At 45.3% G+C, this 144,179-nt stretch overlaps 1 protein-coding gene across 4 annotated transcripts; it reads right to left on the bottom strand.

Moving 5' to 3' along the window:
* Window positions 1–36,347: 36,347 nt before the first annotated feature.
* LOC137420869 (zinc finger protein 608) lies at window positions 36,348–142,011 on the bottom strand. Of its 4 annotated transcripts, none has more exons than XM_068106324.2 (11): window positions 141,444–142,011; window positions 139,314–140,445; window positions 50,456–50,741; window positions 44,265–44,352; window positions 41,517–43,749; window positions 39,762–40,130; window positions 38,963–39,138; window positions 38,502–38,743; window positions 38,188–38,357; window positions 37,803–37,980; window positions 36,348–37,485 (listed from the first exon to the last, which is right to left on the bottom strand). In XM_068106324.2, the coding sequence occupies exons 2-11, from the start codon at window positions 140,310–140,312 to the stop codon at window positions 37,436–37,438; spliced, it is 4,791 nt and encodes a 1,596-aa protein (XP_067962425.1). In that variant the 5' UTR covers window positions 140,313–140,445; window positions 141,444–142,011; the 3' UTR covers window positions 36,348–37,435. The 4 variants fall into 4 exon arrangements, with proteins under 4 accessions (XP_067962425.1, XP_067962426.1, XP_067962429.1 ...); XM_068106325.2 differs by having other exon boundaries at window positions 36,348–37,473; XM_068106328.2 differs by lacking the exons at window positions 139,314–140,445; window positions 141,444–142,011 and adding an exon at window positions 137,415–137,564.
* Between the last annotated feature and the right edge of the window lie 2,168 nt (window positions 142,012–144,179).

The following is a 144,179-nucleotide window of genomic DNA, read 5'->3' as shown; positions in this document are numbered from 1 at the left end:
GGACGGCCTGGAGGTGCGCACTCGCCTCTAAGCCATCTAGCCTGGGTTTGAATCTCCACCCAGCGATAAACTGCCAATCCCGGTGTTTCACAGGCAGGGCGATTCATCAATATGTGTCTTCCCTCAGACGGACGTTAAACTGGCGTCTGGCAGCATTAGTTGGTGGACGTTAAAGTCAATCATGAAGAGTAGGCGAGCTATGGCCGGCACCATGGCCAAATTACAAATTCCTGCTCTAACTGCTGCTGGAAGGCAATGGCAAACTATACCGTATAAACCCTTGCCAAGAAACAGCTTTGGCAGCACCGATACTCCTCCGTAAGAGAGTATGATACATCAGGATCAGATATTGGGTCCAGAAAATCTTGAGACCTGACTCGTTAGAGAACCGATATTAGTCCATGATCCAGCCACAGAGCGGCCATCTTGCAGACTCAATGGTTGAAGGAAATGAATTGGAGATGTGATGGTATCGACCTTATACCATCCAAATAAGGAGTCCTCCCACCCTTTTCCTCCTCCGGGGCTACTATGGAAGGAGGAAGCTTTTACATGTTGGATTCAGTCCAGAATCCAGCATAGCACACAGCTCACACTTCAAACCATCATCCTATCCACTAACACCCCTTCGGGCTCAAGCGGGTCTTTTAAAGCCCTGGGGCAGCAGTTTCTCGCAACGGAATTGCTGGAAGGAAGCTTTTTCTCAGCGGTGTACCTTGGGCCATTTGCTTTGTATTGCCCTTGGCACTTCCCTCTCGAAACCGCTCAAACGCCATTGCCTTCACTGTCACAAAGGGAAGTTAACGCTTTACTGCTTGTTTTCAGCTTCCTGCTGCCAGGGTCTGCAGCGCTCTCGCTGGTTATGACATCTGGTCAGCAATTACGGGATTCCTTGGTTTGAAATGCGACCCCGACCCCTTGCATTGCACGACAGTGTCACCAGCTTGCCCGGGCACCCCAGGAAACTGCACATATTCGTTGGTGGCGTGATGCGGTCTTCTCCGACGATGAAGTATTCCTACGTGATATAGCGCCGATGCGCCCAGGGAGAGCTGCTCCTCCTCACCTTCCATACCACCGGTAATGATAGATGCTCTGGGTCAAAGTGAGAACCGCATGCGTGCTGTGAGCTGGATGGACCCCAGGACGCAATAAATCAGGTGGAGGCCCATGCCATGCCTCCTGATGGTCTATACACCGTCGTGATTTATTCCGATGCTGCAAGATGACCCACGGCCGAGTGTAAATGCTGCGGATGCACTGGGCGACTTCAATTTGCTTCATCGATCGACTTCTGCGTTAAGCTTCTTGTCGTGACAATAGTCATAACCAGCTTGGAAACATCGTTCACAAGCTCAATCACCGACGCACAGCAATCAGAACCTTTTGACGAGTCCTATTTATGATATGTCGGCCTTGAGGCTGGGGATGGAGCGCCGCCATATTTACTGCATTAATTGATCACCCAGTCAAATTTTACCGACATTGTTTATTGATTTACCCCTGAGCACATTCGTTTTCCATTGATTTTTGCCCCCTTGATGGCATCAATAACGCCCTGACCTTGCTTTTGCGGTTTAAGGATTAAAATATTTACAGGATGCTGCATCCTTCCCCATCCGACTGTTGCTAATCTTTCTGAGCATCCACAACTCCCCGCCATCTTCAGCTCTCCTGACCGAAGTGAATACCTTGTTCGTAGGACTTACCTGTACCACCTCGAGGGTTTTGGGAAGTCGTTTTTCTCCACTAAAAATATTCAATTGCACAACAGGAAAGCTCAGTGGTGGCAAGAACGCTATAAACTAGTGAGTGATTCCAGAGGTTTTGGGATGTACTTCCAGGCCTGCCTGGTCGACAGATGACAACGGTCCACTCTTCCCACTCTTCGTCAGTGGCTCTGAAATGCATCCAGGGTAAATTTGGTGTGGGCAGACACAATACTTCTGCTTACAAAAAGGCAGACCCACCCATGTTGACGAATCAAGAAGGAAGTGGATTCCATGCTGGATGGTAACGCGCTGCGCTTGGCGCCGACAGACGCATCGATTATCTCAAGGTTGTCTATGGAGAAACAGAGAGGGTAACCTCCAGCCAGCGGGAGTAAAAAAACTATACCCGTATAACCTTGGGTTAGAGTTGGAGCCAAGGTCCACGATGGCCATGTATGAATGCTGGATCGAAGTCGATACCTCCCCAAAGGCTGCCCGAATGTTTGGGTTTTTGTCTATTACTTGTAAAATCTACGATTTTTCAAGTATGTATATTGGTTGATCTTGTACGTTATTCTATCTGTCTGTCTGTCAATCGCCTACAGGTCACAATTTAAAATCAATCTCCACAAAACTTCAGCAGATGTTAGAGTTAGTCATAAGGTTGAAGCCTATTGATTTTGAGGTCAAAGGTCATCTTGAGGTCAAATTCCAAAAATTTTCCATTTTTCATCCGATTAATTTTAAAATTAAACAGAAATTGCACATTGAGCCACTAAATTAGGAAACCAACTATTTTGAGGTCAAAAGGTCAAAGGTCAACTCAAGGTCAAACTTCCAAAATGATACATTTTCATAAGTATCATGCTCTGCATGACGTCTTTCTTCTAACTTGCAACATCGAAGATTTTTCAAGTATATTGGTTGGTTTTGTGCGTTATTCTGTCTTTGTCTGTCTGTCTGTGTCTGTCTGTCATTTGCCTACAGGTCACGATTTAAAAGCGATCTTCACGAAACTTTACCAGTTGGTAGAGTTGGTCATAAGGAAGAAGCCTATTGATTTTGAGGTCAAAGGTCATCTTGAGATGAAATTTCCAAAATTGCCAATTTTCATCCGATTGACTTGAAAATTGAACAGCATTTGCACATCGGGTCACTAAATTGGGAAAACAATGAGATTTGAGGTCAAAAGGTAAAAGGTCAACTCAAGGCCAAACTTATAAAATCATCAATTTCATCTGAAATATCGTCACTTTTCATCCGATTAACCTGAAAATTAAACAGCAATTGCATAGTACATCACTGAATTGGGAAAGCAACTATGTTTAAGGTCAAAAGGTCAAAGGTCAACTCAAGGTCAAGCTTCTAATATAATTTTACATCTGAAAAATCATCAATTTTAATCCGATTGACCAGAGTTTTGATGGAGATCGTCAATTTTTATCTTATTGAAATGGACAATTTGATGTATCCATGGCAACTTTTTTATTTTGAAGAGGGGTGGATTTTGCACGTATCGTGCTCTGCATGAGGTCTTCTTGTTTATCTGTTTGTCTGTGAAAAGGATATCTCAAAAAGTCATGGACGACTTATGACAAAACTTGGTGGATGAGTTGGGTAGGTGACAAGAACAAACCGATTAGATATTGGTTCAGGTCCGAATCCAGATCTGGCATATCAGTGGGATGGAAAGCGTACGTAAACTGTTCACCTGGTGGAGGTATGCTTTCTACCGAGTGCCGTTCTAATTTAGGTATCAAATATCGAATGATAAAAGAGTTCGTGTATCGTGGACTGTTGTGAGTACCAATACTGTATCTCGTTCCGAGAACATTTTGAACGTCCCTCGCACTCACATGTTTGAGCTCATTCAAATTTCGTCGTTCTTTCATCAGTAAACTGTAATCCATTAATCAAAGGCCAAATCAATAATCATTTACCAATTACACCGAAGAGAAAAAAGATTCCACGAAAATTGCGTTTATGCGAATGAATATTGGGTGAAAGTTTGAGAATAAATAAAAAATACTGTTAACACTATTGTAATACAATGAGCAATGAATGACGCTATGAGGTTCGAGAAGTGTCTGTTTGTTTGACTCGTATGGACTCCTGACTTGCTGGATGGTTGCAGCCCCCGGGGTTCATGGTTATGGATGGGGGTTGATGGTTCAGTGAGGAATGCCGGATTCAAACAGCATGACTGAAGGATGATCTCAGATATCAATGGATCAGCGAAACAACCGTTGAAAAGAAATGTCCGTCTCGGCTGATCGCATTTATAGATTGTCCCAAAGGGCAAAGGGGTAAATTGCACTTGAGACCTGAAACGTTGTCTGTCGCTTTATTCGTTCCAATCCTTGTCCATCTGTCTCTCTCCAGTTTCCTAATATTCCCACCTCTTGCCATTCGTAATGAATGAATGACTTTTGATTTGGCAGGTATCCCGTGTACCAACACCTTCGGTAAAACGAAACAAGTACCCTGCAGGTCCATGTCCACCAGTGTGCTGTCCACCAGTGTGCTATCCACCAGTGTGCTGTCCACCAGTGTGACGTCACCAATTGAGATTCCCTGTGCTGTCCACTTGTCCTTAAAAGTCCTAAACGACCTTTTCACACAATATGATTGTTAAGCATAGTAGCAATACCCCGGCACTCACCTGGTAGAATAAACAGTATACTGCACTGACTAAAGGTATTTTAAACCAATTTGAAAGGTTTTTAGAAGACAGGGCAGCATGTAGAATCATAATAACATAATCATAAGACTTTAAACAAACAAACAAAAAAAACACATATTTTGGGGGGCAACCCCTACCCCCCTCCCATCCCGTATACCTCCTCAGACCCCAGTTTTTCTAATGCCTTGAACAAACATTGGTACATCACGGGTGATGAAGGTTGTGGTGAAGTTTCATTGAAATTTTATGTGTAGTTTCTGAGAAAAGCGCAAATACCTATTTTGGGGGGCAACCCCCCAGTAGACCGTTCAGGGGCCGATTTTTCTAATGCCAGGAACAAACATTGGTACATCACGTGTGATTAACGTTGTGGTCAAGTTTCATCAAAATAGTGTGTGTAGCTTCTGAGAAGAAAGCAAATCCCTATTTTGGGGGGTCAAACCTGGATACACTTTGACCCTGGTAAACCCCCTTGACCCCGATTTTTTTCATGTCGTTAACAAACTTTAGTCACAACACAACAAATATCATTTGTGCCAAATTTGGTCGCAATCCCATCAGCGGTTTCGGAGAAGAAGTGTCAAGTGTTTACGGACTGAGGGACGGACTGGCGGACGGACAACGCGCCATCGCATAAGCTCCCCTGAACTTCGTTCCAGGTGAGATAACAATCAAAACCTCGGTCATTGCACGACTTCTACAAGGTGAGCAGGTGTGGATATTGTTAAAAGGTTTTTTTAAATGTCACCTGATGCTTTCCATGTTTTTTTTTGTTTGTTTGTTTTATAATTATTATTATTATTATTATTGACGATGTTTGACTGGCGGAGTGAGGATTTATTCCGGGGTTGACGGGAAGAAGTGGTGGGGGTTGGAGTGATGGAGTTTAGGTGGGGGTTTAGGTGGGGTGTGGTGGGGGTTTAGGTGGGGTGTGGTGGGGATTGGAGGTATGATTGGGGTGTAGTGGGGTTGGAGTGATGGGGTTTAGGTGGTGGGTTAGGTGGGATGTGGTGGGGATTGGAGGTATGATTGGGGTGTGGTGGGGTTGGAGTGATGGGGTTTAGGTGGGGTGTGGTGGGGATTGGAGGTATGATTGGGGTGTGCTGGGGTTTGAGTAATGGGATTTAGGTGGGGTGGGGTGTGGTGGGGTTCGGTGGGTCTCGAGAGGCTCCATGGGGATCGTGTGAGTACCTGTGTTGAAGAACTTTCAGCTGAAAGGTAGCTGAAAACTACCTTCGAGGAAAAGAACAAGACGGTAGGCTTCAAATCATGGAATGGCCAGCACAATCTCCAGACTTAAACCCCATCGAGCTGGTTTGGGATGAACTGGACAGAAGGGTGAAAGCAAAGCAACGTACAAGTGCAACACATTTGTGGGAACTTCTGCAACAGTGTTGGGAAGAACTTCCCGAACAATATTTGATTTCCATTGTAGAAAGAATGCCACGAGTGTGTTCGGCGGTTATATCTGCAAAAGGTGGCTGCTTTGCTGAGTCAAAAATTTAAATTAAATTTTGTTAAACAAAATGATTCTATGATTTCTTTTTTATCTCCAATTGTTTATTTGTTCTATGCTTAATTTTAGAGTACATTGAGACATTAAACTGCGTAAATTTTAATAAAAACTGGAAAAATTGAGGTGTTCTAAAACTTCTGACCGGTAGTGTACGTTGTGGATTATGGTGTCGGTTTGTGGTGCTTGATCTGATGGTCATGGCAAACACACCATTGCCTGCTCTGATGGTCATGGCACCACACCATTGCCTGCTCTGATGGTCATGGCAAACACACCATTGCCTGCTCTGATGATCATGGCACCACACCATTGCCTGCTCTGATGATCATGGCACCACACCATTGCCTGCTCTGATGGTCATGGCAGCACACCATTGCCTGCTCTGATGATCATGGCACCACACCATTGCCTGCTCTGATGATCATGGCACCACACCATTGCCTGCTCTGATGATCATGGCACCACACCATTGCCTGCTCTGATGATCATGGCACCACACCATTGCCTGCTCTGATGATCATGGCACCACACCATTGCCTGCTCTGATGGTCATGGCAGCACACCATTGCCTGCTCTAATGATCATGGCACCACACCATTGCCTGCTCTAATGATCATGGCACCACACCATTGCCTGCTCTAATGATCATGGCACCACACCATTGCCTGCTCTGATGATCATGCCAGCACACCATTGCCTGCTGTGATGATCATGGCACCACACCATTGCCTGCTCTGATGATCATGGCACCACACCATTGCCTGCTCTAATGATCATGGCACCACACCATTGCCTGCTCTGATGGTCATACCAGCACACTCTTGCCTGCTCTGATGGTCATGGCATCACACCATTGCCTGCTCTGATGATCATGGCACCACACCATTGCCTGCTCTGATGATCATGCCAGCACACCATTGCCTGTTCTGATGGTCATGCCAACACACCATTGCCTGCTCTGATGATCATGGCACCACACCATTGCCTGCTCTGATGATCATGGCACCACACCATTGCCTGCTCTGATGATCATGGCACCACACCATTGCCTGCTCTGATGGTCATGCCAGCACACCATTGCCTGCTCTGATGGTCATGCCAGCACACCATTGCCTCCTCTAATGATCGTGGCACCACACCATTGCCTGCTCTAATGATCATGCCAACACATCATTGCCTGCTCTGATGATCATGCCAGCACACCATTGCCTGCTCTGATGGTCATGCCAGCACACCATTGCCTGCTCTGATGGTTATGCCAGCACACCATTGCCTGCTCTGATGGTCATGCCAGCACACCATTGCCTGCTCTAATGATCGTGGCACCACACCTTTGCCTGCTCTGATGGTCATGCCAGCACACCATTGCCTGCTTTAATGATCGTGGCACCACACCATTGCCTGCTCTGATGGTCATGCCAGCACACCATTGCCTGTTCTGATGGTCATGGCACCACACCATTGCCTGCTCTGATGGTCATGGCACCACACCATTGCCTGCTCTGATGGTCATGGCACCACACCATTGCCTGCTCTCCTGCAATCCTGCTGCAACCAGTTCGTAAGCAGCTGCTGTGATTGACTGCAACACTCGTGTTTGATGAAGCTCTCGTTTTTCTCAATTTAATTAGTGCAACTCGTTTGCCAATACCATGGACTGATGATGTAGTGGGTAGTGTTGCATCCAAGGAAGAAATGAATAACGAGAAGGTGATTGACTCTTACAAAGGGGAGAAGTACTTCCTTGGTTCACGTGTTCTTCCACATTTCCTTAAGTTTTCCTTTTGCAGTCTCCTAACTCTTGTCAGAAATACATCGACAGGTCCACTGATCTCTATACTAGCTGGACAGGAGGGGGAAGCTCATTTTCAAAAGGCATTTGTCCGCCATCTTTGCTGTCTCGTGACGAATGAATAGCATTGTAAATTCCACTGTTAAGTGTCAGTATCTAAGGTGATGGCACTTGGCGGTTAAAAATGATTCCTCTTCTTCTTTGATCATGACGGTCATGGTTTTTACAACCGTCAGCAGCACACGATGGTATATAATAAATACTTTAACAATGCTTTTTTCAACCCGGGAATGGAATAAAATCAAGTCGGAAGGTGGAATTTTCTGTGTCGTATGAAAAGCAATATGGCGGATGGAGAGCTTCCGGTGGCTTCAGAACCGCCCGACCAATTAACCTTGGGCACCCTATCCTGTCCGTTTAGTGATCAGTGGTCTACCCTGAAATGGATGTACAGCGAGACGAAGCAAATCGATGTCTTCACCAGTACCAGATAACCTAACCCTCACCGCATCATTGATCTTGAGGCAGGATTTATCATTTAATGTGACTGCTTGATTCTTCTTCTTGAATTTACAATACGTGTGCTGTATTTTGAGATCCAATTTCCTTTGCCTTTGTGACTTTGGCTGTGCTACATACTGTTGTGCCATTGGTGCTTTGTGTGCAGCCTGTGCCTGCTGGTTGCATCATTTTTCTAGGGGTGCAGCTGCCGCTGATGCAATGCCTCTCTATAACCAGTAAGCTGGTACTCATTTTACTGACTCGGTCAACCCGCCTGGTGTTAATTCAATGACTGACGGGCTCGAACAAAGGACCCTAAGATGCCACCACCAGGTAGGCCATCAGGGTCATCGCTGAATTAACTTTCTATCAACGAGATACTTGAAGATTTGTTCTGTATATTTGGAGCCATGTTGTCGGCGAGCTCGAGTTGTATCCTTGCATTGTTAACTTGTGAAGGCCCGAGCACAGTGTTTTTGCATTGTTAACTTCAGCGCAAGATTTAATCCGCACATCTCTGTTGTTTCTCTCTTGTCCAGGAATTGTGGAATTGCATTCTGGAGACGGTCCAATCCCACTATCTACTCATCCCAACTCTCTCTTCCTCATATGTGGTGATTTCAACTGTCATCATGCCAGTTGGCTGGGTGTGGGTACCTCTCTCACCAGCCATGGCTCCTCAGCAAAGGACTTCTGCGACTCACTGGGACTGACACAATCTGTCAATTTCCCGACCCGGATCTCAGTCAACGGAACATCTTCTCTTCTGGACTTGGTTATGACTAACTTCCCTGAAAATGTCTGCTGCTCTTCTTCTGCTCCGATCGGATCATCTGATCATGTCCTTGTTAAAGTGGACATCTCTCTGACCATCCTCAGGGAGCCTGCTCAGCGTCGACGAGTCTGGCATTTCACTCAGGCCAACTGGCACGGTCTTCAAGCAGCCATCAATCATCTGGACTGGTCTCCCATCTCTACCACCTCTGACATCAACTCATCCTGGGAATTCTTCCAAAGTAAATTGCTCTCTCTCATGCACAGATTTATCCCATCTCGTCTTCAGTTGTCATACCCTTCCTCCCGTCCATGGTACACGGAATCTTGTGGTGAGGCTGTTGCCCAGAAACAACTTGCCTTCGTCTCCTGGAAAGCAAATCCAACGGAAGGAAATCTCATTTCCTTTCACAAAGCCCGAAACAAGTGTGTGTCCACCCTCAGGAGAGCCAGGAAACAATATCTCTCCGTTCTCAAGACCGAACTCTCTTATCTGTCTCCCTCTTCCAAATCCTGGTGGCGTCTGGTCAAATCCGTTTCTGGTGTTTGTTCCCCCTCCATCCCCTCCCTTACCTCAAACGGCTACACAGCTGACTCCGCACGTGAAAAAGCTGAATGCCTCAACTCTGTGTTTGCCTCTAAATCTTGTGTCCCAAACCCATCCCTCTCTGTACCCACCATACCCAGTCGTACCCTGCTGCTCCTGGACTCCGTGTCCTTTCCTCCTGACAAGGTGGAAAAGTTTCTGTCAACCCTCGACTCTGATTCTGCAACTGGACCCGACGGCATCAGCCCACGGGTCCTAAAATCCTGCTCTGCTGCTCTATCTCCCCCTCTCTCTGTTCTCTTCACCCTCTCTTTTGCTCAAGGTCAACTGCCATCTGCTTGGAAATCAGCCAACATCACCGCTTTGCACAAAAAAGGTGCAAAAACAGATCCTAGCAACTACAGACCAATCAGCCTTCTCCCAATTATCAGCAAAGTCATGGAATCCATCATTGCTTCTGATATGAAATCTTTCCTCTTCTCCAATGGCTTGATCTCTGATCATCAATTTGGTTTCAGACCAGGTCACTCTACTCTGGACATGCTGCTTCTGCTGTCTCAACAATGGATGGAGGTCCTCAATGCCAAACAGGAAATTAGAGCTGTCTCCCTCGACATATCACGTGCCTTCGACACGGTCTGGCACCCCGCTCTGCTCACCAAACTCTCCTCCTTTGGTATCCATGGAAATCTCCACGCATGGCTGGCGGACTTCCTCTCTAGTCGTCGTCAACGTGTGGCCCTGAATGGGTTTCTCTCATCTCCTCTTCCTGTTCAGGCTGGAGTTCCCCAAGGCAGTGTTCTGGGCCCCGTGCTTTTTCTGGTCTTCATCAATGATCTCTCTGACTCTCTCGAAAATCCTCTCTATCTCTTTGCTGATGACTCCACTCTCTGCCGCTCCATTCCTCTTCCCTCAGATCGGCAGTCTGCTGCCTCCTCACTCTCTGAAGACCTGGACAAAATCACAGACTGGTCAAACAAGTGGAACATGTCTTTCAATCCTGACAAATCTCACACTCTTACTATGTCTCTCCGAAAAGATCGACTGGACAACCCTCCCATCTACTTTCTCAACAATCCTCTCCAAGAAGTTCTGTCGCTCAAGATTTTGGGTCTCACTATCTGCCATGATCTTTCTTGGGAAAACCACATTTCCAAGCTGGCCTCCAAAGCCAGTCGCCGACTGGGCATCCTCCGTCGTGCGAAGTCCTTCCTCGGCACACCTGAGCTCCTCACCACATACAAGGCTTTCATCCGCAGCTCAATGGAATACTGTTCTCCCCTATGGGCCGGTGCTCCTGCCTCACACCTAGCTCGGCTTCACGCTGTTGAAACCAAAGCTTTCAGAATTATTGGAATCTCCCGCGATGAAGCTATCTCTGAGGGCCTTTCACTCACTCACCGCAGGCAGGTAGGTGGTCTTTCTGTCTTCTACCGACTCCTCTCCGGCCTTGCACCCCCAGCTCTCTCTGTGCTCTGTCCCCCAAATATTCCTACAGGTCGCACAAGATCTGCCAGCAACCCTCTGATGGTTAAACTGCCGAAATCTCGGCTCTCCGCTCACCTTCACTCTTTCATTCCTCTTTTCTCCCGCCTCTGGAACAAACTCCCTCACTCCCTTCAATCCCACTCCTCCCTCCAGGTCTTTAAAACAGATGTTCACCACCATCTCTTATCTTCCCCCATCCAAAACCTTGATCTTTTCTACCCCCGCTAATTCACCCCAGATCCACCTTGTTTGAAATTCCAACTTCTTTCCTGGAAGTCCTGGCAGTGTCCATATGTTTTATACCTCTCCCACTGCCCCCTTCCCACGCCCCCCCCCCCCCCAAAGCCCTCGCCCTCTCTCAGATCTCTCGATGTCTCCATGTCTCTCGGTCCCTGCTCTCAAATGTTGTGTTTGTGTCCTTCCCCCTCTCTCCCCATCTTGTCTACCGCTCCCTATGTTATAGTTTTATGTGTCGGTTTGTCTTTCTGTGTGATTAATGTTCGCTCTTTCACGAGCCTCGATCTTGTATACAAAAAAAAAAAAAAAAAAAAAAAAAGAGCTTCAAGATGGCGGTGCACCACCCACCATCTCACGTCATCCTCCATCCCAACCCGTGATCTTTCCTCGCCCCATTAACCCTACCGAGCTCAACCCTCTTACGTGCAGGTTACTATGTAATTTAATTGTCTTCATGCAAAACTTGCTCTATTAATTAACCAACATTTCTGCAAATAACATAATATACAATTTTGAAGCTTTATAGACATCTGGGTTTTCCTCCTCAAATTTCAACATATATTGCAGGTACAGGTATGCAGACTTTATAGTGTACAGATTGCGGCTGCAAAGTATGGAAGGACTTCCGCCAATATGTGGAGGTGGATCTCCCAGTTTCCCATATTATCTCTCATTTTATATAAAAAACCACCTTTAGAGGCCATTTTTCCCCGCAAGCAGGGGTTGGCCTTTTTCGGGAACCGTGGTTGTTGTTGTTTTTTGGTCCCCTTTTTGAAGCAATGTTTTACGGCCGGATGCCCTTCCTGCCGCCAACCCTTTTTGCCGCCTTTAACGACAAACAGAGAATTACCAGTGAACTGGTACTCAATTAGCCGACCTCGGAAGGATGACAGGCTGAGTGTGAGTCAACCCCCCTGGCGTTAATTCAGCGATCGGACCGGGATTCGAACCCCAGGATCCTAGGTATCCTAAGCCGGCACCCTAGCCGCTAGCCCAACACCAGGGATCATCTGGCACCCTATCTCTCATTTTATAAATTAATTATTTCAGTATAATGTCCATTTTTTAAAATGCAAATAGTCTGTGCCTGTTTCAAAGTTCATGAGCTTGTAATAGTGTAATACAGTACAGCTGAATCTCTACTGTCTTCATTTTCAATCTCCATCAATTGCTGATTCTCCTTCAGATGTTTCATTATTCCCCATCCAGGCCTATCAGCCCGCAGGGAGTAATAAAATTAGCCTTTCTGTGCTGAATTTATATAATTATAGGCGAAGTTTTTCTCGGGAAAATTATGGAAATTACTGCTAAAATGGACCATGCGGATTAGGGCCACAACTCGGAATAAAACACTCAAACATACAGTATAGGTTCCACCAAGAGCGTTTTTGGTTTACTCTTCACACCCTCATCCACCTCCTCGTCATAGCTTTATGTCTCAAGTTTACAACAAACCCAACCTCCAGCCAGCAATACATGTCCCCTACCAATTTGATATTTTCCAAGTCCAAAAATGGCATAACTCTGTGAAAAATGGTGAAACGCTCTGAAACTCGACTTATTCTGTAACTTATGATAATAAAGCCATGTACCAAGTTTCAGTTGAATATGTTAAAGGCTATTGGGGAAAAGTGTTAAAACCACAGATGGACAGACAGACGATGGACAGCGAATCCTATAGTCCCTTCCGGTGAAACCGGTAAGGGAATAATAATATTACTGTTGCAGTTTGATTGTGGTTCACCCATCGAATGATGTAGAATGACTGAAATCGAACGACTTGAATCTGAACCACCCGTCTGAAATTTTGACAACCTACAAGGCCTTCATTCACAGCTTGATGGAATGTTGCTCTCCCCTTTGGGCTGGCGCCCCTGCCTCGCATCTTGCCATTCTTGATGCCATTGAAATTATGACCCTCAAAATTATTGGGATCTCTCGCGACGAAGCCGAGTGTCTTGGCCTGTTACTCTCACATCGCAGACAGGTTGGTGGTCTCTCTGTATTCTATCACCTCCTTCTTGGTCTTGCACCCTCTGCCCTCTCTTGGTCTATATTTATGCAGGGCTCACATGTTCTGCTAGTAACCCTCTTCTTGTTAAACCCCAAAATCCAGACTCATTGCTCACCTACTCATTTGTTCCTCTTTTCTCTAACCTATGGAACCTACTTCTACAGTCTGTTCTGTCCCATTCTTCCCTCCAGGGCTTCAAAAGAACTGTTCACCACTACTTCGGGTCATCCCCCATCCATACTCATGATCTCTTCTACACCAAATGCCACCATTCCCAAGCATTCCCTTTTTCCAGCTTGTTGTACCCCCATGCATCTTCTCCCTCCCTCCCTCCCTCCCTCCCTCCGATCTCGTTCCAGTGCTTTATCTATGCAATAACTACCTTTAGAGGCCATTTTTCCCCACAGAGCCAGGGTTGGCCTTTTTCAGGCACCGTTGTCCCCTTTTTGAAGCAATGTTTTATGGCCCTTCTTGCTGCCAACCCTGTTAGTCGCCTCTTGCGACACACAGGGAATTACCAGTGAGCTGGTACTCCATTTGCCGACCTCAGAAGGATGACAGGCTGAGTCAACCCCCCTGGCGTTAATTCAGCGATCGACCGGGATTTGAGCCCAGGATCCTAGGATCCCAAGCCGGCACCCTAACCGCTAAGCCAACACCAGGCTCACTTTATCTACACAAAGGCCATTCAAAATGTTCTGCGAACGAGATATAGATGACTAGCAGAAGTACCCGGCATTGCCGGGCGGGGGAGGGGAGGGGAACGGGGTGGAGGGGAGAGGAGGGGAATGGGGGGGGAGGGGAGAAGAGTGGGAAGGGGGAGAGGGGAGAAGAGGGGGGGATGGGGAGGGTGAGGGATGGGAGAGGGGGGAGGGGAGGGGGGAGGGGCCGGAGGGGGGAGGGGAGGGGGGAATGGGGGGAGGGAATGGGGGGGAGAGGAGGGAGGGGGGAAGGGGGGAGGGGAAGGGGGAGGGGAGAGGGAAGAGGGGGGATGGGGAGGGTGAGGGATGGGAGGGTGAGGGATGGGAGGGGGGAGGAGGAGGGGGTGGGAGGGGGAGGGGAGGAGGGGGTGGGAGGGGGGGAGGGGGAGGGGGTGGGAGGGGGGGGAGGGGAGGGGGTGGGAGGGGGGAGGGGAGGGGGGACGGGGGGGAGGGGACAAGAGGGGGGGAGGGGAGAAGGGTGGGGGAGGGGAGGGGGAGAAGGGTGGGGGAGTGGAGGGGAAAAGGGAGGGGGAGGGGAGAAGGGGAGGGGAGAAGGGTGGAGGGGGTAGGGTGGGGAGGGGGGAGGGGGAAAGGGAGGGGGGAGGGGGAAAGGGAGGGGGAGGGGGAGGAGGAAAAGGGAGGGGGAGGAGGAAAAGGGAGGGGGAGGAGGAAAAGGGAGGGGGAGGGGGAAAAGGGAGGGGGAGGGGGAAAAGGGAGGGGGAAAATGGAGGGGGAGGGGGAAAATGGAGGAGGAGGGGAGAAGGGGAGGGGGGGAGGGGGAGGGGAGAAAGGGAAAGGGTGGAGGGGGTAGGGTGGAGGGGGAAGGGAAGGGGGGATGGAGGGGGGAGGGGGAAGGGGGGATGGAGGGGGGAGGGGGAAGGGGGAGGGAAGGGGATGGCCAGTCAACAATGACGTTGCAGTTCTCATGGTCGGAGAGCAGCACAACAATCGGACATAGTCCTGCATATTCGCAACAGCACGAAGCGGTTTTGGAGACTCACCGATCCTGTGACGTCCTCCAGTACCGGCGTTGCCGGGCGGGGGAAGGGAGACCCGTACATTCCCAACCCGTACATTCGCCCTCTCGACTCATGCTCACTCGGACAAAAGCCTCGCACAAATTACACCGTGAAGGCCCAATGGTCATGTCTATGCCACAAATCACGGGCGCACTGAATTGAAAATATATAGAACGCTCATACTCCGTGAAAAGTGAAGCCGCCGTGTCACCATCTTTGTCAGCACGACTCGACCAACTAGCTTCGCGGATCTCGTTTTGTGCGGCAAGAAACTGCTCCAATCGGTTACGGAAGGGTTGTGGAAAGACGTTTCACAGCTGTTTCAAAGACATTTAATTCATATCGCACAAAATCGATACAAAACACGATCGCATAAAAGGTGAAAAAACGTGTGACGGGATGGAACATCACGTGATCGCTCTGAGCGAATCAGTCTGGCGGCGGAAATGGAACATCACGTGATCGCTCTGAGCGAATCAGCGAGCTGCTCTGGAACCGGCTGAGATTAGCGGGTACTTCGCTGAAATGCGCTGAGGTAAATATGAATAAAAAATATGGATCGTCAAATATTTTGAGTTCGGCCATGTTCGTCCCAGGCTCAATGGCCATGTCTATGCCAAATATCAAGCATGTAAGCCTCTCCGTTTAGGAGTCTATCGGTAACATTACACACACACACACACACACACACACACACACACACACACACACACACACACACACACACACACACACACACGCAAGCTGTGTTTTATATATATAGATAGTACAAGAAACACCAACGAGTTGTATTGTTTAATATATAACTACACACAGTTAATAATAAATATACCCCTCAGTACGAAAACACACTCATACAGTACAAGGAGTTTTTTTTAAAGATTACCTTGTGCTTGGTCAGGTATCCATTACCAAATCAACAGGTAAAGCGTAGCCAGAGCTTCAAACATTACTTGCGATTCCGCTGCTATCGATCAGTGACTAGTTTATTCAGGGTAACTTTGTAAAACTTCGAGGAATACAAACTTCACATTCGTAGATTGCTTTTTGTTACCTTTGACGCTTGACCCTCGACCACCTATGGAATGATGTCACGTCACAATTGAGGCTTTGGTATCACGAGTACTGTATTGTCCCGTTTGTGGTTAAAAACACTCCGATGAATGAATGACCAGAAACTACAACGGCACTCGGTAGAGCACATATCGCCGCTAGGTGAACACGTTACGTTTTGTATCCCACCGATAAGCCGGATCTAGATTTGGACCTGCACCAAAATCGAATTGGCTTGTTCTTGCCACCTACCCAACTCGTCCAACAAGTTTTGTCTGAATCCATCCATAACTTTTTGAGATAACCTGCTCACAGACAGAAAGGAGTGAAAACATGTCCTCTGTCCACCTTCAGTGATGGAGGTAAGTAACTATGACCAAATGTCGGTAAACTTACATCCCTGCATGGATTTGCCAAATGCCTACAATTATTAATGGTGCAAACTCTCTTCCATCACTCCTGCTGGTACAACCACGCCGTGTCGTCGCCCTAATTAATCTTGGAATATAAATTGAACATTTCAATATCTAACAACCCCTGAGAGACCTCATTCCAATCTTTTGAACGCTTTAGTGACCCATGAACCACCTTTCCCTCCTCCACCACCACCCTCATCCTTCCCTTCAACATCTCTGTCCCATTTTCCATGCACTATTACCTGCATGCCATAGCACTAGCATTTACCTCAAATTAAAGGTAGAGTTATGAAGATTAAGACAAGTTGACTGTTGTGATGTCATTCTATCCAGAAATCCCAACACATGCCATCTTGGTTGTGTGCTGACTGCTGATTTTTTCATCATGCATTGACCTCAGATTAAAACTGTCCGGAGCACCCTCTCCCTCGTTCCAAGGGGTTCCAGGGTTGGAATAGCAACGACAATCTTTACCAGTTACATTCCCATTGTGATGGGACGTGGGAAGACTTGATAAGTGACCGATTTATCATGAAAGGGTCGAAAGTTGGGGATGAGTGGTTGGGACATGCAGGCGACGAGGCACAGAGGCCCCGTGGTGGGGTGACGGTCACACGGCTCGGCCAGCTCTAAAAATGAAATCTCTCCCAAGTAGAGCAATTAATTATCTCACGATCCCGGCTTTGTTCCACATCACGCTGCCACGAATGCCTGGATCACAGTAAGTTCTACATGTGAATCATCGTGTGTGGGAAAATTAAGGCTTGGATATTGGAAAACCACAATATCCCTGGCAGCAATCCAAAGGTACACGGCTATCTGCATAATAGCGATATTTACCTCCGCCACTGAACGTGGACAGAGGTCGTTTTCACCCCTGTCTGTGTTTGTCTGTGAACAGGATATGTCAAAAAGTTATGGACAGATTCGGACGGAACTTAGACGACATCTTAAAAAAGTTATGGACGCAAAACTGAAAGGGAGGAAAGCCGACGTTGTTGAGGCATTATATGCTTACTGCGTACCCCACAGACTAACGGATCCAAGCCGACTCGACTTGCTAAGCCTCTAGCTAGGCCGCAATGATCTTTAGCTAATAAAGGTCTTCAGCAAGTGTGACGATATTTTGCATCCAACACCCTTATCCGGATTGTGACCTTTATTCGACGCATAAACCTATTTCATAATCTATAAGTGCAACAGGTGGCTGCACGTTTGAACCCGTAGATATGTATAGTCTGTTTGAGCTTGTGAGCGGGTGTACTAGTAATTTAAAGCAGAGGCAAGAATCGAAAATAATCAATGTATCGTTAAAAATCTATCAAAATGTATTCAAAAAGTTCAAAATGTATCGTTAACTTATGTGTGCTAGGCTTCTAAAAAAAAAAAAACCCTTGTTTATTGAATGAAATTAGAGTTTGTGGAGTGAGGTGATAGAGTTCCTGGAAGAATGGATTCCTGGAAGAGTGCATGTGGGAAAGGGTGGATGGAATAATGCCAGAAGCGATGGAAAAATCAACCAGTCCACCCACCTTCCTACATGGGCGAGGATCTGACCCTGGGACTCAGCTTCCTGCTGAGAGATGCCATTAATACGATACCTTCGGAGGAATAACATGGCAAGCAGATGCACCAGCCCAAAGTTAAGAGCCAAAGTCCATGGTACTTCAGATGAAGGCCTTGTATAGTGTCATAAGCTCCAGGTACTGCACCTCTTCCAGGGGTTATTGTCCCCCGTCACACCGCGGAGCGAAAGGGGGACTATGGTTTTCCCCTCCGTCTGTGTGTGTCCGTCCGTGCGTGTGTGCGTGCGTGCGGACGTGCATGCGTAAGCAAAGGACCGAATTCTAATTTGGTGTGTGGGTGCAACTAGGCATATGGAAGAACCCTATTGAGAATTAGGTCGCCACGTCAAAATCCAAGATGGCCGCCGCCATGTATGTCTGACGCCATGTATGTCTGAACCTTGTGAGCGGAATGTCTTGAAAAATAAGCAAAGTACCAACTTCTAATCTGGTGCGTGGGTGTATCTTGGCATAAGGAAGAACGCTATTGAAAATTGGGTCGCCACGTCAAAATCAAAGATGGCCGCCGCCATGTATGTCTGAACCTTGTGAACGGAATATCTTGAAAAATATGCGAAGTACCAACTTCTAATCTGGTGCGTGGGTGTATCTTGGCATAAGGAAGAACGCTATTGAAAATTGGGTCGCCATGTCAAAATAAAAGATGGCCGCCGCCATGTATGTCTGAACCTTGTGAACGGAATATCTTGAAAAATAAGCGAAGTACCAACTTCTAATCTGGTGTGTCGGTGTATCTACGCATAAGGAAGAACGCTATTGCAAATTGGGTCGCCACGTCAAAATCCAAGATGGCCGCCGCCATGTATGTCTGACGCCATGTATGTCTGAACCTTGTGAGCGGAATATCTTGAAAAATAAGCGAAGTACCAACTTCTAATCTGGTGTGTGGGTGTATATAGGCATAAGGAAGAGCGCTATTGAAAATTGGGTCGCCACGTCAAAATCCAAGATGGCCGCCACCATATATATGTCTGAACCTTGTGAGCGACATATCTTGAAAAATAAATGAACTACTAACTTCTAATCTGGTGTGTGGGTGTATCTACGGATAAGGAAGAACGCTATTGAAAATAGGGTCGCCACGTCAAAATCCAAGACACGGGGGACCTGGGCGTAACGCTTGTTGTTATTGTTGCTCAGCCTGGGCATGTGCCAGGCTTTGCGATGAACCGTTGATCTACAGAGGGCAATGCCGTACTGGATACAAACTGGGCAGGGAATGAGGGAGGAGGTTGGACTTTGTGGCGATTGTTGGAGCAGGAATTTCGAACATGACGAGAGTGCAGGAATTTCGAACTTGTCGAGAGTGGCAGTGACATTATATTCTTTGCAACGACACTATATGGGATATTTAACATCCATCAGAGGTCAATACTAGCAGATGCATCTCCAGCTTAGGATCTATCCAACGACTGGTTCATTCACTGATAGAACACCCTCCCTGCCTGTGAAGCACCAATCTACCAGCCTAGTCACTCGGTGAAGAGTAAATGCGCTATGTCAGCAGCACCTGTTGGACATTCTTAGATGTGTTGGCCACAGTGGGAGAGGTTCAACAGCCAATCCTTTTTGAGGGATACAGTGAGAGCATGGGTCTTTCCTTCAATGAAACACGTTTAGGTAGCTCACATTTTTACCTCCATCACCGAAAGTAGACAGAGGTAATGTATTCACCTGTTTGTCTGATTGTGAGCAGAATATCTCAAAGTTATGGACATATTTGGACGAAACTTGATGGACAGGTTGGGTGTGTGAAAAGGACGAATTGTTTAGGTTTTGGTTCAGGTCCAGATCCAGATCTGGCCGATCAGTGGGATACTAAAGGTAAACTATTCAGCTTGGTGGAGGTATGCGCTCTGCCGAATGCCTTTCTATTTTTTTTTACAGATGTGCAGACAGGTATTCTATGACAGCCGAGACAGGTGTGTTGGATGTGTGAGTTATTCTTACGCACAGGGTTGTCATCACGAAAATTGTATAGAATATTACCCAGGAAAGTACAAAGGACAAGGCTGTGGACCAAGAATAAGATTGGTCCCAAAATGCTATCCCGCAGTTCGCCAGCATCAGGAGGCAGAGCATAAAACAGAATACTATCGAGATTGACCTTTTTGTTCGTGTTTGCCGGACCATTGAAGAACCATCCAAGGAGGGCATGTGTCTGGCAGGCTCTTTCATCTGAATTAGTGTCTACTATGAATAATTGTCACTTTCAAGATGCTTCACCATTTCATCAAGGGACAGTATTTGCATATGCTTCAACTAAAAAAAGCAAACTTGTGTTTTTGAAACGTTCCTTTCTTTATACCGGGGTGATTTTCTTTTTTTCAAGAACTCTAAATAATTCCCATAATTCCCAACTTTCATGCAACCTGTTTCTCTGAACTGCTTCAGCAGTTTCCATATCACTGATTTTGAAGGTTTCGTACGACTTAAAATGACCCTACTGCAAAGCCGCAATGAGCCGGTGAAGCCAAAGCCTCCATGGAACTTTTTCGCAATTGTTTATGCATACTTCCGCATCCGCAAGATGGCGGCCTCCATGGAGCGATTTGGTGCGTCAAAGCTTCGAAATTCTCAAGGGATCCAGCAAAATCTGGCTTTTCGACATAATACGTACGCGTTCATTCGCAACACCGGCTTCGCCAGCTATAAATGCAATTTGACATTCCCTAAACGATGCATTCTTGATGTAAGCTTACGATGAGAAGCACAGGTAACTCCACAGTGAGCACCGTGGTGTGACTGAGTGAAAACCGTTAAACGTCACTGCCGGGTCACGTGATACCAAGCTACATTTACGCAAAATCTTAGGTTCCTTACTGATGTTTTTTTGTGTGTGAGAATTATTTAGGGTTCTCGAATAAAAATATCACTCTGTACTAACTGAGCATCTTCATTCAAAAAGCTTGAACGCTCTACCCTATTTAAGGTGAAACGGGGGTAATATGAACACTTGAGGACCGCCCGAATTCCAACCTGTTCTTGGAAAGATTGACAATGATGATATGGGAAGGAAGAGGTTTAGAGAACTCTGATTATTTTACTGTACTCCAAAAAACTCTTGTTTCAGACACAATCATAGCTCGTACTACCACACCCAAGCAAACACCAGACTTTAACCCCATATTAGATACCATCGCATCGTTAGATAGACCGCTTGAGATATAGTGATAGTTTTCGTCTCTTGATATGGAACTGTTTTGTCTGTAGATAAGGTCTTTCACAAGATTGCAATGTATATAATGAAAAACAAAATACAGGAGTAAAGAGATGGGGATAGGCAACAAGCTAATATGCTTGAACAAACAAAATGAAATGCATTCAGAGATTAAACAGGTTGAAAAATTGCAAAACCTACTGGGTCATCAGATAGCTACCTGTACCATGCCATCTTTGAGGTTTTAATAATAATAATAATAATGCATTTATTTTATATAGCGCTTTTCAGGAAGCCCAAAGACGCTTTGACAGAGTGCAAAACATAATGCATAGCAAAACATAAAAACAATTGCAAAAAAAGAAGAATCAATAGGGAAATATTCAAAGCACAAAGGAGGGAGAAGGAGAGGAGATAGTCAGGGGTTAGATGCTGTGGGTTAAATGTTGAATGCAGTGTTGAACAGGTGGGTCTTGAGTGATGTTTTGAATGTGGTGAGTGAGGAGGAGTCTCTGATGGTGTGAGGTAGCGAGTTCCAGAGGGTGGGAGCAGCGATGGAGAAGGCCCTGTCCCCCCAGGATCTAAATTTGGTCCGGATGGGGGGGGGTCAGGAGGTTGGTACCAGCAGATGGTACCAGTTTTGACTCTTTAAATGCGATGCATCGAGCATCTATCTCTCTTGTATCCACGTGACAGCAATTCCCCAAAAACACTTGACCCCCTGTAGGCTCCAAAAGACAAGGTGCCCCCATCCTTCTTTTCAGGAATAGCTTTCTTGTGATTCTTAGAGATAATGTCCATAAGTCCACGTTTCGCCGCTTGAGAGCATGACACTCGAAGCAGAATAGAGCAGTCGTCGAGTGGATACAGCACGCTGCGATTATCATTTATTCCCATTAGAGAGGGCTCCGATCTGCCATCGCAGGCTCACCTGCTCGATGCAGTTAGGTGACAATTACTTGCATACCAGTCAGTTAAAAGCAAAATAATGGGATGAATAAGGAACCATCAACATAAAAAAAGTCTGCAATAATGGCAGCAATTTTTCCCTTCACTGCCCCTCCCCTGCCCCCACTCCATCTCTTTTCCTCCCATCCTCTCACTCCTATATCCTCCCAGCTTCCTATCCCTTTTCATCCTTTCTCTTCCCCAACTTGTCTTTTCTCTCCTATCATCTCCTTTTGAATCCTTTTCAATGTATCCTCAATTAAAACCATCCTCCCTGAACATATGTTTATGTAGATAAGTGTATATTAATACAGAATATCACAATACTAGAGGCCTTGTACTTATTCCTTGTGTCATGAACAAGGACCAACTGGGACCTGGGACTCAAAGCGACTAAGCCACTATAATGCCCGAGAAGTTAGGTACTTCACAACCATATCACTGGTATCGATCTTCACAGGAGGAGCTGCGATGCTCGTGGCCTTTCAAATCAAGTGAAAGCTTGCAGGACCGATGGTGTCAACCCCTCAGTGTTGAGACCGTTCTGCCCCAGTAAAGTGAGAATTATTTTGTTTGACCTGCCATTGGTCGGGATCTTAGAAACTATACCAATAACCGTACCAGGTGGAGAAATTGATTACAACATCTCTGCATGTGAGCCGAGTCGGGAGAGAAGCTCAGTTCTGAAACCTGAGTCATTAATGTATCTGTCCGAAGGTGATTAAGAATGCCCTTTAAAACCTATAATAAAGAAAGCTTTTCTGGTAGTCAGAGAGGTCATTTACAGTTCCTTCAGAAAGTATTCACACCACTTGACTCTTTCACATTTTGTTGTGTTACAGCCTGAATTTAAAATTGATCAAATTGAGATCATTTTGTCACTGATCTACACATAATACCCCATAATGACAAAGTGAAAACATATTTTTAGAAATGTTTACAAAGTAATTAAAAATGAAATAAACAAATATCTCATTTACAGAAGTATTCAACCCCCTGAGTCAATACTTCATAAAAGCGCCTTTGGCAGCAATTACAGGTTTGACTCTTCTTGGTTATGTCTGTATCAGCTTTGCACATCAGGATTTGGGGAGTTTCTCCCATTCTTCCTTGCAGATTTGCTCAAGCTCAGTGAAGATGGATGGGGAGTGTCGGTGAAGAGCAATCTTCAAGTCTGTCCACAGATTCTCAATGGAATTCAAGACTGGGTTTGACTGGACTACTCAAGGACTTTCACGGTCTTGTTCTGAATTTCACGATTCATTGTTCCCACTATCCTTACAATTCTCCCACTCCCTGACGCTGAAAAGCATCCCCATAGCATGATACCACCACCACCATGCTTCACCCATCGAACACCATACCTACAGTGATGAGCTGTGCTCGGTTTCTGCCAGACGTAGCACTTTGCATTCAGGCCAGAGAGTCCAATTTTCATCTCATCAAACCACAACGAATAGTTTGCCTCATGCTCTGAGTCTTTCACATGTATTTTTGCAAACTCCAGGCATGCTGTCATGTTCCTTTTTCTCAAGAGGGTCTTCCATCTGGCCACTCTCCCATGAAGCCTAGATTTGTGAAGTGCTGCAGAGACTGCTGTCCTTCTGGCAGGTTCTCCCATCTCAGCCAAGGAACTCTGTAGTTCTGTCAGAATGGTCAATGGGTTCTTGGTCACCTCCCTGACCAAGGTCCTTCTTGCCCGGTTGCTCAGTTTGGTTGGACTACCAGCTCTAGTAAGAGTCTGGGTCGTTCCATATTCTTTCCATTTCCTGATGATGGAGCTCACTGTGCTCTTTGGAACTTGATGGAGTTCTTTGTGCTCTAGAAATTGTTTTATTCCTTTCCCCAGATCTATACCTCCTCACAATCCTGTCTAAGAGTTCTATGGTTAGTTGCTTGGCCTTCATGGTAGAGTTTCTGTTCTGACATGCACTGTCAACTGCGGGACCTTATATAGAAAGGTGTTTCTTTCTAAATAATGTCCAATCAATTAAATTGGCCATAGGGGGACTCCAATCAAATCAAGATATCTCAAGGATGATTAAAGGAAATTGGATGCACCTGAGGTCATTTTGGAGTGTCATAGCAGAGGGATTGAATACTTATTGACTCAAGACATTTCAGCTTTTCATTAGCTCACCTGGAACGAAGTTCAGGGTAGCTTATGCGATGGCGCGTCGTCCGTCCGTCCGTCAGTCCGTAAACACTTGAAACTTCTCCGAAACCGCTGATGGGATTGCGACCAAATTTGGCACAAATTATATTTGTTGTGTTGTGACTAAAGTTTGTTCACGGCATTAAAAAAAATCGGGGTCTAAGGGGGTCTACCAGGGGTCAAAGTGGATCCAGGTTTGACTCCTCAAAATAGGAATTTGCTTATTCCTCTGAAACTACACACACTATTTCGATGAAACTTCACCACAACCTTCACCACTCATGATGTACCAAAGTTTGTTCACGGCATTAAAAAAATCTGCCCCTGTAGTGGTCTACGAGGGGAGGGGTATTTTTTGGGGGGAAGTTGCCCCCCAATGTAGGTATTTTTTTGTTTGTTTTTATAAAGTCTTATGATTATGTTAGTATGATTCTACATGCTGCCCTGCCCTTTAGCAAGCATTGAAATTGGTTTAAAATACCTTTAGTCAGTGCAGTATACTGTTTATTCTACCAGGTGAGCACCAGGGGTATTGTCCGTATGTTTTTTTTATGAACTTGTAAAATTTTCGAAAGAAAAATTCCACTGACATAATGGAGTGTTATGTGTCGATCAGTGACAAAAAAATCTGAGTTTAATCCATTTTAAATTCTGGCTGTAACAACAAAATGTGAAAAAAGTCAAGGGGTTTGAATACTTTTTGAAGGTGCTGTATGTTGATGAGTAACAGCCCACGACTGCCCTTGACCTCTGCTGAGAAAGCAGAGGATTCCATGAAGAGGTATGTGCTCTTTCATATACTTTATGGAGAAATTCACAAGAGAGGAATGGGGTAGTCTTGGATGCCAGAGGCAAGACAGAGATAGATAGAGATAGACAGAGAGAGGTAGAGGTAGAGGTAGAGGTAGAGGTAGAGGGAGAGGGAGAGAGAGAGAGAGAGAGAGAGAGAGAGAGAGAGAGAGAGAGAGAGAGAGAGAGAGAGAAATACAGAGGTAGGTAGAGAGAGGTACAGAGAAAAAGAGGTAGAGATGTAGGTAGAGACAAAGGTAGAGATAAAGAGAGAGCTTTACTAGTTGAGCAGCATGCGAGACAGTGACAAAGTCCCCGAAACAAAGGCCGACCCAACCTGTATGATGTTCTGTAGCTCCATCCAATTCTGTAGGAGAAGAAGCTGCCAGATCTAGTTATGTGCGTGGGACAAAAATCAAACTGATGATTAGTGATTAGAAGTCTGGTCTTTGGACTCTTAATGTGGACGTGAGAGATCTGGGTTCTTCCCAACATCTTTCTAGGGCTAGGAGCTAAGAGCTAGGGCTAGAAGTAAGGGATCTTCGTTTCTTTCACATTTCTTTCCACTTTTTCACATTTCTCCTTATTCATTCTAATTCTTGCTTGTTCTTTATTTTTCTCTTTCCTCATCTATCTGTCTAAGGAGAAGTGAATTCTTGCAGAGATTTTTCTGGAAGGTTCCTCTTGGCTGCACCTGGATGGGTTTGAGGGTTGTGGAGTAGCGGCTGAAACCCAAATCCTATCCAGGTTTCTCCTGGCGATTCCATCTAATCAGGTTCACCATGTTTTTTAGTTCAAAAATTTTGGAGCTTCGCGAAACTATACATTTTTGGAATATTCAGAGCATGAGGAATCCAAAAATTAATGTTGGCAATTGCGTAAACACGTTTGCGAAAATGACACTCAGGACAGTGATGAAGATCTGTAAAAGCATATTCCTGAACGGTATAGACCTCGTAGATCCTGTGTATAGGACTTATAGTTCAATCTGATACTACAAGGCTGCTTTCTTGCTTTATAAACCCATACCTATAACTTCAAAGGACTTGCAATATCATGTATTATGTAATACAGTTATATCACAAATGTCAAGACAATGGTTTTCAATCACCTTTGTTTGTTGCTTTTCTATAATCCTGAGCACTATTTTGAGGCCTTTAATGGATTCCTTAACCCAGAAAACATAGGATTAGCATATTTAATTAAGTTTCTAGGTTGACTAGAAGCCGAGATAGCGCAAAATATGTATTTTATGGCGGCCATTTTGAAAATCCAAAATCTGTGTCTGTGCAAATGCCAACGGATTCTCCATGCTCTGATGATTCCAAAAATGTACAGTTTTGCTAATCTCCCAAAATTTTGAACGAAATTATATTTGTTAACATGGTGAACCTGACTAATCTTTGCTCTTTGCTTATTCTTCTGATGACTCCAATGTAGTATTGGGTTTTCCATTTCATTACAAGTGCGTGGGAGGTAGCCTGAGGTGAAGGACATTCTTAAGAGAACAGACACATGAGATGCTGGTTTGGCAGAGCAGGATTTGAAAATTCTGGAATTATTGTTGTAAATTTCCTGTTGTAGAGGAGATTCAAAAGGGAAAGAAGTGTTTGTTTTATTGAAAACTTCAGCCAAAAGAGCGTCTACGAGTAAATTATGGACCAGCTGTCGTAAGAGATGGCCAGAAACAGGCCAACAAACCCTGCAAGACAAAAGGACAGTCAGTCATCTAAGCATACTCGTTAAAATCCATTGCTGTCCATAAAACGAAAGGTAAATCATACAATTTACAAGGATCGTAACACAGGCCTCATATATCTTTGAATTGTCCAATTTATGTCCATTAACCACGGTAGCTCTTGTCCTCACGTCATCACAAAAAGACGCGATTTGTCTTAAAATGTTTGCCAAGTGACTGGACGTCATAGACCATGACCACGGCACCTAAGTGCAGCGAGCAATGTGACAGCACCTCTGCAAATTGAACCTTTGAATTTATAGAGAGATAAAGCGTTCTCCACCAACGTGCTTCTCCATCTAGGACGACACGACCTGCAGCTGCAGTTGAAGGTCATGTAATCCGAGAAATGACGTTTCATCCGAATCGCTCCTGACGGAGAAGCACATTTGTGGAGAACACTTCACCTTACAATGAATTTGTCAAATAATAATTTATGATCCCTCCAGAGGAGATACCATACGTGTATATGCTTGTCCGTCACGTGGACGGGGCATTTAAATCAGGGGGAAACTGCTTCCACAGCCAATAATGAATGCCCCTTTAAGCAGGTGTGTGGCACGACGTTCTTAATAGCTCATGATCATTATCACAAAACATCTGTATTGGGTCTAGACTACGAGAGGTTATGTTGACCTGATGGTAGGTCGTGTGGGTCATTGCTGGATTGTCTCCTGACATTTCAGCTTAGGCCCAGGACGGAATTGCATCGAGAAGACAAACAATGGTCACTCGAATCTCTTTTCTCAGGAAGAAGAAACTTCCCACGCATGTCTCATTGCATTGTAACAAGGTTCCTTCTGAAGACTTTCTGAATGATGTGAACAACAACACCAGCCATTTTAAAAAGGGCTTTTGTTAGTGTTAATGCTTCAACCCAAAAAGACCACAGTGGAGGTGATAAGTTGTGAAGTATAAGTTTGACATTTGTTGATATGCAAACTGACATTAAAAAAGACTGTTTCACCCAGAGAAAGTAGTTGTGTAGCAGAGCAATAATGATTTTTGCTCATTACTATAAGTACATTTTAATGACAGACGAATAGCATCTGTAGTTCGCCATGAATATTCATAATAACCACCCCTCTCCCCCCCCACCCCCCTCAAAAATAAATAAAAATAAAAACACTTTTTCAATTTACACAACGTTTCATCTGTTTCCAATAATCCGCACAACACCCCGGGGCAGCTGGTGCAAAAATTTATCTTGATGGAGTTTTGGGTAGCTATACACTGACAGGTGTGCAGTCATGTACCATATTCAAAGCCATTATTGGAGGTGTGTATTTTATAGGAAACAACAACATGCATTTTAAGGCCATTTTCCCTGCTCGAGCGGGGCTAAGCCTTGCGATCCCCATGACAATCTTCTCCATTTTGCCCTATTTTCTGCATCTCTCCTTGTTAACCCCCTTGCCCACATTTCTTCTTCCACCATCGTTAGCCAAGTCTTTCTCGGTCTTCCCCGTCCTCTACTTCCTTCTACATTTATTTCCATCACTCTTCTCAACCAGTCACTTTCATCCTTCCTCAACACATGACCAAACCATCTCAACCTGTTTCTCTTCACAGCATCAATCACAGGCTCTATTCCCATCATCTTTCGCAATTCATCATTTGTCTTCCTCTCTCTCAACGATACTCCGCACATCCACCGAACCATTCGCATTTCCACCCTTTCCAGCCTTCGTTGCTGCTCTACGTTCATTACCCATGTCTCACTCCCATAAATCATAACACTTCTCACACATGCAGCATACACCTTTCCCTTCAGCTTCAACGACACTCCCCTCCTCATCAGCACGCCACTCAGTTCCCATAACTTCTTCCATGCACATCTCACTCTAGCAACCGTTGCCGAGTCTGATCCACCTTCTCCATTCAGCATGTCTCCAAGGTAGCAAAATGTTTTCACACCTTCCAGCTTCACGCCGTCTCCAAGATCCAACTCAACATTTCCTCCATCTGCAGCTCCCTCTGTGCACACCTTACATTTGAATGTAGCTGCCACACTGGTTAATGACCCTCTCAGACCACTACATTTTTGATGGACCCACTCAGCGCACATTGTACATTGAATGGAGTTCACTCCGACACCCTTCATGCACACAGCACAGGGCCACTTCCCAGTTCTTTCCACCTCACTACATGCTTTACCACTTGCCATCACCTTCGTCTTTCCGATATTCACCTTCAGGCCTTTTGTCTCCATACATTCCTTCCACTTGTTCATCTTTTCCTTCAGTCCATCCATACTTTCTGCAATCAACACCAGATCATCTGCATCATTTTATAGGAAAGGCAAAATGTCATAATTCCTGTAGAACCCAGCCGTACAAGTCAAGCACTGCAGAAGAAAGGAGTTTATCAAGTGTGCATGGTGGTGATATGGAAGAAGGGGTCGGGGTGGTGGGGTTGGGCAAATTGGAGAAAATTACAATCGAGAAGAGGAAGAGAAGAGATAGGAGGGTAAGTGAGTATAGGAGTGAGGAAAAAAAATACAAAAGAAATGTTTGGGATGAGATTGGACCAAGGGGGAGATAATGGAAGAGGAATGTATGGTGGGGTAGTGGTGATTTGGTTGGGGGCGGGGGGCGGAACGGGGGAGTGATGCCAACATTCTCACCGTGTTTGCTTAAGTAATGAATGGCTCCTAAGAATGGAAAATTACAACAGGTGAGAGCAGTGGGCGATTCCTGAGGATCAGGGTTTGGGGGTGGGGACATCGTTTCTTTGGACGTTCTACTTCTCGAATAAGGTTTCCGATGAATCTCGGATGGAGAAATGTTAACAGGGCTTCAGCCAGTACCTGCATGTAGATGCCTATATGTACTGTCGTGGCCAAAAATATTGGCACCCTTGCACTTTTTTCAAACAATGCACCATTTCTTCCAGAAAATTGTTGGAATTAAAAAATATTTTGGTATCCACATATGTATTTCTTTGGTTTGCAGTGGAACAAAACAAAAAAGCTGGAAAAATTACAAAATCTTAGCTTATTCCACACAGAATTCCTAAAATGGCATGGACAATATTATTGACACCTTTTAGAAGTTGTTAGAAATAATCAGATTTCAAGCAGGTGATTCTCCTTTACTTTGGAATTGAACTCACCTGTGGTTATTTGCAGGTGCCTGCAATATAAAAATCACTCATTCAACCAGTTTGAATAGAGAAAAGGACTCATTCTGCTGTTTTGTGTCACTGTGTGTACCACAATGAGCATGGAGAACAGAAAGAAAACCAGAGAATTGTCTGAGGAGGTCAGACACAAGATTGTAGCCAAGCATGGAATATCTCAAGGCTACAAGTCCATCTCCAGAGACCTTGATGTTCCTGTGTTCACCATACGCAATGTTATCAGGAGGTTTAAGGCCCATGGCACTGTAGCCAACCTCCCTGGATGTGGCCACAAGAGAACACTTGATCGAATATTGCAGCGGAGGATTGTTCGAATGGTGGAGAATCACCTCAATCAACTGCCAAACAGATTCAAGCTGACCTTCAGACATGAGGTACAACAGTTTCAACTGGCACCATCCATCACCAACTCAATGAAAGGGGGTACTATGGTAGGAGACCCAGGAGACCCCACTGCTGAGAGAGACACATAAGAAAGCCCGACTGGAGTTTTCCAAAACGCACCTTAACAAGTCAAAATCCTTCTGGGAGAATGTCCTGTGGACAGATGAGACCAAATTAGAGCTTTTTGGTAAAGCACCTCATCTCCGTTTACAGAAAACAAAATTAAGCCTTCAAAGAAAAGAACACCTTCCCTACAGTCAAACATGAAGGAGGTTCAGTGAAGTTTTGGGGTTGCTGTGCTGCCTCTGGCACTGGGTGTCTTGAATGTGTGCATGGCATCATGAAATCAGGAGATTACCAAGGCATTTTGGAGTGCAATGTTCAACCCAGTGTCAGAAAGCTGGGTCTCCGTCAAAGGTCATGGGGTCTTGCAGCAGGACAATGACCCCAAACACACTTCAAAAAGCTCCAAGGAATGGTTCAAGACAAAATGCTGGACTGTTCTGCAAATCCAAATCTAAATCCCATTGAACACCTGTGGGGAGATCTGAAAACAGCAGTTGGGAGAAGGCACCCTCCAAATCTGAGAGAACTGGAGCAGTTTGCACGAGAAGAGTGGGACAAACTGCCAGTAGAGAGGTGTAGGAAGTTCATTCATGGCTCGAGGAAGCGCTTGACTACATTATTTTGTCCAAAGGCCGTGCTACCAAATATTAAATCTCGGGTGTCAATCATTTTGTCAATGCCATTTCTTTTTTATTTTCTGATTTAAAAGGATGTATTAAGTTCTGAATCAAAAACAAAGGTTTAGTAATATTAACAGTGAAATAAAGAATTGTGGAGACCAAATACTGTTGTCAATTTCAACATATTTTTAGAGAAAATTGTGAGTTATTTGAAAAAAGTGCAAGGGTGCCAATATTTTTGGCCATGACGAATTGAAAATAAAAACAACCCCTATGTTCTGAGGTTGATATAAAAACTCATGACCAAATGGTATTGTGATGGTACTCACATCATGGCGATTTGGTGACGATGCAATCGGAGACTTGAGGCTCTCGTCTACCCATGGGCCCGTGATGGGTATGGATATATATCAGAGGTCCAAAGGCGATGGTGCGATGCAATAAAGAGCACATAAACACTCTCGCCTACGTGAGCACATTTACATTATCTAATAGTATAAAATTCCAGGCCACAACATGAAGGATGCTGTGAAATTAACTGATCCCATCCTAATGACCAACTGCCAAAAGGAGGCCTTGGGCTCCTGGCTGCATGTGCAGCACAAATTCATCTTGTTTAATTTGGAATGAGCGCAGTTTCGCACCATAATAGGTTTAAATTAGCTCTCCTGACTGCCGAGAATTTCGGGCTCCACCGTTTGATGGAACACCTCGTATTGCGGGATGTTATTAGTGGAGATCCAGGGCCTAGTTCTTCATCCATTATTCAGCGTCTGATAATGATGGGCGTGCAGGCTCTCTCGCCGTAGAGTTGGGTATCCCGTGTGGTGTTCCCCACCACCAATGGACCCAAAGTCTACCGTCTTGTCTGGTTCACCAGCATTTGTTTTAAAGGCAAATGGTTGTGTAGCGTGTGTACGGGAGGTCATCAGTCTTCATTCTCAAGGTTACACATACAAGGATATGAACTGGTATCATGTACTCATCTATAATTAATTCATGCGTGGTGTTCTTCTTTTTCTTACATGTGTAGGACATGGTTGCAGGTGGCATCATTTGCTGGGGGTGCAGCTGTGCCACGGGTGAACAATGCCTTTTGGTCATTATAAGGGTTGTGCACCTGTGATTGCAGTTTACGTGTGTTCCTGTACGCACGTGTTAATTTTAATGAAAACCAGTGTAATTGCTCTTATTATATATATATTTTTATCCCACAGGAAGAGCTGCAACAATGTAGAGGATTGATTATAAGCCATAGTGGGATCTAGAGTGTGAAGGCATCTTCATTGACATTCCAGTGACGGTGCTATATCTTTGGCTCCTCTTCACACAATGACCACCTGTGGCTCGGCTCTCACCGCCAGCAAGCAAAGGCAAACAACACACACAAAGGCCTGCCTTTTCCCAAAGCTTCGAGGAGGTTATCGAACACTTTTGGGGATGTGAAAACACCAGGCATTGTCTGTTATTCTCCTGCTGTTAGCACTTCAAAGCAGCAATACTTCTGCTCAATGCGGACATCAGGGGTGGCTGTAGAGTCTGGTTGGTGACCTATTTATTCAGCTTCGGATGAAGGACCTGAGCACCTGAGCTGAATGTACATACAGATTGTTTGACCTGGATCCTTTTGCAGTGGAGGAGATAGAGTTGAATTGATCAACTTTTACCTTTTGTTTTCAAACTTTCAATAGATTCTCCGCCATACATGCTTTATTTCAGTAATACTTATTTCTCTTATCCTATTTTTCAATAATCCTGTCATTATATTTTCACTGTCGTCTAAGCCTCATGGAGGAGCTTGTACATAAATGACGTGCAAGACAAAGGCATGGGTTGGCATGGACAAATGCATGTGGAATGCTCACCTCCGTGCTGTCTAGTCTGGGTTAGAATCCCCAACCAGCTATAAACTGCCATTCTGGTGTTTCACATTGAGGGCGAGCCATCATTGTGAAGGCCACCTGTCGTACAGAGATTAAACTGGGTGCCTGTGTGCTAGCCTTAGTTGGTGGACCTTAAAGATCCCATGCTGTCCTTTACAAACAGTAGGTGAGATAACATCAGTATTCTGAACAGATTGGAAAAATATTGCTCTAAACTAAAGGGGGGGGGGGGGGGGCACTGCATCCGCAGCAAAGTCAGGTCACCAGCAAATTATGCTACCCGCAGCCACGAGCTACGTACAAAAAAAAGAGGAAGAATTGCATATGGTATATATGGGATTTGAACCTGGATTCCATCACATCAAGAATCAGGGGTTTACAGGGTAACACTAATAGGCCCACGAGTATATATAAAATGGAGGACAGTAGTGCACGATGGACAAACACAAATGGTATATGGGATATGAACCTGCATTCTTTGCGTCATGAGCCAGGCATTCAGATGGAAACACTAACAGGGCACCCCGAGTGGAGATTTGGATCCATTTTATTATTTATTTCCATAATCAAGTACCTATCCCTTGCTTTATATTTCGCCATGGCATTGCTAGTCATGTATCAATGTGAAATAATTTCCTAAGAATTGAAATCAGGAAGTTTAGCCACTGGTGCCACACTGGTGTTTGTGATCTTCACAGATATATATTTCTGTGATCTTCTCTGATGACCACATGGAACCTGAGAGGTCACTCCACCAAAATCAATGAATAAGCTTCAGGGTGTTCAACCGGAGCTTCCCACCAAGTTCAAGGCCGACCTCGCCTGTTCACCATTTCCACCAAAGTATCAGCAAACGGAAGAAGAACAACAACTCAAATTCATTCAACTCGATATCACAAGACTGGAGGTTGAGATCGATAATAGACCCAGCACGGTCATGCTGATCAACAAGCGAGGTTAGTGGACTGGTAGCTCCAGCTGAGCATGCTAATTGCTTTTCCAGGGCTTGTGGAGCTCTTTGAAAATTGTCCCTAACTCATGCTCCCCCTTAATTAAACCTCCTTAATTTTCGCCGTGGTTATTCATGTTCCTAATTAATGCGGATGATATTAGCGCAATTCTGCCCGTCGCTGTGCCAATAAAAGAAATAATTTCAGACGTGCAACAATTCAAGTCATACATCCAACAACTTCACTTTTGCTCACTATTTATTTCAATGGCGATTAATTAAATTCATTTCAATATTTTTCATGGACATGTTCACAACTCCATGAAATGAGATTTTAAGGAATCACTTGTTATGATAAATTATTAAAATTACCTATTATTAATGTATAATGTATAATGATAATAAATTTTATTATCCACAACAGCAAACGTTTTTACAGGCTGTTTTTTTTCAACGAGTCGGAGTTTGGAGGGCCTCTCTGTTTACTACCGTCTCGAGAGCCTTGCTCGCTCTGTTCCTCCAACTCACGCACATTGTTCCAGCAATTCCCTCCTTGTGTACCTCCAAAAATGTAGGCTCACTGTTTATCTGCACTTCTTTGTTCCTCACTTCTCCCACTTGTGGAGGTTCCTTCACGTGGATGATCAATCCAACTGTTCCCTCCAGGACTCCAGGACTCCAGGACAGCAGGTGGTGCACCGTCATCTCATGTCATCATTTATTACCTCCGCCACCAAAGGTGGATGGAGGTTATGTTTTCACCCCTGTCTGTTTGTCTGTGAACAAGATATCTCAAAAAGTTTGTGGACAGATATGGACGAAATTTGTGGAGAGGTTGCGTATGTGACAAGGACGAAATTATTAGATTATGGTGAAGATCTGGGTTCGGATACTAGAACTTTTAAAGGGATTCTTCACCATGGAGAGATAGGGCTAAAAACGATATATAGCAGGATATCTCAAAAAGTTGTGGATGAGTTGGGTAGGTGACAAGAACAAGGCGATTCCATTTTGGTTCGGGTCCAAATCCAGATCTGACCTATCAGTGGGACACAAAACGTAAACTGTTCAGCCTGGTGGAGGTATGCTCGCTACCGAACGTCATTCTAGTCTCTTCCTGGAGCACTCTGGGTGCCAACAGTGCCATCTAGCGGCGATGGCTTTCATCTACATAGTAAGTGGGCATTTTAAGGCAACATCTACCTCACCCCAATGGGATGCCAGCCCCACGGCGTTTACAGATGCTCTATCCTCTAAATGCTGAGAATCAAGCGAGTAAGCACACATATCAATTTTAGTCTTTGGTATGCCTCGGCCAAGGTCAGAATCCAACCGCCGACATCCCAGACTCGGAGCAGATGCAAGAACCACAATGCCCCCGAATCTGGCGTTTGTTGCATTTGTCAAGTCCAGATTCCATTTCAATATATCGTCACAGCATTGTTTTACAGTTTTAGTCACGTTCGTTTTTCATAGCTTGGTGCAAAGTTTTCGATAATCAAATTATCTTTGCAGGTAGGTGTGTGGCGTTTTGTTGCTTTGTATTTTTCTACTGTTGGTAGTTCCATTATACCATTTTACTTAAGGGTCCGAAGCTAGGCAGAACAATAGAAGGAAGAGAGCCCTGAAGAATAGCTTGTACAGTATAGCCGAGATTTGAAGAGTACCCTCCAGGTAGTGCAGTCTCAAAGTTGTGCTCCATTGTTTCATCGGGTATTCCATGAAGCCAATTATATTTGTCGATTTTGTACTATCCCATGCATTGGATGATCCATGAGTGTGGGGAGTAATCAAATGCATTCTTGTAGTCAACTGATGCCGTTGACAGTTCAGATGGCACCGTCATCAAGGATGGCTTTGTTGAACAAGAGGTGATCTTTAGTTCCACAGCAGATTATTTGGCCGACCATTTGTTCCATTAATGGGTTATGCATCTCTTGTGCAATAATCATTAGAGCTAAGAAATTGCATGCCGCTTGAAGACGTGTCTCAGGTCGATAATATCGAGGTAGTGATGTTTGTTCAGACTTTTGGAAATGTTTGGATAGTGTTGCTCTTCAGGAACCATACATCTGGAGTTATTTCTCCTCGGATGCGTTAATTGGAGACGAGCACATTTGTAGAGAATGTTAAGTTGCTTCAGCCAGGAAACTTCGTCCAGGTCAGAATTTTAAAAATTCGACACTTTTGTGTTATTTATTTATTTTCTGCATTAACTGTCACAAGGTATTTTTTCTAGATTTTGATTCCTCCATTTAGGCTTTCGATCCATTCCATCCTGTGCTCTATTGTGTAAATTCCTCATAAATTCCTTTCACGCGTTTTTCTAGTTTAGGGATGGGGGTGGGGGTGAGGCTATCCTATTGTTGACATTTCCTCGAGTTCTCTATATTTTTCAGGTTGTTCTCAGCCAAGTTCTTCCTTCATCAAGCTTTGTGTGCTCTCATAGTTGAACAGGACGCCACTAAATGTATCCCAGGTACAAAAGCCAAGTGGATTTTATTTTCGTTTCCTAAATATACAATGCATGTTGTATAAAATCTTTTAGTAGGTATCTTACAGCACATTAATGCATTAGGCACGCATACGTTGTACAAAATACAGAAACGCACAGATCACCCAGGAACTTGTTTTCTTACTCAGAGAGGCTGTGACAGGGCAGATCCAAGATATCAAAAGGCCAGCCTGTCCCTGGAGAGAGTGTGATTAAAAATCCATGCTATTACGAGGGTACTCTTTTTGCTGGCCATTCCTGATCCACCCGATCTCTCAAGGCATAAAAAGAAAAATCCCACTTCACTGGAGCTTCAAGTTTTGGGGAACATGAGAGAAAGACGACCGGCCGTTTCCGTAACCTGACTGAGAAAACCTGTTCAACATCACCCCCCCTCCCCCCACCCCCCCGACTCCACCACCGAATTTCCCCTTCAGGAAAGGAATGCATTACCTACAACTCTATATGTTTTCCAAAATCACAGCAGTATTTACAAGAGGACATCACAAGATTAAAAACGAAAAGAGCATCACAGTTTTACAATGAAGGCTTCGATGTCAGAGAGGCCTAAATGAGCCACAGACAGACGTATGATGGGCCTTTTCTGAGTCGACCCCCACCAGACTTTCTTGTGCTCGAAGCTGTGCCGACGTTGCCATATTTTGCAAACGTTCCCAAGTGCTGTACAGATGTGTCGGCAGCACACAAGAAAGGGGCTCGGAGATCGGGTTAGTGCCACTGTTGTACCTTTGGAGGCCGGAGTGCATAATGGGGAAGGTGTTTGGACTCCACGGTGCACGGAATTGTCGACAAACCTCCAACAAGACTCGGAAACAACGAAACAAAACAATGATGGCTTTGGGAACGGCATGCAAAATGCAAAGACAATTAACGAGCAGTACAAAGGGGATAAGTGGCTTAATTGCTATTGTAAGCCATTACGATTGGCTGCATGGCTTGATCGCAAACAAGTCCAGTGTGTTTTCTTGCTAAGGCTGCCGTGCTGGTGAAGTGCGGGGCAACCAAAAAGCGTGATGCACACATCAGCTTCGGTTCTTGGCATTCATGGTCAGGGTGGAGGGAAGGCCGGTGAAGCTTGAACAGTGGCTGTGGGGAGGCCTGCGATTGAGTCACAAGTACAATAAGACTTTAAATCTGTGATCAATATTTGTATTCAGCTGTGCAGCATTTTAACTGAACTACAGTTGGAAGCTCATGTTGATAGAGTTTTATGTTGTCGTCGCCACAGATATAAATCATCAAAGTAGCAGATCCTTCACTCAATACCTTAGATTGTCACGGCTCGTACACATGTGCTTAACCTCACAAATCAAGGTGATCATAATCATAAAAGCATAACGAGTCATTATATGAAGTTGGCTTTTGACAAAAAATGTCAAAACGATTTGCAGGTTGGTCTGCACATGTGTAGGTACCTGGGTAGCGGCCATACTGCGCTGACAGCAGCGGAAATCCGAGACCGAGGCCAACATGCGACTGGTGATGTGGATGGAGGGCTCTTGGTGGTGAGCAACGTTCCACTGAGCAGCGCTCTGTCACTCCACGCTCCCTCTCGCCACCTTTATCCAGTTCAAGTGGTGCTCGCTCACCCACCTGGATGAAAATGATTGTACATTCTAAACAAGTCCCTCAACTCCCATCCAAGTCTCCATCTCTCTCGTATTACTCATGTCATATTACAGGGCAAGCCGTGTTCATTCACTTCACCAAAAGCACTGCTTTTGCCTGGAAATTCCTTGCACCACACACACACACGCACATCAGTGCCACCTCTGGTACATTAACTGCCGAGCTGCTCACCGCAGGCGAACGGCTGCAGTACTGCTTTGCGTGTTGATGAAGAAGATCCAGAGCCTTGGTCTCTGAACCAGGTTTTCCCAGACCCGGGCTTATGGGTACCTTGTCCTGCTCATCACGTCCTGCTAGCTTGCCATATCCCATGTAGGGGAAGCCGGGTGAGTAATATGGTGCTGTGGAGAGAAATCATTTGTGATATTGACGTGATTGAACAAACAAAGTATGAGAGAGAGAGAGAGAGAGAGAGAGAGCGAGGGAGAGAGAGGGAGAGAGAGAGAGAGAGAGACTTGAGACCATTGCTGCTGGCATCACTATACCTTGATAGCCATGAAGTAACATGGATGCAGGCAGGCCGCGATAGGCCGGGTGTCCCTGCTCATACACATGTGCATAACCGTATGGCGTGGCAGGCACGTATTGCACATATGCGGCATGCTCTGGACTTAAAAGCATACTAGAACGGGGGTCCCGTGCTGCTGCTGCCGCTGCTGCGGTTCGGCGGTTTTGTTCCTCAGGAAGTGTGCATGGAATGCAAGGATCATGACGACGGTAGTCCCGGCTGAGAACACAGGAAGATGAAAAAGAATTAAATATGAAAATGGAGGGTCGGATGTGTTGCGTAGTGGAGAGGGCGAACAAAAAAGTAAGAAAACGAAAAAAAAGAGCAATGGATTAATCTTTTGGATATTGAACATTGCGAGAACACCATGACCATGACCAGCTGTTACAAAAACTTTTCCGCTTTAACGAAAATAACATCGGGCAAGCTGATGCTCACCTGCCAGCTGCATGAGGTAGGAGGAATGAAAGGTCACGACAAGGGTCCTCACGGGAGACTAACCGTTCGACCTCGCGCCGTGGTGCTTCCAACTCTTTGTCATTACTACGAACTGGCTCAGATAAGCGGCCCTCGTGTGGTGAGACCAAAGGCCTCGATTTGGAACTGGGTGTGGGCTAGACAAAACAAGAGAAAGAATGATAACAATAAGCCCATCAAAATGGGTTAGAGGACAAAATTGGGGGAAAGGGAGGGGGGAGGGCGACAACAAAATAAACTACAATGGCACTCAGTAGAGAGCATACCCCCGCCAGGTGAACAGTTTACGTTTTGTATCCCAGAGTAGAACAGAAAATCACAACACAGAATCACATTTAATCAAAATCATCCGTCCACAAACTTTTGAGATATCCTGCTATGTATCGTTTTTGGCCTTATCTCCCAATGTGGAAGAATCACTTAAAAAATTCTACTAGCCGGATCCGGATCCGGCTCTTCACCAAAATCGAATCGATTCGTCCTTGTCACATACGCTACCCCTCTGCCAAATTTCGTCCGAATCCGTCCACAACTTTTTGAGATATGTTGTTCACAAACAAACAGACGGACAGACAGGGTTGAAAACATAACCTCCATCCACCTTTGGTGGCGGAAATAAAAAGAACGAGCTATTCAAAAATGAAAGCACCACAAAATCATATAGTTGCCCCAGCTGTACTGCTAACTGCATTTATCAATACTAGCACGAACACAGGAAGTAAGTCTAAATTACGAACATCAATAACTCATTTATCCTTACCTGCTTGGGAAGCTCTGGCGTGGTCTGCTTTCCAGCATCCGCGACAACTTTTCCCTCCATACCAAGGTACCCAGCGACCTCGCCCATCTTTCCCCCTCCGCTTCCCTCGGTAGCTTCGGCAGCTTGTGGGCCCAGAGCCTGCACCTTTGACCTCACGGCCGACCCAGCCTTGCCGGATTCTGGACCCGATACCTCCTTGGGTTTTGCCTGAGATGGCAAAGCGCGACTTCCGCTGCCACCTGCAGACGGTGCCCGAGAAACCGTGGCAGTGACGGGCAGCCTGGAATGGCCCAACATGGAACCGTCACGGCTGGCACCATCCGGGAAAGGCTCACGCTTCCTGTCAGTGTCCATGGGACTCGGTTGCCTCTGTTCAGAACAAGCACGAGCTCCATTGCCGTTCAATTCATGTGCATGATGACATGTTACATTTCAACTTGTTAAATTGTTTGAGTTGGCGAGAACAAGCAAAAAATTAAAATCGAAATAACATTACAACTACAGTTTGGGAGAATTTGTAGTAACGTAAAATGTATTCCAGTTTAATATTGCAATGGCGTCTCAACAAGTCAGACACAACCCAAATTATATACACTCGTGTCTGAAACAGGGAGACAAAGCATTCCACAAGGTTTTGTAACAGGACGGTAAAATACTCGCTCCGTGTAAAAGTACAGTACAAAGTATACCTCATAGAGCTAGCACATAGTTCAGATCAGAATGTAGTAGGCCCATAAAATAGTTCTCTAAGGCCTAGGTTTAATGGAAATCAGATCAAGTCGAACTAGAACAACACTCTTCGATGTCACGACGTCGACAGATATGCCTCCGCCCACATTATTACATCATTATAATACTTGTACCAAGTTTGATTTGAATCCATTTAGCTGTTCTCAAGTTATCACATTTTTACCTGAGATGACCTCTGACCTTTGATCTCTTGACCCCAAAATTTAATCCAGTTCATGTTTCCATTATTATACATACCTGTATCAAGTTTGAATTAGATCACTTCAGCCGTTCCCAAGTTATAGGCCTATTACAGACTTTGACCTTTTACCTCTTGCCCCCAAAATCTAATCAGTTCATCTTTACATCATTCTACATAATTGTACCAATTTTGGTCAGAATCCCATCACTGGTTCACAGGTTATCGAGGTAACAGGATTTTTACCTAACATGACCTCTGACCTTTGACCATGTGACCCCAAAATCTAATCAGTTCATCTTTACCTCATTATACATACCTGCAACAAGTTTGACCAAGATCCCTTCAGCCGTTCTCAAGTTATCGCGGTAACGAAAACCTATCACTCACGGACAGACGGACGGATAGACAGACAGACAGACGGACGGACAACCTGAAGACATAATGCCTCCATCGACTTCGTTGGCGGAGGCATAACAATGCAACTTTAGGTGCGGTGATAATACGTGCAAGGTTGCTGTTTCTTGCGAAATGCGTCCTCTCTCTCTCTCATTGTCAATCTGGTTTTCAAGTTTGCATTTCCTTGTGTAATTTGCATTACCTATTGGCTCTCGGCCAGAGCCTGATCGATTAATGTCGAGTCACCATTTTGAACACGATAGCATATTTTGCATATACTGTACCTCCACTATATATATCTATAGAGCAGCCATTTTAGTCATTCACCTGTAAAATTTTAAAATAAAAACACATTTGATCCACCTTTTGTTCATAACTTTTAGTCTATCCAATCACATAACATTATTCCTCCCTCTCACGATACTCACTTGCGGATGCATCCCTCTTTCAGGAGTTGCGCCAAGACGTTGCTGTTCTTGATAAAACCTCTCGTAGGGGTGCCTGTAGTGCTGGGATCCACTCAGTAAAGGCTGATACCCTGGTTCCACATAGCCCAAGCCTGGGATATAAGCATAGTGTCCATAATAAAGCGCTTGTGATGTCCGCTGTTGGATCACAGACAGCTGCTGCTGCTGTTGTTGTTGTTGCTGTTGTTGTTGTTGTTGTTGTTGTTGTTGCTGATGAATATGCAATGCATCGAAGTTTGTCTCTATTCTCCTTGTTCCCCTTTCTTCCTCCTCTGGTTCCAATTTGATCTTTACAAGATGTCCACCTGATTTTGTATCAGTTATTCGACCCTCTAATTTAGATGAAACCTCACGTTCTGACACTGGAGCTTCTGGCTCCCGGCACACAGGCACTCGGCTGTCCCGATCCCTATCTCTATGTGCTCCTATTTCTATTGATGCCCGCACCCTTGCTCTGCCACCATCCAAGCCTCCATCAGACCCGACGTCCGATATGTCTGAGTAAACTGCAGGACCAATATCTGCAGCCGTCTGAACAGCAGCCAAGATGGCTCCCCTCTCTAGCTCAGTCTTGACCGCGGGCGGTGGTGTAGTCACTCGAGTCTCTGCAATCAACTTGCTGTCTCCACCTCCACTGTCCAGTGGCTTCAACTTGGGTTCAGGTAGTGGAGCCTGGCGTCCAGACCGTGGCGACAACTCCAAGCCGGTCGAACTGACTGCTCCACCTATGGATGGACTCGGCGTATTGTCAGAAAAGTTGTACACCTTGGCAGCCTCAGCTTTGAGGCAGCTGATATGGCCGGCATCTGGCATTTCAGGAATTCCATTCACCAACCCCTCAACTTTTGCCAAAAACCCACAACCAATAGGCATTGTCTCCCTCTCTTCCTCAGGTTTGACACCGCTTGCTCTCTCGGCTGCCACCTCGGTCTTGGAACTCTCACACTCCTTTGTGGACTCACGCTTACGCTTTTCCTTTTTCTTTTTTTCCCTTGGAATAACAACTCCATTCCCCTCAGTCACATCATCCCCTGTGGCCTGAACTTTACCTTGCGGAGGTTTGAATGGTGACAGTGTTGGTGCTGCTGGCTGGCATGTGACTGGTACTGACTGGCTAATCCGAGGGAGACCTCCAGGTCCTGTAGATATCACTAATGGTGTCAGCTGAGGTGGAGCCGGTGCTGGTGCTATTGTACGCACACCCTTCGGTTTTGGAGATGACTTTGCTTCAGCCTTCCCTTGCTTCCTGGGCCTGTCTGCTTCAGCTGAGCAGCCTTCCATTTCAAGTTTGGGCATTTCACCAGCCTCAGAGTCTACGGGTAACTCGGAGGCTACTGTGATGTTCGGTATGGCCGAAGGTGGCTCATCAGCATCTTCCACGTACTCTGGTTTTCTCACAGTTGCCTTACAGCTGCCCAGAAACTCAGCTGATTTTGCCAATTCTCCTGCACATTTGGAGTTTGGTGATGAAGCGTCTGCCATGACCTTTACACAAACTGCTACAATGGAATCAGGGGAGGATGTGCCAAAGGGTGGAGAGGGTGATAGTCCAACTTTACGAGACTGTCCATCTGTGTCTGAACCTCTGTCCTCACTGTCACATTCATCCTCGGGTCGACTGTCCCCATCCGAATGCGCGTGTGCTTGGTGGTAACGCAAACCGTTGGCATTGCGGTAGCGCTTACCACAGCGTGGGTGTGGACAATCCAAGAACGTTGGTGAATCGGGTGCAGGAGGTTGTTGTCCTGCAGCAACACTGATCGGTGGTTGACTTAATGCTAGGTTGCCTGCCATCGCCAGTGCTAGCCCTGCACGAGATCGTTTTGTAAGAAAGCGTCCGTCATCACACACAGCATTGGCAGGGTTCGTTTCCACCTCTACCACTACCTTTCCAGCCTTTCGCTTCCCGGCACTTGAAGGACTTGACTTACTTTCTTCTGGAGGAACCAAAGCAATAGTCTGCATTCCATTGATGCCACTGCGTCTTCGATTCCCATTGCCGTTGCTCATAGGAGCTTTACCCTTGTTGGAACCATTACCACCAGAGCCGCCAACTGCCATCCCACCGGTTGCACGACCATCGGAAGGAGCAACGGCAGTTTCTCCAACGGGTGTCCCGTTTCCCGTTCGGTTACGTTTACTTCGGTTACGATTTCCCCGAAGGTCAATGTCACTGGTGGGCGAATCGCAGAACCTGCAGGCAAAATTAGTGAATTAAGTTAACATCTCCATCAGGTTTTACTGGCAGATTAGTGCTTCCAAGTTATTCAAAATCAGTCATCCTCCAACCTGGGTACTTCACTTTCCTAACATGCCATCATCCCCCTTTTTCTTTTTTCTTTTTTCTTTTTACTAACGGCACCATACAGAATAATATTAGGAAGTGCCACAAGGAGCTAATATTGCATTTCAACCTTTTGACAATAAAATAATGTATTCAAACCTGTACAGTGTACACTTCCTTTACTCGAATGTGCTCATTACCTAAATATTTGCTTTCAACGTGGAGCTTAGTTAAAATAAGCATAAAGTAGGAAGAGATGGGATGGATGGGAAGAAAACATTATCAAAATACTTCAACTTGAGCTCACACAACCGCATGCAATTGCTGAGCGGGTATTTTACGATCGTACTTCATTTGGAGAAGACAGCATTCCAAAGAATTCAGGGATTAAAAATAAAAAGAAGTGATGACAAAGCAGAACGTACCTTGGAGGAGCCCAGTCATGTTGTGTGCAGTCAAGCAGAGTGCCGACATACGTCTTGTTTCTCCACGTGACATTAACCACAAGGACACCTGCACACATGCTAAAGCTCATTACGACAAAAAAAGTTTTCAAAGCACCAACACGCAATATATAAATAATAAATGGGAAATTCTATATCATGCATTTCATGATTAAGGCAGAGTGGACACGATGCAAGCAAATTTTACAATATACCCCGGGTTGTCAGGGTTTTCAATGTTTGCATCTGGGTGCTGAAGATTGATCAATACATTTCATTATCTGCTCGTTTAGTAGGTTAAATGTGAAGTCTGTGGACGACAAAGACACCCGGCCTTTACGTAAGACGTAGAGGTCAGGTCACCTCCCGTTAACCTCTTCGTGGAGCGATTCCGCTAATTAAAAGCCTCTGAAAGACAATTGGAGTAAAGGACATAGGCAAGGAAGGTATGCAGGAATAGGACAGGCAGGAGTGTGGCCCACAGGGGAGGGACAGAGGAGAGGGAGGATGAGGAGGAGGTGGGATGGTGGACGAGGGGGGCAGACAGATTGGCTCCCTGACTGGCTGGCACACAATCAATTCCTGAATTAAGGTTTCGCACAGCCCGGCTGGAATGCTACAATACCATTACGATTCACTACTGGACTCTCAATCCTCAGATTGAAGGAAAAATCTTCGCTTTCTCACAATGCCGCATTTTAAAAAAGGCAGACAAAAAGGTTATTTGGCCGACCACACCTATGTCACGTACATGTCACGAAAGACTTAACTTGTATTCCCCATACTTTGCTTCAGCGATCTAAGGCTTATGGAGAAGCTTATACACATGTCACAATGCACGACAAGGACATTAGCAGACGATAGACAAATTGTCAGTGGTATAGGGGATTTGAATCGCAGCGTCATGAGCTGCTCCGAGCTGGGAATACCAAACAGGCAAAACCAAATTTAATTTGCCAGGTTATATTTGCCAACCCAAAGGTTTAATCATGTAAACTATAGTCGAGAGACTTTTCTTGTCCAAGGATGCAGCCAGGAAGGCGTATTTAGCATTCTGTTGGAATGAAGGCACGATTCTCATCTGAAGGTTTTGTTTTTGATTCTCATCTGAAGCAATTTCATGTAAAATTCAGAAAAAGATTGACAAACTAATGAGCACACAAGTGTACACGTAGACAAAACAGGTTGCTATTGCTTTTAGTCAGGTTCACTATGTTTTTTCGTTCGAATTTTTTGGAGATAAGCAAAACTATACATTTTTGGAATATTCAGAGCATGAGGAATCCAAAATTAATGTTTACATTTGCGGAGACACCTTTGCGAAAATGACACTCAGGGCAGTGATGAAGATCTGTAAAAGCATATTCCTGAACGGTATAGACCTCGTAGATCCTGTGTATAGGACTTATAGTTCAATCTGATACTACCTATAACTTCCTATAACAACCTATAACTTCAAAGGACTTGCAATATCATGTATTATGTAATACAGTTATATCACAAATATAAAGACAATGGTTTTCAATTACCTTTGTTTGTTGCTTTTCTATAATCCTGAGCACTATTTTGAGGCCTTTATTGGATTCCTTGACCCAGAAAACATAGGATTAGCATATTTCATTAAGTCTCTAGGTTGACTAGAAGCCGAGATCGCGCAAAATATGTATTTTATGGCGGCCATTTTCAAAATCCCAAATCTGTGTCTGTGCAAATGCCAACATTGATTTTCGGATTCTCCATGCTCTGATGATTCCAAAAATGTACAGGTTTGCTAATCTCCCAAAAATTTGAACGAGATTATATTTGTTAACATGGTGAACCTGACTATTTGCAACAACTCCATGGCACCTTGATTAGGTAAGCAGATGCAAATCAAACGCCTTAATAATTAATCAGCCGGAGAGCACCACACCCACACCCACATACACACCCACATACACACCCACACACACACCCACAGTGCTAAGAGTTCACTAACCCGGCACTGTATCAACGCCAGCGATTCTTGATAAGTTTCCAAATGGTCACAGCAAATATTGAGCGACAGTGCTTTTGCTATTTACGACGCGGCGGCCCGTCTCACAGCGAGCAGCCTTGCGAAGCGTCGTCATGCAGCGAACGGCTTCGTGAATACACCGCCCGTACTTCTTGCGGTTGTATTTTGGACTTTGAGAACCAAAGGACCTCTCACGAAAACCAGTCGGAGCCGGCAGCATATTCACTCACCGTTTGACTCTTGCTCACCAACTGCTCACCGGCTTGCTTTGCTGTTACTTACGTATGCAAGTGCGCGATGTAAACAACATAAACACAACGCCACATGGTGTTGTATAGGTTTGCACGATTTGGTCGCATCGGCATCGTTTCGCACCCGTGTGCAACCGCAATGCGGTAATGTCCATCCTGATGAAGCAGCCCTTACATGGAAGGGAGGAAGGTGAAGCCTTTCATTTGCTTTTTTGTTGGAACTAGTAATACCCATTCCCGAAGGGAGCAAAACATGGTATCAATACCCCCTTTCCTCTGGCAGAGGTCAGTATTTAAAGCGCAAACACTATTCCCCGTGCACAGGCGATAATTGCAACTTGTCTTCTCATACTTGTGGGTAGTGGGGAGGGTAGGGTGGTCCAAAAATGCAAAAAAAATCACTTTTTATCTGGATTTTGATGCTCTATTGGATTATTGTTAGAAATGGACTAAATCATTCACCCAAAAAATATTTTGCATCTGAGTCATCTATAAACTCATACACACTCAACATATAAATTTGTCATTTTGGTCAATTTTAATGACTTACAAAGACTTTAGAAATATTTTTTTCCTAAATAATGTCATTGATGGTACATACCCCTGTGAAGTCCTCATGGTCGAAACATGAGTCAGACATGTATGAACATGTTTCAAACATGTTTCAAGCATTGTCAAACATGTTTCGACCATGATGATTTCACACTCACAGGCGCAAGCGCATGCAAGAAGTCATGAACCACAAAATGGCTTAGTACAATAGTGCAGGTACTTTTTCCACCTAGGTTGCTATTGGATTGTTCTCATTTAGCCAAATTTGGTGAAAAACGCCATATTTCAATTGAAGTGTGTATGAGTTTCTAGATGGAATTGAGCGAAAATATTTGGTGGGTGAATGTTTTAGACCATTTCTAACAATAATCCAGTAGAGCATCAAAATCGGAGAGATCGATGTTTTTTGGACCACCCTATGGGAGGGGGATTCGATTATTTTATGTCCCTGACTGTTTTGGAAACTGACTGTTGTTAAGAACGTCATGAGGGGCACAAACAACAGGCATGAAGAACTACTGTAACGTGTTAAATAAGGATGTGTATAAATGGTAAACGTCTGGAAATTTGTTTTTCTACGACCTTTAAAACCTTTATTTAATTTCTATTGAATTATATACTTGAACACTGTAGAACACAAATCGCCTTTGTGACACTTTCCAAACCCTTCTGTTTGGCATTACTTGGACAAAATATTAGTCAATTTAGGTCATCACGCTCAATCAAATTTTCTACTCGTAGACCCACCAATATTTTGTTGTTTTGGTGTTACCTCGGCCAACGAATGTGGACGGACGTTATGTTTTCACTCCTGTGACTGTCTGTGCGCAGGATATCTCAAAAAGTTGTGGACGGACTCAGACAAAATTTGTTGGACTGGTTTGGTGTGTGACAAGGACAAAGTGATTGGATTTTTGGTGAAGATCCGAATCTGGATGCGGATACGAGTTTTGTTTTTATTTTTCAAGTGATTCTTCACCATTGGCCAAAATAGACGTACCTTACGCACATGAATATACAAGAGAAGAATGCACGCACACACACACACACACACACACACACACACACACACACACACACACACACACACACACACACACACACACACACACACACACCCTTTTGCCTTCTATCATCTGTTTACACAATCTCCCTCAATATACGGTCAACCCCATTTGCCCTTTCACTTTCAACAAACGATCTTCTCTTCCAGAGATATCCTCTTTTCCAACCACACGTATGGCCTAACATTCACATGTTCACACCCATTTGAACACTCGCACTTCTTCATTCCCTAAAATTACTTATTTTTCTTGTCCCCGACACCCAGGAGTAAAACAGCAAAGACAACAATAAATAAATAAATAAATCAATGAGCGAGAGTGGAAAAACCTTGCAATGACTTAGGCAACTACGCAAGCAAATAGGACATAGTAAATATACAAGACGAACCTGTAGGACCACAGAATCCATACAAGATGAATCCATGTTACAAAAATAAATAATAAAGAAAAACAGCTGCAGCTATCCACATACCGCAACACCTCCTCCTCTTCCTCCACAACCACACACCACCCTGGCCCTCGACTCACTCGATCAAATGAAAACTGACCCCACCCACACCGTTGTCCCCTCTCCAATAACCCCCACGACCGTTAATCTCTTTCACCCTCTCAACTATTAATTATCTTGCCTCCAAGTGAACCGGCTTTTCTACGGATCTGACGTACGTCAGAACCGCAACAGCACAAAGCAATCTATGCACGCAGCTCACAGAAAATCCACTGCGGAGTGTTCACAGTAGAGATGGTTAGCAAGAAATGGTTTATCAAGCCTTGGGAAATGGTCCAGTGGCTGACCGCGACAATGAAGGTCGTGAATCTGCAGCCTGCTGCTGTGGCCATGAACTTCTTCACTTCTCGCGCTCATTCCCTCTGACCCCACCCACACCTTTATACATACATACATACATAAACACACACACACACAAATAACTCTTAAAGAAAGAAAAACACACATCTTACAGCTGCTTCCATGTTACAAAATCGACTATGAGGAAAATAAACATTACCCACCTCCAAAGTTATTAGCACCTATATCAGTCGACACAGTTCAGGATCCATGCAGTTCTAAATAAATCTCTTTTTTTTTGGTGGATGAATAAAGATTTCCGCATGAGGGAGCCGTTGAAGGAACATCATTTGATAAACCTGACAGGTGGACTCAACCGTCGGAAGCTGTGACTAAGGAGCCGGTTCTTTTCAGCTCACATAGAACGAAGTTCCGGGGAGCTTATGCGATGGCGCGTCGTCCGTCAGTCCGTAAACACTTGCAACTTCTTCTTCGAAATCGCTGAAGGGATTGTGACCAAACTTGGCACAAATTATAATTGTTGTGTTGTGACTACAGTTTGTTCACGGCATTAAACAGGTCGGGGTCAAAGGGGGTTTACCGGGGGTCAAAATGGATCCACGTTTGACCCCCCAAAATAGGAATTTGCTTTTTCCTCTGAAACTACATACACTATTTCGATGAAACTTGACCACAACCTTCATCCCCCTTGATGTACCAATGCTTGTTCACGGCATTAAGAAAATCGAAGTCTGAGGGGTTAACGGGGGGGGGGGGGGGGGGAGGTGGGGGGTCAAAGTGGGTCCAGGTTTGACCCCCCAAATTAGGTATTTGCTTTTTTCATAGAAACTACACACAATTACAATGAAACTCGCCCAGAACCTTCACAACCCATGATGTACCAAAGTTTGTTCACGGCAGTAAAAAAAAAACCAAAAAAAAAACCTGGGTCTAAAGTAGTCTTTGGGGAAGGGGAGGGAGGTTGCCCCCCAAAATAGGTATTTTTTTTGTTTGTTTGTTTAAAGTCTTATGATTACGTTAGTATGATGCTGCCCTGTTACGTGCCACACATGCTGCCCTGTCTTCCAACAACTATTGAAATTGGTTAAAAATGCCATGATACGGTTTAAAATACCTTTAGTCCGTGTAGTATACTGCTTTATTCTACCAGGTGAGTGCCCAGGGGTATTGCCCATATGTTTTCTGAATGCTTTGTGAGCTCAACGGGGTTACCAAACCAAACACTACTGTGGTGTACAACAGGCATCCTGAAATTTGCCACAAAGTACTCTTTTTTTTTTTAAACCAACGACAAGTTTAGGAAGGCTTATCTGCATCAATTGCAAAGATTCAGAGTTCAAAGCTAGAGATGTGGATCAATGCAATGCCTTTGTAAATTGGGGTGGGATGGTTGGGGAAGAGTCGTTGCAGGAGAAAACCAATAACCAAAAAAACAGAACCAGAGTTACGAAAGGAAGAATTACAATCAGATTTTTAGGCACAACTACATCAGCATTCCTTACCTCCATCCGTCTCATGCCAGACAATGCCTTCGAGGCTGACGGTGGTGCCTGGCTCGCAAGGCCCGAGGCACTCCGGCTGTGTCGCGGTACACGCTTCACGCGTGTTTGTTCCCACCGAGCGCATGTGCAAGGCCATCCCTTCACCGGTAGGAGATCGCGGGAGCCCAGGTGCGGTGGTTGCAGGCGGTAACGGTACCAGAGAAGGCGAGGGCTGGAGTGAAAGCACAGCAGGTGATGGGACAGCCGATTGGAGGAGAGTAGGCATAGTCGTGCTACCATGTTCCGTCTAAAGGCAGAAAGACAATAATGCACCTTTGAGTAAACGTATGTAATGGAAGAGATGTACACGAGAGAAAGGAGGCCCCAGTATGATGGACACAAACAATGAATCAAGGGATTGTTAAATGCAAAATAAAAGTAACCTGTTTATCATCAACATTTTTTTCTACTTCCTAAGTATCACGGAAGTGCGATTTTACACAGACATGTGGAAAGAGGATACATCAAAACATGCAGACAGAGACACCAAGTAACATAGGACTTAACTTCAAACACACACACAGCCGTTGTCCTCGAGGGAAGTAAGTTCTCGGAGCACTCAGGATGACGGTGACGCCATCTTGTGACGACGCTTTTCTATCCGCAGTATGCGAGGCAATTAAGGAAAAATCTCCCCACACACCACATGGGATGTCAAACCCATGTGGTTTATCTGCACCTTATCCTCTACATGGTGAGAATCAAGCTTGCAGGAAGCAGCACGTGCCATTTTTAGTCTTTAGTCTGATTCGGCCAGGATCGGAATCGAACCCGCCCAGACTCAGAGCAGACGCTCTAACTGCAACAACTCCAAAGTGCTTGTTAGAATAAAGGGGTTTGTAATTCATTTTTTGAACATTTTCACAGATCATTCTGATTTAGGATCGTTTTCACATTTGATATGATTTGATGCATTATACGTGTGTTTGTTCCCATTGGTGCTGCCGAAACGGTTTCTTGGCACGGGTTATACTGGGTGGATTGCCATTGCCTTCCTCCCAGCATTGCTTGTCCATGCTCCATCCTTTTAAATGCTGAGCATCAAGCAAGGAAGTGGCACGTACCATTTAAATCTCTGCCACCGAAGGTGGACGGAGGTTATGTTTTCACCTCTGTTTGTTTGTAAAAAAAAAAATTATGGATGGATTTAGACAAAACTTTGTGGACAGGTTGGGTGTGTGACGAGGCTGAATTTATTACATTTTGGTGATCATCCGGATCCAGAACCATATACTATAAAAAATTTTAAGTGATCCTTCATTACTGAAAGATCATGCCACAAACGATATGATATGCCAAAAAGTTATTGACAGATTCGGATGAAACTGGGTGGATGAGTTGGTAGGTGACAATAACAAGCCGATGAGATTTTGGTTAAGGGTCGGATGCAGATCCGGCCTATCAATGGAATGCAAAAGGTAAACTGTTCAACCTGGCGGAGGTATGCTCTCTACCGAGTGCCGGTCTAGTTTTAAATAAAGTCTTTGATATACCTCTGCCAAGATTTTAAACCTCCCATGCTCAGAGCGGTTGCCCTTTACCTTCTTTACATTGTTAATGGATTCACAGTGATCTTTAAAAAAATATGCCATTGAGGCTGATAGCTGTGCGAGGTGCCAGCGGCTAAAAAGGCAACGTACTAACAATGGGGCAGCAGTTGGACACAAGGAGCAAAGTAAAGAACAAACGGGAAAAGAGGAGAGAGAGGAGGGGCGGAAACAGCACCTTGCATGTAAGAAGGTTGGGTTAGGAAGGGTTAATGCGGGTAGAAAAGATCTCGCTTTGGGGTGGGGGATTACAGGAGATGGTGGTGCACCACCCGGGACATACTTGAAGCCCTGGAGGGAAGGATAGGATTGAAGAGTCTCAGGAAGGCAAATCCATCTCGACTATCTTGGCTATTAAGAGACTATCTTGACTTGAGGTGATTACTGACTTCCATGCTGTTTATCTGAAGCACAGGATGTGTCCACCGGTACAGGAAGAAACTTTGGATTGTGGCCAAGTAATGTCTTGTGAAAGCATGAGTTAGGACGGGTTGGGAAACAGTTTCACTAAACCAGAGTGCTACGCTCAGATACATATTGCTCCTGTCACGGCACGCAAGCCGTGACGAACACAAATTCCAGTAGGAAGTTGTGGCAGAAAAGCCAGCTGCTTACAATGCATTAAATCCAGAAAATCCTAATCTTTTACTATCCAGTACATTTGTTTTCTGGATAGGTTCACAATTTGGACTCGTATGACGACGCATGAATACGTACAAGCAATCAACTTTCAATGGGCACTGCTCCATTCAATAATGTTTCACACAGCTATGATTTAAATCCACCAAAGTGAGTGAAGCACGGGTTTACACCTAACGAGGGCCATCGATCAATCACTAGGCCTATGGAAAAGGGTTTTCAGAAAGTCATCGTTTCCTTATATAATCCCCTCACATGACCTATTTTCCAGGTGAACACAAATCCAAATACTTGGTTACATTGGTGAAAGGCAACAATGAATATATCAGTCACAGGACATTTGGAAGTTCAGCAAGTCCTTCTGAATCCATATCGTCATACTTCCAGTACCATTGCAATGGAACACCCTGGACATCCAAAGCCTGGGACTACATGCACTAGCTTTGATTGAGAAATGTATACACTGGCTTTGACCCAGTAGAGTGTGAAACTATATTCGCAGGGCAGGGGAACAACATCTCTTAAGCATTAACTGAGCATCACTGCGGTGGAATCTAGCAGATAAATGACAAATACATCCTATAGAATGAAGAATGAAAATGAGGCCCAAGATGGCAGACACTCAAAGCAGCTCATTCTAGTTCAGCGGTCCGTGTATTACTAACAAAGCGAGCATACTGCCTTAAGTTGGGCAGGCACCGAACCCGGTCGGAAATCCCCCAGTCTTTTCGTCCTCCCATTGTCTGGGCCCATATAGGCCATCAACAAAGCAGCACATTCATACCAACTGCTCTGCCTCAAAGCACCGACAGAGGCCCGAACTCTCCCCTATTTGCCTCGGTCAAGACCCTGCTCCCTAACGTGCACTTCATGGAGTCTCGTGCAACCCAAATTGCCAGAACCTTTATGACTATTTGGTCAAGAGGATGAGTTTAATGAGGAAAAATGGCTCTTCAGAACTTGTATTGAAGCTTCCGTGCTTTTAGCCAGTCGTGGCCCGTCGATGCCCTAAAATCGTAAATGGAATGATGTCAGGTCTTAAGGAAGGCTGAGGGATTTTGACAATAACGATGCATAATTGAAAGGCTATAATGCTTCTCGTTTTATGACAAGGCTAATGCAAGGAAAAACAAAATCCATAGAATTAAAATGCAGACAAAGGTGGCCTGGTTAGACATTTTCGCTGAAATAATCAGCAAATAAATGGTCGCCAGAAACATAGCAACGTCAACGGAATAACGGAGTGACAGAAACAGGACGCAGAAGAGCATCGGATAGCAAGTCGAGAAAGTCCAAAGCCGAGGAGCCAAGGTAGGTACCTGGCCAGGTGGCCAGGTCAGTCTTGCTGCATGCAGCTATGTACAACATTGACCTGGCTGCCGATTAACGGCACAATTACGGTGCAGAGACAAATCAATTAGCATGGCTAAAAGGCACCTTCAGGCTCACAGAATACAAATTGATTCGAACTAAAACGCCTCATTTCGGGACTTCAATTAGAGCGGGCATGGCGACGTTTCCGATCCGTGCTTTACCGAAGTGCCAAAATCAATTGCCATGAGCGCGTGCAAACAGAATGCCAAATTCTCATTTTGGCCTCAAAGCTACCCGCGCGTACAGCAGATCAATAGACCGAATTAAATCCCAAACTTTGCTCGGGCTCTTATGATTCAGAGGTGGAAGTGGTTATAACGGACAGCAACAGGGATCAACATTGAAAGGCTTTTAAATCGATAAGAAAATAGAAAAAAAAAAATCGACTTTAGTACACAAATTAAATTGACTGGGTTGGTGAAATACCTCGAAAAACTCACAGCCTTGCCTTCACCTTGCAAATGGGTTTAAAGGGGACCCTGATTTGACTTAGAAGAGCTCAACAATTCAATTTGCTGGATTTGTAATAATTCCATTCATCTGTTTCTGCATTGCTTTCTGAAGAAAACCATTAATAACTAGAACAATGCGATTGTGTCACCAATATGCCTCCGCATAGTCCCACAACGGGCAGATGCCCTCGTTCACTGTCCTAAAAATAAACAAGTTTGATTTTAATCCCTTCAGCTGTTCTCAAGTATCACATTTTTACCAGACATGACAGGTTTCACATTGATTGGTGAAGCAGTTTCAGAGAAGGGATTTTTTTTAAAATATCCGTTTTCAAGCTAATATGCCTGCCTCACCACGTGACATATGACCTTTAAAATGTACACTCTGCATATGTATGGGTAGGGGATCACGTTTGTGAAGTTTCGTGTTGATTGAATAAGGTTCGTTTTTCTATTCAAGATGGCTACCAAACCACGTGACCTACAACATAATTTTCAAACTATATGCAACAGTGCTGTTAGATAATATTTGTAAAATTTCGCATCGATAGGGTGAGCAGTTTCAGAGATATAATTATTTAATATTTTCCTTCAATCCAATATGGCTGCCAAACCATGTGACCTATTTAAAAAAAAAAAAAACACATTTAGAGGCCATTTTTCCCCGCAAAGCGGGGGTTGGCCTTTTTCTGGCACCGTGGTTGTTGTTGTTTTTGTTGGTCTCCTTTTTGAAGCAATGTTTTACGGCCGGATGCCCTTCCTGCCGCCAACCCTGTTTGTCGCCTTTTACGACAAACAGGGAATTACCAGTGAACTGGTACTCAATTAGCCGACCTCGGAAGGATGACAGGCTGAGTCAACCCCCCTGGCGTTAATTCAGCGATCGACCGGGATTCGAACCCAGGATCCTAGGATCCTAAGCTGGCACCCTAGTCGCTAAGCCAACACCAGGCTGGCGACTTCGTCGGCGGAGGCATAAAAATGACAAGAGAGGTGGTCCCTTTTGACATGAACGAAAGGTATTTTGTCTTCAGCACATGGCTGCTAGTAACAACAATTGCTGATAGCATGGCTGTACCTTTAATGCAGTGCCTCCTGTATGTTAGAGCGAGAATCTGTAATTTGTTCATGGTGCCAATGATAGCTTGCCGATCTTCACCAAGCAGACTGTTGGATCTTTAACTTCCACAAACTAATGCTGACAGACAGGACACCCAGTTTAACGTCCATCCAAGGGACAACACACACATTGATGAATCACCCTACTTGTGAAATGCCAAGAGGATAGTTTAGAGTTTAGACAAGATTTGAACCCAGGCCAGACAACTCCGAAGTGAGTGTGCATACCTCTGCGATATCCTGCCAGCCAATGAAAGGTGATAATGTATAGCCACTACATAATGAGATTACAAGAAACTAATACTGTACAGCATAACTAGTATGTAGATCGTTAAGATGATCTGAGAATTGTGACGACAATGTCCAAGACTACAGCAGCAGACTTTATTCAAGTCGTTTAAGTTACAGGACAACAAACCTGCTCCATATACAGTGCCTTCAGAAAGTATTCACACCCATTGAGTCTTTCACATTTTGTTGTGTTACAGCCTGAATTATTCATCCCCTTTGCCTTGACACTCAAAATTGAGCTCAGGTGCATCCCATTTCCTTTGATCATATATGAAATGTCTCTACAACTTGATTGGAGTCCACCTGTGGCCAATCCAATTGATTGGACATGATATAGAAAAAAGACACGTTCCTATATGCAGTCCCACAGTTGACAGTCCTCGTCAGAGCAGAAACTCTATCATGAAGTCCAAGGAACTGTTTGTAGAACTCCAAGACAGAATTATGAGGAGGCATAGATCTGGGGAAGGGTACAAAACTATTTCTAGAGAGTGGAAAGTTCCGAAGAGCACAGTGACCTTCATCATTAGGAAATGGAAAGAACATGGAACTACCCAGACTCTTCCTAGAGCTGGCTGTCCGACCAAACTGAGCAGCCAGTGCAAGAAGGACCTTGGTCAGGGAGGGCACTAAGAACCTGTGACCACTCAGTATAGAACTACAGAGTTCCTTGTCTGTGATGGGAGAACCTGCCGGAAGGACAACAGTCTCTGCAGCACTTCACAAATCTAGGTTTTATGGGAGAGTGGCCAAACGGAAGCCATGCCTGAGAAAAAGGCACATGACAGCACACCTTGAGTTTGCAAAAAGGCAAGTGAAAGACTCGGGACATGAGGCAAAATATTCGTGGCCTGATGAGACGATAATTGAACTCATTAGTCTGAATGCAAAGCGCTACGTCTGGCGGACACCGAGCATAGCTCATCACCCGTCTCACACCATCCCTACCGTGAAGCATGGTGGTGGCAGCATCATGCTATGGGCATGTTTTTCAGTGGCAGGGACTGGGACACTTGTAACGATAGAGGGAACAATGAATGGAGCCAAATACAGTCAAATCCTTGAGGAGAACCTGCTTCAGAGTGCAAAATACCTTAGACTGTGGTGAAGATTTACGTTCCAACAGGACAATGACCCCAATCATACAGCCAAAGCAACACTGGAATGGCTTCAGAAAAAGAACGTGAAAGTCCTTGAGTGGCCCAGCCAAAGTCCAGATGTGAATCAAATTGAGAATCTGTGGAAAGACTTGAATATTGCTGTTCACTGACACTCCCCATCCAACTTCACAGAGCTTGAGCAAATCTGCAAGGAAGAATGGGAGAAACACCCAAAATCCAGATGTGCAAAGCTCATACAGACATACCCAAGAAGACTTGAAGCTGTAATCACTGCCAAAAGCGCCTTTACGAAGTATTGATTCAGGGGACTGAGTACTTATTTAAATTAGATATTTCTGTATTTCCTTTTTACTAAATTTGTGAAAATTTCCCAAAAAATGTTTTCATTTTGTCGTTATGGGGTATTTTGTGTAGATCAGTGACAAAAAAAGATCTCAATTTAATCCATTTTAAATTCAGGCTGTAACACAACAAAATGTGTAAAAGTCAAAGGTTGTGAATACTTTCTGAAGGTACCATTTCCAAAGCAGGCGTGGAGTGACATCATGTTTCACAACCGCGATACTACACTGTGAACCACCTATAAGCAGGTAGTCAAGGTCAACAGATGTACAGTACCCTCAAATGAAGGCCTCGCACTGCAAACATACTGCAAACATTTCTAACGTGAGCTCAATGGTAACAAAATTTCCCCAAGTACATCCTCTAAAGCTGCGTTCCGCAACCTTTTTAGCCCAGGACACAATAAAAAACCCAGGCATCCAGTCGCGACCCATCGAACCCCCCACACCCCCCTTGGTAAGGGTTCGGTTCGTCATCTTTGTACAGTAGTACAATTCGTAATTGAACAATAAAGCAAAGTGACGACAATCATACCAAACACTGTCCTTATTTTGTTGTTATTTTGTACGGAGCTCCACGACCATGAGGAGAGAGAGAGCGAGAGACCACGCCCCCCCTTGAGAATGAGCAGCGACTTCGATCACAGACACCGCCCACTTGATATTATTGTCAGCCAATCAGGCGTAAACTCCCTGCCTTGTTAGCAGCTTCGGAAGAGATGAATCCGCCCCTACGATGAATCCGGATGAAGATTTAATGAAGAAGATGAAGAATATGATGAAGATGAAGATGAAGCTGAATCTCACAACATTCATTGGGGATCATCCAAGTCATCCAGATCAGATCATCCAGGTTTTCGAACATGTCAAATTCATCATTGGTCTGTACTCTTCTCTTCCATAGATCCAGCTTTGACTTGAACGCCGCTATCTTGTCATACATTACGAACACGGTTTTCGCCTGCTTGTTCGTTTTGCCCTGGAAAGATATGTTCAGATTGTTCAACAAGTTGAAGATGTCGGCCATGTATGCCAATGTTGCGATGAATTTGTTGTTTTTGTAGTAGACTGCCAGGTCTGACCTAGCCACCTCAAAGAATGCGAGGACCTGGTCGCGAAGTTCATACAATCTTGCCAAAGCATCTACTCTGGAGAGCCAGCGAACAGCTGCAAAATACAGCACCGTGGTGTGTTCTGCATCTTGCTCCTTACACAGCTCTGCAAATAACCTCGAATTTAGGGCGCTCTTCCTGAGATGGTTGATTGTTTTCACTGCAATGTCCATTACTTCGGCAAATCCAGGTGACATCTCTTTCGCCGCTAATGCCTCGCGGTTTAGGAAGCAGTGTGTCCAGCTTGCCTCTGGTGCCACATCTTGGATGAGCTTAATGACACCGCTGCGCCGACCTGTCATCGATGCCGCACCATCGGTACAAACGCCAACACAGTCTTCCCACCTGAGGCTATGCAATGCGATGTGTTTGTTGACGACTGCGAATATTTCTGCGGCCGTGGTCTTGGTCTGTAGCTCGTCACATGCCAGAAGATCCTCCATAAAATCATCGCCATGCCGATAACGATCAAAGATGAGGATCAACGCTTTCTGTGCGATGTCCATTGACTCGTCCAACTGGATGACAAACTTGTTGGCCTCTAGGTTTGTGTACAGCTGGGGCTTGATGTCTTCGCCCATATCTATTATCCGTTGGCAAATCGTGTCGGCAGAAAGCGGATTGGTGCTCATCTTGGAAACCGCCGTCTCTCCAAGCACTTCTCTGCACATCGCCTTGGCGCATGGCAGGATGAGTTGCTCTGCAATACAAGATAAATAAAATAACACATGAACATTTCTTTCACTTTGATGAATCTTGATTTTGTTCCAAGGCAGCGGATCCGAGCCTGGGGGTCGTTTGGGGTTTTCCGGGGGTCATGAAGGGGTCTTAAATAACATATCAATTTATTGAGCCCATTTTTAGGAACCTAACAAAGGTACATACCACACACAGTATTTTGTTCTCGTATGCGCGTACGTCACGACCCCCAGGTTAAGAACCACTGTTCCAAGGCATTATAAAAATTCAATATGTATGATGTGATTGCCGTACGTACTGTTACGCAACCGCGATTAACACCACAGTTGCGGATGGCCGATTGCGAGGCTTTACACTCCCGAGGCGAAAACTCAATGGCGGATTCCAAATCAACACAAAGTTAAACGCGCGGAATGGCGGACACAGCAAGCTCCGCAGCCTTATCTATTAAAATGAAACACCCAGGAAACTGCGTTCAGATATATATAAAAAATAATATAAGGATTTATTATTGAAAAGTAATAACAGTGAAAAAAGCACGCGCCGGTAATACTAATAACTCTAATAAGCCTAAATTGGGATCCACGCACAACAGATTTCAAACACGATACGAGGGAAATGAATACGAAAATAACACGTCTTTTAGTTTTATGCAAAGTGTATTCGCGGGTACGGCCTTATCTCGTCCTTGTCGTCTTGGTGGCCGCCGTCCAACACCCGGCTCCTTTCGTCCCGAGGCACGCCTCGCTCCAAGTTCCACGGCCCCGAGCACCACCAGGCCTCGTCGGTTCAACGGCACACCCACACCACGAGCTCCCTTGCTCCAAAGGTCCCACGCAGGGCTGCACAAAGCAAACGACTCCACTTGACTCGACTCTGCGGGAGTGCTGGCGCGGGAGTGCTGGCAGCCAACTGCCAAGTGCCAAGTGCCAGCTGCCAACTCCTCAGTGCCAACTCTCAGTGCCAACTCTCCCAAAAGGCGTCCGACCGTCGCTAATATCTCTGCCCGATGACGTCACATTGGCGCACTCCTCAGCCAATCAAAAGCCTCCCAACTCGCCGGCTCGCCCAGGTCACGCCCTCTGCGGCATCACTCCACTCTCCCGTCCCCGACCCCCGCGGTCCTTGTGTTATAACACGTGCCAGGCGAGGTTTGTAGGCCTTGGAGGTGTAAACGGTGGCGGCCAATTGTGGTGGTGGTTTTGGCCTGGTTTCCTGTCCGTTTGTTCCGAAGTCATTGTCAGGGAAAGGAATTATTTAATGTTGCGCTAAGGACCTAACTAATGTTTATGTGGTTTGGAGTGCCATAATGGACAAAGGTTTGACTACTGGGTGAAACTCACAGGGGCGTTACCTTTAATCCCTCACTATTTAACACCCGAATCTCCAGGTAGATCCACAATCATACATATTACCCCGACAAACGCCTAAACATCAAGAACTTATTACATGTAGAGTCCCTGTCACGACAGTCGAATACCTACCTATCAGATCTACCTCGCTCTCGATGTTGCTCTACCAAAATTCATAACAGTACTTTTAAAAAAGAGGAAAAGTTTAAGAATGGCTGTATTGCAACAAACAATAAAACTTACGAAGTTGTGATATACCAACGTATACATGGCACGAGTAATAGTAAGCAAGAGCCCGACACATCAATATTCTAAAGACGAAATGAAAAACTAAATCTAACTATACTTACAGCACCATGTATTACTTTATGAACCTACAAACCGCCAATGCAGTGAAATACTTTTACGAAAAAAACCCAAAAAACTTACCCGCAATAGTGTACGGTTTCTTTTCTTTGGCTATCTTCTCCGCCACCAGGTAGCTGGCTTTGGTCAATCCCTTCGACGGAAAAACAGCCGAACTCATCACTGACTTGCTGTTGTTCATCTCGCGTTCTTTCCGGAGAAAAAACTCCCGCGACTTGTTGACATGATCTCCATGTTTCTTCTCGATGTGCCGTTTCAGCTTTTGGGGCCTGAGGGACTCCTTGGCCAACACGTCAAGGCATATCACACACTGTGGTCGATGAACATTGTGCTAATCGATATTCAAGGTGAACCCATAGTTCAGGAACACAGGCTGATACTTTCTAGCCATGGCGAGTACCTTACGCTTACAGCTCAATCTTTCGAATGAAAAGCAATGGACATTCGCATGTCGGAAACTAAACGTATGATCTGACTGACCGGATGCATGCGCGGTACATCGCGGTACATCGGTACAGCGCGGTAGAAGAGTCCACACTATAAAGTTTGTGTCGGCGTTCGTTTGATCTCTGTTCTGTTCAGTCGGGAGAAGTAAATCGTCGATAAAGTTTTTTTCCCCGCGATTTCTGAAACGATCGTGCGACCCATTGAAAATCCTTCGCAACCCAAACATTGGGTCGCGACCCATAGGTTGCGGAACGTCACTCTAAGGGCTATAAAACAATCAGCACAAATGTAATTGATTGTGGGAGAAATAAAGGATAGGAACAATGACATATGTAGCCAGCCAAACAATGTGGGACTTGTCCATGTGAAAATCTCAGGCTATGGTTCAATGGACTGGCAGGTGGCGCAAAGGTAAGCACACTTACAGTGAGTGCCTTTAGAAAGTATTCACACCCCTTGACTTTTTCACATTTTGTTGTGTTACAACCTGACTTTAAAATGGATTGAAATGAGATTTTTTTTGTCACTGATCTACACGTATACCCAATAATGTCAAAGTGGAATTCCTATTTTTTTTAGAAATTCTTACAAAATAATTTAAAACGGAAATACAGATCTAATTTACATAAGTATTCAAACCCTGAGTCAAAACTTCGTAGAAGCGCCTTTGGCAGAGATTGCAGCTTCGAGTCTTCTTGGGTATGTATGTAACAGCTTTGCACATCTGGATTTGGGGAGATTCTCCCATTCTTCCTTGCAGATCTGTTCAAGCTCTGTCAAGTTGGATGGAGAGCGTCTGCTTCTCAATGGGTTGTTCCACAGATTCTCAATGGGATCCAAGTCTGGGATTTGGCTGGGCCACTCAAGGACTTTCACGTTCTTGTCCTGAAGCCAATCCAGTGTTGCTTTGGCTGTATGCTTGGGGTCATTATCCTGTTGGAATGTAAATCTTTGCCGCAGTCTAAGGTCTTTTACACTCTGAAGGACGTTCTCCTCAAGGATTTGCCTGTATTTGGCTCCATTCATTGTTCCTTCTATCCTTACAAGTCTCCCAGTCCCTGCTCCTGAAAAGCATCCCCATAGCATGATGCTGCCTCTACCATGCTTCATGGTAGGGATGGTGTTAGATGGGTGATGAGCAGTGCTCAGTTTCCGGCAGACGTAGCACTTTGCGTTCAGGTCAAAGACTCAATTTTCGTCTCGTCAGACCACAGAATATTTTGCCTCATGCTCTCAGAGTCTTTCACATGCATTTTTGCAAACTCCAGGTATGCTGCCTTTTTCTCAGTAGTGGCTTCCGTCCGGCCACTCTCACATAAAGCCGAGATTTGTGAAGTGCTGCAGAGACTGTTGTCCTTTCGCCAGGTTCTCCCATGTCAGCCAAATAACTCTGTAGTTTTGTCAGAGTGGTCAATGGGTTCTTGGTCACCTCCATGACAAAGGTCCCTTTTGCTCGGTTGTTCAGTTTGGTCAGACGGCCAGCTTTAGAAAGAGCCTAGGTCGTTCCATATTCTTTCTATTTTCCGATGATGGAGCTCCCTGTGCTCTTTAGAACTTTCAACAGTCTACTGTTGAAAGTTCCAACAGTCTAGAAGTTGCTTTATACCCTTCCCCAGATCTATGTCTCTTCAGAATTCTATCTCCGAGTTCCAAGGACAGCTCCTTGGACAGCATGGTAGAGTTTCTGTTCTGATATGCACTGTCAACTGTGGGACCTTATATAGAAAGGTGTGTTTCTTTCTAAATCATGTCCAATCAATAGAATTGGCCACAGGTGGACTCAGATCAAGTTGTAGAGACATCTCAATGATGATCAAAGGAAATTGGATGCACCTGAGGTCAACTTGCAGTGTCATATGTTACGGAGTCCTCTACAATCTCCTGGTCTCGGTAACCTCCGAACCCCGAGAGGAACCCCGGCAGAAAAATATATTACCCTGTGTTGAAAATCAATAGTGAAACCACACCAATGATTATAAATGAACAAACTTGTATTATAAATCACACACAGGTAATACGGTACAGCAAATGGCCATTAAGAGTGCACTCTATATATATCTTATATAAAGTCAAGTGACTCATTGCTCTGCCAGCAAATGAACGGACACTCCTCAATGTCTCTATGACTTTTCCCAAGGCGAATGGGATTCGCTCCAGCGGTCGAAGGAACGAAATAAATTCGGTCGAAGCCCGAATCTCGCTCTCCAGTCGATATCCGAAGCGTGTACAGTGGGCAAGGGTGCTCTTCCCGCCAAACTGTACAACGGCGCCCTCCAAAGGCGCACCTTCACCGCTCCCTCAGCAAACCGCAACGTAATTGGAGACGAAGCGGTCTCACCCACTCATCCCCGACAGACGGTAGGATGTTGGGGGTGAAGATGACATGAAGCAAACGTCCACCGGTGTCTGAAGCACGGGGTTCAAAATGGCTGACGGCTCTGGCTTGAGCCGATGTGATGAAGCAAGGATTCGTCGGAATCTCAGCGCCCCAAATCTGTCTACGCAGATTTCTCCACTCCAGCGAATATTCTTATCGCCGGATGTCCCTTCCAGGAACTCAAAATCCCCTCGCGGCTGTCGGTAAACCTGGCTCGTTACTGAGCGCTGACGTCACCGTCCTCTCCGACTTGGTTCGCCCTGCTTCTTCCTCTTCACCTCATTGTCTTCTCCTTCGGTGTCCTGTTTCACTTACAGTTATCCTTTTAAACTTTTGATAACCGTTTGTGAATAATAAACCTTGTGAAACTAATAATAATACATAATATCAGAAACATGTCCACTGTCCAGTGGGTGAAAACCACAATAACGGAAGTCACGAATCCATAACACATAGCAAAGGGGTTGAATAATTATGACTCAAGACGTTTCAGCTTCTCGTTTTTAATCAATTTAAAATGCCACTTTGACATTATGGGGTATTATGTGTAGATCAGTGACAAAAAAAAAGTCAATTCAACCCATTTTAAATTCAGGCTGTAACACAACAAAAAGTGAAAAAATTCAAGGCGTGTGAATACTTTCTGAAGGCACTGTATCTCTGAACTGTCATGCCTGGGTTCGAAACCTGAACCAACTATACACTCTCATCCTGGCATTTCACAGGCCGGGCAGGCATCAATGTCATGTGTGTGTCATCTCTCAGATGGACGTTAAACTGGGTGTCTGCTGACGGTGATGGAGTCCAAAGCTCTCCGTTTTATTGTCATATCTCAGCAGGAAGCTGAGTCACAAGGTCTGCTTCTTGCCCACATCAGGCAGGTTGGTGGACTCCATGCTCCATCGCTTCACAAATGGTCTCGTCCTGCCTGTCCTCTCATCCCTCTGTCCTCCTCGGCTTGCCCGGGTTGTTTCAGAATCCCACACTTGGATGGCCTCCCAATTATAAGCTGAATACTCAGCTCCATTCCTTCATCCCTCTATTCTTTCGTCTGTGGATCAGACTCCCTGTGTCTGCTGTGTCTTGCTGCTCACAGTCCTTCAACAGTACTGCCTGTAATCGCCTCGTCCTCTCTTTCACCTTCGCTAAACCATTGCACCCCTCACCTCTCCTTTATACAACTCATCCACTCATGTGCAGTGTCCCTTGTCTCCTCGTTTCCCTATCAGTCTGGGAACCTGCAGACCTCTCTCTCTTTTTCTTTCCTACGCATCTATATTTCTGTATATACAAAAACAAAAACTTCAGGGGGGACTAAAACAAAGGCCGCAAAAGTGAGTTGCATGCAATGGACATCAACACGTGTTTAATGAGACTAGTACACCTGTCCCCTATGGGAGCAGCAGGAAGGGTCATTCCTCTCTGGGGTATATAGATTACAGTAGATCTAGGGTTGGGCCTCAAGAACATCGGAGCTATGTTTATTTACCAAGTTTCTTGTATAGTGCCCGCCATGTGGTTCAGGCATTCGTGCAAGCACTCCATTCAACACCATTGATAAGGAACTGCTGGCTTGGCAAGTGTTAGCTAGCTGCTCGGTAACTGAACACACCCCGGGTTTCTTCCCTTTCAGTTTCATGTTAAGCAGGAGGAGCGACTGTTTCAAAAGGTAATCATAAGGGTTTGAGGTTCATAATATTTTTACTTCTGGTAGGAGTGCCCCCACAAAAACAGCACGATAAGATGTTTATACACATTAACATAGCGTTTGTTCAAGGAGGAAAAATCCCTTGGGGAGGTGTGATATTATTAGTACCTGGATTAATATTGTTTTGTAATAACTTTAATATTATGCTATTATCATAAGGGTTATGAATTACTTTTGTTATTACAAGTGGCCTTGGAAAAATTCCACAAAAACGCCACGTTAGCAGCAGGAAGGGTCATGTTATTAAACCTTGGGGGTATATAGATTACAGTAGATTTTCACTCCGTTCCATAAGTAATAGTTGCCTCAAGATGTCCGGATTCCTCCAAATTTCTTTTTAAGTGTTAAACAGCATTAGCGACTGTTTAAAAAGATAATCACGTTTGGGGTTTATAATATTGTTGCATCTACCCTGCAGTGAAGACCACAGGGTGACGGATGGCCAAAACGAGTTTTAACTCCGAGGCGTATACCCCAAAATATGGTGGTGTTTTCTCTTTGGCACGTGTGGGGGAGGGATACCGAGGTCCTTACTTGCACGGATGGACGCGACGGGGGTTTATCCGAACCCACGAACAAATAAACGTACAACACAGGCACGACAAAGAAATGCAATAAATAATGGGTTTAATGAAAATAATGCAGGCAATAATAATGAATGCACGGTAAACTAAAATTCCTAAATGAGGGACCCTCCATACAGACTCATATGCAGACACAGGGAGAAATAAAATAAAAGAGAATGGTGTGGTGAGGTGGCCAATACTCAGCCTGCTCCAACGAGGACAAGCACGGATGCTCCCAGAGTCTCCGAGAGGGAGCGCACAAGATGGCGTGAATCACCACACGGCACCTTGAGCCGTGAAGTGGCGGGAACCCGTCTTCCTCCTCCGGTGGTTCCATGGTCCACAAAACTCTGCAAAAGCTCCCCTCGCGACATCGACCGTCCCGAACCGCTCCCGCTCGGTCCCTTTTTCACAAGCGCACACGAGCCAGGAAAATTCAACCGCCCTCCACACGGACCGTCCGCCACGCAATATGCGACTAATATGCAATATGCGATATGCGACCATCCACTACGCCTCCAGCACGAGAGAGAGAGAGAGAATATGGCGTCACGCTCGCTCCAATCACCACGCGCGATTCAATTACCCCATCGCTCCTCAACGAATCCTCATTCGGGGCATGACCTCAGTGCCATTCTTGACATCCATCGAGAATGTTCGGCTGGGCGGGGTCGTAATGTCTGGGTACTGTCGGCGATTATGGTGGTTGTAATTATGTGCCGATTGCATGGCTGGCCGAGTCAGTGTTATAAGAACAAAGGGAAAAATCACAAGGGCAATTACACACTGGGGATTATTCTTAAGCCCTACCAAATTAGCATAGCTCCACCCTTTGTATGGACACACACAAACGCTTACATGGACATCCGGCCTAACGGGTTCTCTACTTCGTTACATTAAGGTGGGCTTCTTCTTCTTCACGTCATCAGAGCATTCTAAACCTACACAATTCTATCTGGACTAAGGTATTTCGTTACCTACCCCCACACAGACGTAACAATATTTTTACTTCTGGTAGGGGCCGTGCTCCCACAAAACGGCAAAATAAGCTATTTATAAACATTGACATGGCGTTTCTTCAAGGAGGAAAACCCCCTGGGGAGGGGGATATATTGACATCAATTTGGTTTTGAAATAACATCAATATTATGCTTTTGTTATTGGAAGCGGCCTTGGAAAAACGCCATGATAAAGCTAACTTAATGCGGATATACACCTCAACACACAACCCCATTGGCGAGGAAATCCCACTTGGCGGAGAAAACCCACTTGGGGAAGGGGGCAAATTAATTTGCTACAACCTTCACTGTGTGACCCTTTGTCCTCCCGTCAAGTTTGTTTGTGATTGGATAAGTGACGACCGCATGTATCGCGGTCAAAAATGATCAGACAGACACAAAATTGCATATTTTAGTATAACATTAGATTTGATAAAATTGACGAAGTATAAAAAGAACTAGCGTGGATCAGCTCACTGAGCTCGCCTCACCATACGTCACTACAGAGGCACAAGCTTTTTTAGTTGAAGATAATGACTGTACTTGAGTTGCTGTGTTGTCATGATTTACACCAATCACAATACAAACATTTCTTTTGTATGAATTTATTTGTAATATTGGTGATATTATTTATTTGTAATATAAAAAGGTCCAAGTGGTCTAAAGCTCAAAATGGTCAAGGGTATAAGGTCTAATCTGTCTAATCTGTCTAATCTGTCTGAAGGGTATAAGGGGTCTAAATGGTGTTAAGGTCTAAGGGGTCAAAAGGGACTTAAAGAGCATGGAGGTCTAGGGGTTCTAGGGGTCTAAAGGGTGAAGTGATCTAAAGGTGTCTAAAGTATAGAAAGGGTCTTAAAGGTAAAAGAGGTCTTAAGGGTCTTAAGGATTTTGGGGTCTAATGGGTTTTTTGGTTATTTGGGGTCTTTATTGGTCTTCAGGGCATTTAAGGGTCTTTGAGTCTTTTGGGACTTTGGGGTTTTTAAGGGTCTTCAAACTCCTTGGAGTATTTTAGGTCCTCTGGGTCTTTTGGCTCCTCTGGGTATTTTGGGTAATTTGGATATTTAAGGGTCTTCAGAATATTTTGGGTCTTCAGAATCTTCGAGGTCTTTAGGGGTCTTGGTGGTCTTGGGGTTGTTAAAGGGTCTTCAAAGGTCTAAGGGGTCTCAGCAGTCTAAAGGGTCGAAAGGTACATTCCAATAGTACGTAAATTAATAGAAGTACGTAATTAATAGACAGGGTGTAACTGAGTTCAAACAGTACGTAATTAATAGACGTAATCACGGCTTCACTGACAGACACGCTGAGACTGAGCTCCTTTTATATTATAGATGACACGGAAAAAAGGATTCAAAAATATATCGAGATTTTGTTGCCAGAAACGTAATGCAAGAACTAAATTGAGCTTACAATAATTATTTTGCGTGGGGTTATTTTAAAAAAGAAAAAATTTTATCAAAAAAAATCGAGAGGAACGAAGAATAAGCTAAACTAAGACCAACCTCACAAATGTATTCATCTCCAACAGCAGACATAAGAATACAAGATCTCAGAGCATCCATGAATTGCTCTTTCAAGAACACAAAACTACCCAGGACTGCACACGGTTCTTCCTCCTGCATGAATATGACAGTTCTCTGCTGGTGTCAATTTCATCATGATTGGTGTCATGATCAAAAGGAATTGCCTTATAATATCCGTGTCTCGTGTCTTCTTGCACAACGACTGCAGAGCAGCAGAAAAGTAAAGATAATTGTATTTATTTTTTGTTCATGGCTTAATGGCAAAGGATGAAAATGACTTGTTACGAAGACAAACAAATCATCCTCAATAAATGTTTGGCAAAGCAGCGGTAATGTGTAACACTTGGAAGAGAGATGAAGAACAGATCAAGGTTTCAATGAAATTCCTCAAAAGAGGGAAAACGCAGTGATGGGAAGAGAAACTAAACTGACAGTTAAATATAAGTGTCAGATAATTGAGAAGACATTGTCACACATCTCAGGGAGGCAGTTTGCAACAACTTGAAAGCGAAGCTCTGCATAAAGCGAGTTCAGACAGCCGAAAGGATGGAGCAGAAAGCCAATCTGTTAAAATCTCCCAAATGGTTTAACTTGAGCCTAATTGGAGCACGGAAGCGAACGAGTAGCAGCACTTTGATTTCAAAAAAAATCATTGTTTTCAGCATACACAGACAAAAAAAGTAGATGGCAAAACATAAGAAGGAATATTAATAAGAATTACTCTGCTATGGGCCAGTAGAGGTAGCTTAAGGACAGGGAGGGCTACAAAAATGGGGGATGGAAACGTAGAAACGAGACTGTGCAGGACTGGTGAAAGTGTGTGGAGAACAGGAGGGCACAAGAAGTGAACCCTGCAATGAGCAGGTCGTGGCGGGGGCTGGGGGTGACCATTATCAGCAATGGTAAGTTGCAAAGCCTCTGGTGGTGGTTAGTGACAATCCTTTGGCACAGTGGAGGTACCATGGAGATGTCGATAACAAGCCGATCAGTGCAATTGGCTCAGAAAGAAGAGCCCTGAAGGCATTCTCGTTATAAAAATAGCCTCCGTAGTCATACAGTCTCATATAGAGTGAAGGAGCCTTGGAGGGAGCCACAGCATGCAAGTTGCTGCATTCATTAGCCCCAAACAAGAGAGCTCTGTGAGCATTGACAACTTGTAAAACAGCAAGGTCAAACCATAGTCTCATGATGAATAGTGAGAATGTCGCCCAACCAAAACTTTGACTATGAGCCCTCTGAAAGACCAGGCAAGCGATGCTGGTCTCGCGACAGCCAGATTAACTAATCCCAAAAGCCGGGCATGGCTCTTCTCCTCTCAATTGTACATCTGCATCTCCCCAAATCTCTTCAACTGCGTCTGCTACTCACTCCTTATCTTTCTAACTCAACTGCCATCTGCCACCAACTTGTCCCTTAAAATGCCTCTCCTCATGCTACACCCATGGATTTAGGGCAAACCATCACATCAGGCAGCCAGCTTGAATCAGCCATTGGCAGCAGAAATGCAAATGCATATTCAAATGTGAAGCCCACCCGCAGGCTAACAGTTAGGCACATGGAGGGCAAAAACTAGAATAAATTAATAAGAGTACAAAAGTAAATACCACCTACTGGCCATCTAACACTGACCATACCAGGCCCAATGATGCAATATTGATGGGATCAATCACGCCAAAAGTATTACACAACCGTCATTTAACCAACTATACACACGAAGGGCACTGTTTTCATGACAATATCTCAATTTTGATAAAGAATTTCAATTTCTATTATTTGTCGTTCGTGGCAATGACGTGAATTTGCACAACACAAAATTACTTGGATAGAACCATGTATGTAGTGGCACGTACTTGCTGGTTTCTGTGGTTTGCATTGGTGGGAACAAATATGTGTGTGGCAGGCATGCAAGTTTGTGTCTTGCAAATTAAGTGGCAGTTGCCGAGTGAGACATCATTTGTGGCTGATGGTCTCCCTTGATGCCAGGAAGTACCATTTATATATACTAGCAACGGCACCCGCCCTGTGGGCGGGGCTTCAATTGGGAAGCCCAAATGAAAAGGCAAAATATCAGAAATTGAAGGCTTTTTTTATTTTAAACGATTCATATAAACATCCGTTGAATCATATCACATGCAAATCATAAAAATCTAAACAGTACATGGCGCCCATTTTGAAAAAAGATTGAATTCTGCAAAACGGAAGCGGCTGCTACACGTCTTTCTCAGTCGCACGTTTATGTGTGAAGAGTGCGCGCCGAATCTGTAACACGGGAGCGGCCACTACACCTGTTTCTCAGTCGCTTTGCACACGCTGCCATGTTACTTCGGAGCCGCACATTTATAAAGGAAGAGTTCGTCAGGAGTCAATGTACTCTCTCCTGGTACGTAGAATAAACAGTATTTATATAATTTTAACAAAAGCCACATCACTGTTCATATCGGTAAATATTATTCCATCATGTTTGGAAAAACTGGAAAATTGGAAAACCTGGAAAAACAATATAGCCTATTTTACTCCCAGGGGTCCCAGGAATACCCACCCAAAATATTGTTGCGATCGGTTGAGCCGTTTTGGCGGTACCTTCGAACGGACAGACGGACATTTGGTGAATTATAATAAGATGTATATGCTCAGTCTAGATATAGATATAGATAATTATATATGTGTGTGTATATTAGGGTGGTCCCGAAAAATGAAGTTGAAGATTTTATTGCAACCACCTTGCCATTTCTTTACATATTCTGAAAGAAGTTAGAATAAAAAATTTGGTATAGATTGGACAACATTTACGTTTAGAGGTGCCACAAAGCCATTGAAGATTGAGCTCACAACAGTATACAGTACACTACAGTGTATTTGTTATTTCATGTTAATACAAACGATGCATCAAATTAACCACTTTTGTGGTGGAATGTTCACATTGTTCAGTCTCGGATGACGTTGAGTTCTCCTCTTGGTAAAATGTTCTAACTCTAGATGTCCCTGAAGTTGCAGAAGCTGACAGTTTAGCCTTGTCAGCCTGAGCTTGCTCCTCCTGTTTCCGCTTTTCAATTCTCTCTTCTTTTGCAGCAAGTTCCATATCAATCGAACCGAGGTAGCCTCTTCGTCCATCTCTTTGTGCCAACAGAAAAGCACGGTCTTCTGCAATAGAAATCATTTCCAGCGCTTTTGCGTGTGCTATATCAAACAGTTTGTCTAGGTCTGCTCGGAACTCATCTTCTTTCTTCACCTGGGTGTCTGTTCTCCTCAAAGCTGCCTTCTGAAGTCCTTTCCACCATACAAACAACTTTTCTAATCTTTCTCTTGCATGTATTTCTGTGCACGTTGTGATCTGGCCTTTCTCCCAGAAGGGAAGACACATCTTGATTACTTTTTTGCAACTTTCCTTGACAGTTAATTTTTCATTCTTGTGGAGATAAAAGAACACACTGAGGCCTTCCCTAGCAGAAGGAAGCTTTCTTCCACGCAGTTCCTCATAAGTGTTCCACGCAGTTCCTTCCCCTTACATAAACAGCCTGTTTCCTCAAATTGTCGGTACCAACGACTAATGCTCTTTGGCATTGGCGGATCAATGCCAAAACGCCGTTGAAACGCACGCTGCACCGCAATTATGGATTCAGTCTTGCTGAAATGCAGAACGCAAAACGCCTTGTGTTGCGGGGTCGCCAGCTTGCGAACGACTGAGGCTAGAGGCTGTTGGTACGCTGGGAGAGCCATCTAGCGGTGGTCATTTGAAACTCTATGCCCCGCCCTTTCAAGTGGTAAGAGGTTCATTTATGGGCGGTTCATGGTTGCAGAGATATAGCGATTTCAAATTGGGTCCATCTTTTTCAAACACCCTGTATATATATATATATGTATATATACACAAAGAATTAAGTTAAGCACCCCCCCCCGTTTTTTTACAACCTCGCACATTACAAGTTTGTTGTCGTCAAAACAGTGTAATATACCCATGATATTGCTATATTTTCTGGAGAAGTGATATTATGGTCACATAAAAACATAACAATCATGCCGTTTTCAATATTTTATTCTGAATAATTTAAGGTGAAATTTTTTGGGAATTTTAGGCATATTTTCACCTCAATTTAAGTATGGAGCTATAGGTCCATCACGGACAGTGTGGATGACGTTTATGTTTTCTAACGTACAGTCATTGTTCTGAGAAGACCTCTAGCGATCTTTGCGTCAATAACGTGTGTAGGACCCACGTGATCGGATCACTGACTCAACCAATCACTTTTTTTCACTTTGATCACTCAATTTCATCAATGGATAATTGCTAATGTCATACCAATCATTATTTGATCTCACATACCTTAGAATATATGCCAATGTATACATATACACAAAGAATATATATTAGGGGGTGCTTACCTTAATTCGTTGTGTAGGGGTGCTTAACTTAATTCTTTGTGTATATATATATATATATATATATATATATATATATATATATATATATATATATATATATAAGCGATGGGGAAAGGCATGTGTGAAAGAGAGGAGGAAGATGGTTGAGAGGGAGGTGAGAAGAAAGGAAGAGGAGGGGAGATATGTGAAAGCAGTCGGTCAGGCACAGCAAGGTGCTTGGACTAAGTGGGAAGGTGTGCGGGTGAGGATATTGAAGTGGCAAGAGATTTGGAGGAGGGAGCCAATATTGTTGAATTTCCTGTTGCGGGCAACGTATGATATGCTTCCGTCACAAGTAAACTTGAGATTGTGGGGGTTGTTGCAGGAGGAGAGATGTTATTTGTGTGGAGGTGTGGGAACGGTGCAGCATGCACTGAGTGCATGCTCAGTAGCATTGGCAGCAGGAAGATACAGGTGGCGACATGATCAAGTGCTGGCGGTGGTGGTGCAGATGGTGCAACAAGAGGTGCTGAGATCGAGAGAGAGAAGAGTGGAGAAGGAGACTGATGGGGGAGAGGTGTGGTTTGTCAAAGAGGGCCAAGTGGTAAGAGATGGAAAGAGGAGGAGGTGGAAAGCAAGAGGGCTGTCAGATGCTGTGATTGGCAGATGGTGGCAGACCTAAAGCCACAATTGGTATTCCTAGAGGAGATCTGTGTGACAAGGTTGCGGCCTGACATTGTCATTTGGTCAAGTGCAACAAGACAGGTCATCTTAGGGGAGTTGTCGGTACATTGGGAAGAGAACATGGAGGAGGTGCACGAGATGAAGAGAGGAAAGTACAGTGAGCTGGAGGCAGAGTGCCGGGAGAAGGGTTGGCGAGTTTCGTGTCAGCCATTTGAGGTGGGGTGTAGAGGGTATATTGGCAATTCCTTTTCTGCATTTCTTGCTAGGCTGGGAGTGTGTGGGACAGAAAGAAGGAGGATGTGTGACAAGGTGGCCCAGGTTGCCTTGAAAGGCTCATTTTGGATATGGAGGAAGTTTATGGAGGCACGTCGAACGGTGTAGGTTGTTTGTTTTTTTGGGGGTTTTTTTTTTGTTGCCATTATTATTTCTTATTTTGTGTATATGAGTGAGTAGGTGAGGGTGTGTGTTTTTGCATGAATAAATTTTTGCATGAGTGTGTGTTTTTGTGTGTTGAGTGGTGTATGATGCAAGGGTAGGTGGTTGGTTGGTTGGTGTTGTGTGTGTATGTGTGTGTATGGGTGTGTATGTGTGTGTATGAATGATCTGGTGTGTTTTGTTGGTGAGTGGTGAAGGGTATAAAGGTGGGTGTTTGAGTGTTCCACCATGTTTGTTTGGTGCTGTGGATTCTGGATGTGGAGGTGTTGTTGTTGTTCGCACTGGCTAGGGCTGGGGGGATGTACGCATCCGGGTGCAGTTGCTGCATGTGGATGTGTATGTGCCCCTGCTGGCCCACCTTAGCTGACCATATCGAGGTTGAAGGGCCGAAACGGGATGATGCTGAGGACCTCGACTGAGGACCCGGTCAGTGCGGCACACTTGTGACCAGGTGTGTTTTGAACTTATAGATATATATTGTTGCGGTTTTAGAACCCACACTTTTGTAAATAAATAAACACTTGTAAATATGACATTAAAGGTTAAAGGTTGCACCCCTAGTTAGTCCACAAGCAACACGTAGGCCACCATAGGAACTCAGTTATTTCATTATTATGTGTTTTAGATAAGGCCGTGTTTCCAATAGCTGAATCTGCGTTGCGTCAATCAAATAAGGAGTAGGCCCTTTCGTCCATTTTGCGACCTCTCTCTCCAAGCGCCGCCATTATGCGCCTTGTTAGCAGCGTTCGCTGCCATTGAGCTGAAGCTCGTTCAAACGATGCCATTAACCATGCGGTCAGGCCCGAGAAAAGGGGGCGGGACGCCAAGAACAAGGTGTGGCCTGTCAACCAGCCGTCAAAGGCATGGTCGGTAAGCCTTCACCAGCCAACCAGGGCTGAGGTGAGATCGCTGGGGGGCGTGGTTTTGGAGCGCGCGGAGTGATCTTGGCTCGCGTAATATAAGCACGAACGAAAAGCCCTTTCACAGGACTCGCGCGAAAAGGATTGGTGAAAGACTTGCTGAGAAACGCGCACTACAAACGAACTGCGCACAGGGACTTCTTCTTTTTCACGGACTTGTTGGAGGCGCGCGCATTGAAAGGACTTGGAGAGGGTGCCTTTAGCACGACCATCCATTTATTAAGTACGCTGAAGCATCCCAGTCCCCCCGCAAAATGTAAGGTCCGCTCACGTCCAACGATACACGGAGCTGCCTGCCGGGTTTCGCCCGCGGAACCGGAGCCTGAACGGAGTCGACTGGAGCCTGGACCATCTACCTGGACCTTCCACCTACCAGCTACAATCCCCGTGTGAGTGTGTATGTTTGTCTGGGGTCGTAAGTTAAGACTGAAATAAGACTGCCCTGTGTCCTGCTTCTTGTTCTTCTTCCTGTACATTCTTTCCTTTCCTCTTCTTTTTGGTTTGTAAATAAATTACCTTGTTCTTTCTTGGTTTTCCCTAATCCGATCACATCCGTCCTTTCTTTCAATTGAGTACCTGCGGCACGATTCGGAACCGCTAGAATCGGGTTTAGTCTTTGTTAATAGCTCGGATCGCGGATTGCTAACCGCTCGGCATTTTCCATCTTATCTGTGGTGCGAGCGGGAGTTATTCCCTCGTTTCCGGCGGGCGTTAGTACTTAGGTAGCAGCGAACCCCTAGGCCTAGCAAACCCTACCTAACGCCACGCCGGGAAGGACGTTATAGCTTCCCAGGACTCGGGACAGCCAGCTAAGAGGACAAGGGGATTAACCCCCCCCCCCCTTGAAAAGGGGAGAGCCGACCCTCGAGATCTGCAGCATTTGGTGTCAGGAGTGGGATTTGAAGCCCGAACCAAATTTTCTCATCTGTAAAAAATTTGGTCAAAAATTTCGAGCGGCCGAAATTTTATATACCATCTAAATTAAATCGTGCCATGGATAATCAAGGCGATCGGATGCCTGTGGGGCAAAATGAGGGGGTAGAAGAAGAATTAGAATTAACCCAGGACCCCAGGGAAGAAGTGGGAGAGATGGAGGAGGAAAATGGGGAAGGTGCGGTAGTGGGGGTTGCAGCCGCACAAAATGGCGGCGCCTCGCACATGGCCGCGGCAACCGAGCCCGAGATGCCAGGGTACATGCGAGTCTTTATGATTCAAATGATGGCAAAGTTGGACGCCCAAAGTGATAAATCCACACGGGAGCAAAGAGAAATGAGGGCCGATAGTAAACAAATGGAAAATAGACTGGGGGAGCAATTGGGAAGCCAAATTGGGGGAATGAGAAACGAATTGGCAAACCAAATTGGCGGATTGAGAAATGAATTGGGCGATCAAATTGGGGGGTTCGAAAGTAAATTTGAGGGATTGGAAAATATATTGGGAAGATTAGAAGAAAAATTAGGGGGCCAATTGGAGGATGTGGGTAGTGTGGAATTACAGATAAATATATAATTCATATTTGTTCGGGTCGGCGAGTTATGCAGGTAGTTAAATTGTACTGCAATGTAAAAGGATTCTCAAATCATGCAAGGAAATGTGCAGGGAACTCGGAGCAAGCAATCGACCATCTGTGGAATAATCTTGTGACCTCTAAGGATGTGAAACGGAGGTAGAATGTTGACTTAGCTCGGACTGTGGATAAGAGTTAATCATTTCAGATGGAATAGGTCAGAAAGAATTGACCTTTATCAGTTGGAACAATGGCCGCCTCTCCAGCCCTATGTGACAGACATCCAGAGTCAAGCTGTATGATGAGAACCAGATGTCAGGATGGCGCCGAGGAGGCTGGGGAAGACGGCGTTTTGGGCAATTTCGTGGTGCCTTAGACCTCTGGCTTATAAGATTAACGGAGATGGGGCTTATATAACGAAGATCATGCCAAGCTAGAGAAGAGAACTCCTTCGAATGGACAATGCGTCGGTTCTGTGTTCTGTATGTATTATGTGCGTATAGTGTTAGTTCTTCTCTCGATGATTGAATAAATCTCAAGTTAAACTGAGTGAGTCTCGTGGAATCTGCTTGAGTTTTTGGCTAAGAGAGATGTCCAAAAGATGTCACGACAATTTGGTGGCCCGTACAGGAATGCAACGCTGGAAGAGATTAGCATCGGTCCGGACACGTCCAGGTGAATTTTCAAGGTATGACAAGTCTGCCTGTGTATACAATGTTTTTTTTATATCCTGCTAGTCTTGAAAAGTGTCTGCAAACTGAACCTGGTGTGACTGAATTTGGACGCAAATAGCATCGATATTGATATAGTTATTGTTTATGTATCATAAGTATTTTGTATGCGAACATGATTTTGCATTTCAGCGATCGAAAATGGGGTTAAATCGCACTGTAAATGTGCGCTTTGGCACGTAAATTGCGGTGAGAGAGACACCTGCATCTTATTGGCGGAGCCATGAGCTCCACGGTCCATTTAACGAGCGAGCGAGCGAGCGAACGCCGACTGATTACATACACGCTGTGACAGACAGCCAATGAACACAAGCGCTCAAAATAGACTAATCCGTGCAGACTGTAAAATATCTGTTTATTTCGTGCCTTATATTGCGTAATATCTTGCGTTTTGAGATTATCACAGACACGTACAAATTCCAGACAAATGAGATATGATCCAGGGCTAAGTAACGAAACCATTCGCAACTCTCTCGACCTTGTGGGTGTTTCAGAAAAACCCGACAAAGGACGTGTTCGTTACAATATCGAGGCGAAGGATTATGTGACTGACACGTTCGTCTTGATGCGAAGCACGTTCACACGAACATAAAAACTATTCATATCTTTGAAACGGCTGGTTCGTTTTTTATAGAATAAGTTTCCTTTTGTAGAACAGACCCATGAGTCAACAACGATATTGTTACGGTTTTTAGAACCTTCACTTTGTAAATTTTTGTAAATGTTCCCTTATAAATGATCCCCTGTAAATATCCCCATTATTTGGCTTTATTAAAGATCGCACCCTATTAAAGATTAAAGATTCTTGACAGTGTCCATATGTTTTATACCTCTCCCACCCCCCCCCCCCCCCGCCCTTCCCATGCCTCCCCCGCAAAGCCCTCTCCCTCCCACAGTTCTCTCGATGTCTCCATGTCTCTCGGTCCCTGCTCTCAAATGTTGTGTTTGTGTCCTTCCCCCTCTCTCCCCATCTTGTCTACCGCTCCCGATGTTATTTGTTTTGTGTGTCTGTTTGTCTTTCTGTGTGATTAATGTTCGCTCTTTCACGAGCCTCGATCTTGTATACAAAAAAAAACAAAAAAAAACCCTAGTTAGTCCATGTACAACATGTAGAGCACCATAGGACCTCTCTGTAGTTATTTCATTATTATGTGTTTCAGTTAAGGATCTGTTCCCAATAGTTGAATCTGCGTTGCATTCATCAAATAAGATAGGCCCCTTCAATTTCCCCAATCATCCCCCACTCTTCAAAGTGCAGTAGCAGTAGGGCAGCGTTCGCTGCCCCTTGTCTTGGTTCGTTTGATGGCCCCAAGCCGCCATTGAACATGCGGTCTCAGGCCGAGGAAAAAGGGGGCGGGACACAAGAACAAGGTGTGGCACGTCAACTCACCATCAGAGGTGGAGCCAGCGAGCCCTCGCCAGCCAACCAGGGCCGAGGTGAGCCGACCGGTAGGCGTGTCATAGGAACCGGCGGCTGGATACAAGAACGCCATATAAAAGCGGCTGCGAGGGACTGCTTCAGAGAGAGAGAGAGAGAGAGGAGAGATGAGTGCGAAGGTCCGAGGTGCAAGAGGAGAACATGCTGAATCGTAAGCCAGGAGAGTGGGTCCGTTGGCAACGACAATCTCGCCATATATTCACATTGTCAGACCGCGTGAAACTAATACGTGCAGCTGCCGCCGGGTTTCGCCTAAAGCCCGGAGCGGACCTCGACGCTGTGCATATACCCGGACCTTCCTGCCCTGCCAGCCTGCCTGGACCTTCTCCTCCTTCCAGCCATTCCTTCCTGCCATTACCCTCCCGTGTAAGTCTGTTTGTTTGTCTGGGGTATAATATAAGACTGTTTTAAGGCTGCCCTGTGTAACTGCTTCTTCCTCTCCTTGTAAATGCCCTTCTTTCGTTTCCTCTTCATTTCGTGTACATAATTAATAAATATCTGTTCTTCCTTTACTTTGGTTTCTTCTTCCCCCGATCGCTTTAGTCCCTTCCCAATTGAGTACCTGTGGCACGATTCGGCCAACGCTCGGAATCGGGTTAGTCTATTTGCTAACGGCTCGGATCGTGGGTTGCTAAACCACTCGGCAATTACCATCACATCCGCGGTTCGAGCAGAAGTATCGTCCTGCTTTGCGGAGACGTTGGCGAAGGTATCTGGGACTCCATTGACCAGTCACCCTGGTCAACCTCAACCCTGCCAAGGAGCGCGATATCTTCTAGGACTCGGACAGCCAGCTTAAAAGACGGGGGGATTAAACCCCCCTCGGTAAGGGGAGCGCCGAAACCGAGATCCGCAACAATATTAATCGCGATTTTGAAAGACTTGTTTTGCGTCGGTAAATGTAATTTTGCACACCAATGGCCATCGTGCTGGACGGGTTATTGTGCATTCATGGGGGTGCGCATCGTGACGTCACTCCCTATATGCTCATACAGGAACGCAAAGTGCGTTCGCACGTACGTACATGGTAATTACCATGAGATGGGATATTTGTGCACGCACCTGCTCGAGTTTTGCCTGTCCAACGTGCATGAGACGCGTGGCTTGGTCGAATCTCGGCGGCTGTGTTTATTATTTTGGACATATCGTTCATTTTATGCAGTTATTATATATACATCTCTGGCAGAGTTAAACATATTCCATGTTTGGCTAGAGTGATAAATATGGTGGGAATCGTTGTTTTTGGCGAAGGCGTCGATATACGAATCTAGTTGCAATTGTTTGAAAACCATGATGGAGTATTGAACGATTTGGTTTTTTTTTTTGCGGGAAAAAATATATATGTTAGGGTTATTTTTGCGGGAAAAAAAATAAATTAATCACCGATTAATAAACATGACAGGGGATACATTACAACGTTCATACAATGTAATAATCTTCCAGAAGACGTTTTTGTCTTGGGAAAGAGACCAAAATTGTCCGTTTCGCTGTTCATATATTTACATATGGGAAACTATCTTTCCTTTTTCCCTTGTCCCAGCCTTCCTGCCTCCCCCACCCCTCATCCACCCTCATCTCATCCACCCCACCTCCCCATCCTCCGTCTCTCATACCTCATGTCAATCATCAATGGGGTTTATAGATAGGATGTTTGTGTCAAGAATGCTTCCGATGGTGCAAATAATTTGCAGTTTTGTTGTTGTTATTTTTCTATGTCCATCTGCCTCCGCCCATTCTCCTTCCTATCCAATCCCCACACTCCATCTCTTTCCTCCTATCCTTTTCTCCCCCCCCCCTCTCTTTCCTTAGTCTTTCTGCCCCTCCCCCTCTCTTTCTTTTTACTTATCTCCTCCTTGTTACCTGTTGTACCTGTTACCTGTGTCTTTCTATCCGTTTCCCTTTCTGTCCTCCCTCTCCTTTTATATCTTTCTCCACTCCTTCCCATGCCCCACCCCCAACACTCCACCCTCCCTCTCACACTTCCCTCGGTGACGAGTGTTTGGTCCAAATCTATTTCCTATGGTCAAGGCTCATACAAAGGGGATATTAAGTGATCCAACACCCCCCTACAAAACACCATAACAGCAGGTGTGTGTGTGCAGTGTCCATTTCAGGACTGTAATCTTTTACCATTTGAGTTTTGTCATCAAAATTATTAGCAAACTTACGTTTAAACTATTTATGGTATTTTGAGCAAATGGAAGAAGAAGAAGAAGACGAAAAAGATGTCTGACAGGCCCTGCATTTTTGGTTTGGTTAATTGCAACTGGTCGATCTAACTGGTCAATGGGTTCCAAGTTTACATCCAGTATGGCGGGGGACATATTCATTGATGCGGCACCCTGTCAAAAGGTTATTTAATGGCATTCGCGTACACCCAAGTTACTGTTTACCAATTTACAAGGCAGGAGTCATTGCGTATATGGGAAACATTCCGTGCTGTGTGGAGGATATAAGGCGCGGGGTGAGCGAAGAGGTCGCGGGGATGCGCAACGAGGTAAAGCGGGGTGAGGAGCACGTGGAGAAAGAGGTGAGAAAGAGAACGGCTAGGTTACAGGGGGGTATAGAGGATTTGACGCGAGAAGTAGAGCAGCTGACGGTGGGACAGAAGGAGTTAGGGGGAGCAAGTAAGTAGGAACACGGACGTGATAGGGGGGCTGAAAGCAGCACAAAGGGAAATCAAGAAAGAACTAACGGCGACAAAGAAAGAATGTCAGATGGTACACGAAGGGCTGACAAAGAGGTTGGAAGAGGTGGTAGAGACGTTGGGGGCGAGAGCACGAGAAGTGAGGAAGCATATAGAGACGACCAAGGTGGCCTTAGAAGAAGAAATTATGGGGGCGCACCGGGAGATAGAAGAGGTGAAACAAAAGTCAGAGGAAGTGGAAGAGGGGGTGAGTGAAATTAAAAAGAGACGGAGGGAGACTAAGAAGGAAATAAAGGAGGAGGTGATGGAATTGGTACAAGGTCTGTGCTCACATCGCGATGACGTGCTTGCTAACCAAGTAAAGAGTTTGCAGGTGGTGGAGGAGGAGCGAAGAAGAAGAGGCGCCGAGGTGAGTGGCGATATGATCGGAAATGTATATGGTGTGAGGGGAGGTTCAGCAAGCTTGGGGGTTGGTATAGACCCGGGCGTTCGTGAGAGGCCGATGGTAAGGTGTGCGACTGGCCACAACCAACTCACTCAAGTCGCCACAACCAACTCATTCTCCGTGTCACAATCACTCCCACTATCACACTCTGTCGTGCATTCTCCCTCGCACTCAGTAACACACTCGCGCTTCGACGCACACTTTTTTCTCACACGCGCGCCATTTTCTCTCACACCACTCACAAGGGACCTTCCACGAACGCCCGGGTCTATACCAACACCCAAGTTGTTAGTTAGTGTGTGGAAAGAGAGTGTGTGCAAGGATGTCCAACCATGGGGAGTGTGAGAGATGTTGGTGAGCCGGGATGTGCGGGTATGGAGTGGGTAGCGGGTTGCGACGGGGCAACCCAAGCATCGACACCGACAGGGGTAGTCTTTAGAGGGACGGGGGGCGCACGCGAGCCCCCCAGGAATAGTGTACTGTGGGGGCCCGAACGGTTCGGCCCCGCGCTAACCCCGCAAGGAGCGACGCACGGGGTCCGGCCTTCGGGCAGCCATAAGGTTCCACTTGCGTCATATGACGGCAAGAGTGATCTGAGGGCGTACCTGGCGCAATTCGACCATGTGTGTAGGGGTAACGGTTGGAATCCGGATGAAAGTGGAGTACACCTTGTGGGGGCATTGCGCGGCGCGGCGGCGGAGGTGCTGACAGCTTTACCACCGGGTGCTTTCACCCTGCCAGCCCTCCGCGCGGCCTTAATTAACAGATTCGGAATTGAACAGAAGAGCGAGCTTGTTAAAGCTCAGCTCGCGGTGTGAAAAAGAAAGCCCCAGGAAACCATCGGGGAGCTTGCCCATGACATTCACTGCGCAGTAGGGATCGCACACGCGGCCATGGCGGCGGCCTCCCAGGAAAGCCTGGCGCTGGATCATTTTAACCAGGCCTTCCCAGACCCCGAGCTTCGGCAACAACTCGCCATGTGGCGCCCGCGGACTTTGAGCCAGGCGGCCGATGCTGCGGCCCGTTGGGAAGCAGCGAGGCCCCTGGCCCAGGGAAGCGAGCGCCATGCAGTGGCGGTGCGCCAGGTAGGGCCCTTGACGGGTGGCAGCCACCCGAAGGGGCCCGCCCCCGAAGAGGGCCCTGACCTGGAGAGCATGGCCCGGAGGCTGGTGAACCAGCGCCTGGCGGGACCCGGACCATGGCAGGCGGCTCCGGAGGTGGCCCCCGGTAGGCCACGGGCAAATGCCCCGATTCGGACTTTCAGGGGGGTGAATTTGGAATTCCAGAGGCAAGCACCTTACCAGGTAAGGTGCTTTAATTGTAGCCGGCTGGGTCACCGTGCGTGGGAGTGTCGAGTTCCGCGCCGGGACGCACCCCGACAGCCGAGACCCCGAAGTCCACCTCGTACGGGTCGGACTAGCCGACCCCAGACACCTCCCCGCCCCCCGCCAGGGCCCGGGAAACTAGAATGTGCCGAACATACAGGGCCGTGTTCAGCAGTCGGGGATGGTGAAGCGCCCTCATTGCCGCGACAGGTCATTCATTGTGGCCAAACTTGTACAGGTAGCTTGACGATTCGGTGCAAAATTGCCGGCGTGGGGGTAGACGCCGTAGTGGACACAGGAGCTAGCGCCACGATCATCAGCCCTGTGATCCTCAATTCGAGTGCAGACGGCTGGGATAAAATCCAGCGTCTGGAAAATCATAGTTTGCAGCTGGCTACCGGGGAAACGGCCCCGATCATAGGGCGTGGTTTTGTAACCCCCAAGCTAGGGTCGGTAAAGAGGGAGATAGAAGTTTGGGTGGCGGAGGTGTGCGACCCATGCTTAATAGGGTTGAATTTGTTGACTGCCAGCGGTTGTAAAATCGATTTGTGCCGGGGGACCCTGCAAGTGGGAGTAGAGGATCTACCATTGGAGGGGGTGAGCATGGCCGAGAGGACGGAGCTGGAGGCTTCTGAGGCCGTGACCATCCCTCCTCGGGCCGAGGCCATAGTGCCGGCCCGATGGTTAGCTCGCCCAACATGGCAGGAGTCCTGCGGCCTAGTCGAACCGGCGGCAGCGCAGTCCATCCCGGGTTTAATCGTGGGCCGCACCCTCGTAAAAACGGAAGGGACGGTGGTGGCCGTCCGAGTAATTAATATTAGTGCAGAACCACGCACTATAGTAAGGGGCACGAAGATAGCCGGCTGCACCCCAGTTAACGAAGTCGCGCCAGTGAGGGACGAGAATGTCCTGCCGAGCCGGCCCCAGAGGGAGTCTTCAGAAAGAACTAGGAATTGGCCCGATCCCATTTGTGAGATGGTAAATCGTAGTGGTGTAGAGTTGGGAGGTACCCAGAGGGAGGCCTTACATAAATTAATTGAATCCCATTTGGATATCTTCTCCTTGTCCTCCGAGGATATTGGACGTACGGGCCTGGTGAAACATCAGATCCACACCGGTGAGGCCCGGCCTATTCGTCAGCCCGCCCGACGGCTCCCTTGGAGCAAGAGGCAGGAAGCTGACGAGCAGGTAGAAAAAATGCTCGATGCAGGTATCATCGAGCCCTCGGGAAGTCCTTGGATGTCACCTGTTGTGCTGGTCAAAAAGAAAGATGGGACCACGCGTTTCTGCGTGGACTATCGCCAGCTAAACAACGTGACACTCAAAGACTCATATCCCCTGCCAAGAATTGACGACACCCTCGATGCCGTTGCGGGCTCAAATTGGTTCTCAACTTTGGACCTCTAGAGTGGGTATTGGCAGGTGGAGATGGATAGGGCAGGGAAGGAGAAAACGGCATTTTCCACAGGTAAGGGGCTGTGTCAGTTCACTGTGATGCCGTTTGGTTTGTGTGACGCCCCCGCCACCTTTAAACAATTGATGGAGCATGTACTCGGCAGCATGCCATGGCAATCATGCCTGGTGTACCTGGATGACGTCCTGGTACATCCTAAAACATTTCCCCAAGCAATAGCTAATTTGGACCAGGTGTTTGGGTGCCTCAGACAGGCAGGATTGAAGCTGAGTCCGAGCAAATGCACTTTGTTCGCAAGAGAGGTGGCCTATCGAGGTCAGGTTATCGGTCGCGAGGGGGTAAAAACAGACCCAGGCAAAATTACAGCGGTGGAGGAGTGGCCCGCACCACGTACCATCAAGGAGGTGCGGGGATTTTTGGGACTCTGCTCCTACTACCGGCGTTTTGTGGCAAAATTTGCAGAGTTGGCCCGGCCCCTTCACCGGCTTACGGAGAAGGGGACGAGATTTAATTGGACAAGGGAGTGCCAAGAGGCCTTCCTAGCATTGAAAGGGTGTTTGACATCCGCACCCATTCTAGCTTACCCCACTAGTGACGGGACATTTACCCTGGACACGGATGCAAGCCAGGAAGAATTGGGCGCAGTTTTGTCTCAGACACAGGAGGGCGTGGAGAGGGTGATCGCGTATTATAGTCGGGCCATGAGTAGGCCCGAACGAAATTATTGCGTCACTCACAAAGAGTTATTGGCCATGCTGGCTGCCATGAGCCATTTCCACCCGTACTTGTACAGGCGGAAATTTTTGGTTCGAACTGACCATTCCTCCTTGCAATGGCTCCTTCGGTTCAAGGAACCGGAGGGCCAAATTGCAAGGTGGTGGAAAAGGTGCAGCAGTACGATTTCAGTGTGACCCATAGGGCCGGGAAGGCCCATGGGAATGCCGATGCACTCTCTCGGCGTACTTGTTTGGAGAAAACTGCAAATTTTGTGCGAGACATGAGGAGAGGGACAATTGGGCGATTCCACCCCTACCCTCGTAGTCCGTGCAACCCGGGTGAGAGGGCCAATCTTGCCACTAACCGCAGATGAAGAATTTGGAACTTTGGCTTGGAGCACGGCCCAGCGGGAGGATCCCAACCTGGGACCGGTGTACGAATGGGTTCGATTCGGACAGAGACCTAATGGGGAAGAGGTCACCCCCCTCGGGGCGCCAACAAAGGCATATTGGGCTCAGTGGCAAACCCTGGAATTGAAAGGCAACATCTTGTATCGCAAGTGGGTGGAGGTTCCCTCTGAGAGAACTTCCTGGCTGGTGATAGTCCCTGACAAATTTAAGAACACAATATTACAGCAGGTGCATGGTACCCGCTCCGCCGGCCATTTGGGCAGGACAAAGACAACATCTCGGGTCCACCGGAGGTTCTATTGGGTAAATATGGGGCGCGACATACAGGACAGGTGTCGGAAATGCGACGCCTGAACTGCTATAAGAGGGACCAGCACGGAGGATGAGGGCCCCCCTTCAATTACACCAGGTGGGGGGCCCCCTTGAGCGGGTGGCTATGGATATTCTAGGACCACTACCCCGCACCTGCCAAGGTAATAAGTACATCCTTATTGTAATGGACTATTTCACCAAGTGGCCGGAGGCCTATGCCCTCCCCAACCAAGAAGCCAGGGTGGTAGCACAGGCCTTCGTGGAAGGATTTGTATGTTGGCATGGGATTCCAAAGGAGCTGCACACCGATCAGGGTCGAAATTTTGAAAGTCAATTGTTAAAAGATGTGTGCAGATTCCTGTCAATTAGAAAGACACGGACAACGCCCTTGCGGCCACAATCTGACGGGATGGTGGAACGGTTCAATCGAACATTGATCCAACAACTGGCAATGTTCACCACCACCCGTCAGGATAACTGGGACGAACATCTCCCGTATTTGTTAATGGCCTACCGAACCAGCCAGCACGGGGCCACCGCATGCAGTCCAGCATTGCTCATGTATGGGCGGGAGTTGCGGGCTCCCGCCGACTTGCTATGCGGTCCCGTGCCAGACACCACGGATATCCCGCCGAGGGAGGGCTATGCACGTCACCTAGAGGAAGGCATGGAGAGGGTCCATGCCTTCGCCCGCCGCCAGCTCCAGCTGGCGGGGGCCAAGATGAAGCGCAGGTACGACCACCGGAGCCAGGGGAGTCAGTATGCTCCGGGGATGAAGATTTGGTTCTTCAATCCCCAGAGGCGGAAGGGTAGGTGCCCTAAACTCACCTCTCCCTGGCAAGGCCTGGGGGTCGTCCTGTCGCAAGTCTGTGACGTGGTCGTTAAGATCAAAATGGGGCCACGTGCCCTCCCTCGGATCGTCCACACCGACCGGTTAAGACCCTACACCGGCAAGCAGGCGCCCTCATGGATCGCCTCGGCTTTAGATGCCAAGGTGGGACCCAGTACCTCACATGACGGGGGCTCATAGTGAGAGAGGACTGGGGGGGTGATAGTGGGAGATGCCCGATGTAGAGGGATGGTAAATCTACCATCCCTCACATCACCATTTGGGCAGAGGAGCAATAGATTATGGGGTGGCAGTACAAACTAGCCCGGGAGGGTTAGGATAATGTACAGGGACCTAGAGATGACTTTAGGTGACTTGAGATTTAAGTAGTGACTTTGTACGAGTAGTGGGGACGTAGCGTAGAGTAGTTGGTTGATAACGACGTGGGATGTGCATAGTATAAGGGATGATAGGAAGCACGAGTTTTAGAGGGGAAATAGATAGCCAGATGATGCTGTGTGTGTGAGCAGGAGGTTTCGGATGAAATGAGGCATTGCGAATGGAAGTCCTTATAGTGCTGGTTAGTAAATGAGGCAATGCTCCAGAGGATGTGTGTGTGTGTAAAAGTGAATGAATGGTGTGGAGTGAGTAGTGTGGAATACGTGGAGTGGAGTGTATGGTGCGAAGGAGTGGATGGGGGAAGGATGGACCCCTTCACGAGTACCCGGGGAGGGTAGCTTAAAAGTAGGTAGAGGGAGTAGGTAAATTGTGGTTGGATATTGACATCTGTGGTGCTGAGAGTAGCAGAGTAGTGTTTTGTTGGGTGCATGAGTGGAGTGAAATGGCTGGGCATGTGGCTTGTTGGTGTGAATGGTTAAATGGGCACTCCGCCACTGGTAGTCTGTCGGCCAGGTGAGGCCGCAGGTAGGTTCTGGGAGCCAAGTAGAGTTCAGTGGGGCCCGTGGATCCCGAGAGAGGACCCGGGTTGCCCGATGCCAGAGGGGGCTTTAGTGGGGTAAGGGAGCCAGAGGGCCTTCCCCAGGTTAGGGTGAGGAGCTAGGTAAGTTCGGGTGGCAACTGCAGTGGCGGAGGTGTGCAGGTGAGCGGACCTGCTGGTGAGCCACACGACCCAGCCCCGAAATTGTGCGAGGGCACAGTGAGAAAAACCGGGGGAGTGAGACCCCAAATTGGAGAGCGCCACAGTATGGTCAATGGGAATTGGTTTTTAGAACCACATGGAGTAAAGATGGCCAATGGATTGGCAGGGCAAGACCCCGGGTAGAGTAAAGAGAGTTAATGTCATTTAGAAGAATAGTTAGGGAGAAAATCTCTTCGCACCATCCGCATCCACTCACCTGGGTGATAGAACTCCACACCAGATTTTGCAAACGATTTTGGAGAATGCAAGACGTATCTTGACGTGGGTGAGACATTGTGTTGATATTCCATCTCTTCCTCCTTAGGGGGGATTGATGACGAATTTGGCATTAGAGGGGATGGGACAAGACGTTAGCGACGAATCTGTAAATTGTGTAAATACGGGTAGGGGCAAGGGTAGGGTAGGTGACATGGGGGGGGGGGGGGGGGGGTGGTGACGAACGTTAGGGACGAGCTTTCTCAGCTCGCTCTCCCGCGCCCCTCATATTGCATTGCTTTGTTTTGATGTGTACCCTTGCGCCCCTGCCCGCTGATCCGCTTGTCCTTCCTTCCCCACTCATGGACCATTGTTCTTTTGTGCCCGAGGGGAGGGTGCAGGTGCCGTGAGTTGTGCGCCCGCACCTTTTCTGCCTCCTGCCTGCACTGATGCACCATATGGACGACACGTTCTGTGGCCTGGCACCACATATGGACCACACGTTCTGTGGCCTGGCACCACTCATGGACCACACGTTCTGTGGCCTGGCATCTCTGATGGGACCGACCATGGTTGCCAGCGGTATCTGGCTTGCAGACCACTGGTTGTAAAGTGGCACCTATGCCATGCAGGTGGACCACCTAAGTTGGCCTTGCTGGCCATATCAATAATAAAAAGCGGAGGCAGTGTGTGCCCTTTTTAATAAATAATAACATCAAGCAAGAAGATCCATCAGACAGCCAGAAACAGCGGCCCAGCAGAGCAGAGAAGCAAGAAGACATCATTTTATTATTTTAAAATGTTTGTTCTGTGCATTTTCATTGTGGTGCATTTTGGTGCTTTTTGTGTGCATGATGGTGCTTATTGGTGCATTTTATTATTGGTGCATATGGGTACATATGGTATGGTGTATCGGGGCAGTGCAGGGCAGTGGTATCTTCCTCTTTTCAAAAGATCTTTTTCTTCCCACAAAAGACAGGTCCTGGGTTGCAGTGCAAATAATTAGTGTATTGTAAATAATGCTCCCCACCGGCTCTATGTTTAGTTTGAGAACCATTCCGCAATTCGGTTAATTGTGGGCGTGAGTCAGTTAGGTAGGATGCAACGCAGCAGGTGGGACAGATTTAGTGTTAAAACTGTCGCACTCAGGGTGAGGTTAAAAGTAAAGGGGAACCACACCGAAGTGGCACGCTTTTTTTTTTTTTTTTTTTTTTTTTTTTTTTTTTTTTTTTTTTTTTGTATACAAGGTCGAGGCTCGTGAAAGAGCGAACATTAATCACACAGAAAGACAAACCGACACAAAAAACATATAACATAGGGAGCGGTAGACAAGATGGGGAGAGAGGGGGAAGGACACAAACACAACATTTGAGAGCAGGGACCGAGAGACATGGAGACATCGAGAGATGAGAGAGGGCGAGGGCTTTGGGGGGGGGGGGCATGGGAAGGGGGCGGTGGGAGAGGTATAAAACATATGGACACTGCCAGGACTTCCAGGAAAGAAGTTGGAATTTCAAACAAGGTGGATCTGGGGTGAATTAGCGGGGGTAGAAAAGATCAAGGTTTTGGATGGGGGAAGATAAGAGATGGTGGTGAACAGCTGTTTTAAAGACCTGGAGGGAGGAGTGGGATTGAAGGGAGTGAGGGAGTTTGTTCCAGAGGCGGGAGAAAAGAGGAATGAAAGAGTGAAGGTGAGCAGAGAGCCGAGATTTCGGCAGTTTAACCATCAGAGGGTTGCTGGCAGATCTTGTGCGACCTGTAGGAATATTTGGGGGACAGAGCACAGAGAGAGCTGGGGGTGCAAGGCCGGAGAGGAGTCGGTAGAAGACAGAAAGACCACCTACCTGCCTGCGGTGAGTGAGTGAAAGGCCCTCAGAGATAGCTTCATCGCGGGAGATTCCAATAATTCTGAAAGCTTTGGTTTCAACAGCGTGAAGCCGAGCTAGGTGTGAGGCAGGAGCACCGGCCCATAGGGGAGAACAGTATTCCATTGAGCTGCGGATGAAAGCCTTGTATGTGGTGAGGAGCTCAGGTGTGCCGAGGAAGGACTTCGCACGACGGAGGATGCCCAGTCGGCGACTGGCTTTGGAGGCCAGCTTGGAAATGTGGTTTTCCCAAGAAAGATCATGGCAGATAGTGAGACCCAAAATCTTGAGCGACAGAACTTCTTGGAGAGGATTGTTGAGAAAGTAGATGGGAGGGTTGTCCAGTCGATCTTTTCGGAGAGACATAGTAAGAGTGTGAGATTTGTCAGGATTGAAAGACATGTTCCACTTGTTTGACCAGTCTGTGATTTTGTCCAGGTCTTCAGAGAGTGAGGAGGCAGCAGACTGCCGATCTGAGGGAAGAGGAATGGAGCGGCAGAGAGTGGAGTCATCAGCAAAGAGATAGAGAGGATTTTCGAGAGAGTCAGAGAGATCATTGATGAAGACCAGAAAAAGCACGGGGCCCAGAACACTGCCTTGGGGAACTCCAGCCTGAACAGGAAGAGGAGATGAGAGAAACCCATTCAGGGCCACACGTTGACGACGACTAGACGACGACACTAAGTTAAAAGATGGTTCCTTTTGTTTCGGCTCGGGCCGAGCCTGGAAAAAGGGAGGGTGCAGTGTTGCGGTTTTAGAACCCACACTTTTGTAAATAAATAATCACTTGTAAATATGACATTAAAGGTTAACGGTTGTACCCCTAGTTAGTCCACAAGCAACACGTAGGCCACCATAGGAATTCAGTTATTTCACTATTATGTGTTTTAGATAAGGCCGTGTTTCCAATAGCTGAATCTGCGTTGCGTCAATCAAATAAGGAGTAGGCCCTTTCGTCCATTTTGCGACCTCTCTCTCCAAGCGCCGCCATTATGCGCCTTGTTAGCAGCGTTCGCTGCCATTGAGCTGAAGCTCGTTCAAATGACGCCATTAACCATGCGGTCAGGCCCGAGGAAAAGGGGGCGGGACGCCAAGAACAAGGTGTGGCCTGTCAACCAGCCGTCAAAGGCGTGGCCGGTAAGCCTTCACCAGCCAACCAGGGCTGAGGTGAGATCGCTGGGGGGCGTGGTTTTGGAGCGCGCGGAGTGATCTTGGCTCGCGTAATAAAAGCGCAAACGAAAAGCCCTTTCACAGGACTCACGTGAAAAGGATTGGTGAAAGGACTTGCTGAGAAACGCGCACTACAAACGAACTGCGCACAGGGACTTCTTCTTTTTCACGGACTTGTTGGAGGTGCGCGCATTGAAAGGACATGGAGAGGGTGCGTTTAGCACGACCATCCATTTATTAAGTACGCTGAAGCATCCCAGTCCCCCCGCTATATGTAAGGTCTGCTCGCGTCCAAGGATACGCGGAGCTGCCTGCCGGGTTTCGCCCGTGGAACCGGAGCCTGAACGGAATCGACTGGAGCCTGGACCATCTACCTGGACCTTCCACCTACCAGCTACAATCCCCGTGTGAGTGTGTATGTTTGTCTGGGACCGTAAGTTAAGACTGAAATAAGACTGTCCTGTGTCCTGATTCTTCTTCTTCTTCCTGTACATTCTTTCCTTTCCTCTTCTTTTTGGTTTGTAAATAAATTACCTTGTTCCTTCTTGGTTTTCCCTAATCCCATCGTATCCATCCTTTCTTTCAATTGAGTACCTGTGGCACGATTCGGAACCTTGGAAAAGGTTCTGCTCCGATCTGAACCTTCTGCTCCGATCGGATCATCTGATCATGTCCTTGTTAAAGTGGACATCTCTCTGACCATCCTCAGGGAGCCTGCTCAGCGTCGACGAGTCTGGCATTTCACTCAGGCCAACTGGCACGGTCTTCAAGCAGCCATCAATCATCTGGACTGGTCTCCCATCTCTACCACCTCTGACATCAACTCATCCTGGGAATTCTTCCAAAGTAAATTGCTCTCTCTCATGCACAGATTTATCCCATCTCGTCTTCAGTTGTCATACCCTTCCTCCCGTCCATGGTACACGGAATCTTGTGGTGAGGCTGTTGCCCAGAAACAACTTGCCTTCGTCTCCTGGAAAGCAAATCCAACGGAAGGAAATCTCATTTCCTTTCACAAAGCCCGAAACAAGTGTGTGTCCACCCTCTGGAGAGCCAGGAAACAATATCTCTCCGTTCTCAAGACCGAACTCTCTTATCTGTCTCCCTCTTCCAAATCCTGGTGGCGTCTGGTCAAATCCGTTTCTGGTGTTTGTTCCCCCTCCATCCCCTCCCTTACCTCAAACGGCTACACAGCTGACTCCGCACGTGAAAAAGCTGAATGCCTCAACTCTGTGTTTGCCTCTAAATCTTGTGTCCCAAACCCATCCCTCTCTGTACCCACCATACCCAGTCGTACCCTGCTGCTCCTGGACTCCGTGTCCTTTCCTCCTGACAAGGTGGAAAAGTTTCTGTCAACCCTCGACTCTGATTCTGCAACTGGACCCGACGGCATCAGCCCACGGGTCCTAAAATCCTGCTCTGCTGCTCTATCTCACCCTCTCTCTGTTCTCTTCACCCTCTCTTTTGCTCAAGGTCAACTGCCATCTGCTTGGAAATCAGCCAACATCACCGCTTTGCACAAAAAAGGTGCAAAAACAGATCCTAGCAACTACAGACCAATCAGCCTTCTCCCAATTATCAGCAAAGTCATGGAATCCATCATTGCTTCTGATATGAAATCTTTCCTCTTCTCCAATGGCTTGATCTCTGATCATCAATTTGGTTTCAGACCAGGTCACTCTACTCTGGACATGCTGCTTCTGCTGTCTCAACAATGGATGGAGGTCCTCAATGCCAAACAGGAAATTAGAGCTGTCTCCCTCGACATATCACGTGCCTTCGACACGGTCTGGCACCCCGCTCTGCTCACCAAACTCTCCTCCTTTGGTATCCATGGAAATCTCCACGCATGGCTGGCGGACTTCCTCTCTAGTCGTCGTCAACGTGTGGCCCTGAATGGGTTTCTCTCATCTCCTCTTCCTGTTCAGGCTGGAGTTCCCCAAGGCAGTGTTCTGGGCCCCGTGCTTTTTCTGGTCTTCATCAATGATCTCTCTGACTCTCTCGAAAATCCTCTCTATCTCTTTGCTGATGACTCCACTCTCTGCCGCTCCATTCCTCTTCCCTCAGATCGGCAGTCTGCTGCCTCCTCACTCTCTGAAGACCTGGACAAAATCACAGACTGGTCAAACAAGTGGAACATGTCTTTCAATCCTGACAAATCTCACACTCTTACTATGTCTCTCCGAAAAGATCGACTGGACAACCCTCCCATCTACTTTCTCAACAATCCTCTCCAAGAAGTTCTGTCGCTCAAGATTTTGGGTCTCACTATCTGCCATGATCTTTCTTGGGAAAACCACATTTCCAAGCTGGCCTCCAAAGCCAGTCGCCGACTGGGCATCCTCCGTCGTGCGAAGTCCTTCCTCGGCACACCTGAGCTCCTCACCACATACAAGGCTTTCATCCGCAGCTCAATGGAATACTGTTCTCCCCTATGGGCCGGTGCTCCTGCCTCACACCTAGCTCGGCTTCACGCTGTTGAAACCAAAGCTTTCAGAATTATTGGAATCTCCCGCGATGAAGCTATCTCTGAGGGCCTTTCACTCACTCACCGCAGGCAGGTAGGTGGTCTTTCTGTCTTCTACCGACTCCTCTCCGGCCTTGCACCCCCAGCTCTCTCTGTGCTCTGTCCCCCAAATATTCCTACAGGTCGCACAAGATCTGCCAGCAACCCTCTGATGGTTAAACTGCCGAAATCTCGGCTCTCCGCTCACCTTCACTCTTTCATTCCTCTTTTCTCCCACCTCTGGAACAAACTCCCTCACTCCCTTCAATCCCACTCCTCCCTCCAGGTCTTTAAAACAGCTGTTCACCACCATCTCTTATCTTCCCCCATCCAAAACCTTGATCTTTTCTACCCCCGCTAATTCACCCCAGATCCACCTTGTTTGAAATTCCAACTTCTTTCCTGGAAGTCCTGGCAGTGTCCATATGTTTTATACCTCTCCCACTGCCCCCTTCCCACGCCCCCCCCCCCCCCCAAAGCCCTCGCCCTCTCTCAGATCTCTCGATGTCTGCATGTCTCTCGGTCCCTGCTCTCAAATGTTGTGTTTGTGTCCTTCCCCCTCTCTCCCCATCTTGTCTACCGCTCCCTATGTTATATGTTTTATGTGTCGGTTTGTCTTTCTGTGTGTTCATGTGATTAATGTTCGCTCTTTCACGAGCCTCGATATTGTATACAAACAAACAAACAAAAAAAAAAAAAAAAAAAAAAAAAAAACCGCTAGAATCGGGTTTAGTCTGTTAATAGGGCTCGGATCGCGGATTGCTAACCGCTCGGCATTTTCCATCTTATCCATGGTTCGAGCGGGAGTTATTCCCTCGTTTCTGGCGGGCGTTAGTACTAAGGTAGCAGTGAACCCCTAGGCCTAGCAAACCCTACCTAACGCCGCGCCGGGAAGGACGTTATAGCTTCCCAGGACTCGGGACGGCCAGCTAAAAGGACAAGGGGATTAACCCCCCCCCCCCCTCTTGAAAAGGGGAGAGCCGACCCCCGAGATCCGTAACAATATATATATATATATATATATATATATATATATACATATATATATATATATTAGCTTGGTTACTGAGGAACAGGCTTATTTTAGCTGAGGATAATGACTGTACCTGAGTTGCTGTGTTGTCATGATTTACACCAATCATAATACAAACAATTATTTTGCACAAATGTATTTGTTGTGTTTGTGATATTACATTTTTATAGGCAATTTAGGTTTCAGATTTAGGTTGAATGGTTTTTTTTTTCAAGAATGAACCCCTCAGCACATACATAGGGGAGGGGTAGGTGCAGACTGGAAGTTTGGGACGATTACACCTCACCACCACATAATTCAAAACACCTCACCACCACGTAATTAATTACAACTCACCACCAAATAATTTAAGACACCTCACAGCCATAAAACACGTAATAAAAACATCTCACCACCACGAAATTAAAAACACCGCACCACCACGAAATTAAAAACACCTCACAGCCACGAAATTAAAAAGACCTCACAGCCATAAAACACGTAATAAAAACACCTCACCACCACGAAATTAAAAACCTCACCACCACGAAATTAAAAACACCTCACAGCCATAAAACACATAATAAAAACACCTCACCACCACAAAATTAAAAACACCTCACCACCACGAAATTGAAAACACCTCACAGCCATAAAACACATAATAAAAACACCTGACCACCACGAAATTAAAAACACCTCATAGCCATAAAACACGTAATAAAAACACCTCACAGCCACGAAATTAAAAACACCTCACCACCACGAAATTAAAAACAACTCAGCCATAAAACATGTAATAAAAACACCTCACCACCACAAAATTAAAAACACCTCACAGCCATAAAACACATAATAAAAACACCTCACAGCCACGAAATTAAAAACACCTCACCACCACGTAATTATAAATACCTCACCACCACGTAATTCAAAACACCTCACCACCACGTAATTCAAAACACCTCACCACCACGTCATTTAAAAACACCTCACCACCACGTAATTCAAAACACCTCACCACCACGTCATTTAAAAACACCTCACCACCACATAATTCAAAATACCTCACCACCACATGATTCAAAACCACCACAACGTTATTAAAAACACTTCACAACCACAGAAACAAAAGTTTGAGGGAGTCGTTAAGTGACAACACAGACACTGCCCAGATGTGTAGATATATAGATAAATGACTGTACCCGCGTTGCCGTTTTGCATGGTTAAAATCATAATTCAAACAATTATTTTGCACAAATGCATTTGTAATATACGTGATATCACATTTTATAAACAATTGAAGTTGAAAAAAATAAATTCCCGAAAAAATTCCCCAAAAAATAAATTAATAAATTGGAAAAAATTTCGAGACAAATACCCTAAAGACATACCGACGGGAGAGATATGTGCATACCAGAAGTTTGATAGGATTTCACAAAAGTTTGAGGGAGTAGTTCAGTGACAAGACAAGACAACACAACACAGACACTGTACAGATATATATATATTGTTGCGGATATGAGGATTGCATTTTTTTGATTGTGTGTATTGTATTGTGGTAAATTGGTGTGTAACATTGCTTGGATATGGCCCCTCCTGCCTCCAGGGTGGTGTAAAGGTAAAAAGGGCGTCCCGGTAGTTAATTCCATGAAACACCACATTGAAGGACACGATAAAACCCTTGTTCAGTAGCTTATATCTTATTATGTGTTTTAGAGTAAGGCCTTGTCTTCCATTAGAAGGACACTCCATTGCACCGAATCAATTAAGAATAGCTCCCCTTCAATACTTCCATTTCCCAGCCAAACTCTCCATCTGCGGGTAAAGCAGTTCACAAGCGTGGGGTGCACGCCCTCTCATTTCGCTGCTATAGTGAATATGTGCTCCGTGCTCTGTTTGAACAGGAGGGGCGGGGTCGCCCGGGAGAGGCAAGCCCAGGGCGCGCCACAAAGGGCGGGGCTGTTCAGCCCCATGCCCAAATAAGGAAACAAGCCCGTGGCTCGCCACGAGGGGCGTGCCGTCGGCGCCATGCCCAAATAAGGAGACAAGCCCGTGGGATGGCAGGGTGATGGAATACAAGGTCACGAAACAGAGCACGGGGGGGGGGGGAGGGCAGTACCGAAACCGAAGAGGGCATGTCAGACCCACGCTGAAGGTATGAGAGAAGGGTGCGACGATCGCTGGGACAAGCTACACGAGGGATACGGCAGATGAGTCCAGGTGCGTAAGAGGGTTGGCAGTCCACCGGGAGAGAGTTCAGAGTTGCACCGGAGTTGCGTGAGAGATACGAAAAGCCTTTGACAAAGAGCCGCTTCAACCAGCCCCGTTTCAACCAGCCGCGTGAAGCCCTGACAGGGCAGCGAGTGACCCTGCCGGCGTGCGCTGTAAAGCCGAATACAAGGAGCTGCCGGCGTGCGCTGTAAAGCCGAATACAAGGAGCTGCCGACGTGCGCTGTAAAGCCGAATACAAGGAGCTGCCGGCTCCTCGCTTCCCGCCCGGAGTGGACCTGCTCGCTGTGCCCTGTGATCCCACCTGCTCATCCCTCCAAACGATTCCTACCCTTCCATCCATTTGCGTACGTGAGTTTGTTTTGTTTGTTCTGTCCTGGGTAGGTAATTAAGTCAGTATAAGCTAGTAATTTTCACTGTGTCACCTGCGTTTTCTTGTCCCCTGTAAATAACCGTGACTGCTCTTTTTGCTTATGTGTGTGTCAATGATAATAAACCCCGTTACTCTTCTGTATGTCTTCTTCTTCTTCCTCTTTGCATTCGTCGTCTTAGTCTTTTCCACATTGAATATCTGTGGCGCGATACGGCCAACGTTTAGGTGAATCGGGTTTAGTCGGGGAACAACTGTTCGGCCGCGGTACCTCCGCTCGGTAAATAACATCTAATCCGCGGACCGTAACAATTGGTGTCAGAAGTGTGGGATCGGACCCGAAGCGCGCTTAACGCGCTCAAAATTACAAGCTGCTGGAAATTGTTTTGTTTTTAAAGAAAAACCCGAATTTTGAAATCGCGCCATGGCTGGTCAAGGCGACGGGATGCCGGTGGGAGAGATAGACGGGGTGGAATCGACCCAGGGCCTCGGGGAAATGTATATGGAGGATGTGGTTGAGGGGGTATCAGGCGCACAAAATGGCGTCCTCGCGCACGTGGGTGTAGCGGCACCAAATTTAGCGGCGCCCGCGACCGTAGCAGCGCCGCTGGTGGATTCGAACCTTTTTATGTTACAAATGGGGGCCCTTATGGACAAAATGAGGGACGAATTGGGGGTAAAAATGGGAGAAATGGGGAACCGGATGGATGCTCAGAGTGAGCGATTGTGGGGAGAAATGGGGGGAAAAATGGGAGAAATGGGGGAACGGCTAGAAGCTAAATTTGAGGGGTTAGACAACGGAATAAAAGAGGTAAAGAATCGGTTAACGGGGGTGGAAAATAGAATGGCTGCCCAGGAGAATCAGTTAGAGGGGGAGAAAAATGGGTTAGAGGGGCTAGAAAATAGGATGGAAGGCAAATTGCGGGAAATAGGGGAGCAATCCGCCCGAGAAATTAAACAAATGGGAGAGCAGATAGAGGAGGTAAAAATCGGGGTAGAAACCAAATTGGATGCTCAGAGGGATGAATTGGGACAGATGAGGGCAGCATCTACAAAAGAGAGGGAGGAGATGAAAGAGGAGATACGACGAGGTGTAAGTGAGGAGGTCTCGGGGGTACGCGAGGAGGTAAAGCGAGGTGAAAAGCGTATGGAGAAAGAGGTGAGAAATGGAACGGCTAGGTTACAAGGGGGCATAGAGGACCTGACGGAGGAGGTGGAACAGCTGACTGAGGGACAAAAAGAACTAACGGAGCAGGTTCAAAGGAACACTGCGGTACTAGGAGGTTTAAAAGCGACACAAAACGACATAAAAAAGGACTTGATAGCGACACAGAGGCAATGTCAGATGGTACGTGAGGGACTGACAACGAGGTTGGAAGAGGTGACAGAAGTAATGGAGACGAAGGACCGGCAGGTGAGGACGCACATAGAGACGGCCAAGATAGCCTTAGAGGACGAACTTGAGGAGACGCACCGAGAAATAAAAGAGGTGAAGCAAAAATTAGAGGAAGTGGAAGAAGAGGTGAGTGAAATTAAGAAGGGACGGACAGAAACTAAGAGGGAGATAAAGGAGGAAGTAATGGAATTGGTACAAGGTCGGTGCTCAAATCGTGATGTTGTGCTCGCTAACCAAATAAAGAGTTTGCAGGTGGCGAAGGAGGTGCGACGACGAGGTACCGAGGTGAGTGGCGATATACGAGGAAATGTATATGATGTGAGGGGAGCTTCAGTCGGCTTGGGGGTTGATTTGGACCCGGGTGTTCATGAGAGGCCGTTGGTGAAGTGTGCGACAGGTACGGTGTGCGAAAGAGGAGGTGTGCGAGAATGTCCGACTCTGGGGTGTGTGAGGAAAAAGTACGCGCCGAGGAGTGAGGGTGCTGTCGAGAGTGAGTCGGTCGTAGCGCGTGTGCGAGGGAGCACATGGAAGCGCGTAGTGAGGAGTGTTACAGAGGATGTAACGGAAGCATGCACGCCTGTGGTGAGTGTTACGGAGGGTGTAAAGCAAGAGTGTGCGCGAGAAAGGTGTGTAATGGACGGGTGCATGAGGAAAGAGTGCGCTGTCGAGAGTAAGGGTGAGTGCGCTGTCAAGAGTGGTAGTGAAAGTAGTAAGAGTGACACGGAGCGTGAGTTGGTTGTGGCAGGTGAGAGAGGATGCACACCTGGAATGGTAGAGCATGTGTGGGAATGCACACTTGAGTTGGTAGTGAGGCACGTGGTTGGGTGTGCGAGTGAGAGCACACCTGTGGTTGTCACAGAGGAGGTGACCGAGGAGGGGGCGCGAAGAGGTGTGTTGGTGAGGTGTGCGAACAACGAGTATGTGCAAAGGTGTGAGGTGGTCAGGTGTGTGACCAAGTCTGTGAGTGGAATGAGTGTACCTGGGTGTGTAAGAGAAGGTGCAATGACAAGGAGCATGGGAACAGCTGGATGTATGAGCAAGGAACGGGCTGCGGGGTGTAAGCATGCAGGTGAGGCATCGACGGTAACCGGGTTAGCGGTTAGAAGGACATTTAGCCGAATCGGGCCCTCGGTGCGTGCCAGGTTTCGCGTGCCGCGAGGACCAGCGGGGATCCGAACCACGGCGGGTTCGAAAGGACCGCCGTACGTGATCCACGCTGGGCCGCGCTTGGAACGGCCGCGTCCATGCTCCGCTGGGCGGAACGGGCAGCCCGATAGGAAGGGTCGTCATGGCGACCACTTTTTGTTGAGGCTTTCCGGCAGGTCGAGATCGGGCCATTGGATGACTCAGTACCGAGGTGGTGCGTGGGATCTCGGCCCGGGTAAACCTCCTTCCCTGCACCGAATGCCGGACGTATCCAGCTGCCGGCACCAAAGAACCCGCATTCATTGCTCGGCTGTACGAAGCCGAGCTTTAGAAGTGAATTGGCGCACCGAGAGGATCTAGTAAGTAGACGGGTGATGAGGTTAGTGTTTTGGGCCCGAAATTAGAAAAACAAAATTTGATGATTGGCAAAAGGATTGGCAGAGTGATGATTGGCAGAGGATTGGTAGAGTGATTGGCAAATTTTTGATTGGCTGAAATTTGGTGTGCAAAATTGATAGTGGGAATGTCCCCGATGTGGTGGGATGGCAACTCTGTCATCCCTCACGAGGGGGGCAAAGGAGCACTAGTGTTATGGGGTTTATGGCAGTAAAAACTAGCCCGGGTGGGTTAGGATATATCGTGTGTAGGGACCTAGAAGATGACATTAGGTAACGTTAAGGTTAGGTAGTGACTGATACATGTAGTGGGGACGCAGGTAGATTAGTGTGGATGATAATGACGTGGGAGCGCAATAGTTTAAAGGGGCGACTGGGAAGCGCAAGTTTCAGAGGGGAGTAGTTAGATGAGATGATGCCGTGTGTTTGAGGATTGAACAGGTGTGATTGAACAGGTGTGATTGCATAGGTGTGCAACTGGACAGGTGGATGGAGCAGTGTTTGAGTGATAGTGATAGTGATGAGTGTTGTATGGACCGAATGGTCCAGGAAGGAAGGAGGGTGCAGGTGGCACCAGGTGTGATTGCACAGGTGTGCAACAACAGGTATGAAGAACAGGTGTATGGAGAATGGTTGTGTGGAATACATGGAGTGTGGAATAAATGGTCTGGAATATATGGAGTATTGGAATGGATGGTCGTGGAGTGAGTATGGTGGAAACTATGGAGTGGAGTGGATGGTGCGAAGGTGTGAATGGGGGAAGAGTGGACCCCCATCACGAATACCCGGGGCGGGTCGTGTAAGTGTTAGGTAGAGGGTATAGGTAAATTGTGGTTGGATATTGGCATCTGTGGTGCGGGTGGAAGAATGGTGATTGGATGGGTGCATTAGTGTTGTGGAAATGGCTGGGCGTGTAGCCTGTTAGTGTGTGTAGTTGGTTTGGGCACTCCACCACTGTGAGGATGTCGGCCAGGTGAGGCCGCAGGTGGGCTCTGGGAGCCGGTAGAGTTGTTGTGGATGGGGCCCGAGGATCCGGAGGACGGACCCGGGTAGCCCAGTGCCAGAGGGCACCAAGGGGTGACAGAGCCAGGAGGGGCCTTCCCCAGTAGATAGGTTAGGGTGAGGAGCTAGGTAAGCTCGGGTGGCAACTACAGTGGTGGAGGTGTGCAGGTGGGTAGACCTGCTGGGAGAGCTACACGACCCAGCCCGGAAATTGTGCAAGGGCACCGGGAGATGAATCGGGGGAGTGAGACCCCAAATTGAGAAGCACCACAGTTTGGTCAATGGGAATTGGTTTTTAGAACCCATAGTGTAAGTTGGCCAATGGATTGGCAGGGAAAGACCCCGGGTAGTGTAACGTGTGTTAAAGTCATTTAGAGGATAGTTAGGATGAAGATCTCCTCGCACCATCTGCATCCACTCACCGGAGGTGACAGGTACTCCACACCATGCCATGTTTTATTATTTTTGATGCAAATGTTTGGATTGTGAGACGCATCATGACGTGGGTGTGACATTGTGCTTTGTGTTCCATCTCTCCCTCCTTATGAGGATTGATGATGAATTGGGTGATGGCAAATTTTGGCTAGAGGGATTGTGGTGACGAATTTGGTATAGAAGAAATATGGGGAAGACGTGACAGTAGTGACGAATTTGTAAATGTGTAGATTGTTGTACATATGGGGTAAGGGCAAGGGTAGTGTAGGTGACAGGGGGGGTGACGTACGGTAGGGACGAGCTTTCTCACTTCGCTCTCCGTACGCATTTCGCCCTGCATTGCCTTATTGATGTGTACCCTTGTGACCTTACCCCTCGCTTGTGACCTTACATGACCTGAGCGCCACTGGGCGCCGAGGGGAGAGTGTGTGAGTCGGCCATTGTGCGCCCGGAACTCCCAGAACCAGCTGTCTGCATCGATGCACCACATTATGGACCACATGTCTGTGGCCGAGCACCACTGATGGACCCCATGGGTTGGGGCATTGCCCCTCTGCTGGAACCGGCCATGAGGGCCAGAAATCTTGCTGGCGGACCTGGGCCACAGGGCACCGATGCCCCACAGGTGAACCACACTAGTCGGCCCCTGTGGGCCATAAATTTTAAAAAATGGACACGTTGGGTGCAAGTTTTAATACAAATAGGCCGCCAGCAAAGGAAAAGACAACATCTGGAAGAACAAATAATAATAACCAGCAGAGGGAGCCGAAGAGCAAGAGACCACCTGCAGGGTTAGGGGTTGTTGATTTATTTTTATTCATTCAACAGTGATGACTGTGCACCGATTGGTGCCTGAGGGTTTATTGGTGCGTTTTGGGTGCTTTCATGGTGCATTGATGCAGAGCAGACCCCCCCCAGAAAGAACAATTACAGGTCCTGGGTTAGTTTTGTAAATAAAAGTAGCGTCAATTGTAAATAATGCTCCCCACCGTCAGTGTGTAGTTTGAAGACCATTCCGCAATTCGGTTAGCTGTGGGCGTGAGTCTGTTAGGCAGGGTGCAATGGAGCAGCGGGACATATTTATCTATGTTTTAAAACTGTCGCACTCAGGGTCAGGTTAAAAGTAGAGGGGAACTACACCTACGTGTCACACTAAATTAAAGTTATAGGCCCGGGACGTGCCTAAGAGGAGGAGGGTGCAGTGTTGCGGATATGAGGATTGCATTTTTTTGATTGTGTGTATTGTATTGTGGTAAATTGTTGTGTAACATTGCTTGGATATGGCCCCTCCTGCCTCCAGAGTGGTGTAAAGGTAAAAAGGGCGTCCCGGTAGTTAATTCCATGAAACACCACATTGAAGGACACGATAAAACCCTTGTTCAGTAGCTTATATCTTATTATGTGTTTTAGAGTAAGGCCTTGTCTTCCATTAGAAGGACACTCCATTGCACCGAATCAATTAAGAATAGCTCCCCTTCAATACTTCCATTTCCCAGCCAAACTCTCCATCTGCGGGTAAAGCAGTTCACAAGCGTGGGGTGCACGCCCTCTCATTTCGCTGCTATAGTGAATATGTGCTCCGTGCTCTGTTTGAACAGGAGGGGCGGGGTCGCCCGGGAGAGGCAAGCCCAGGGCGCGCCACGAAGGGCGGGGCTGTTCAGCCCCATGCCCAAATAAGGAAACAAGCCCGTGGCTCGCCACGAGGGGCGTGCCGTCGGCGCCATGCCCAAATAAGGAGACAAGCCCGTGGGATTACCATACAAGGTCACGAAACAGAGCACGGGGGGGGGGGGGGGGGCGGGGAGGGCGGTACCGAAACCGAAGAGGGCGTGTCAGAAGAGAGTTCAGAGTTGCACCGCAGTTGCGTGAGAGATACGAAAAGCCTTTGACAAAGAGCCGCTTCAACCAGCCCCGTTTCAACCAGCCGCGTGAAGCCCTGACGGGGCAGCGAGTGACCCTGCCGGCGTGCGCTGTAAAGCCGAATACAAGGAGCTGCCGGCGTGCGCTGTAAAGCCGAATAGAAGGAGCTGCCGGCGTGCGCTGTAAAGCCGAATACAAGGAGCTGCCGGCTCCTCGCTTCCCGCCCGGAGTGGACCTGCTCGCTGTGCCCTGTGATCCCACCTGCTTATCCCTCCAAACGATTCCTACCCTTCCATCCATTTGCGTACGTGAGTTTGTTTTGTTTGTTCTGTCCTGGGTAGGTAATTAAGTCAGTATAAGCTAGTAATTTTCACTGTGTCACCTGCGTTTTCTTGTCCCCTGTAAATAACCGTGACTGCTCTTTTTGCTTATGTGTGTGTAAATAATAATAAACCCCGTTACTCTTCTGTACGTCTTCTTCTTCTTCCTCTTTGCATTCGTCGTCTTAGTCTTTTCCACATTGAATATCTGTGGCGCGATACGGCCAACGTTTGGGTGAATCGGGTTTAGTCGGGGAACAACTGTTCGGCCGCGGTACCTCCGCTCGGTATATATATATATATATATATGTAGATATATATATATATATAGATAGATATATATATATATATATATATATATATATATATATATATATATATATATATATATATATATATATATATATATACATATATATATATATACATACATATATATATATATATATATATATATATATATATATATATATATATATATATATATATATATATATATATATATATACATACATATATATATATATATATATATATATATATATATATATACATACATATATATATGGCAGTTGATCGAGGTGCTTTCTCCACAATTTGAACAATCCTTCCCTTCAATCTACGATCAAGTTTTCTCTTGCGGCCATGGCCACGGAGGTTGACTACCTCACCACCACAAAATATATATATATATACCTATATATATACGGAGGAGGTTCAGTGACGTATATATATATATATACGTACATATATACATATACACAAAGAATTAAGTTAAGCACCCCCCCCCCGTTTTTTTACAACCTCGCACATTACAAGTTTGTTGTCGTCAAAACAGTGTAATATACCCATGATATTGCTATATTTTCTGGAGAAGTGATATTATGGTCACATAAAAACATAACAATCATGCCGTTTTCAATATTTTATTCTGAATAATTTAAGGTGAAATTTTTTGGGAATTTTAGGCATATTTTCACCTCAATTTAAGTATGGAGCTATAGGTCCATCACGGACAGTGTGGATGACGTTTATGTTTTCTAACGTACAGTCATTGTTCTGAGAAGACCTCTAGCGATCTTTGCGTCAATAACGTGTGTAGGACCCACGTGATCGGATCACTGACTCAACCCTACGTCTCATAGACCCTGTAAGCCGTCGTATGCGTTGCTGTGGCAGGTTGTTCCATTCCCGATGTAATGCACGTTCCAATTCATCCAGATTGGCTATTGGAGGGACCATCTTCGCAATTTGTCGTCCCAACATGTCCCAAACGTGCTCGAGGGGGTTCAACCTGCCACAGCAACGCATACGACGGCTTACAGGGTCTATGAGACGTAGGGTTGAGTCAGTGATCCGATCACGTGGGTCCTACACACGTTATTGACGCAAAGATCGCTAGAGGTCTTCTCAGAACAATGACTGTACGTTAGAAAACATAAACGTCATCCACACTGTCCGTGATGGACCTATAGCTCCATACTTAAATTGAGGTGAAAATATGCCTAAAATTCCCAAAAAATTTCACCTTAAATTATTCAGAATAAAATATTGAAAACGGCATGATTGTTATTAGGCTAGTGGCCAAATGAGGTTTTGGGTGGCATACCCCTACCCAAGGTAGAACAAGTCACACCCTATTTTTTCTTGAAGAGGGATGTTTGGGGAGTTAGAAAATCATGGTTGTGAACCTGAGATCATTGCACAACATTTTGAAAATCACGTTTACATATGTACCACTGCAGACTGCAAAAATGGATTTAATCGCCACAGATTTTGGCTCATATTGGCTCATATATTTGTTAATACTGGTGCTACAAACACAAATTTGGTACCAAAATGTGCGGCATGATGACATATATATCTGTAAAAACCATTTGTGATGTAACAAAGGCTTTTGTGTGACCTACAGGCAAAAATAGTGGAATTTTACTCAACAAATCAGCTTCGGGTTTACCAATAAATATCAACAAAAACATTAATTACTTCAAAAATATTGGACTTGCAGTCATACTTGTTACATCAACATAATCCAAGTTTATTTACACTTTGAAAAATATATCTAATGATATAATTGTCACTGAAATGATATAGTTATAACTGAAATCATATGTCGCCGCACTAATGCTGACCGATAGAAATCCCGAAGCAGATATGCAACATGAAAAATTGACTTAAGATTCTGACACAATTGTGAAAGTGACTTTTATAGACATCATGTTGATATAAGCTATTTCACATATGACGATAATGAATTCATAACATGCACTGTAACTTATGTACATCTATTACATGAAGTAATACATGCAATACATTTTAAAGTTCAGTCACGCTCTTCATCAGTGCTGTCGTCAAAGACAACAGAATCATCAACATTTGGACAATCGTCTGCACCACACGAGCAGAATTCAGTGCAGGTCAGTCCTGCAGAGATACAATGACATGTTCTGCTCTGCCTACAGTCATCGTCGGTGCAGTAGAGATGCGTGAGATCTCGAACCTCCCTTGGGGCTGCATCCTTTTGGAACATGACAGGCTCAAGTTTGTTGTCTCTGACCTGCCATCCATTACCATCGGGGTTCCAAAGTAAAGGCTTCGCTACATGGCTGTGGGTCCATATCGCCATCTGGTAATTTGCTCGCTTCAGATGTTGTTCGAAAGCATCGTCTGTTGGTGGGAAGAGAGATGCTGGTTTGTCACTTGTGCAGGCATAAACATAACGAAGTTGGTCGAGTGTGTGACTTGACTTTGAACCATACAACGACAGAGCATATTTTGTGGCAGTGCTGACGACATTGGTTGTACCTCTGGTTTGGTCTAACCGTGACAGTGGTGCCAAGTGTGCAATGTTTTGCTTGAGTTTCGAATATGCAGTGCGTTTCCCGACTTTGAACAGCGAGGAGGTTGTGTCACAGCCACTTATAGCATGTGATGCTGGCAAGCAACTTGACGTATCCTGACCGATGTCGTCCGTTATTCTGTTGACAGGAATGAATCTCTGATGATTCGTTGTTTTTGTACAGTGACCTGCATTCATGTACACTTTGGTGTCCCCAAACATGCCTTTCCCACAGTAATAGATGAGTAGGACCAACACGTCAGTGTCATCACATCGTACAATGACCCTTGAGTGTGCTCTGGCGAGATGGATAGCATGTAGCAGGAGCCGTGTGTCAGCCTCCTCATGTGTGCTGAACAATTCAGGTAGTTCCCGGATGCCTCTATGATCCACAACTTTAACTAGCAGGCCATCGTTAAAGCCTCCTGCCAGTGTGACAGATTGGTTTTCCTCAAGCTGCAATTGGGCGGCTACTGTCAAGTAACTGCAGAGGAAATCGGCAAGCACTGATTTGTTTGTGGTGTTCTTCAGGAACTTCCTGTAGTTTGGAACTGTGCGTTGTCCATCGATGACATATCTGGGTGTTGACTCTCCACCAGTGCGACGTTCTCTTTCCAGCTGCTTGATAGAGAGTGGTACATCATACCTGTCAAAAACCAATGTAACTGATGTCACACCTTGGTTACTAGCAAGCAGTGACTGAATCTTCTGCATTATGGTACGTCTGAGATCGTCAAATGTGTCAAACTGGGCTTCATCAAGTGCCTGAAGTAGTGCCATCCCATCAATGACATAAGCAGTATCATGTTGGTCAGAGGGTTCGAGCACCTGGACTTCCTCGCAATTAGCTTCTAACTTCTTTGCCAGATCCGCCTTGTTGGTTTTTCGCATTGTCCCATCATTGTTGAAGAGGGACGGTGGCACAGGAGCCAGTTCATGTGTCAGGACTTGTTCCAGACTGACATCGCGTTTCTTTGAGACAGCAAGCAGCCGCCGGAAAAGTACTTCTGAATCCACCATCAATTTATCTCGTTTGTTGGTTTTCATGGGTTTTGACATGTCCGCAAACGTTGGTGTCTTTGTTCGTGAGTCTGTTTCCCAGAAACTCTTGGTTTGGTCAGCAAGAAGTCGCTTTTCGATAAAACTTTTGTTGCATTTCTGGGCGTCTGTTAAGAAATGTCCAAGTCCGTTTGATACTTCTTGTGAAGCAACCTGGCCTGTGGCGATGTTGACCAATTCGTCAGGTACAGTACGTAGGGTCAAACGGATTTTGTGCGTTTGATACAAATTCCGTGATCTTGGTAACATCTTGTTCATCCCTTACCATCCTCGTCTTTCCATGCTCAGCATGGTTTGTGGAAGCTACTTCAGTGTCCCCATCACAGAGTTCTTTAAAAGCCTCTGTATATTGTGCTGTGACATGTCGAGTGACCATCCATCTGGTAAGGGCACCTTTCCTCAAGGTAAACCCGATGACACCTCCCTGGCTCTTCCCCTCACGGTTAATTGTTTGTTCAAGTGCTTGGTCACTAGCAACAGCATTGAACCGGCGCAAAGACCTACGGACCACAAATCCACCTTCCTGCAGATATTGATAGGATTTTGGGTGCAATTCCCGAAGTGATAGCATATCATTCAAATATCCTGGCAAATATTTGGCATAATTTCCTCTGTCTGCAGCTCGGCACCAGGGTATGTTGGGTTCTTTACAACTTCTTGCTTTTTAGGGTTGAGGGGTTTAAAGCATATGATGCAGTGGTCAGTGTCAATTTTACGACGCTTCACAACAGGTGGTTCCAGATCCATAATTGCAGATCAATTGTCAGCACAAGCATCTGAAATGAAATAATTAAAGATAAGTATATATCAGTAGTTTTAGAAAAAGGCAATCAAGCTCAAAATTGATTTTCTGCAACTGGATTTAAAATCATTCTTGTTTGGTTAATGCATATACATGTATTATAAATTAATCAATGTCGGTTACTTTTAGAGTGGGTGACATATGGTTTCGGTAATAACTCTATTAATTCAACTGATTTATCTTTATGAGTTATATTTCTAAAAAGGAGAATGATAGAGGGTTATTTTGATGTAATATGTAGTAATACAACTCAAATACTTATGAAGAAATTAATTGTTTAGTTGATATTTATTGGTAAACCCGAAGCCGATTTATTGCGCAAAATTCCACTATTTTTGCCTGCAGGTCACACAAAAGCCTTTGTTACATCACAAATGGTTTTTACACATATATATGTCATCATTCCGCACATTTTGGTACCAAATTTGTGTTTGTAGCACCAGTATTAACAAATATATGAGCCAAAATCTGTGGCGATTAAATCCATTTTTGCAGTCTGCAGTGGTACATATGTAAACGTGATTTTCAAAATGTTGTGCAATGATCTCAGGTTCACAACCATGATTTTCTAACTCCCCAAACATCCCTCTTCAAGAAAAAATAGGTTGCGACTTGTTCTACCGTGGGTAGGGGTTTCTCACATTTTAGGCCGCTTTTTTAATTTGGCCACTAGCCTATATGTTTTTATGTGACCATAATATCACTTCTCCAGAAAATATAGCAATATCATGGGTATATTACACTGTTTTGACGACAACAAACTTGTAATGTGCGAGGTTGTAAAAAAACGGGGGGGGGGTGCTTAACTTAATTCTTTGTGTATATATGTACGTATATATATATATATACGTACATATATGTATATATTAAGTGTATATATATATACAGTCGTGGCTAAAAATCTTGGCACCCTTGCACTTTTTTCAAACAATTCACCATTTCTTCCACAAAATTGATTGAAATTTAAAAATATTTTGGTATCCACACGTGTATTTCTTTAGTTTCCAGTGGAGCAACACAAAAAAAGCTGAAAAAATTACTAAATCTTAGCTTATTCCACACAGAAATCCTAAAATGGCCCAGACAATATTATTGGCACCTTTGAGAAGGTGTTAGAAATAATTAGATTTCAAGCAGTTGATTCTCCTTTACTTTGAAATTGAACTCACCTGTGGTTAGTTGAAGGTGCGTGTCTAAAACCACCTTTAGAGGCCATTTTTCCCCGCAAGTGGGGGTTGGCCTTTTTGGGGAACTGTGGTTGTTGTTGTTTTTCGGTCCCCTTTTTGAAGCAATGTTTTACGGCCGGATGCCCTTCCTGACGCCAACCCTTTTTGCCGCCTTTAACGACAAGCAGGGAATTACCAGTGAACTGGTACTCAATTTGCCGACCTCGGAAGGATGACAGGCTGAGTCAACCCCCCTGGCGTTAATTCAGCGATTGACCGGGATTCGAACCCAGGATCCTAGGTATCCTAAGCCGGCACCCTAGCCGCTAGCCCAACACCAGGGATATAAGTGCCTGCAATATAAATAAAAAAAACCCATTCACAACAATTTGAATATAGCAAAGGGGTCATTCTACTGTTTTGTGTCACTGTGTGTACCGCAGTGAGCATGGAGAAAAGAAAGAAAAACAGAGAATTGTCTGAGGAGCTCAGACACAAGATTGTAGCCAAGCCTGGACAACGTCAAGGCTACAAAGTCCATCTCCAGAGACCTTGATGTTGCTGTGTCCACCGTTCACAATGTTATCAGAAAGTTTAAGGCCCATGCCACTGTAGTCAACCTCCGTGGCCATGGCCGCAAGAGAAAACTTGATCGTAGATTGCAGGGAAGGATTGTTCAAATTGTGGAGAAAGCACCTCGATCAACTGCCAAACAGATTCAAGCTGACCTTCAGACACAAGGTACGACAGTTTCAACTCGCACCTTCCGTCACCACCTCAATGAAAGGAGACCCAGGAGGACCTCGCTGCTGAGAGAGAGACATAAGAAAGCCTGACTGGAGTTTGCCAAAACACACCTGAACAAGCCAAAATCATTCTGGGAGAATGTCCTGTGGACAGATGAGACCAAATGGCTAAATGGTGAAGCACATCATCTCTATGTTTACAGAAAACAAAATGAAGCCTTCAAAGAAAATAACACCATCCCTACAGTCAAGCATGGAGGAGGTTCAGTGATGTTTTTGGGTTGCTGTGCTGCCTCTGGCACTGGGTGTCTTGAATGTGTGCATGGCATCATAAGATCAGGAGATTACCAAGGCATTTTGGAGCACAATCTTGAACCCAGTGTCAAAAAGCTGGGTCTCCGTCAAAGGTCATGGGTCTTGCAGCAGGACAATGACCCCACACTTTAAAAAGCACCCAGCAATGGTTCAACATAAAATGCTGGACTGTGCTGAAATGGCCAGCAATGGGTCCAGATCTAAATCCCATTGAACACCTGTGGAGAGATCTGAAAACAGCAGTTGTAGTCAGGTTCACTGTGTTTTTTCGTTCAAAATTTTGGTAGATTAGCAAAACTATACATTTTTGGAATATTCAGAGCATGAGGAATCCAAAAATTAATGTTTACATTTGCGTAGACACCTTAGCGAAAATGACACTCAGGACAGTGATGAAGATCTGTAAAAGCATATTCCTGAACGGTATAGACCTCGTAGATCCTGTGTATAGGACTTATAGTTCAATCTGATACTACCTATAACTTCCTATAACAACCTATAACTTCAAAGGACTTGCAATATCATGTATTATGTAATACAGTTATATCACAAATATAAAGACAATGGTTTTCAATTACCTTTGTTTGTTGCTTTTCTATAATCCTGAGCACTATTTTGAGGCCTTTATTGGATTCCTTGACCCAGAAAACATAGGATTAGCATATTTAATTAAGTCTCTAGGTTGACTAGAGGCCGAGATCGCGCAAAATATGTATTTTATGGCAGCCATTTTCAAAATCCAAAATGGCGGCCACGCAGGTGTCTGTGCAAATGCCAACATTGATTTTCAGATTCTCCATGCTCTGAAGATTCCAAAAATGTACAGGTTTGCTAATCCCAAAATTTTGAAAGAAATTATATTTGTTAACATAGTGAACCTGACTATCTTCATCACTGTCCTGAGTGTCATTTTCGCAAAGGTGTCTACGCAAATGTAAACATTAATTTTTGGATTCCTCATGCTCTGAACATTCCAAAAATGTATAGTTTGCTAATCTACCAAAATTTTGAACGAAATTATATTTGTTAACATAGTGAACCTGACTATTGGGAGAAGGCACCCTTCAAATCTGGGAGAACTGGAGCAGTTTGCACAAGAAGAGTGGACCAAACTGCCAGTAGAGAGGTGTAGGAAGCTCATTCATGGCTAAAGTAAGCACTTGACGGCAGTTATTTTGTTCAAAGTCTGTGCAACCAAACATTAAGTCTCGGGTGTCAATAATTTTGTCAATGCAATTCCTTTTTATTTTCTGATTTAAAAGGATATATTAAGTTCTGAATCAAAAACAAAGGTTCTGTAATATTAACCATGAAATAAAGAATTGTGGAGATCAAATACTTTTGTCAATTTCAACCTATTTTTTGAGAAAATTGTGTTATTTGAAAAAAGTGCAAGGGTGCCAATATTTCTGGCCACGACTGTATATATATACATATATACATACATACATGCATCCATCCATACATACATACATGTTCAACCTCTATACTAATTTTGAAGACCTTAAAAATTTGTGACATGACATTCAAGAGCAACAACTTTGGTGCAATTCTTTGAGAAGTATCAAAGCTTTATCTAACAGCTTCATATCTATTGGTTTCCCTTACAAATGTGAAACAATAACCAAACAGGAAAAAATAGCACGCAATGATAACATGTAGGTTGGCAATCATGATATTATTTTCCAGATGAGGATGGAGAGATTTTGACCCCCAAAGACAGCCACTTGCTTTTACAATTGAAAGGAGGTGATTGGGTGAAGGTCACATTTTTACAGAACACAAGACAAGTTGCTTTGCTAAAATGCTTAATTTTATATTAGTGTAAACCGACAGCATCTGTACCTACAAAGAGTGCGGGACATAGAGGGTGTACTAAATGATCCAAGCATAAACTTCACAAGAAGTGCAGAGCAAAGGAATCGAATAATTCCTCCTGAAGGTAATTGTGCAAACCGTAGCCTTTTCTCCACCCTTGCAATCCCACCCTTCATGGCAGAATGCATAAAGAAATGAAAAAAACTATAGCACCCCAATTACATGCAGAGAAATCTCTTGAGACAGAACCCACAAAACACCAAAGGACAGCACGGATGAATCGAGCGGAGCGCAGCGGAAGGGCCTGTCCGGCCAAAGGACGTGAATGGAATTGCTGCAAACACAGCCAGCGGCTCAAGCGGTACTGACAGATTGCCAAAAGTGACAAGTGTAAATAAACCCAGGAGCCTTTAGACATCGAATGAAAATGTGTGACATCTACAATTATTCAAAACACGTGATATCAACTGAAAAAGGTAGCTATATGAATGTCACCAAAAAGGACACCTGCATAGATTTGCGTTATTATGGCAATCAGATAGCTCAATTAAATGAGTGAGTGAGCAAATGAATGAATACAACAAACAACAACAGGCATTTTAAGGCCATTTTCCCTGCTAGAGCGGGGGTTAGCCTTGCGGTCCCCATGACAATCTTCTCCATTTTGCCCTATTTTCCACATCTCCCCTTGTTCCAGCAGTGTCCATATGTTTTATACTTTCCCACCCACCCAACCCCCCACCTTCCCATGCCTCCTCCCCCCAAGCCCTCTACCTCCCACAGATCTTCCGTTGTCACTGTTCTCTGCTGTTGTACTTGTGTGCTTCCCTCTCTCTCCCCATCTTGTCTCCCGCTCCCGTTTTTGTATGTTTTGTGCGTCCGTTTTTGTTGTTGTTGCTGTTGTGATTGATGTTAGCTCGGACACGAGCCTCGATCTTGTATACAAAAAAAAAAACGAAAAAAATAACCCTTGCCCGCATTTCTTCTTCCACGACCTTTAGCCAAGTCTTTCTTGGTCTTCCCCGTCCTCTACTTCCTTCTACATTCATTTCCATCACACTTCTCAACCAGTCACTTTCATCCTTCCTCAACACATGACCAAACCATCTCAACCTGTTTCTCTTCACAGCATCCATCACAGGCTCTATTCCCATCATCTTTCGCAATTCATCATTTGTCTTCCTCTCTCTCAACGATACTCCACACATCCACCGAACCATTCGCATTTCCACCCTTTCTAGCCTTCGTTGCTGCTCTACGTTTATTACCCATGTCTCGCTCCCATAAAACATAACACTTCTCACACATGCAGCATACACCTTTCCCTTCAGCTTCAACGACACTCCCCTCCTCGTAAACACGCCACTCAGTTCCCGAAATTTCTTCCATGCACATCTCACTCTAGCAACCGTTGCCAAGTCTAATCCACCTTCTCCATTCAACATGTCTCCTTGGTAGAAAATGTTTTCACACCTTCCAGCTTCACACTGTCTCCAAGATCCAACTCAACATTTCCTCCATCTGCAGCTCCCTCTGTGCACACCTTACACTTGAATGGAGCTGCCACACTGGTTAATGACCCTTGCAGACACGACATTTTTGATGAAACCACTCAGCACACATTGTACAATCACAAATCAAATCACATCAAATCACAAATCAAATTGTACAATGTACATTGAATGGAGTTCATTCCGACACCCTTCCTGCACACAGCCACTTCCCAGTTCTTTCCACCTCACCACATGCTTTACCACTTGCCATCACCTTCGTCTCTCTGATATTCACCTTCAGACCTTTTGCCTCCATACATTCCTTCCACTTGTTCATCTTCTCCTTCAGTCCATCCATACTCTCCCCAATCAACACCAGATCATCTGCATACAACAACTCCCACGGTAAACCATCTTTTACGTTCCGAGTCAGCACCTCCATCACAGCTACAAATAGTGGTGGACTTAGTACCGACCCCTGATGCACTCCCACCTTCATCTCAAACTCACCACTGTTCCCATTCTTCGTCCTTAAAGCTGTGCGCACTCTCTCGTACATTGCCATCACTACTCTGATCAACCATTCCTCCACTTCTAACTTCCTCAATGCCCATGTCAGTACTTCGCGTTGAACCCTATCGAATGCTTTCTCCAGATCAACAAACCCAAGAAACAACTTCTTCCTCTTCTCCATGTACTTCTCCTGCAACTGCCTTACAATAAAAAGTGTGTCTGTCGTTCCTCTTCCTGGCATAAATCCAAACTGCATTTTGTCGATCTTCACTTTCTTCCTTATCCTCTTCTCCAACACCCTTTCCAATACCTTCATTCCATGCTCTAATAACTTTATCGCTCCATACGAGCCACAGTCCAGAGGGTCACCTTTCCCCTTGTATAGAGGGACGAGGGTACTCAGTTCCCAGCCCACTGGAATGCGGCCTCCTTTCACCACCAGATTACAGATCTCTGTCATCCTCTTCACACCCCAACTTCCCGTTGCCTTCAACATATCTCCCACAACTCCCGTCGGCCCTCCCGCTTTTCAACTCTTCATTGCTTTAATCGCTTCCTCAACTTCCTTCTCGGTTATCTTCTCTGCCGGTCCTAAAACTGGGTTACTCTCTATGTTGCCATCCCATTCATTCTATGCATTCAACAGCATTTCCATATATCTCTTCCATCTTCCTTTAATTCCATCTGGGTCCACAACGATTTGTCCCACTTCATCCTTCAAGCAACTCACCCCCATCACATCACACCTCTCTTTCGCTATCTGCTTTGCAATCCTGAATACCGCTCTCTGACCCTATTCTGAATCCAAGCGTTCTCCAAACATTTTCCTAGATGCCTCCTGCGCCATTGCTACCTCTTTCTTTGCAGCCTTCTTGGCTGCCTTATAACTTTCATGCTCTGCCTCTTCTGCCCCCGTACCCTTAGCCTTCTGCCAATCCTTGAACTTCTTCCTCTTCTCGTCAATCCTCCTTCCAACTTCATCATCCCACCACCATGTTTCCGAGTGCCTCGGTGGTCCTTTTGTCCATCCACATATCTCACCAACGGCTCCCAACAGACTATCTTTCATTGACATCCAACCACTTTCAAGCTCAACCACATCTTCCTCTACCATATTCAGCCTCTCTTTTAATGCCTCCCTCACTGTCACCTCTTTCAACCTCCACACCTTGATTCTCGGTTGGTACTTCACCCACTGAGCTCTCCTCGCACCTTTCACCCTTATGTCGCAGAAAACCAAGTGGTTCTGTGAAACAGCCTCCTCCCGGGATCACCTTTGTGTCCCAGAGGTGCCCCCTATCTCGCCTACGCACCATCAGGTAGTCAACAGTTGTCGTCGACCCACCTGGCGTGTATGTAACATGCTTATTATCCGCTTTCTGGAACTGAGTATTACAAATCAACAAATCAGCTCCATCAGCAATCTCCAAAATCCTTTCACCATCTCCATTCCTCACACCATATCCGTAACCCCCATTAACTCCCTCAAAACCGTCTATACTCCTTCCCACATGCCCATTTAGGTCTCCTCCTACCACAACAACTTCCTCATATTTCACGTTTTCCATCAGCTTCTCTATCGCAAATCAGAACTTGTCCTTCTCTTCATCGCTCAGACCGACCTGCGGAGCATATCCCGAGATGACGTTCACCAAGAGCGTTCCAATCATCATTTTCACCATCATCAACCTTTCACTCACTCGGGTCACACTCACCACACTGTCTACAAACTCCTCAGAAAACAGGACACCAACACCATTCACGCCTTCTGGGCACCCTTACCACACAAACTTGTATTTCTGTCCCTGCCTACCCTTCACCATTCTGACACCACTTCCCTTCCATCTCGTCTACTACACACAACATATTTCCACTCTTTTTCTGACCAATACTTCCACCACATCTCCTGATCTCCCTGTCATTGTCCCTACATTCCATGTCCCAAACCTCAGAAACCGATCTCCACGTGGAGCATCAGACGTTTCATCATCATAAATGGAGTGATTTCCACCCTTGCTTTGATCGGGTTCCCCACCTTGAGTTTTGACGAGAGGGAGTGAGGTCCCCCACGGGGTAGCTCGGGCTGTACCCTGCCCATATGTAATTGTAATTGTCATGGTTCCCTTTTTTGAGGCAATGTTTTATGGCCCGATGCCCTTCCTGACGCCAACCCTTTTAGTCGCCTCTTAAGACAAGCAGGGATACGGTGTACCTATTCTAAACCGGGGTACACACCGAGCAAATGAATGAATGAATGAATAAATAAATCATTCCGGTTTTTCAAACAAAAAGACTTGCACAGGAAATTGTGCTTTCAATATTGATGAACTCAAAAATGATTGTCCAAGTTAAGGCTCATGTAGAATTTCTTGGTACATATGCATTCCCGCATCAAGTAATCAAATTTTAAAATAAGCATTTTTGGTGCAAGGGAATGAATAACTAAACAAACGCAAGTTATGCAATGATGGACCATGCAGGAACCATAATAAAGCCACATTACACTTTCAAGAGGTCTCAATTGGTCTCAATTCTCATGTATCCTACTTTACATCATAGTGTCCTGGTCTCGTTTGATCAAGGCGTGGGAGGTTAAATGAGTGAGATTCACCAAAAATAAGCGGCACACGCAAGCAAAGTTACGCTTGATAATGCACCTAGGTATACCAACGAGGCAATTAATGCATTAGCTCATAAGATTTGGCACAAATAACAGAACAGAGGCGTAATTGTATTTACCATGTTGCACTGCATGAACCTAATGCCTCAACTAACCACTTCAAGGTCTCCAACGGGCTTTCCATGGGGGATAAAGTAGATCATCTGCCTGGAACTAGATTTAACAAGGATAATTTAAAAAAAGAATAATGAGGCAACACAATTCAAACTTTATATGCAGTGGTGTCAGGCATTGTCTTGACCCCACACACAACTTGTCATATCCCTCAGAATAGCCCTCAACGCCACTCATCATATACCTCATCAACTCATTATTTATACCCTACTATATCTACTAGCTCCTCTAACATGAATACTCTGTCCTTGAGAGATGGAAGGCAATGGCAATGTCTCGCACAGTCTTCATGTGCATTATTCTAACTCAGGTAAATATAAGAACATGATTGAGGATCCCCAATATAACACTCTTAAATGTGGGACTTTAATAAGTGTTTAAGTCAGCTTTTTCCTGAGTACAGGTATCGATTACATCGATAAAGGATACACCTGACAGTCATTATTGCTGTGTTTTCAAATGTAGGTTAGTTCATTCATTCATTCATTACTATGCTAGTTGCACGATTTCTCAGGATAGGGGTTGGGGGGCACCGCCATGTCATCGATGTTGGGGGGGCACAAGAGTGCTGGCACACTATGGACTGCTCTTGCAAAAGACAGTGGGATCTTTAACATCCACCAGAAAATGCTTCTTCTGGATAAAACACCAGGCTTAAAGTCACTCCGCAGGAGGGTGCACTCATCGGTGCAACGCCCTATCTGCGAATCATTTTATAGTTGTGTCGAAAATCAAATCCAGACTCGACAGCTCAAAGGTAAGTACGCCATCTCTGAGTTATCCTGTTAGCCCTATGCAGGCTGGTATGCACACCAAGAAATGTGTACACACACACACACACACACACACACACACACACACACACACACACACACACACACACACACACACACACAGTACTGTGCAAAGGCTAGGGTTATTTTCACTTTTGTGGGTGCTCGTCCCCATTCAACATTTGTGGGAAGTTAGAAGTGTGCAGCATAGGTGTGCAATATATGTCTATGTCTTTCAATCCAGACAAATTTCACGCTCTCCCTCCGAAAGGACCGTCTGCCAAACCCTCCCATCTGCTTTCTTAACAATCTTCTTGAGGAAATCCAGTCATTCAAACTCCTGGATCTCACTATCAACCCTGATCTTTCTTGGGAAAACCACATTTCAAAGTTGTCCTCCAAAGCCAGACGCTGTCTGGGCATCCTCCGTCTTACAAAGTCCTTCCTTGGCAAACTTGAACTTCTATCCATCTACAAGGCCTTCATCCAAAGCTCAATGGAGTACTTGTCACCCTCTCAGCTGTCTCCCCTGCTTCCAACCTTGCTCAGCTTGACGCCGTGGAAACAAAGGCCTTCAAGATGATTGGAATCTCCCACACTGAAGTTGAGTCTGCAGGCCTATCACTTTCCCATCACAGTCAGGTTGGTCACCGAGTTCTGTCTTCTGCCACCTCCTTTCTGATATTGCACCCACTGCTCTTTCCGCAAGGCACACACGGTCCATCATCAACACCATTTGTTGAAACTACCAAAATCAAGGATCACTGCTCACCTCCACTCATTATTTCCTCTTTTTTTCACAACTGTGGAACCAACTTCCACATTCTCTTCAATGTCAGTCTTCCCTCCTGTTCTTCAAGACAGCTATTCACCACCCCAATCCCCCAATCGTCATCGTCCCCCAATCCAAAACCTTAATCTTCTCTACCCCCGTTAATCCCCCAACCCCCGACCCAACTCCAAGGCCCCCTCCTTCCAAATTTCCAGTTTTCCCCTCCTGGGATTTCTGTATTCATTTTGGCCACCCCAAGCATCCTTTCCTGCCCACCATTCCTTCCCATACTCATTGTTTGTCCAAGTCTCCCTCCATTTTGGCCTGCAACTCTGCTGTTGTTGTCCCTCCGACTTTACCTTTTGTCCTGATCTGTTCAGTGTACTCGCTCCTTCACGAGCTTTGACCATGTATACAAAAAATAATATTTATATCACTCGTTTAATATATCAAAGTGTGCGATTCCAAACTGCGAGCATCAGAACCGCGTCCCATACAACCCTTACTGTATGATCCTGGGAACAATTAGCGCCGCCTGCCACAGAACATTATCTCTCACTTCACCATGCACAACCTGGAGCCATTATTGAATGCAGTATGGAACAATGATGATGTAAGGCCGTTCTCCAACTTGAGCCTAACACCATGACGTCACCGCCACGATGCACAATTTCGTCTGCGGATCCCAGAAGAACTTCTCGCAGCGCTAATTATGATGATGTTAATAATTACGATGATGGTAAATGTAATTTATAATATCAGAGGCTGTCACAAGTGCATGAAAATGCAATTACCCACCGGTTTTGCCCTGATTAGGGCATAATCATCATCAGGGTGAAATTAGGAAATCGCTTTTTTTTTTCTTTTTTTCTGTACATATTACATTATCATGTGTTAGAAATATCCACTTACCACAAAGAAAATGTGTAGGAAACAGTTTGTGGATTTTTGTACAAAAAAAAAAAAATTAATGAAGTAATCAACAGAACCGAGTCCCATACCTACTTCTAGGTAGTTGGTTGTAGACAGCAACCGCCCAGGGTGGTACTACCGTTCTGACTTAGGAGCGTTAACGTGGTGCCCGGAACCATCTTACACTCTCCATGTCAGGATTGGTGGTCTTACTTTCTGTCTCACTCAAACTACAGCTACCGGGCTAGCGTCAATCTCTATTTCTTGCAAACAAACATCATACACTTTTCTTCTCTTTTATTTAATTAAGGCCTGGCCTTGGTGAGGGCTATACAGTCCGTGCCTGGAGCCTCCAACATTAACAAAAAAAAAATTTTTTAAACAAAAAAAAAACACCAGTTATACTAACGCAAGAAATCACAACAAAAGGTGCAAATTAGTTTATATGTGAAATTCGTTTTCATCAGCTGTTCCCTTGCTTGAAAGTCTATGGGTGGGTTGAGAATGGCACCAGGGAAGCAACTTTCAACAGAACAGCGTGTGAAGATCCAAACTCAGTAAGAAGGGCACGCGATGAAGGAAATAGCAGAAAAGCTGTTAAGATCTCCTACAGTGTTAGGTACACTTTACCACACCTGAAATAAACAGGATCGGCACAAGACAAGAAAAGGACAGAAAGACCCAGAAGAACGTCCCCAAAGCAAGACAAGCACTTGAAGTTGCTCAGCTTACACGATAGAAGGAAATCAAATCAGCAGTTAACAAATTAAATGAGAGCATGACTGACTGAACATTAACATCTCGTCCAGCACTGTGCGCAGAAGGCTGATTGCAGCAGGTCTCCATGGCAGAGTCGCACCAAAGAAACCACTACCGAGACCACAGAATGAGGTGAAAATACTGGAATTTGCAAAGCAACACCAAGATTGGGTGACTGAACAATCAAATTGGGTACTCTGGTCTGATGAATCCAGGTTCGAAGTTTGTGGATCTAAGAGAAGCACGTTCGTATGCCGAATACCTGGGGGGCGTTACGTCACACAATGTTTGCAGGCAAAGGGTCCACAACCCTTTGTGATATCATGCTACAGTCACGTGAAAAAGTAAGTACACCCCATGTAAAGTTTTGACTTTTTCAACATATTTCAACATACAGCTATTTGATCTTCATTTCAACAATATTGATAGATAAAGGTGATATAATATAACAAATATCATGAAACATTTACATTTTGTAGTCCATTGTATCTATCTATAATTCCAGCAATCTCTGTGTGTATGTTTGTATGTTTGTATGTTTGTATGTTTGTATGTTTGTATGTTTGTATGTATGTTTGTCTGTGACCGCTGTTTCTCGACAACTACCGGTCCGATATACTTGAAACTTGCCAGGTATATTGCTGGGGACCCGAGGATGTGCCTTTTCAAGGTTTTAAATTAATCGCAGAAGTAGTTACCGAGCTATGTCCAAAAAACGATTCAACCAATCAGAGAGCAGCGAGCTATCACGTGTGCCGAACGTGGCGAACAGACTCTGCCTCGGATGGCACATTTGAGAGCGTATTCATTTATTTCCCGTCGGCAAACTATGTTGGCGCTATGTTGGCGTTAAACGATGTTTTAAAACTAATTAAAACTAATTTGCGATTCTTTCGCTTTCCTGCGATATGCGACCTTCCGGACAGTCAAATGAGGACGTCACTTCCGGACTTACGTAGCGGCGAGCGGGCGCCATTTGGAGGAGCTGGGAGGACTCAGTCGTGATAGAGTGAGCCTGAGTGAGTATATCAAGACAAGAACAAGATCTAGAAGGAGGTATGTACGGTGCGATTCATATAATATATTGTTTAGTTATCGTCGATGAGGAATTTGGGGGCCCGATTAACTGCAGCGCCATCCGAGCTGCGGCGTCGGGACGATACATTCATTGTACGGTAACATCACGCACTTACGGGCACGTCCTATATATATAGTACGGGCATGCCCTAGTAATTTAAATAAAGATAAATGCAAATTTCGCATGTGGAAAAAGTAAGTACACCCTTGGCATTAATTGGTGGTATTGCCCCCTTTGGCAGAAACAACCTCAAGTAGGCGTTTCTTATAACTGTCTACCAGTCTCTGACATCGACTGGGAGAAATTTTTGCCCACTCCTCCATGCAGAACTTTTCAGCCGTGCGATGTTTGAGGGGTTTCTTGCATGCACAGCTCGTTTCAAATCCCCCCCACAACATCTCAATGGGATTTAAATCCGGGCTTTGACTTGGCCATTCCAGAACCCTCCATTTCATTCTTTTCAGCCATTCCTTGTTGGATTTACTGGTATGTTTAGGGTCATTGTCGTGTTGCAAGGTACACCTTCGGTTGAGCTTCAACTTTCCGACAGATGGCCTCACATTATCTTCAAGCAGCCTTATTGGTACAATGAAGAATTCATAATGGATTCTATGATGGTGAGCTGCCCAGGCCCTGATGCAACAAAGCTGCCCCAAACCATAATATTTCCACCACCATGCTTTACAGTTGGTATCAGGTTCTTGTGGTCAAATGCTGTCTGGTTTTCGCCAAACATGTCTTCTGGTACGGTGGCCAAATCGCTCTACCTTTGACTCATCTGTCCAGAGCACATTGTTCCAGAAGTGCTGGTCTTTGCCTCGGTAAACTTTAGCCTTGCCCTGATGTTCTTTCTGGACAGCCAAGGTTTCCTCCTGGCACACCTCCCATGTAAATCAAATTTGTGCAGCCTCTTTCTAATGGTAGACTCGTGCACTTTGACATAAACAGTGGCAAGAGCTACCTGTAGGTCCCATGATGACATTCTGGCGTTCTTAGAGACTTCTTTCAGCATCTTGCGGTCTGCTCTCGGCTGAACTTGCTGGGGCGACCTGGCCTGAACAAGTTGGCAGTTGTTTGGAATCTTCTCCACTTGTAGATGATCTTCCAGACAGTCGAATGATCGATTTCAAATTGTTTGGAGATCTTTTTAAATCCCTTCCCAGACTCGTAGGCATCTATAACCTTCTTTCTGAAGGCCACAGAGAGCTCTTTTCATCTAGGCATGGTGACGCCACACACTTCAACAACAAAGAGCAAACCAAACTAAATGTCTGAGGTTTAAATAAGACAGGTTCCTCCAAGATCCTCTCTAACGATGTTCTAATCATTTGCACCTGAGCTGGTGCACCTGATTCTAATTTTAGGTATTTGAAGTGGTGATAAATGTAGGGGTGTACTTACTTTTTCCACATGCGAAATTTTCATTTATGTTTATTAACTCAACTGGACAACCGTCCAGTTGAGTTCATCACATACTGAACCCTCCGGCGTCCGTCATCTGTCATGGTCGTCGTCGTCGTCGTCGTCTGTCGACTTTTCGACGTTAACACTCCAGCGTCCACAAATATCAACCGATTCTGATCAAACTTGACATGCAGCATCCTTACCGAAGGACCAGTTTGGTTTTACATTTCAGCCCGATCCGTTGAAAAATGGCGGACTTAGGCGACCATTTTATTTTTGGTTATGAAAACGATGTTAACACTCTAGCGTCCACAAATATTAACAGATTTTGATCAAACTTAAAATGTTTAACCCTTACAGACTACAGTACCTGATACCAACTATTGCATTCCAACCCGATCCATCCCAAAATGGCCACCATAGGCCGCCATATTGTTTTCAGCTCCGAAACGACGTCAAGACTTTTAACGTCCACAAATATTTATGGATTTTGATCAAACCTTGTTGGCTTTTCATTCAAGTCAAATCTAGTACAGACAACTGACCTACTTTAAAGTTGTCCAGTCAGTTCAGTTGAGTTCTGCTTCCCTGGAAGGTCTAGTTTAAATTATACTATGGACTACAAAATGTAAATGTTTCATGATATTTGTTATATTATATCACCTCTGTCTATATTGTTGAAATGAAGATCAAATAGCTGTATGTTGAAATATGTTGAAAAATTCAAAACTTTCCATGGGGTGTCCTTACTTTTTCACATGACTGTACATATCATTTTTGGTCCAATATCTCAATTATGAAGAATCACTTAAAAATAAAAATAAACTCATATCAGGATCCAGATCTGGATCTTCACCCAAATCTAATAAATTTGTCCTTGTCACACACCCAACCTGTCCAGTGTCCATCATGTTTCATCTGAATCTATCCATAACATTTTGAGGATCCGTGCTCACAGACAGACAGACGTGAAAACATAACCTCCATCCACCTTCAGTGGTGAAGGTAAAGAAGAGCCCAACTAACGTTACAGAACTGTGGAATGTATTTCAGGATATCTTGCACAATATTCCGGTAAGAGTTCTTCAGTCATATACAGGAAGGAGGGGTAAAAGAGTGATGGCACTCAAGGCGGCAAAGGGCAGACACACAACATATAAAATGACACCGTTCTTGTTATTTACTTCAGCAGTTTGTTCGCCCATCCCCTGAGCAGTGGGAGACAGGAGTGTGTGTGTGTGTGTGTGTGTGTGTGTGTGTGTGTGTGTGTGTGTGTGTGTGTGTGTGTGTGTGTGTGTGTGTGTGTGTGTGTGTATGTGTGTGTCTTGGCCATAACCTTTCACCATTTGAGCTGTTGTCATTAAATTTTCAACAAAGCTTTAGTATGACAATATGGAGAAGACAAAATAATACATTGGTGAAAAGGTCAAAATCAAACAACATCAGCAATTTTCAGCTAATTGACCCGAAATTTTAATAATTTGCATATTGGGTCACTGAACTGGTTCAACAATCAAAAGCTAGAAGCTGGTTGTTTTTTTTTTTTAGATCAAAGGTCACATAAAATTGTCAATTTTCATCTGATTGACTTGAAATTGGAACAGGGTTTGCCGATTGGGTCACCGAAGCCAAATGCTTTTGAAGTCAAAAGGTCATGGTGACCTAAAATCGTGAATTATTTGTATTTCTTTAGTTGTTTTCATCATATTTAGCAATATGGAAGAATTACAAATACACGGACGAGCTTTGCCTTTTCAGATGCTTTAGTTACCTTCACCAACGAAGATGGACGGAGGTTATGTTTTCACCCCTGTTTGTTTGTTACTTGCAAAATCAAAGATTTTTCAAGTATATTGGTCAGTCAACTTTGTTATTCTATCTGTCTGCCTGTTTGTCTGTCAATCGCCTACAGGTCACAACTCTAGACCGATCATCATGAAACTTTACCAAGTTGTAGAGCTAGTCACAACTGAGAAGCCTATTTATTTTGAGATCAAAAGTCAAAGGTCATTTCAACGGCAAAGTTCTAAAACCTTCATTTTCATCAGATTGACTTGAAAGTTGAACAGGATTTGCATATTTGGTCACTGAAGTGGGAAACCAACTATTTTTGAGGTAAATAGGTCAAAGGACAAACTTGTAAAATCAATTTTCATCCGATTGACTTGAAAATTAAAAAGCAATTGCATAGTGCCTCACTGAATTGGCAAAGCAACTATTTTTGATGTCAAAAGATCAAACGTCAACTCAAGGTCAAACTTGTAAAATCATCAAATTTCAACTGAGAAATCACCAATTTTCATCCAATTATCCTGAAAGTTAACTGGAGCTTCCAGGGAAGCAGAACTCAACTGAACTGACTGGACAACTTCACACACCAAGTTTGATCAAAAGCCATAAATATTTGTGGACGTTAAAGTCTTAACGTCATTTCGGAGCTGAAAACAATATGGCGGACTATGGCGGCCATTTTGTGACGGATCGGGTTGGAATGCAATAGCAACCTACCTTGTGTGGTAAGGGTTAGACATTCTAAGTTTGATCAAAATCTGTAAAAAAATTTGGCGCTAGAGTGTTAATGTCCAAAAGTTAACAGACGACAGACGACAGACATTGACGGTAGTCCAGTTGAGTTAAAAAGCAATTGCATAGTGCATCGCTGAATTGCGAAACCAATGATTTGAGGTCAAAAGGTCCAAGTTCAACTCGAGATTAAACTTATAAAATCATCAATTGTCATCTGTAAAATAAGCAAAATTTTCATCCAATTGACGTGAGCTTTGATTAAGATCGTCAATTTTAATCTTACTGAAATGGATAATTTGATGTATCCAAGACATCTTTTGGGGGGGGGGGGGGGGGGGAAGGGAGGTTGAGGGTTGATTTTGCATCTTTCTTGTCTGTTTGTCTGTCTGTAAACGGGATATCTCCAAAGTTGTCAACAGTTTCAGACGAAATTTGGGGGAGAGGTTGGGTGTGTAACAAGGAACAGTTTATTCAATTTTGGTGAGGATCCAAATCCGGATCTGGATACGAGAATTTGGTAATTTTTAAGTGATTCTTCACCATTGACAGATGGGACCAAAAACGATATACAATATAGCATGATATTTCAAAACGTTGTGGCTGAGTTATGACTAAACTTGCTGGATGAGTTGGGTAGGCGAATGGAGCAAGCCAATTAGATTTTGGTTCAGGTCCAGATCCAGATCCAGATCTGGCCTATCAGTGGGATACAAAAGGTAAACTGTCCAGCCTGGCAGAGGTATGCGATCTACCAAGTGCGTTTCTAGATTCACTTGCATATATAAAGGCTGATAATTTACACTAATAAACACATGTATGACTATTATCACTGATAGTTTGGTGAATTTACCCTGAAGTATTAATATCATTTAAATTACACAAACTTTCGCATGGTGTTGTACACAAGCATATCCTGAATTATTCTTCCACAGGTTAGCACAGTGCACACAATGAACCATGGGTACAGTGGTGATCTATTGGTGAGGACACTGGACTGGGATTCCAGAGGCTGTGGGTTCAATCCCACTGAAGGCAGCTATATTAAGGATTTGTATTCTCATCTCCAAAAAAGAAAAATAGCTCGTCTCAGGAGAATTGTCATGCCACTATTGGGTTGGCAGCATAAACCCAGTTGGCTTATTAATGACATTCAGGATGCGATAACCTACCTGACACCACCTGGTTGATTTATACAGTCACGTGAAAAAGCAAGTACACCCCACGTAAAGTTTTGACTTTTTCAACATATTTCAACATACAGCTATTTGATCTTCATTTCAACAATATTGATAGATAAAGGTGATATAATACAACAAATATCATGAAACATTCCCATTTTGTAGTCCATTGTATAATTTAAATAAACATAAATGCAAATTTCGCATGTGGAAAAAGTAAGTACACCCCTACATTTATCACTACTTCAAATACCTAAAATTAGAATCAGGTGCACCAGCTCAGGTGCAAATGATTACAACATCGTTAGAGAGGATCTTGGAGGAACCTGTCTTATTTAAACCTCAGACATTTAGTTTGGTTTGCTCTTTGTTGTTGAAGTGTGTGGCGTCACCATGCCTAGATGAAAAGAGCTCTCTGTGGCCTTCAGAAAGAAGGTTATAGATGCCTACAAGTCTGGGAAGGGATTTAAAAAGATCTCCAAACAATTTGAAATCAATCATTCGACTGTCCGGAAGATCATCTACAAGTGGAGAAGATTCCAAACAACTGCCAACTTGTTCAGGCCAGGCCGCCCCAGCAAGTTCAGCCCCAGAGCAGACCGCAAGATGCTGAAAGAAGTCTCTAAGAACCGCAGAATGTCATCACGGGACCTACAGGTAGCTCTTGCCACTGTTGATGTCAAAGTGCACGAGTCTACCATTAGAAAGAGGCTGCACAATTTGATCTACATGGGCGGTGTGCCAGGAGGAAACCTTTGCTGTCCAGAAAGAACATCAGGGCAAGACTAAAGTTTGCCAATGAACACCGAGGCAAAGACCAGCACTTCTGGAACAATGTGCTTTGGACAGAGAGTCAAAGGTAGAGCTATTTGGCCACAGTACCAGAAGACATGTTTGGTGAATACCAAAGACAGCATTTGACCACATGAACCTGATACCAACTGAAAAGCATGGTGGTGGAAATATTATGGTTTGGGGCAGCTTTGCTGCATCAGGGCCTGGGCAGCTCACCATCATAGAATCCACTATGAATTCTTCATTGTACCAGAGGGTGCTTGAGGATAATGTGAGGCCATCTGTCGGAAAGTTGAAGCTCAACCGAAGGTGGACCTTGCAACATGACAATGACCCTAACATACCAGTAAATCCACCAAGGAATGGCTGAAAAGAAAGAAATGGAGGGTTCTGGAATGGCCAAGTCAAAGCACGGATCTAAATCTCATCGAGATGTTGTGGGGGGATTTGAAACAAGCTGTGCATGCAAGAAACCCCTCAAACATCACACAGCTGAAATAATTCTGTATGGAGTGGGCAAAAATTTCTCCCAGTCAATGTCAGAGACTGGTCGACAGTTATAAGAAATGCCTACTTGAGGTTGTTTCTGCCAAAGGGGGCAATACCACCTATTAGAGCCAAGGGTGCACTTACTTTTTCCACATGCGAAATTTGCATTTATGTTTCTTTAAATTATACAATAGACTACAAAATGTAAATGTTTCATGATATTTGTTATATTATATCACCTTTATCTATCAATATTGTTGAAATGAAGAGCAAATAGCTGTATGTTGAAATATGTTGAAAAAGTCAATACTTTACATGGGGTGTACTTACTTTTTCACATGACTGTAGGTGTAGGTGTTGCTGGTACACTCATTGTGGGTGACTCTTATTCCCTTTCCTTGTTACAGGTCGTTCTGAAAGATAATGGGTCCTAACTCTTCTCCTGTACGTTCCACTTTTAAAATAAAAACATAATAATAATATTAATAATTGACATTAGTAATAATAATTACTAATAATTACAATAATGAATTAGTAATTAATTAGTAATTATTAATTAGTAATTATTAATTAGTAATAATTAATTAGTACATTAGTAATTATTAGTAATATTAGTAATTGATTGAATATTAGTAATAATTAACAAGATTTTCACCATTATTATTATTACTTTTAAAATAAAAACATAATAATTATATTAATAATAATAATGGTGAAAATCTTGTGGTTTGATTCGTCAGTGAGAACACCTTAACCCTCATCAGGCCGGGTTATTTTGGACCTCCTCAAAGCCAGGGGGTGGGGGCGAAGTGGCCTGATTATGGTTGAAACACTTTAAAAATGAACTTAACCAGGTGTTACCTCAGGACAGGTATGCGTGCTTTCAATTAAGTCTCCTATTAGCAATGTTTACCAAATTAATCACAAATTTCCATTATCAGTTTCTTTCTTGCACATTGACTGTATATTAGTACATTGATGCCAGCAATAAGCAAATATAAGCATTCCAACTTACCAGGGAATTAAAAATTATCGGAGATACTGCTCGAAAGAAATGTCAAAACAGAACACAGACAATGTGATATGAAACAAGCAACTATCATTAAAGATACAGCAAGCAGGCCCTACATCTCCACCGTTTTATCCTCCCTGCGGCGATGACATGGAGCCATACCTCACTCTGCCAAACATCCAGGCGAAGCTGCACAGGGCCAATGGAAAAGGTAATTCAAGAACACCGTCACCTCATGGAAGTCGGATTAGTGTCTCCCCAAAACACTGTAGGCCACTGTGCTGCCTGGAAATGCCAACTGTTGGTTTAAAAGTCTATTTCTTCCAATTAATGGGAGATCTCTCTCCTCTCTTTCTCTCTTTCTCTCTTTCTCTCTTTCTCTCTTTCTCTCTCTCTCTCTCTCTGTGTGTGTGTGTGTGTGTGTGCCCCTTCTGTCCCACCCCTCTCCTTTCAAACCTTCCCATACTTATTCCACATTTGTATATTGCTCACCGCACTTACAAATCGATTTGTGTAATCTCCTTTATTGTATGCATTTATAACCTAGATACAGAGGTCACCTTTCTCCTTGTGACCCTTTGAGAGTTCACTGGACCTTCTGGATGACCTCTCGCAAATAACAATTTATCATCATTGCAAAGCTGTCACCCAGAAGCTGTATGAAATAGCGTTAAAGGTACGTTAATGTGTGTGCAGAATAGGTAAGTGAAAAGCCCAGACTAAAAATCCCAACATACCATAAATCAAAAGTTTATGCTTAAATTGCATTGTAATAGACTGTCACTGACAACGTGCATATTTATGTAAGACAGGTGACCAGTATATATTTATATAAGATACACATTCAATGCATATCATAGCACAGTCGCATCAACACCAAGACAAAAGGGCGACGCTTATGGGCAGCTCAATCTCAGTACTGCACCGTAGGGCCACACACAAAACCACCTCGAAGAGAACCTTACAAACAAGGAAAACAATCAACAAAGGAATGGTGCAGCCACTGCAATAACCGCTCAACCAGGTGTTTTGGATGTCTTTAAAAAAAAACATCAATAAAAGGCAAAATTGCAGATTGAATCTAAATCGGTGGGATTCCAAGTTAAAGTACGATATGATGTATTTATTTGTCTGTTGTCTCATAATGAGCCTTACGTCACTGTATAAAGCTTACAATGATCTGAAAGATTATCGCAAGAAAGACAAGTTGATTATCTGCTTTAACGAGAGCAATATAAAAGGAAATATGGGTACAAATCTCAAAGTCCACTTATCCAAGCGGCTCCATATAGTACACAAATGTCTAGGAGCAAGCAACAAACTCGACATTTCGGCTCTCACCAACATGTGGTTTAAAATAACTAAGTAGAGTGAATTTGATGGCGCACCTTCGTAAATCCCCAGCAAGCTTGAACTAAAACGGCACTCGGTAGAGCGCATACTTCCGCCAGGATGGACAGTTTATGTTTTGCATCCCAATGATAGGCCGGATCTGGATTCGGACCTGAACCAAAATCTACTTGACAAGTCACTAACAAACTCATCCAACCTAGTTTAGTCATAACTCATCCATAACATTTTAAAATATGTTATATATCGCTTTTTGCCCGATCTCTCAATGATGAAGAATCAATTAAAAATTAAATAACTCTCATATCCGAATCCATATTCAGATCTTCAACAAAATCGAATAAATTCACCCTTGACACACACACACACACACACACACACACACACACACACACACACACACACACACACACACACACACACACACACACACACACACACACACACACACACTCGTCCAAATCCGTCCGTAACTTTTTGAGATATCGTGCCCTGTCGGTTTTAGCCCTATCTCCAATGGTGAAGAATCACTTAATAATTCAAATTATTCAAAATTCAAAAATTCAATAATTCAAAAATAGCGCTGGTGTTGGGCTAGCGGCTAGGGTGCCGGCTTAGGATCCAAGGATCCTGGGTTTGAATCCCGGTCGATCGCTGAATTAACGCCAGGGGGGTTGACTCAGCCTGTCATCCTTCCGAGGTCGGCTAATTGAGTACCAGCTCACTGGTAATTCCCTGTTTGTCGTTAAAGGCGGCAAAACGGGTTGGCGTCAGGAAGGGCATCCGGCCGTAAAACATTGCTTCAAAAAGGGGACCGAAAAACAACAACAACCACGGTTCCCGAAAAAGGCCAACCCCCGCTTTGCGGGGAAAAATGGCCTCTAAAGGTGGTTACATTTTTTATATAATTCAAATAATTCTCGTATCCCAATGCATATTCAGATCTTCACCAAAATCGAATCGATTAGTACTCGTCACACACCCAACATCTCCTCCAGGTTTTGTACAAATCCGACGACAACCTTTTGAGATATCCTGCTATGTATCATTTTTGGCCCTATCTCCCAATGGTGAAGAATCACTTTAAAAATTCTAGTAGCCGGATCCAGATCAGGATCTTCAGCAAAATCTAATCATTTTGTCCTCGTCAAATACACAACATCTCTGCCAAATGTCGTCAGAATCCATCCACAACTTTTTAAGATATCTTGTTCACAAACAAACAAACAGACAGGGGTGAAAAATAACCTCCATCCACCTTCGGTGGTGGAGGTAGAGTCACGTCAAAAAGTAAGTACACCCCATGTAAAGTTTTGACTTTTTCAACATATTTCAACATACAGCTATTTGATCTTCATTTCAACAATATTGATAGATAAAGGTGATATAATATCACAAATATCATGAAACATTTACATTTTGTGGTCCATTGTATAATTTAAATAAATATAAATGCAAATTTCGCATGTGGAAAAAGTAAGTACACCCTTGGCTCTAATAGGTGGTATTGCCCCCTTTGGCAGAAACAACCTCAAGTAGGCGTTTCTTATAACTGTCTACCAGTCTCTGACATCGACTGGGAGAAATTTTTGCCCACTCCTCCATGCAGAATTATTTCAGCTGTGCGATGTTTGAGGGGTTTCTTGCATGCACAGCTCGTTTCAAATCCCCCCACACCATCTCGATGGGATTTAGATCCGGGCTTTGACTTGGCCATTCCAGAACCCTCCATTTCTTTCTTTTCAGCCATTCCTTGGTGGATTTACTGGTATGTTTAGGGTCGTCATGTTGCAAGGTCCACCTTCCGTTGAGCTTCAACTTTCCGACAGATGGCCTCACATTATCCTCAAGCACCCTCTGGTACAATGAAGAATTCATAATGGACTCGATGATGGTGAGCTGCCTAGGCCCTGATGCAGCAAAGCTGCCCCAAATCCATAATATTTCCACCACCATGCTTTACAGTTGGTATCAGGTTCTTGTGGTCAAATGCTGTCTTTGGTTTTCACCAAACATGTCTTCTGGTACTGTGGCCAAATAGCTCTACCTTTGACTCATCTGTCCAGAGCACATTGTTCCAGAAGTGCTGGTCTTTGCCTCGGTGTTCATTGGCAAACGTTAGTCTTGCCCTGATGTTCTTTCTGGACAGCAATGGTTTCCTCCTGGCATACCTCCCATGTAGATCAAATTTGTGCAGCCTCTTTCTAATGGTAGACTCGTGCACTTTGACATCAACAGTGGCAAGAGCTACCTGTAGGTCCCGTGCTGACATTCTGGGGTTCTTAGAGACTTCTTTCAGCATCTTGCAGTCTGCTCTCGGGCTGAACTTGCTGGAGCGGCCTGGCCTGAACAAGTTGGCAGTTGTTTGGAATCTTCTCCATTTGTAGATGATCTTCCGGACAGTCGAATGATTGATTTCAAATTGTTTGGAGATCTTTTTAAATCCCTTCCCAGACTCGTAGGCATCTGTAACCTTCTTTCTGAAAGCCTCAGAGAGCTCTCATTTGATCTAGGCATGGTGACGCCGCACACTTCAACAACAAAGAGCAAACCAAACTAAATGTATGAGCTTTAAATAAGACAGGTTCCTCCAAGAACCTCTCTAACAATGTTCTCATCATTTGCACCTGAGCTGGTGCACCTGATTCTAATTTTAGGTATTTCAAGTAGTGATAAATGTAGGGGTGTACTTACTTTTTCCACATGCGAAATTTGCATTTATGTTTATTTAAATTATACAATGGACTACAAAATGTAAATGTTTCATGATATTTGTTTTATTACATCACCTTTATCTATCAATATTGTTGAAATGAAGATCAAATAGCTGTATGTTGAAATATGTTGAAAAAGTCAAAACTTTACATGGGGTGTACTTACTTTTTCACGTGACTGTATATATGGCAAAAAGTTCCACCAGGAATGACCCGACATCAAATTTTGAGTTCAAAAAATCTTGTTTTGAACCCTGTATATTAGGTCCCCACCACCCTGGGGTGTAAACCGGGGTTCAAATCCAAAACCTCTGGCGGTCACCTGGTGGAATAAACAGTATACTACACTGACTAAAGGTATTTTAAACCAATTTGAATGGTTGCTGGAAGACAGGACAGCCTGTAGAATCATACTAACATAATCATAAGACTTTAAACAAAGAAAAAAAATACCTATTTGGGGGGACAACCCCCCCCCCCCTCCCCTAACCCCGTATACCTCCTCAGACCCCAATTATTATAATGTCAGGAACAAACATTGGTACATCACGGGCGATGAAGGTTGTGGTGAAGTTTCATCGAAATTGCGTGTGTAGTTTCTGAGAATAAAGCAAATATTTTGGGGGGCGAGCCCCCATATACCCTCAAAGGGGAATATTTTTTAATGTGGTGAACAAACTTTGGTACATCACTGGTGGTGAAGGTTGTAGTCAAGTTTCATCGAAATTGTATGTGTAGTTTCAAAGAAGAAAGCAAATACCTATTTTAGGGGGTCAAACCTGGACCCACATTGACCCCCTCGTAAACTCCTTTAGATTTTCATTTTCTTAGTGCTGTGAACAAACTTCGGTACATCATGGGGGATAAAGGTTGTAGTCAAGTTTCATCGAAATAGTTGCGTAGTTTCAGAGGAAAAAACAAATTTCTATTTTGGGGAGGGTCAAACCTGGATCCACTTTGGCCCCCGGTACACCCCCTTAGACCCAAACTTTTTAAAAGCCGTGAACAAACTTTAGTCACAACACAACACATATCATTTGTGCCAAATTTGGTCACACTCCCATTAGCGGTTTCGGAGAAGAAGCTTCATGTGCTTACGGACGACGGACTGACGTACGGCCATACTGACGACGCGCCAATTGTGCCATCATCGCATAAGCTCCCCTGAACTTCGTTCCAGGTGAGCAAAAATTCGTTACACTTCATGCGTCTCCCAATGTTGGTTTTATTACCTCCGCCCCCAAAGGTGGATGGAGTTTAGGTTTTCACCCCGTCTGTCTGTCCATTTATTTGTGAACAAGATATCCCAATACGTTGTGGACGGATTCGGACGAAATTTGGCAGAGAGGTAGCGTATGTGACAAGGACGAAATGATTCGATTTTGGTGAAGATCCGGATCTGGATCCGGCTACTAGAATTCATTAAATGTTTCTTCACCATTGGGAGATCGGGCCAAAAACGATACAAAGCAGGATATCTCAAAAAGTTGTGGACGGATGATTTTGATTAAATGTGATTCTGTATTGCGATTTTCTGGTCTACGCTCAGATACAAAACGTAAACTGTTCACCTGGCAGAGGTATGCTCTCTACTGAGTGCCGTTCTAGTTTTAAAATGTTTTTAGAATGTGCCCGTAATTGTATTTTGGGGTATTTGACATTTTGACCTTACCCCAGGGCCTCAGGGGTGGGGCCAAAATAAAAATACTCTCGCACATTTCTGCCATGTGGTGATCATAACTACTAAGTTTGGTGAATTTTTGCACAACCGTTTAAGAGATAGCGTGACGGACAGACAGACAGGCAGCGAGACAGAAGCTGATTACATTTTCAAATGTGGCCTGTGTTTTTGTTTTTTTTTACTCTGCCTTGCAGAATCCAGAAGTCCATATGTACATTTACATGATGTATACACAATAAAAACACATTTTGCCCCCAAAAGCACCGACCAATTATACATAATGAATTTCTTGCCAATAAGCTAATTACAACAGGAAACAACAAGAAAAGAAAAGTCACCAAAGGTAGTACAACACCAACTTCCCATCCAGTGCTCCAGTGCATCCAGAAACTCAAGAACATCTCCGACATTTCACGGGCAATTAGGTCACTTATCGTCAGCACTGCATTTTGCAGGCAGGGCTTCTGTGAGAAATACGAGTACAATCCAAGCAGGACATTTCAGTGTCGTGGTGGGAGGGTCAAAAAGCAGGCGTTTGGTGTCAGTCGATGTACCATTAAGAGCTGTTGCAAAGGTTGGCTTTGCGCCATTATAATAATCTCAGAGCTGTCTGACTACAGCTTCAAATGAGGCCCACATCTTAAGCACAGTGAGAGCGCTCATGGAAAGCACACCTTGGAATGGGGCAAGCGAGAAGACTTCGGATGACAGCACTCGACCCCACTGTTAAAGGTGGCTTTAGGCCTTGATATTTTGCTCACTTATTGCTTGGAACGACCTACAATTTTAACTGTGCAGTCGACAAGACAATTTATCATCTTTATAAATCTATTACTCACAAGTCTAAATAAGTGTGCCACGATAAACAAAATAAACGATTTGAAAAGGAGACGAGAGCGACGTTGATGGCACACCAACACAAATCCCCATCCTTCCCACCTAAAGCAAAGTTGAAAGATGGCAAAAGGTTCCACAAGGAATAACCCAAAATCAAATTTTGAGTTTAAATCTTTCCTCATATAGACCCCTGTGGTCCCCACACCTTGGGGCATGAACCGGGGGTCAAATTCCAAACAAGCATTACATATTTCATGCATGTCCCAGTGTTGATTGCACGTACAAAGTTGCAATATAAAACGTTTCAAAATGTGCCCGTAATTGCATTTGTTGGTATTAGACCTTTGACCCCACTCTAGGGGGCAGGGCGAAAATGATACTGCTCTTGCACCACGTGGTGATCATGACTGACAAGTTTAGAGAATTTCTGCACAACCGTTCAGTAAGAGATAGCATAACGGAGGGACAGACAGACAGACAGATGGAGGCAATTACAATATCCCCCTATTTTTTATGGGTATATATGCCCATCAAAAAGCTTGGGTATAAAAAAGATTGAGGGGGTGAGGGGTTGGACAGCGAGACAATATAAATCATGAATTTAGGGCCAAAACTGCAAATTAGAAATGGGGACGCAGGGATTCGTTTTCATTGAGAAATTTATGTCCATTTATGGGAGGCACAGGATAGGATATAAATGGATGGGAAGCGATCCTAAGCCTTTCAGGCCGATCAGCGCACACGCTACAGCGAGCCGTGGCTGTTTATCCAAGGCTTGTGCGTGAGTGTTAGAGCAGACGCCTGGAATTCCATATGGCGAGTTCACGGATGGGTGAGCAGGCTGCACGCCCTCTGGAAAATGGGCTTCTGGGCCACAAGAAGGCAGCAGGCACGACTCCCCAACCCAAAGGCCCACGCTTGATCCGATGCCCAAAATACACACAACTGCATGACGGCCGTCACAGAAGTCAAAGGTACTATGGAGGCCAATATCAACGTTAAACATCCGATGAAAAATTAAAAGCATTTTCCGGAAAAGATGCATTGGTGCGATTCATTCCTCCAGCATGTTAGCAAAGTCAAGTTGATCAAAGCTGCAGCATACAAATCTGATGCCTTTCCGAATAGCTTGCTTTAATTCTCAGGCAAAACACGTTCTTAGCATCTGAACCAATTTCATGGCGATCAGGGAAGGCGGTCTGGAATTACAGCCACAAAGGACGATTCAAGAACCCTTGGAATTTCAAGCGGGAACGCTGCCAGTGCAGCTGACCCGGGGGCACCATCAAGATACCTAACCGACAGTACCACGCCAAAGACGCCCATCCGCCCCCCCCAAAAAAACAACAACATCCTTATCTAACAGAACCTGCTGGAAATGCCATTCCACCACCTCCCACCTTGCGTGTCACAGCTCATCTATCCGTGACTATGTGAAAAAGCACATGGGCATGAGCATGCAGGTACAACGTGATGGGGGCACAAACATGCTAGTCGCAATCAGGATAGAATGCACAGCACATTTGTCAAAACAATTTATAGCAATTAAATCCATAGGTGGTAATTAAACACCAAATAAATAAATAAAATCGAGAGCTAAACGATAAAAGAAAGTTGTGCCGTGTGAAGCTGAGAATCAACAGAGAGTTCAGCTTGGATGTGTCATACGTTCAGTGAACTTTCAATAAAATCATGGTTCTGGATCAGCAATCGGGTCAACACACCCAGACGTGCAACTTGCATGTTTTAGCACAACTCAACACGTGTACTCGCTTCATACGTGACTCCCCTCCTCATTCGTACCCAACCTTTTGCTCATTTTGTCCTTACCTTTGTCTTTGTCCTCGTTTTGCTTTCCTCTCACATATTTCATCTCTTACCAATTCCTACCTCCCCTCCACCTCACTTCCCCACACGCTCCACTTTCGTTCGCTAGCCTTTCAAACCCCCTCCTCGTCCACTACTGCCTCCCACCCGCGCGACAGTCCACCGTGGTCTTGCGGTTTATATGCACCGCTTGTCAAGGTGGGCGGTCCAAGAAAGATTCCAGGAAAGGAGGGAGTACCACCCAGCATTCCACAGCGTATAGCGGTCAGGAGGCATGGCTGTGCTCTTTTCAATCTGCAATCTCTCTCAATCCCAGCTCCCTGACATTATCGAGAAACGAAAACATCTCCATAGTTCATCTTACCTTTCCTTTCCCTATTCGTTCTTCTGAAGATAGGCATCTGGTAATCCAGAATCTTGGGGATGAGAGACTGCCTAGACAACATAAAAGGGTTTACCGCCATTCCCTTGTAATAACCCTACAAATTTGTAACCACTTTGCACCAATCCGCCAAAGGCCTGCAAATCCTTCTCAAAATCCCTACGTTTCGTTCCCATTCTAATTCTGGGTTTGGTGGCCACCGATTTGGAATAAAGAGGTCCCGCTTTCACCACACGCAGGTACCGGTATCGGTGGATGAGAATCAGATAGATTATAATCGTTTTCAAATGAATGACACTGGGAAACTCACTGTGCAGAACGCTCTTTGGAAATAGCCGAGAGGAGTGAACACTCAAACAGGATTCTTCCCTAAAAGCCACAAAGAACTTCTGAGTTTTGCAAGGCAGAGTTCAAACGCATGCTGCACTGAAAAAAACTATTGGGCAAAACATGGAGAAACTAGAACGGCACTTGGTAGAGCACATACCTCCGCTAGAATGAATGAATGAATGAATGAATATATGAATGATCGTTTTAAGGCCATTTTCCCCGCTAGAGCGGGGGTTAGCCTTGCGGGCCCCATGACAATCATGGTTCCCTGTTTGAGGCAATGTTTTTATGGCCGGATGCCCTTGCTGCCGCCAACCCTTGGTCACGCTCTTACGATGCGCAGGGATAGCGTGTACCTATTCTAAACCGGGGTACACACCGGGATCATTCATCCCAGCAAGCTGGTACTCAATTTGCCGACCTCGGAAGGATGACAGGCTGAGTCAACCCCCCTGGCGTTAATTCAACGATCGACCGGGATTGGAACCCAGGATCCTAGGATCCCAAGCCGGCACCCTAACCGCTAAGCCAACACCAGGCTGGGGGATTCGAAGCCTCCGCTAGGCTGAACAGTTTACATTTTGTATCCCACTGATTGGCCAGAAATGTAACCGGACCTGAACCAAAATCTAATCACCTTATTCTTGTCATCGACCCAACTCAATCACCAAGTTTCATCCGAATCCGTCCATAACGTTTTGAGATGTCCTGCTATTTATCGTTTTTGGCCCTATCTCTCAATGTTGAAGAATCACTTACAAAATAAATTTTAAAAACCGTAGGATCCAGATCCGGATCTTCACCAAAATCTAATCAATTCATCCTTGTCACACACCCAACATGTCCACCAAGTTTCATCCGAACAGGTCCATAACTTTTTGAGGATTTCCTGCTCACAGACAGACAGACGAACAAACAGACAGACAGACATGGGGGTGAAAACATAACCTCCGTTCACCTTTGGTGGCGGATGTAATAAAACATCTAATTACTTCCAAAATAAACTATCGGTTTGTGCACGATGCGATCTCAATACTCCTTTACAAATCATTATGACCATAGCACAAGGTACCATAAGCATACTATGGAATGGTGATGAAAGATTTGAGGCTTGGAGTAGGGTAAGGGTAATGGAAGTGGGGTGGGGAGGGGATGGGGGTGGAGGGAGGCATAATCAGCGGTCATGTTACCTTGTCGCTCCTCATCTTTTTTGCAATATAAGTGGAGTTCACGTTTGCATCCTTACTCTCCCTCTTTGCCTCCAAGACCACTCCTTGCCCGCCAAGGGGCTCGCTTGAAGAGGAGAAATCCTTCTTGGCTCCTGCACTGCCATCACCACATCCACTTTGTCCTTGGAAGATGCAACGGAATGGACTCATGCGCTTTAGGCCAAGACCCAACGGCGGCAAAGTTGCCACAGATGGACCAGCTGCTCTGTGGGTTACTCCAGGAAATCCACTTCCTGCAGCTTCCTTCTTGCTCTCCCTCTTCGTCTTACCCGAGTTCCCACCTCCAAGCCCACTTCCAGTCACATCTTTCCCTTTCTTTGAGCGGTTTCTCGATGTGCCTTTGTCTTTTTCCTCTTTCTTATCCTTTTCCTTCTCCTCCTTGGCCTTGTGGCCAGCCTGGGAAGCCATAAAAGCAGGTGCTGACTCTGTCAAACGTCCATTGGCTTCATGTCTTGCTCCAACTCCATTCTCTAGCAGTTGCTGCTGAGATGTTGGTGGTGGTTGCTGCCCCGATTTCCCATTTTCCCGGGAACCTTTGTTCCGTTTCGACTTTGTTTTACTTCCACTTTCTTTTGCACCACTCACTCCTTGAGATGTGGATTGGAGTTTAAGGGTCCTGGGTAAAAGCAGCAACGACGATCCAGAGGTAAGCGGCGTGCAGGAGGTGGAAGTAGATATCGTGGTTGCGGGAGGTACAGTGGTTGTGGAAGTAGCAGCAGAAGAGCAAGAGCTTGAAGGGGATGGGGAGGACGAAGAACTGGAATCGGCAGCAGCCATCACACCATCTTGCTTGCAGGAATGATCTCTGCCACCAGGGTTCTTGAGCTCCATTTTCTGCCGGTCCTTCTCAAGGTCTGCTTCCAGATCAATAATCAGAGCTCCAACACCGATCTCCCACTCATCAAAGCTGTCATAGACTTCGCCCGCAGCGTATGTGCTAGTGTCGGCACCGGCGGACATTTCCCGAGGTGATCCAGCTTCTACCGTCCTCGCGGCCCACCCGGCGCCACATCCGCCGGGCAGACAGCATCTGCCGCCCACCGTCTGCCCAGCTGTCCGCTAGTTAGTCCTCAGATGAAGAGTAGTGCAACTTCTGATTAAGGGATGAGGAAAAACACAGGGGTGGGATGTAATCGTAATTAGCAAGGTCCTAGGGGATTGCATACAGTAAAACACTATAAAATAGGAACGGATATAGGAACGGGAAACGCATTTCAGGACAAACAAGGTCAAGGTGTTTAGATGCTGCATTTTCATGGTAATTGTCTCATGTCCATAAAATACATCAGAAATGGAATGGTTTCATCTAATACATCTTCATGTCTGACGAAGACACGTCCAAGTCAATCATACTGGTGGATCAAATCTGGATCTCAGCCTCACATCAAAACTAGTCTGTGATAGGATAACAGGAAACCAAACAATCACACAAGCAATCCAATGACAGGTAAGGTTGTCCACAATGACCTGCTTGGTCGAGGGGAGTATTTGGAAAAAGGATTTTTCAAACTATTCTTGACAAGGTTAAACTGAGGGTTTGTTGGAGGCCTAGTTCTTTGGACAATCATTGGGAAACACTTGAAGCTTTTTTGTATGAATTTTGACGAACAAGTTGAATGTACTACAGTACTCGTGTGATTCACAGGTGTGCACATGTCGATGTAGATCAAATTGAGAAGATTACACGTGTGACGTCATCCTGTGTAGGCACGTCATTCACAATTTGTTCTCGTTCAAGAGGTTTGGGATTGTGGGATTCGGATTGGTATAAAAATGGGGATTCGTTGGGGAGGGAGCGGGATGGTCTTGGACGTCCAAGTTGAGTCAGGAAGACCGACAGACGTTCGATGGTCTTCCTTGTGGGCTGAAGATCAAGATCTTTCCGTTCGCAGTCGATCGATCCATGAGGAAACCCTCAACGTGATCGACGTACTATCGCAAGAATTGTACGAGGGTTGGCCAGACAGACAGTACGCGGCGAAGAAAGTTCGTACAAAAGGAGACTCCACCGCAGGTGACGAAGGACACACGGACGGACACGTGAGGACAGAGACAAAGAAATACAACAAGGACAACACATCACGACGGTACCTCGGTCCGCGGCAGGCTCCGTGTCTCCCCGCGCTTTTGTGTCCAAGCCTGGAAGTCTCAAACAGTCCCAGCGCCGTCCGACCTCCCTTCCGTCTGTCTGTCCTTTGGGATCCCTCTGTCCGCGCCCTTTGAAGAAAGCTTTGTCCGTCTCCTCGTGCTGCGTGGACATACCGCGGGCTCGAGCAGACGGGGCGAGGTAAAGGGAGGGAGGTAGGGAGGGTATAGGACACGGAAAAAGGGAAGAGGAAGAAGACTTTGAAATACGTGAAAGAGAATCGAGTAGATGCGATTTGGAATACACGAGAAAGAAGAGAGGCAGAGGAAGAGAAAGCGAAGAGGGATAAGCGGAAGGGAGAAGACCAGATAGGAAAAAAGGAAGAGGAAGAGGACCCGCGAGAGAAGGGGAGGGGCTAGAGGGGGAGAGAGGGGAGGGGTTTGGGAGTAGAGAGGGGAGGATTCGAGAGAAAGAGAGAGAGAGAGTGAGAGCGCGAGGATAGAGTGTGAGGAAGTGAGGTGGGGTGAGGCAACGGGAGGACACGCGCTCCTGCACGAAGCAAAATACGTAATGGAATATTTCACGTTGCGCTGGAGCCGGAGTGCGAAAACCTGGGGAGGAGACACTGTCAGTGGGAGGAGCCATTGGGGGGCGGAGCGAGACGAAAGTATTGAGGATGTGCGCGGGACGCGGGTATTCATCGTCTGTTCTGCGTGTATCCATCTCGTGTGTACGTATCTTACTCTCTTCGCTTTATGTGATGTTACTCAGTTTATGTCTCGCTCTGCACTCGATTCCTGCCGTTCTGAAGCTGTGTCAGGATGTGGTGATGCATCTCGAAGCACGCCGGGCCCCGTTTCCCGTTTGTATAATCATGTACTATAGTGTAATAGTAATAGTGGTAAATATATATATATATATATATATACTCATGCAGTCATGCTATCTGTTACAAGAGTGAACCTATGAAATCATATACACCTGTGCATGGATTAAACGTAATGTAAATGTCAGGTACATAAAATGAATATACAGTATGTGAATGTTAAATGGAGGTTACTGTGAGTTGGTGGAATTGTGGGTAAGTTCATGGAATGTTAGAGGTGTTCAATCAATCGACAAATTAAGGTAGTAAATAGGATAGCTTAACAAGATCGATAATAGGATGTAGATCATATATGTCATATGCATGGTGGAATGATTGACCTCTTAATATGTCCAAATATGTATATATATATATATTTTTTTCTTTCAAATTTCCAAAAGCATCAGCTTAATTTTCATTTCTTACTTGATTACAACTTTTTGCAGTTCTATTGGTCCAGTCTTTGCAGATTTACTGCAGGGTTAGTCGACCGTAGAACCACCGGTCTCCTCCTGATGGACCGCAGACTTTGCGTGCGTGCCAACGGTTGCCTGCTCCGCTGGTCCACAAATTGGCATGTGCAGTCAGCAGTTGCCCTAGTTGATGCTGCATCATTCCATACTCCCACAGAAAGATGTTGAAAATATCCTCACGGTCTGTGCAATCACCATCATTAAAATCATTCCACTAACAAAGATGGCGCCTCTGGCACATTTGATGCTTCCTCCTATAGTCTAGCCTTATCGCAGTACTCACCTTGACTTGGTGGGCAACTATCCTTGACTTCACCTGTTTTGGTTTTGGTGGTGACTTCCCATCAAGATCCATCCCGGTCACCTCCTTCTCTTCGCCCACATTTTAAATAGCACATGATTATTTTCACCAGCATCACTTTGGGGTGTTTCTGTCACGGGAACTGTATCTCTATGATTAAGTGGCAAATGCCGCATTATTTTGACAGGATCCTTTAAGGTCGGTCCACCTTGGCTGCCTGCCCTTGCCATTATTTCGACTGCACGGCTAAACATCCAAACTCAACTCCCATTGGTAAATGAGCATGGCACCATGGGGCAATTATAATACCTGGCATGTTACAGGTGTCCAGTCACCAGGTCCGCATTGGCTGTGCTGCTTGTAACTGTTACCGCACGAAGATCCCCATGGAAGAAGCAGTCTAGGGGTAGTACTGCCAGTGTCCAACAGTTGCATTGCATATCACCACTTCAGAATCATGTTAAAGCACTTCACAAAATCATGGAAATGTCCGCAACTTGTTTACCTCCAAGCTCTGCCATATTTCCGACGTCAGCTCTGCCTTAAAATTATTTCATTGATGTGTTACCATGGGCTCTGGTGTTCCATGTTGACGAACAAAGTCATTTTAGAATGTCTGGGATATTGCGGTGGCATCCTGGGTGGGCAACATCCAGGCTTCTGGCCACTTGATGAAGTAGTCCAAAGCGACCAATATGTATTGGTTCGCCCCACTTCACGAGGCATAGCAGACCCAGAATACACAGGCCAACTATTTCCACGGGTATATGTACATTTAAGGGCTGCAACTGAGCTGCTTGGTGCCCCCAGGTGGTTCATTTGCCACATATGCTCCAGATCTTTGGGTATGCTGCTGAATACTTGTACATCATGGAAGGAGTCCATGAACTTACTCAGTTGGCGAACCTCCTTGGGGTGAAACTTCCCCAAATCAATCCGCAGCTCCTCCTTCCAACTCCAAGCATCATGGTGTGCACTGTTCCCTCAATGATGAATCAGGATCACAATCTAGGATGTATCTGGCAATGTTCCAGGCTTTTTCTCAAGGTGGGTGCATGCCCACCACCACTATATTGACTTGCAGTCACATGGATTCTCTGAA

This window comes from Myxine glutinosa, chromosome 2 (assembly GCF_964187855.1).
Source record: "Myxine glutinosa chromosome 2, kmMyxGlut1.1, whole genome shotgun sequence".
In the NCBI taxonomy this organism is placed as follows: Eukaryota; Metazoa; Chordata; class Myxini; order Myxiniformes; family Myxinidae; genus Myxine; species Myxine glutinosa.
Note: the sequence above shows the minus strand (reverse complement) of the source record. Positions and strands in the feature narration are given on the sequence as shown.

What these genes read in the sequence shown, in the direction of transcription:
- LOC137420869 (XM_068106324.2), bottom strand. Translation starts at nt 140,312, where the DNA reads ATGTCCGCCGGTGCCGACACTAGCACATACGCTGCGGGCGAAGTCTAT. An exon ending in CATGACTGGGCTCCTCCAAG is followed by an intron (nt 43,750 to 44,264) that starts GTACGTTCTGCT and finishes TTTTGCCTGCAG; the next exon opens with GTTCTGCGATTCGCCCACCA. An exon ending in GCAGTATGGCCGCTACCCAG is followed by an intron (nt 37,486 to 37,802) that starts GTACCTACACAT and finishes ACTCAATCGCAG; the next exon opens with GCCTCCCCACAGCCACTGTT.